The sequence below is a fragment of the Oryctolagus cuniculus genome, chromosome 18, assembly GCF_051225735.1.
Source record: "Oryctolagus cuniculus isolate XC-2025 breed Fujian yellow rabbit chromosome 18, ASM5122573v1, whole genome shotgun sequence".
Lineage (NCBI taxonomy): Eukaryota > Metazoa > Chordata > Mammalia > Lagomorpha > Leporidae > Oryctolagus > Oryctolagus cuniculus.
This window is the reverse complement of record NC_142884.1, coordinates 72,701,638-72,845,241: the sequence shown is the minus strand read 5'-3', so window position 1 is coordinate 72,845,241 and position 143,604 is coordinate 72,701,638. Positions and strand designations below refer to the sequence as shown.

The 143,604-nt window shown below is 46.2% G+C and overlaps 2 protein-coding genes and 2 long non-coding RNA genes across 7 annotated transcripts in view; 3 read left to right on the top strand and 1 right to left on the bottom strand.

The window, feature by feature from the left end:
* CDYL2 (chromodomain Y like 2) overlaps positions 1-31,478 on the top strand; it is a 426,814-nt gene extending 395,336 nt beyond the window's left edge. For all 3 annotated transcript variants that reach the window (XM_089318824.1, XM_089318825.1, XM_051847320.3), the window contains 4 exons: positions 10,897-11,069; positions 18,736-18,946; positions 21,928-22,071; positions 25,296-31,478. In XM_089318824.1, the coding sequence (XP_089174950.1) occupies positions 10,897-11,069; positions 18,736-18,946; positions 21,928-22,071; positions 25,296-25,454 (687 nt within the window). In that variant the 3' untranslated portion in view covers positions 25,455-31,478. The remainder of the gene's footprint in view (positions 1-10,896; positions 11,070-18,735; positions 18,947-21,927; positions 22,072-25,295) is intronic.
* A 36,605-nt stretch (positions 31,479-68,083) lies between these two features.
* LOC149121031 (uncharacterized) lies at positions 68,084-76,259 on the top strand. The gene is made up of 2 exons (XR_016225509.1): positions 68,084-68,964; positions 73,772-76,259. It is a non-coding gene; the product is annotated as an uncharacterized LOC149121031 (long non-coding RNA).
* Positions 70,491-81,023, bottom strand: DYNLRB2 (dynein light chain roadblock-type 2). Of its 2 annotated transcripts, none has more exons than XM_008257646.5 (4): positions 80,890-81,023; positions 78,959-79,034; positions 71,038-71,205; positions 70,491-70,730 (listed from the first exon to the last, which is right to left on the bottom strand). In XM_008257646.5, the coding sequence occupies exons 1-4, from the start codon at positions 80,890-80,892 to the stop codon at positions 70,687-70,689; spliced, it is 291 nt and encodes a 96-aa protein (XP_008255868.1). In that variant the 5' UTR covers positions 80,893-81,023; the 3' UTR covers positions 70,491-70,686. The 2 variants fall into 2 exon arrangements, with proteins under 2 accessions (XP_008255868.1, XP_089176708.1); XM_089320582.1 differs by lacking the exon at positions 80,890-81,023 and adding an exon at positions 79,676-80,569.
* A 65-nt stretch (positions 81,024-81,088) lies between these two features.
* Positions 81,089-100,605, top strand: LOC149121030 (uncharacterized). The gene is made up of 3 exons (XR_016225510.1): positions 81,089-81,221; positions 86,139-86,235; positions 100,493-100,605. It is a non-coding gene; the product is annotated as an uncharacterized LOC149121030 (long non-coding RNA).
* The last annotated feature ends 42,999 nt before the right edge of the window (positions 100,606-143,604 follow it).

Sequence of the window (143,604 nt, the reverse complement as noted above, 5' to 3'; positions counted from 1 at the left end):
TCTGGCTTTGACTGCCTGTGCCTCTGTGGTCTTTTCCAAGAAGTCTTTGCCTGGCCCTAAATCTTGCAGGATTTCTCCAGTGTTCTCTAATAATTTGATGGTGTTGGGTCATAGGTTTAGATCTTTAATCCATGTTGAGTGGATTTTTGTGTAAAGTGTAAGGTGGGGGTCTTGCTTCATGCTTCTGCATGTGGAAATCCAGTTTTCCCAACACCATTTGTTGAATAGACTGTCCTTGCTCCAAGAATTGGTTTTAGATCCTTGATCAAATATAATTTGGCTGTAGATGTTTGGATTTATTTCCGGTGTTTCTATTCTATTCCATTGGTCTATCCATCTGTTTCTGTACCAGTACTATGCTGTTTTGATTATAACTGCCCTGTAGTACATCTTGAATTCTGGTATTGTGATGCCTCCAGCTTTGTTTTTGTTGTACAAGATAGCTTTAGCTATTCGAGGTCTCCTATGCCTTTATATGAATTTCAGCATCATTTTTTCTAGATCTGAGAAGAATGTCTTTGGTATTTTGATTGGTATCACATTGAATCTATAAATTGCTTTTGGGAGAGTGGACATTTTAATGATATTGATTCTTCTAATCCATGAGCATGGAAGATTTTTCCATTTTTTGGTATCCTCTTCTATTTCTTTCTTTAAGGTTTTGTAATTCTCATCGTAGAGATCTTTAACGTCCTTGGTTAAGTTTATTCCAAGGTATTTGATTGTTTTTGTGGCTGTTGTGAATGGGATTGATCTTAAAAGTTCTTTTCAGCTGTGGTATTGTCTGTGTAAACAAAGGCTGTTGATTTTTGTGCATTGATTTATATCCTGCTACTTTGCCAAACTCTTCTGTGAGTTCCAATAGTCTCTCAGTAGAGTTCTTTGGATCCTCTAAGTAAAGAATCATATCATCTGCAAAGAGGGATAGTTTGACTTCTTCCTTCCCATTTTGTTTCCCTTTAATTTCTTTTTCTTGCCTAATAGCTCTGGCTAGAACTTCCAGAACTATGTTAAATAGCAGTGGTGAGAGTGGGCATCCCTGTCTGGTACCAGATCTCAGTGGAAATGCTTCCAACTTTTCCCCATTCAATAGGATGTTGGCTGTGGGTTTTTAATAAATTGCCATGATTGTGTTGAGGAATGTTCCTTCCAAACCCAGTTTGCTTAGAGTTTTCATCATGAACGGGTGTTGTATTTTATCAAATGCTTTCTCAGCGTCTATTGTGATAATCATATGGTTTTTTTTCTGCAGTCTGTTAATGTGGTGTATCACATTGATTGTTTTGCGTACATTAAACCATCCCTGTATACCAGGGATAAATCCCACTTGGTCTGGGTGGATGATCTTTCTGATGTGTTGTTGCATTCTATTGGCGAGAATTTTATTGAGGATTTTTGCATCTATGTTCATCAGGGATATTGGTCTGTAATTTTCTTTCAATGCTGCATCTTTTTCCAGCTTAGGAATTAAGGTGATGCTGGCTTCATAGAAAGAATTTGGGAGGACTCCCTCTCTTTCAATTGTTCTGAATAGTTTGAGAAGAATTGGAGTCAGTTCTTCTTTAAATGTCTGGTAGAATTCAGCAGTGAATCCATCTGGTTCTGGGCTTTTCTTTGTTGGGAGGGCCTTTATTACTGTTTCCATTTCTGTCTCAGTTATGGGTCTGTTTAGGTTTTCGATGTCTTCCTGGTTCAATTTAGGTAGGTTGCATGTGTCCAGGAATCTATCCATTTCTGATAGGTTTCCCTGTTTGCTGGCATACAAGTCCTTGTAGTAATTTCTGATGATTCTTTTTATTTCTGTGGTGTCTGTTGTTACGTTTCCTTTTTCATCTCTGATTTTATTGATTTGGGTCTTTTCTTTTTTTAGTTAGTTGGGCCAATGGGGTGTCAATTTTGTTTATTTTTTCAAAAAACCAGCTCCTCGTTTGGCTGATTTTTTGTAATGTTTTTTGGATTCAATCCTGTTGATTTCTTCTCTGATTTTAATTATTTCTCTTCTCCTACTAGATTTGGGTCTGGTTTGCTGTAGGTTTTCTAGATCCTTGAGGTGAATTGAAAGTTCATCTATTTGGTGCCTTTCCAATTTCTTGATGTAGGCACCTACTGATATAAACTTTCCTCTTAACACTGCTTTTGCTGCGTCCCATAAGTTTTGGTACGTTGTGCTGTTATCCTCATTTACTTCCAGAAAGTTTTTGATTTTTCTTTTAATTTCTTCTATGACCCATTGTTCATTCAGGAGCATGTTGTTCAATCTCCATGTGTTTGCGTATGCTCTAGGGATTCCTGAGTTGCTAATTTCCAACTTCATTCCTTCATGGTCTGAGAAGCTGCATGGTATGATTCTAATTCTTTTGAATTTGCTGAGACTTGCTTTATGGCCTAGTATGTGGTCAATCCTAGAGAAGGTTCCATGTACTGCTGAGAAGAATGTAGATCTCAATTTTGTGAGAGAAATTTTCTTTCATGTCATGTATGGATTTCATTAGTTTGTACATTTGCTTCTGATCCCTTGTAAGTAATCCTATGATCAGTTTTTTGAATTCCATCTCTGGCATTTCTTTAACCTCCTCATCTTCTCAATCTAGTATTGAGGTGTTGTGTTCTTTGGGGGGTGTCATGCTGTCTTTCTTATTCTTGTTCCTTGAATCAGTGTGTTTGTTATTCTGCATTTGTGGAGATACTCATCAATTTCTTCTTTATTTTTTATTTTATTTTATTTTTTGCTGTGGTGGCTTTTATCTTCGGGCTATTCTGAGTGGATTAGTGGAGTGTCTGCTTTCAGGGAATACCTAGAGGCGTGTGGTGGGTGTGGCCAGGGAGCTCTGTTCAGTGCTCCAGCATGAAGGGTGTGTCTGAGGTGACAAACCCAGAATTGGCATGGTAAATCTCCTTTACTTATTTATTTTTTAATCAGAGGGGAGGTTTGTTCTTGTCTGTTGGTGTAGACTCAGCTGAGCTCCTCTACTCGAAGGAGACCAGTGCCTGGGCTCAAGCCCCCATCAATATATTATTTGTGTACTCTGCCACAAGGACCACACCAAGGATCTGTGCAGTCCTCAGTGTAAGCTCAGGTTCCCCAGCAATGTCCCTCGCCAGGTACCCAGGGAGCCCTGGTCATGTGGAACCTCCCACAGTGACTGCCCGAAGTCCTAGCCATACCCCACATCCTCCCATGCATCCTCAGTGTTTTCACAGTCCGGGCACACAAGCCTCCCACAGTCACAAGCACCCAGCCCCCTGTCTGTTCTCCCCACCAGACTCAGGAGTCTCCACTTGGCTGGTTGCTGGGTGTGGACACGGGCTGGCACAGCTGGTACGTATGTCCAAAATGGCACCTGCTCTCTGTCAGCTTGTTACAGGATGCCTTTGCAGGGTGACTGGGGAGAGGGAAAACGTGCCCCCCTTGTTTTTTTCTCCTCTAGTTTGGCAGGCGCCCCATCCCCCACAGGCTCCAAGCCTGGTTCCCTCTAGGCTTCTCCTGCAGCTTCTTTGCCAGTGGCTTGGGCTGCCATGGTCTGGTCTCACCTCACTCTGCAGCAGTGGTGTGTGGAGGCTCTCGGCTGCTGGGTTCCTGAGTTGTGCACGTCCACGCCCTCCACATAGGTCACGTCCACACCCTCCACATACGTCTGCTCTTTCCTCCAATCTGCGTAGGGTGTCCTCTGCCGTTTTCTCCCTAACTCTTCCCTGAGATTTTATTGATTTGGGTCTTTTCTTTTTTAGTTAGTTGGGCTGGTGGTGGGTCAATTTTGTTTATTTTTTCAAAAAAGCCAGCTATTTGCTTTGCTGATCTTCTGTGAGTTTTTTATTAAATTCTGTTGATTTCTTCTCTAATTTTAATTATTTCTCTTCTACTAGTTTTGGGTTTGTTTGCTGCAGTTTTTCTAGATCCTTGAGATGCACTGATATCTCAGTTATTTGGTGTCTTTCCAATTTCTTGATGTAGTCACCTATTGCTATAAACTTTTCCTCTTAACACTGTTTTGCTGTATCTCATAAGTTTTGATATGTTGTGGTGTTGTCTTCATTTGCTTCCTGAAAGTTTTTGATTTCTCTTTTGATTTCTTCTATGACCCACTGTTCATTCAGGACCATTTTGTTTAGTGTCTGTGTTTGCATATGCTCTAGAGATTCCTGAGTTACTAATTTCCATCTTCATTCCTTTATGGTCTGAGAAGATGCATGGTATGATTTCAATTTTTGATTCTTTTGAATTTGCTGAGACTTGCTTTATGGCCTACCATATGGTCAATCCTAGTAAGTTCCATGCATTGCTAAGAAGAATATGTATTCTTCAAGTGTGGGATGAAAAGTTCTGTAGATATCTATTAGATCCATTTGGTCTATTCTACTGATTAAATCTGTTTCCTTGTAGATTTTCTGTCTGGTTGATCTGTCCATTGCTGAAAGTGGAGTATTGAAGTCCCCCTATACTATTGTATTGGAGGCTAAGTCTCCCTTTAAGTTCCTTAGCATATCTTTTAAATAGCTCTGTAATTAGGTGCATATACATTTATAATAGTTACATCTTCCTGTTGAATTGAACCCTTAATCATTATATAGTGCCCCTCCTTGTCTCTCTTAACAGTTTTTGTACTAAAGTTTATTTTGCCTGATATTAAGATTGCTATGCCAGCTCTTTTTTGGTTTCTGTTGGCATGGAATATCTTTTCCAACCTTTCACTTGCAGTCTGCATGTACCTTTGTTGGAAAGATGTGTTTCTTGTAAGCAGCAAATAGATGGGTTTTGTTTTTTAATCCGTTCAGCCAGTCTGTTGTCTTTTAACTGGAGAGTGAGGCCATTTACATTCAATGTGACTATTGATAAGTAGTGACTTTGCCCTGCCATTTTCCCAAAGATATTTCTAATATATACTTTGAACTTCCTGTGATCTTTTACTGAGAGATTTTATTCCTTTACCTTCTTTTGTATTGATGGCTGTGTTTCTGTGTTTTTGTGTGTAACACATCTTTAAGCATCTTTTGCAGGGCTAGATGAGTGGTGACAAATTCTTTCAATTTCTGTTTGCTATGAAAGGTCTTTATTTCACCTTCATTCAGAAATGAGAGCTTTGCAGAATATAATATTCTGGGGTGGCAGTTTTTTTCTCTTAGTACTTGGGCTATATCTTGCCTTTTCCTCCTAGCCTGTAGGGTTTCTGATGAGAAGTCTGCTGTGAGTCTAATTGGAGATCCTCTGAGAGTAATCTGACGTTTCTCTCTTGCACATTTTAGGATCTTTTCTTTATGTTTCACTGTGGTAAGTTTAATTGCCACGTGTCGTGGTGAGGATCTCTTTTGGTCATGTTTATTGGGAGTTCTATGTGCCTCCTGTACTTGGATGTCTCTTTCTTTTTCCAAACCCAGGAAATTTTCTGCTATTATCTCACTAAAAAGCCCTTCTAATCCTTTTTCTCCATGCCTTCAGGAACTCCTAGAACCTGAATTTTGGGTTTTTAAATAGAATCCTGTAGATTCCCAACAATGTTTCTTAGATTTCTGATTTCGTCTTCTCATCTTTGATTTGACTACATACTTTCCTGTGCTCTGTCTTCTAAGTCCGACATTCTCTCTTCTGCCTGATTCTGTTTTTAAGGCCCTTAATTGTGTTTTTTATTTGTTCTATTGAATTCTTCATTTCATTTTGATTTCAGTATCTTAATTTCATCTTCTATTAAATTCCTCATTTCCTTTTGATTCCTTCTTAAGATTTCATTTTCATGAGAGATATTTTCTTTCATGTCCTTCATGGATTTCAGTAGTTCATGCATTTCTTTTTTACTACTTCTAAATATTCTTATCATAAATTTTTTGAGTTCCATTTCTTGCATTTCTTCTGTCTCATCGTCTTCATAATCTTGTATTGAAGTGTCATGTTCTTTTGGGAGTGTCATGTTTTCTTCCTTGTTCTTGTTTCCTCGGCTGTTGTGTTTGCTGTTTGGCATTTGTGGAGATACTCGTTGGTTTCTTCTTTTTTATTTTCTACAGTGGCAGCTTTTCTTGTTGTACTATGACTCTATAGATAAGTGGACTGTTTGCTTTTGGTGAATCGCTAGAGGCTTGTGGTGGGTGTGGCCAGAGAGCTCTGTTCAGTTCTTCAGGGTTAAGGGTTTGCCAAAGGCAACACATCCAGGTTTGGCATGGCAAATCTCTCTCTCTCTGTCTCTCTCTCTCTTTTTTAATTGGAACGGAAGTAATTCCACTCAGCTAAGCTCTTCTCCTTGATGGTGATTAGTGCCTGAGCACTAGCCCCAGTGGGTATAATATTCGTCTGCTCTGTCCCAAGGACCACACAAAGGATCTGTGCAGTCCTCAGAGTAAGCTCAGATTCCCCTGCAGTGTCTCTCACTGGGTAGCCAGGGCTGCCCGAGCTCGTGGTGTCTCCCACTGAGACTACTCACACCCCACCACACCGTGAGTTCTCCCACACACCCTCAGTTGTTTTTTTTTTTTTTCCCACAGTCCCAGTTCATAAGCTCCACACATTCACGAGGTCTTAGTCTCCTGTTATTACTCCCCACCAGAATCAGGGGTTTCTGCTGGGCTGATTTCTGGAAGCAGCCCCGAGCTAACGCAACTGTTACATATATCCAAAATGGTGTCTGCTCTGTCGGCTCAAACACCTTTACAAGGTGATTGGAGAGAGAGAATCATGTCTGCACCTTCCCTTTTATTTTTTTTCTCTCCTCTACTTGGGCTGGTGCACTTTGCCTCACGGGGCTTCAAGCATCGTTCCCTCTAGGCTCTTCCTGCCACTTTTCCGCCAGTGTCTCAGGCTACTGCGGTTCATCTCACCTCCCTTTGCAGCGCTGGTGTGGAGGCTCTTGGCAGCTGGGGTCCCCAGCCGTGTGCACCCATGCCCTCCACTTAGATCCACCGTGTCCCTCTAATTCCAGAAGAGTTTCCTCTGCCATTTTTTCCCTAACTCTAACCTGAGACTACACTGTCTCTGCCTTTATTAAATCACCTTCTCCTGGACTATCAGTAAGCTCCCTCCCTCTTCTACCATCTTGGAACCCTCCATGTTAATTATTATTATTTTTTTGACAGGCAGAGTGGACAGTGAGAGAGAGAGAGACAGACAGAGAGAAAGGTCTTCCTTTGCCATTGGTTCATCCTCCAATGGCCACAGCAGCCAGCACGCTGCGGCTGGTGCACCGCGCTGATCCGATGGCAGGAGCCAGGTACTTATCCTGGTCTCCCATGGGGTGCAGGGCCCAAGCACTTGGGCCATCCTCTACTGCACTCCCTGGCCACAGCAGAGAGCTGTCCTGGAAGAGGGGCAACCGGGACAGAATCCGGTGCCCCAACCGGGACTAGAACCTGGTGTGCCGGCGCCGCAAGGCGGAGGATTAGCCTAGTGAGCCGCGGCGCCGGCCCATGTTAATTATTTTTAACTTGAGGATTCCTCCCCTGCATGCGTATGGTAACTTGGAGCTTCAAATCCACAGAGAGGGCAGGCTTGGCAGCCTAATTTCCCATGATTCTAAGTGGTTACTCGAACAGGTTGTTCTGATGTGGCGTCCACAGCAGGTAGCAGAGGGGCTGTGCTGGTAGCTGCTGGAGCTGGAATCTAAAAAAGACTTCCTGGTCGACAGATTCTGTGTCTTGCAGCCCGGCCACACCGTGGAGTCATAGTGAGTTCCTAGGCTCCTAAGAGGAACTGCAGAGGCCAGATGGATAGTGTCTGCTTCAGGAGTGTGACTGGGAGAGTCAGAGGGGGAAGTGCTGCATTGCCCGGACTCGGAGGCTCTCGATGATGCTTTGACCTTTGCACTCAGTGTGTGTGGCAAGAGCTCAGCTTCAGATGCCTGCTCATCATAAGATCCACAGTGCAGGGGCTGGCGCCGTCGCTCACTTGGTTAATCCTCCGCCTGTGGCACCCGCATCCCATATGGGTGCCTGGTTCTAGTCTGTCGCTCCCCCATTCGTGGAGGAACGACACAGGACCCTGCGCTGTTCTTTTGTCTGCTCGGCCCTCCCCGGGTTTGCTGCTGGTTCTTCCCGGGTTGGCTACCGACCCTTCCACCTCTGTGGAAGGGCGGCTCCCCCTGCCACTTTCCCCACTTCCGCGGGGGAGCGGCACACCATGGCCGGCTCTCTCGGGGGCTGCTCAGGTGTTCCTTCAGATAGATGTTCCTGGTGCATGTTGTCTCTCTCCTCCTTTATAGTCCTCTTCCACCAATCCCAACTCTGCTACCCACACGCCGAGTACGCTGCTCTCCTCCAATCAGGAGCAGCTCCTGCAGGTTACTGGTCGAACTGGAGGCAGCTGTGTAAAAGCTGTTTCCTCCTCTCCCAGTGCCATATTGTGGGAGAGCAGATGCATAGAATAAGTCTTAATTCGAGTAACTTAGTCTAGTCTGAGTTGCTCCCCACACTAGTCCCGGTTGCTCCTCTTCCAGTCCGGCTCTCTGCTGTGGCCTAGAGGGGCAGTGGAGGATGGCCCAAGTGCTTGGGCCCTGCACCTGCATGGGAGACCAGGAGGAAGCACCTGGCTTCTGGCTTCAGATCGGCACAGTGCTGGCTGTGGAGGCCATTTGGGGGGTGAACCAATGGAAGAAAGACCTTTTTCTCTGTCTCTCTCTCTCGCTGTCTATAGCTCTACCTGTCTCACACACACACACACACACACACACAAAGACCCACAGTGCAGGCAGGCAGAAGGGACTCCATTGCCTGTGGCCTGCTCAGCTCATTTCCTGCTGCTCCCTTGGCCACGTTCCATGAAGGGTTTGGAGGGAAGGCTCAGGAACTTCAAGAGGTAGTGACCTCCCGAGTGCAGAGCCCAGGGCTACCACCCACCTGCAGACACGCAGACTCACTGTGCCTGGGTGTCTTTGTTAGCAAAACAGGACTTGGGCAGCAGCGATTCCCTCATAAGGCCAGGCAGATGTGTATTTCGAAGAAGTGCCTCACCAACCCTGAGGTGCATGGGTCACCTGGGCATTTTGTGACAATGCAGAACCTCAGTGGAGCCCAAGACTTCATTTCTGTCCAGCTCCCAGTGACGCACGGCTGCTGGTCTGAGGAACGCCCTTTGAGCCAGCAAGGTTTTAAAGTGCCTGGGGCACAGCCTGAGTCTGTAAGCAGTCCATGGGTCATCGTGTGAGAGGTGACGTCTTCTAGGGACGTCAGGCAGGCATCGGGCCAGGCACTTCACACGCATCTCGCTCTGTGGTCAGCAGAACCTGTGCGGCAGCTCTGAGGTTTGCAGACAGAGGCAGTGGTGTACCAGCATGACCCAGAGCAGTGTAGGAACCTGCAGCCCAGGGGTCAGGGGTGACTCCCACTCACCTCATGAATACTGCAAAGGACCATCTCACTGGGACGCTCTGAGCCGGCCCATCTGTTATCCTCGGCTGCACCACTTACTGGTTGTGTTGCCTTGAAAAACCTCACCTTTCTGTCTTAGCCTCAGTTTCTCCTTGTACAGAACAGAGTTGATGATATGCCCACCCCGCAGGCTCAAGTACTCCCGGCTGAGTGCGCTGTAACGCTCAGGCCAGTCCAACACTGGTTCCTTGGGGGATGGAGGAGAGGGACAGCCATGCTGCATGGCTTTGGAGAGCGTGGGTGCATGCTGCCCCGTCTGTCTGCCCCATGGTTTTCTTAGGTGCTTTGCCCATGGTCCTTTCACAGCTTCTAGGTGAGAAAGGAGGCGGGCCCCTTTTCTTCTGAGTTGGGGGAAAGGGCTGCACCAGAGTTACTGTGTAAATAAACCCCCGTTATTGAGTGTCTGCTGTATACCGGGTATGAGTTGGCTCCCAGAAGCTGATGGGGAACAAGAGAAGGTGCCATTCCTGTCCTTAAAATAGTGTCAGGCAGGTGCGAACAAGTGAAGGGCAGGAAGGAAGCAGGTGGCTAAGGTGGATGAAGCATTGAGCATCTGATGGATGAAGGGAGCCGAGCAGGGGGAGTTCTGGGGGCCCGGCTCTGCATGGGCTGGGTCAGGAAGGACCTTCAGTGTCTGGGAGCCTGGTCCACTCCAAGAGGGTGGGGAGAATGGCGCAGGCAAAGGCAGTCAGGGACCCTGGGCTCGCTTAAGCAAGGCGTTCCCACAAGCTGAGAGGCTGTGAGCAGACAAGCTGGGCTGTCCAGGCTGTCGCCCGCCCCTGGCTGCTGTCCCTGCCTACTCTGGAGCTGGCTCCTTTGCGTGCTGGGGAGGCCGTGGCCAGGCAGTGAGGGCGTGCAGTGGCAAAGAGCACAGATCGGTCACTGCTGTGAGTCACACCAGGATCTCCGTCTGCCTCCAGCAGTTCGCAGCTGCATGGCGCTGGACTTGTGTCTTCACCTCCCAGGAATGTGGGCCTGCAGGTGGCCTCAGGTGCCCTTGGTTTTCACTCGTTCACTCCAGCCCTGGAGAGTGGGTGTGACGGTCTAGGAAACTGCGTGTGACACGCCTGTCCCAGGCCCCAGGGCCAGCGCACCCCAGAGGGCTCCCTGCCTCCAGCAGGACTTTGAACCCTGGCGTGGCTCTGATGCCACAGCTTGCTTCCCAGGTGCCACCTGCAAGGGTCACCACTGGTTCAGAGGGAGCAAGAGGAGAATTACACGGAGCCTCCTAGAGAGGGCCTGTGCATCTCCCCAGGGCTGTGTGCGAGACTCATCTTTCACGCCTTGTAAGAGGCTCAACGAGCCAGTGTCGGAAGATTTGCAGAGATTTGCCAGGATTGAGCAACCCCCAGCCAGGCTCCCAGACCCGAGCCTCTGTCTGCCGCGGGGACAGTGCCTGGGAGCTTTGCTTGGCGGTATTTCTTTGCTCGGCTTGGACACGTGCTTGTGTGCAGGCAGAAGTGGATCTGCGCTGCTCTCCCCTCGGGCACCAGGCCTCAGGCTGGCTTATGGGGCTGACACTCAACATCCCTGTCCGTGCCTCTCTGCCTGCAGATCATGAAGGAGGTGCGGCGGGCGCTGTGCAACGCGGCCACAGACGACAGCAAGCTGCTGCTACTCAGTGCTGTGGGCAGTGTGTTCTGCAGCGGCCTGGATTACTCCTACCTGATCGGCCGGCTGTCCAGCGACCGGCGGAAGGAGAGCACTCGCATCGCGGAAGCCATCAGGTGAGTTCTGCTCTCGCCCACACGCCTTGGCGTCCTCTCTACCATCGCCAGGTTGAGCAAATAAAAATACAGTGGCACTCAGCTAAAGTTGAATTCCACACAAGGAATTGCTGTTTTTAGCCTCGGTGTGTGCCATGCAATATTTGGAACATACGTATACTAAAAATTATTGCTTGTGTATCTGAAATTCAAATTTTAATTGGACATCTCTATTTTATGTAGTTCTCCCAAAGTTCAGGCTGCTTTCCGCTCCCTAGGTTAGATCCCACTTTCACTCTTTGAATCAAAAAGTGATCCTGATGGGGCCCTCGTCCAGAGCGCCCCTGTGTTCTCCCCACTGCGCCTGCTTTCGCCTGACCGCGGGGGTCTTTGATGTCCAGGTGTTTCTGTGCCCTGCAACTGACACGGCTCAGTGATGGGAGGAGGCTGGAGGGTGCCCCAGGCAGCTGGGCACTTGTAGACCCAGAGGGGCGGGGAGTGTTTATCCCTCGTATCACCCTGGGGGTGAAAGTTGGGGTCCTGGGCTAACACCCAGGTTCCAGTCGTCAGTCTGCCTCTTGGGGTCCAGAGGGTGGTTATTTCCACATTCTTTTTTTTTTTTTTTTTTTGACAGGCAGAGTGGACAGTGAGAGAGAGAGAGAGAGAGAGAAAGGTCTTCCTGTCTTCCTTTTGCCGTTGGTTCACCCTCCAATGGCTGCCGCGGCCAGTGCACTGCTGCCGGCGCACCGCACTGATCCAAAGGCAGGAGCCAGGTGCTTCTCCTGGTCTCCCATGGGGTGCAGGGCCCAAGCACTTGGGCCATCCTCCACTGTACTCCCTGGCCACAGCAGAGAGCTGGCCTGGAAGAGGGGTAACCGGGACAGAATCCGGCGCCCCGACCGGGACTAGAACCCAGTGTGCTGGCGCCGCTAGGTGGAGGATTAGCCTAGTGAGCCGCAGCGCCGGCCATCCCCATTCTTTATAGATTTCTCAAAAGCAAGGGAGCGTGATTTCCAGCCAGGGCTGCTGAGCCAGTTCACAGCTGTCAGTCCACATCCGCCCGGGGAGGGGGAACCTACTCACCCACGTGTCTTGGGGAGGAAGCAGCCAGCAGTCACAGTTCAGCAGTCCCCAGTGTGCCAGGAGGGAAGGTAGATTGCCCGTGGAGTCGTGGAGCTTCCGGCCCATGTCGGGGTTTCTTGGGGCTTCCAGGGTCACTGCTATGTGGCAACATCAGCTACAGACAGATTCCCGCGTGGCTGCAGGTGGCTACAACGCCCGGGTGTGTAGGATTCCAAGTCACTCTTCAGGGAGATGCAGCCACAGGTGCCCCTGCGGCAGAGGGCCCACGGAGGAGTCCTGCTGTAGAAGTCCTGCCAGAGAGAAAGGAACGCCATTACTAAAGGGGCATTGTGGTTTTAGGCTGCCATGTGTCCTCTGCAGGGGCAGTCCAGCCCTGGATGTATGCGCGGGAGTTTGTTTTCTTTCCATGTGGGCAGGGGAGCGGCAGGTCCCAAAGGCCCGCCACCTCCTCATCCGTGGGGCCACCTGAGCCCACGCCAGGCACCCAAGTGCCCATCCCTGACCTGCAGGGAGACATGATCATAATCTTCATTTCAGTTTTGGCTTTGGCCGATTTTCCAGAATCCCAGAGAAACGTGTGTGCCCCAGCCCCTTGTTTCCACACCGTGTGGCTCTTTGGTGTGCAGACCCGTGTTGTGGGTTGAATTGTGGCCCTCGGGCAGGTCCACATCCTGAACTCTGGAGCACACAGATGTGACCTTACTTTGAGAATGGGTCTTTGTGGCTGCCGTGAAGTCCAGAACCCCAAGCTGGGGTTCAGTGAGCGCCAAACCCCCAAACCTGAAGAGAATGGCCTTTGTAGAAACGAGGAGGCGCTGACTGGGGGGAGGGGAGGGTCTCTGTCCAGGGGCGGAGTGGGTGAGGCTGAGTGAGTGGGTGGGGAACAGCTGGGTCACGGCTCTGGAGCTGGCCGAGGGGCCTGGAGCAGGTTCTCGCTCAGGGACCCCAAAGGACAAGAGCCCTGCCGACAGCTTCGCTTTGGACTTGCGGGATCCAGAGAGAGAAGGAGTCTCTGTTGGTTTAAGCTGCCAGGTCCCTGGCTGTTTAAGACACTCAAGCAGTCATGAAGGAAACCATCAGCAGCCCGGAAAGCCCTGTCTGTCCAGGCTTTCCTCTTGGGCAGGGCTCCAGCCCGACCTGCATCCTGGCTTCCCGGGGGCTGCTCCCTCTGGTGGGCGACTTTGTGTCCGCTGTGGGGGTCCGTCAGGGTCTGTTACGGCTATGGGAAGGGGTGGCTCCGGATCTGCCATGAGTGGGTGACACAAAGGCTCATCCAGCGTGGCGGGGGGTGGGCAGCCCTAGGATGTGGGGCTGGGTCGCAGCAGGGATGGGAGCAGACGGAGCAAGGCCCCCTCTCCACAGAATTCATCTCTATACAGGTAATCATGGACACATCAGCCGTATGAAAGTAGAGTGGAGAGCGTGCCGGGGCCCAAACTGGCCTCCGGGTTTCCCAGCTGAGTGGCCCCAAGCAGAGGTCCCATGAGCAGCTGCTGGATGTCAGGGGAAACACAGCCAGTGAGACTCAGACATCTGCCATCCCCGCGGGCAGGGGAGCTTCCCTGTGCAGAGCAGAGGGCGTGGTGCCCAGGGGCTTCTCCCCTAGGCCTCAAAGGGAGCAGAGGGTCACAGGGGACGTTAAAGGAGATGTCCCCTGGGCCGCTGGTTCCCAGCCCCGACAGCACAGATTGGTGAGAGGGAGCATTCCCCAAACCCAGAGGTGGGGCAGCACCCAGAAGATTGTCAGTGAGCTCTTCGGGTGGGGCCGCTGCACTCTTCTGCCTTGAGGTGCCCTGGTGGCTCCCGTGTGCAGCCAGGGTGGGGAACCAGGGCGTTTTCACTCCATGGGTTGAGAGCACTGAAAGAGGAACAGAAAGATTCCTTACTCTTACACAAGAGGTGCAAGGTGGTTATAGGAGAGGAGCAGGAGGCAGGAGGCCGTGCAAGGTGTCAGGGAAACCGAGAGTCCGAGGGAGGAGGTGGGGGCGTGGACACTGCCGCAGCAGGATGGGTGCCGTGGGCTTAGACAGGCACAGCAGCTCGCCTGTGGGTAAAGAACTCCTGAGAGGCTCACCTGGCTGCACCAGCTTCTGAGCACTGCCCTGGAGCCCACACTCGAGGGCCGGGGGCTCAGTGGGGCTGCAAAGTGTCTCCCAGAGCTTGTTTGCATTTCCAGAGATACACTGTGAGTCAAGGGCACCGTTGTTGAAGTTCAGTCCACGCTGTGAGTGCGGTACAGCCTCCCGCAGAGACTCCCCAGGCATTGCAACAAATCTGTAGTCTGAGAAGCCTCCCGGGAAAGAGCTTTGTGCAAATCCAGCAGGGCTGCAACATCTGTGCGACACTGAACCATCCCCCAGCTCCGCATAGCCTGCTGGCACCCTGCAGTCCTCTTGGGACATGCTCTTGGCAGAGCTGGCCGCCAGGATCCTACCGAGCCGCCTGGCTCCAGCACGCCCTGGGCAGGATACTGCCCCCTCCTCATCCTTGCTCAAGGAAAACATGGATGCACGTGACGAGGGCTCCATGTTCACTCTGTGGGTGTTTGCTGAATGAGACGTGGGGACAGCTCAGGATTCACTCCCAGAGAGAATGAGACGTGGGGACAGCTCAGGATTCAGGCCCAGAGAGAGGCCGCCCTCCCCTGAACTGCTTGCTGTGTGTGCCATGGCAGCTCCTCAGGGAGGCAGTGTGTGCTCCCTGGTGGTGCAGCCGTAGGTGGCGCATCACTGACCTCTCCAAGTCTGGGAGCTCACCTGGAAAGTGGGAGCCATCAGCCTGATGCACTGGCCTCACTGCTGGTCACTAGGAGCAAGAGTACTGACCCCCCCCCCCCCCACAGGAAGCACATGGTCAGCACGTGGGAATGGTGAGAATTCTTGGAGTGACAGCTGCTGTTGCTTCCGGCAGCGAATTCTAGCTCGGTTGACTCTGGCTACAGAGCAGGCCCCAGAATGACTGTCACTGTGTTCTGTCTGCTCACAGCCCCCCATGACTAGGTGGCTTGGCTTTGAGCTGTGGCCACGTGAGGGCTCTGGTTCAAGGGAATAATGGGTCACACAGACAAAACCTATCAGTTGTCCCGGGTGAAATCCAGACATCCCCGCAAGTGCTTCTGAGTCCTTCTGGCTAGAGGAATGGATCCCAGGGCACTGAAAATCAAATATATCCCATGGAACACATTTGTCCAGGGGTGGGGGATGGGAGTGGGATCCCATGTCCACCCTCCTGGCAGATGGCCAGTGCACACCAGCAGCAGCCACCGAGGGCTCCCGTGTGCCAGGACTGCGCTGGTGCCCTGTGTGGAGCATCTCAGTTAACTCCCTTTCAGCAGAGGAAATCCTGGCGCAGGCTTTCCCATCTTAAAGAGAGCATGAGGCCCAGAACCGGCATCCGTCCAAGATCCGCCCACTGGGTTGGACAGCGGAGAGTTGACCCTAGGTCTTGCAGGTTCTGATGTTCCTTCCTTTTTCTGCCAGGTTGGGGCAGCCCAGTAGTGTGGCCGGGCAGAAGCCCCAGAGGCTTGGGGTCACGCAGAGACCTGTGAGGGCCAGAGTGAGTCTGATGGGCTTGAACGCGGGAGAGGAAGGTGCTGAGCGATCTGGTGAGCACAGCCCCACATCTCTGGCAGGATCAGATAGCTGAGCCGCAGGGTCTGTAATGCAATATCCTGTTTGCTGTTTGGCTCCTGCAGCCACAGGGTCCTTTTGACAGAATCTGCCACAGGACGCGAGAGACAAAGGAGCGGGGTGGGGGGGGGGGGCTTCTCATGGCACTTCTATATCAAAGAAATGAAAAGAGCAGCAGGAAGATGGGGTGGGGGTGGGGGCTCTGCATGGCGGGTCCCTTCGCCCTGCTCAGGGTGCCTGACACCCTTGCTTGGCGCTTAGGTTGGAGACCACAGAGTGAAAGGCCCTGGGAGGTGGTGAGGGCCGCGGTCAGTTCCTGAAGGGTCATCCTGTGAATGACAGAGGCCCACAGGAGGTGCACGCGGTGGGGCTGTGCGATCCACTTGGACCCCATTACTGAAAATGTGCACCAAAGGTGGGGTGACACAGCCTCAGGAGACGTGGAGGGACTTCTGCATCCAGTGGGAGGTCTGACTCAGTCTCGAAAGTCCTTCTGACCCCTGAGATCCAAGATTCTGGAATGGTGCAAGGGTCAAAGTTGGTGCCTGCTGAAAGTCGCCCAAAGTCTGGGGCCCAGTGGTCCTGTAAAGAAGCCCCACATCCCCTCAGCCCTCAAATTGTACTTTACACAGCCGGTGACGTAACCTGCACCTAAGCACGAGGCTGGGAAGTGAAGCGGGAGCAGCCCTGGAGAGCCAGGCTTCAGACAGACAGGGCGCCAGGATTCCTTCTCTTCTCTTCTGTGGGCAGCAGTGCCTGAGGTAGCTCCATCATCTTGGCATTGGGACGCGTCGAGTCAGGATCGAAGGTGTGTTTCTTTAGGATGACTTACATAGACCGTAAGGTACCCCTACCCCAGCAGGAGTGGGCTTCTCGCAGTGGATTCCCCTCCCATCATCCGTGATACCCACATCCTTTCCTAAGAGCCGGGGTGGGGGTGGGGGACAGTATCAACCGAGAAGGCCTAAATCAGCTTTGCGGTTGTTCGCGTTAAGAATTAGCTGCTGTAACCAGCGCCGGATGGAGGGGACGGCTCCATTGTGAAAGAAATGGGCCTCTCCTGAAGGGAAACCGCACACAGGTGTTACTCCTGAGCCCATGGCTGTGCTCCGGGTGTAACCCAGGGACCTGGACTCCTGGTCGAGATGAAAGGGCTTGCAGGGCTGCGTGCCGGGAGGTTTGTGAGCACCTTGGAGTGGTGCACGTGGTCCCCACTCACTCTGCTGGCCAGCACTTGCTGACTTGGCCACAGCTGGCTGCAGGAGATGCTGGGAAACGTGGTCTACCAGTAGGCCGAGGAAGAAGAGGGCCGAGAACCGCTGGCTCGTGCAGGAGCTGGGTAGCCATGGAGACACCGCTGCGGCCTCGCTCTTTCCTGGGGCATCTGTTTATTCAACAGCGGTTGCCGAGCACTGATCCCCATGTCCATGTCGGAGGAAGCCAAGCAGCCCGCCAGGCAGACCTGTGGGTGTCCTCAGGGAGCTGAAGGAGAGAGACGAATTCAGAAACAATCAGATAGTGAGTTAGGGTGTGTATCACTTTGTGGTAATGGCATTTTCTTAGAACCCAGAGGCCCCTGTGGCTCGCACACAGTGAGCAGGGGCGAGAGTGGTGAGAGAGAATCCTGGCAGACCAAGGCCAAGAGCATTTGCTTTTCATTCTGGTGAGTTCTTGGTTGCTCCCAGTCTCCCATCTGAGAATCCTGGCTCTCTCTCCTGCACATCCAGATGAGTATTAAACTTTTATAGATCTTATAGCAACCAGGGGAAAGGCAAACAGTGTCCGAAGTACGCGGAACCAGAGGATAGTGCTGGAAGCTGTGTTCACGGGGAAGGATGCACACTTGCTGCAGCCTTGCTCGGGGCGGAAGGGTGGGGGGAGAACGTGTTGCCCCGTACCACTGCCATGATTTCAGAAGCCACGTGGCCACAAGGAAGCCCAGCATCCTTCGCCGGTTTTATCCAAAGCCACCCGGATACAGATCCCCTTGTTGGCTCTGTAGCACACTCTTGGTGAGCTTCCTGCAGGTAGTTCCCCATGGGGCCATCCCAGGACTGGAGGAAACCCTAAATGGCATCAACCCCAGCCCGTGCCCACCCGCCAAAGCTTTAATTCCCTCTCAAGCATCCCCCTGAGTGATCACAGAGCCGACCCTGGACAAGCTCCAGGAACGAGGAACTCACAGCTCCTGAGGCTGCCCATTCCACCTTCAGCTGCTGGTATCAGGATCTTTCTCCCTGTCAGGTGAAGTGTGCCCCCTCCTTTGGTTCTGTGTCTGTTTCTGGGTCAGAACCATAGCCTCAGGTTGTCTTCCGTAGACACATGCAACGTTGTCAGCGTGCAGGGTGTGTGTATAACTCACTGGCCAAGTCATGGCTGGAGAGTGGAAGGAAATGGGAAACAGGAACAGCACTGAAACCATGGCAACCACTGGGACTGGCTGGCACCCCAGGGCATGCAGCCACCCAGCAGCAGCCCCCTAGAGATCTGGCAGCCAGGGGCCAGAGTTGTGGTGCAGCGGGGTAAGCCACTGCTTGGGTACCTGCTCAAGTCCCACTTCCTATACAGCTCCCTGCCAATGCGCCTGGAGAAGCAGCAGCAGAAGACCCGAGTGATTGGGCCTCTGCTACTGATGGGGAGACCCAAATGGATTTCCTGGCTCCTGGCTTCTGCCTGGCTCAGCTCTGGTTGTTGCGGCTTTTGGGGAGTAAACTATCGGGCAGACGATTCTCTCTCTCCTTCTCCTCTCCGCTCCCTCTAAGTTTGCCTTTCAAATAAATCAACAGATAATCTTTATTTAAAAAAATCTGCAGCTTTGTGGTTCCATGTCTGGGCCAGCGAGATTCTTGTGTGGTCCCACACACCTCTGACAACCTGAGGGTAGGTCCCAGTGCCTGGGAGAGTCAGGGATGTCCTGGGGGAGGGGACTCAGCAGGCTGACAGCACCTGCTAAAGAGACCTTCTCTCTCCTCCAGGGACTTCGTGAAGGCCTTCATCCAGTTCAAGAAGCCCATCGTTGTGGCCATCAACGGGCCAGCGCTGGGCCTAGGAGCCTCCATCCTGCCCCTCTGTGACATCGTGTGGGCCAGCGAGAAGGCCTGGTTCCAGACGCCCTATGCCACCATCCGCCTCACGCCCGCGGGCTGCTCCTCCTACACCTTCCCCCAGATACTGGGCGTGGCACTGGTAAGCCCACCATGGCTCTGGAGGCCTCCCTCCCTGTGATGTGAGTGTCTGGGTCCTGTGCGTAGGCTGTTGCTTGATGCAGAAGGGCCGAGAGGGGTCCCGTCAGCCCGGTGCGTCTGTCTGCTTCCTCAGCCTTCCCAGAGGAACTGGGCTGAGGCTGGCCGATCCCTGACCTCCAAGCTGCCTGTGCCTGATAAGTAGCCAGCTCAGAGAGGATGGCGAGGATGTTCATTGATTGCATATGTACTGTGTGCCGGGTGCTCAGACAGGCACTATGCACACCTTGCCTCCTTCATTCCCAGTAAGGCCCTGTATTAGGGTAAGCTGGGTGCCCAACAGACAACCCACAGTCTCGGGGGTCTGAATACCAAAAATGTCTCTCTCCTACTCTCACCACCATCCAGGGTGGGAGTAGGAGCGCCAAGTTACTAGGACCCCGGGTGACAGGTGCATCCCCAGTGCTGCCCCCAGAGGCAGAGCAGCTGCCTCCCAGGGCCCCGTCGAGCTGCTTCGTCCACTCCATTGCTGCCCCGCAGCTGTCAGGACCCACCCCTTTGTTGGAGTGAGCTCCAGGAAGTTTCTTTTGACTTCTGGGTTCACTGAGAGGGAGCGCCCACCTTTGACGTCCTTCCTGCTTGTCCTGGGGCTGCTATCCCTGCGTCCGGCCAGCCGCCCACCTTAGTTCCCTTTGGAAAGAGCAAAGGGTTTTATGCTTTCTGCTTTTCTTCCTCTTTGTGTTCCCGTCACCCGTTGTACCTGTCAGAGAGCTGAGTCGTCTCTCAGGTCCTGGTTTCCTTCCAGCAGTGATAAACGAGATCCCTTCTGCTTCCTAAATATTCTCTCTCGCTCCTGTCTGAAAATGAAGACGGTGAACCCTCGTGGCCCCTGCACCGCAGGCTGGGCTCTGCTGTGAGCACCATCTTGGTGAACCCCACCCCTCTGCTGGGAGCCCAGTGTGGGCTTCATGCCCCCTGGATGGGAGACAGTCTCAGTTAGGGGAGGGGAAGTGACTTGTCTAGCGTCACACGTGGGTGCTGGGACTCTCCAGAGTGGGATACTGGTAAGCTTGGTTGGTCCTCACCCCCTGCTCTCAGCCACCCACCCACTCACCAGCTCCTTTTCTCACCGAGGACTTTGTTCCGTCTTCAGAGAGAACGCAGGAGGGACGCAGTGTCCAGCGGGTGGCCAGGAAGCCCTCCTCTGTGAGCAGAAGCCTGGCCCTGGCCTTACACGTGCGAAGGAGTAGGTCAAGGGGGACCTGGATGCAAATCCACTGGGGCAGATCCAGCCGACTGCCGTTCCTGCACGGGTTCTGGCCCCAGTGACCTCTGGCCTGGGGAAGTCTGGGCTGATTTCAGGCCCCCCTCTTCTAGTCAGCCGGGCAGCAGGTGGGACAGATAGGGCCGTTTGCGCTCAGGAACCCCGGGCCGTCTCGGGCTGCGCACACCTCCCCAGTGGCAGGAGGAGCAGGCGGGTGCTGAGCCCGGCCAGCAAACACTTTCCCTTTTGATCTCAGCTGATGTGCTCGGCCCAGAGCCCGCCCAGACTGCACCAGCTCCTCCCCGTCTTTTGAGGTCACAAAAAATGTTCAAACTGTGTGGCTGATCTTGGTCTCCCCTCTTGTTTCAATAATTTCTGAAACTCTAAGGATGCCGCACGTGGAGACGCATCCTGCTTGCTGGCCGAGGGCTGCTCGGCTCCTTCTGCGGGGACCATTCTCTTCCCCCCTGCTTCCCGGGACTGAGGTGCCTCTGAGTGAATGACACGCATTTGTCGTCCAGCCTCACCCATGCGTGCCGTAGATGGATTCCAGACCTAACACGTTTCACTACCCCAGCACAGAGTGTCCTCTGGGTCCCCGTGACCCACGGGTGACAACCAGAGCTAAAGCAGGAGCTTTGCCTAGGACTCGAGGCCCAAGAGTTTGACATTTCAGCACCCATCCAAGAGGACCCAGCAAGCAGGGCCAGGGGGAGAATGGTAGGGAGAAGCAGATGGATGAGTCATGCAGGGAAGGCGTCTGCCCTGGGAAGGAGGTGGACTCGATCCCTGGGGGGGAAAGGACCCTGTTCCACGGGCGACCATGATGCCCTGCGTGTCAGCGTTCGTCGCCTCTTGGACGGGCTGGCTGGTTACTGCCAGGTGCCCTGTCGGTGCCTGGGACCACATCCACGTGTGACCTCTGTGCATTTCAAAGCTAAAGGAAATTCTCTGGGGAGAGGGCTGCAGGGCAGCCCAGGTCACAAGGGCCAAAGAAAGGCTGCCTCCTGCCCGGGCTCACTGGAGTCCCCAGCCCAGGGCCGAGGCACGCCTTGCTGCCTTGGTCTTGTGGTCATCGTGAGGACCCTTGTAGGTGCCCATGATGACAGTGTTCTAACTGGCTTAACATAAGGACAAATAAATGGTTCCCTAACTGAAATGTCCAGGAGAGCATCCCTTGGGAGATGAAGGCCCCGAATTCAAGCAGCTTCCACTCTCTCTGTTTCTGCGTTGCTTGTGAACTTACCTCTGCACAGAGGGAGGATCCTGTGTGGGGAGGGGGTGGCCGTTCGCCTGCACCCCGAGAGGGGAAAAGTTCCTCCCCATTTACCACATACACCTGGAAGCCACACACAGAGCTTTGTTGTCCAGGGCAGAAATTACCCACCGTGAACCCATCCCCATAGCGTGGCATCGGCACTGGAGTGCACCCAGCCTGCTCGGGGTACCTTCCCCAAGGGTCTGTCGCTGGCGATGGGGAGGAGACGTAGGCAGATGAAGCCACACTAAATATGTGGCACCCCTTGAGCATGGAGTGGCGGATGTGGGCTGTCTGCTCAGAAAGAGGTGCACGCACACATGCAGGTCCCACGGCTGCCACAACCCCAGGCTGCCAGTCCCTCCACGGAGAGCAGGGATGCTCGTACTTGGCCAGTCCAGGACGCACTAAGGGACGCTGGTGGAGTTCTGGGCCCTGAGCCTGCCCCTCTTTGCTCTTTCAGGCCAACGAGATGCTGTTCTGCGGGCGGAAGCTCACGGCGCAGGAGGCGTGCAGCAGAGGCCTGGTGTCGCAGGTCTTCTGGCCAACCACCTTCAGCCAGGAGGTGATGCTGCGGGTCAAGGAGATGGCGTCCTGCAGTGCCGTGGTGAGTCCTGTGGCTCCATGGGCTTGTCTCTAAACAGGCCCCCCTTGCAGATGGGGCAGCAAGGTTCAGAGAGACCGAGTGACTTGCCAGGCGTCGTGCAGGGAGCCGGTGAAGGGCCCTGTGCAGGGTAACAGATGCTGTTTCTAGGACTGCGAGTCAGAGGGAGGGGCTCAGCGTAATCCTGTATTCTCCATCAGTCCTGTTTGGACCACGCCTCCCAGGAGAAGTTCCCACCCTAGGGGAGGGGACCCTGCTTTAGAGGGAGGTTCTAGGGGCCAGCTTTTTGGCATAATGGGTTAAACCACTGCATGCAATGCTGGCATCCCATTTGGGTGTTGGTTCGAGTCCCAGCTGCTCCTCTTCCAATCTAGCTCCCTACTTATGTACCTGGGAAATCAGCTGAGGATGGCCCAAGTGCTTGGGCCCCTGCATCTATGTGGGAGATAACAGAAGAAGCTCCTGGCTCCTGGCTCGGGCTTGGCCCAGTCCTGGCTATTGTGTCCATCTGGGGAGTGAACCAGAATATGGAAGATCTCCCCCCCCCCTTTTTCTGTAACTCTGACTTTTAAATGAATAAAATGCAATAAGAAGAAGGAAGATCTAAACTCACACAGGACAGCCCATATATCCGTGGCTCTCAGAGAACCCAGCAGCATAGGTGATAAGGATCGATAAGGTATGAAAGTGTGCAGAGAGGACCAGAGAGACCGGGCACACTGTCCCGCAACTATGCCAGCCGTCGGGCTTTGGGCACCTTTAACCAGACCATTGGACTCTGGTGATGCATTGAAAAATAGATCAGAAATACGAATGCTGCTTTTCTCTCCAACAGTCTCTCTCTGCACAGCAGAGGGAGGTGAAGGAGAGGCTGCTCCTGGAGCCCCAGGCCAACTCCACAGCCAAGGCAGGCGCTTTGAGAGCAGAAACCCTGGGGACTCGGCCTGGGCTTCACAAACGCTGGGCTGGATTTGCGGGGCACTCGTGCTCTCGCTTCCCTTCTGGAAGCCCTGAATCACGTGATCGGGCATCTGCTGCATGCAAACCCCGCTGCCTGGGTGCACAGCAGGAGGACTAAGGATGATGGGCACCGAGGGCCTCCACAGGCTGCCGCGTACCCGTCCCGGCCTCGCATATTGCTCGTCTCCTTATGTGGATTCCCAGAGTGACCGACTCTCACCTTGCCTGGGACTCTCAGTTGTAGCCCTGAAAATCCTGCATCTCAGCCAACCCCCGTAGTCCTGGGCAAATGGGCATGGTCGGGCAGCTGTGGGATTGTCGGCAGAGGTCAGTGGGAGTGAGGGGATGTGGAGTTTCATGGTGGTTCGTGGTCCATTTGCAAGGGGCCGCGTGGGGCAGAGTGACGCGGGAAGGTGGATGACAGATGTGAGGAGTTTTGTGTGTACTCTGGGCAGTGAGAGATCCTCAGGCGACACAGGGGACGGGCAGGCTCTTAGGAAAGGCCAGCTGACAGGAACTTTGCAAGGAAATCAGCTATTGTGAATTTGGGAGCTTTGGGGAAATTTCCCAAGGATGGGGTCTACTCCAACAGGGCAAAGCCCATGGACTCTGGGGCATGGTGCCCTTAGGAGGGATTCCAGGGAAAGAGGCCGTCAGGGTCTGCCAGCCCACGTTTAGGGAATGAGATCCTACATAACCCCTTCCAACCTGCTGGTGCTGGGGGCCTCTCACCTTGCCTGCTTCTGTCTACAGGCACTGTGGGAGGATGTGAGCCTGTGCCTGGAGGTCAGCAGAGGGTGGAGGAGGCCAGCAGGGGGAGGCTCAGAGGCCTCACTTCCAGCCGGGCTCTGCCAGGGGGAGGCAGTTGGATCAGCCCAAGCCAGGGCTCTCTGCTCTGTCCTCTGGGGGGTCGTGGACGACCTTGGGGTGCTTTACTTCACCAAGCTTTGGGCCCTTCATCTAGCAAGGGGACTGTAAATGCTGCCTGCTTGTGGACTTACCAGGGGGCCAATGAATGCATTCAGGAAAAAGTACTTCTCCGAGGGCCTGTTGGTTGTTGGAGTTCATTGTGGCATTGTTAGTATTGTTACTACATTATTCCTCATGACTGTGGTTATTACTGCTCACTTCAGTGCTTGTTATTACTCACAATGATGCTGAGTACTCCCATTATTACTATCATTATTATTACCTGGTTATTAGAATTATTACTCATTACTGTGTTACTATGGTTGCTATGATTAATTACTATGATTATTATTACTATGATTGGTGTGATTATTACTATTCATTACTACAATTATGATTTTTATGATTGAGTATCACAGTTATTGCTCATTATTGCAATGCTTATGACCATAATTATGACAGAGCCTGACAAAGGGGCACTGCTATTAGGGTGGGCTTTGTGGATTCTTGGGCAGCCATTGGTTTATTCCATTCTTCTCCCGTGTACCCACTGATCCTTAACTTACATGTCATTCTTCCTGACAGATCAGAGAATGAGGTATGGAGAGGCTAAAATAGTGTTCTTCAGGGTTTTTTTCAAGACACCTATTGAAAATGGGACTGTGTTTATATCACCCTTGGGTCAAAGACAAGGCTCTGGTGGTCTGGGATAACATGAACCCCATCTAGCCAGCCAAGGAACTGAGGGCTCAACACCTTGCTATCCTTGGAATTCATAGCAGGGCCAGAAACATGGGACCAGGAAGGCCCGGGCTAACAGATGCAGCCTCCTGACTTTGAATACAGAGAGGTTGACCAGTAGGCCCAGTTGGACTGACCAGTAGGCCCAGTTGGGCTGACCAGTTGGCCCAGTTGGGCTGACCAGTAGGCCCAGTTGGGTACACCAATAGACTGAGTTGGGCTGACCAGTAGGCCCAGTTGGGTAGACCAGTAGACTGAGTTGGGCTGACCAGTAGGCCGAGTTGGCCTGACCAGTAGACTGAGTTGGGCTGACCAGTAGGCCCAGTTGGGCTGACCAGTAGACTGAGTTGGGTGGACCAGTAGGCCCAGTTGGGTAGACCAGTAGGCCCGGTTGGGCTGACCAGTAGGCTGAGTTGGCCTGACCAGTAGACTGAGTTGGGTGGACCAGTAGGCCGAGTTGGGCTGACCAGTAGGCCCAGTTGGGTAGACCAGTAGGCCCGGTTGGGCTGACCAGTAGGCCCAGTTGGGCTGACCAGTAGACTGAGTTGGGCGGGCCAGTAGTGGAGCTGGGCAGAGTCGCTGCGACCTGGCTGACCCAGTCTGTGCGTCCCCTGCAGGTGCTGGAGGAATCCAAATGCCTGGTGCGGAGCTTCCTGAAGCCGGTGCTTGAGGATGTGAACGAGAAGGAATGCGTCATGCTCAAGCAGCTGTGGAGCTCGTCCAAAGGCCTGGACTCGCTGTTCAGCTACCTGCAGGACAAAATCTATGAAGTCTGAAGAGCCTGGCTCACCTGCCCCAGCTCTGCCCTGCGTCGCTGAACTCAGAGCCCAGCGTCTGCCTCAGCCAAGGAGCTTGTCAAGGTGTCTCTCTATACGTAGGCTTGTGTCCGTGTCCTCATGTCCTTTGGTTGTTCCGCATCGGTTTGATTTTGTGTAGCAGTGGGAAATGCAGCGTACTTGGCCTCCCCCGTGTCCCCGCCCCGCTGGCCAGAGAGCTCCCCAGGGCCGGGTCCCGCCGTCCTCTCCCCACTTGCTGAAATGCACCCCCGTGGTCCGGGCAGGGGCAGGCCGCTTCCTCTCCTTCTGACTCAGGCTGTGTCTACACAGTGCCTCTGACTGGGAGATGTGGCCGGCAGGACGCTCTCCGGTTCAGTGCGGTTGGGCTACCAGGGGAGGAAGGTGGGGGATTTCCAGACTGATGAGCACAATGATGGTTTAGACCTGGCTTCAGTCTCCTCTCCGACGCAAATCTGTGTGACTCTTAGGGCTTGGTCTTGAAACCCAATTGAGTGATTTACAAACCCAGATATTGTACATTTAGAAATGTTTTGTTAAATATATATTTTTAAAACAATGTATGTGGAAATTCTGATAATTTATGTGTATTATATGTAAAGCTAGTTTTGCAAAAACATGAACTACTAGGAAAATGGGTTTTTTTCCTTTAATCAGACTTATTTATTTATTTTTGTTTCTATATTATGATTGTTGTTCACGCAGATCGTATTTCCATAGCGCCCTGGACCAAATCCCATACAAGGTACATGCTGCTTGGTGCATTCTAGCAATGAACCATACAGACATGGAATTCAGAGAGATGAAAACAGAAGGATTTCTGTGGATAAAGGCATAGCTGTGCCTCAGATCCTGGGCATGTAAAACGGTTCTCAGCTGTAATGCCGTAAATACCAGTTCTTTAGGCTGGTGCTTAGGAGAAGCTGTGCAAGTGTTTTCTCTCTGCTGTCCTTAGGGAGATAAAGGGCTGCCCAAGCCCAGATGGTCCCTAACTGTTTCAGGAAGGGGCGGGGAACTGGTCCCACCAGGTAGGGTAGGCACTGTGTCTGGAGTGAGACTTTTTTCTTTGGGGGCCAATGTCTGGATTTCAGAGACTGTTTCTTCCACGTGGGCAGTGGTTCCCGGGTTGGGCCTTCAGGGAGGTGGAGATGCATTCCCGCTCCACAGAGCTGTCTGTAGCAGGTCTGGTGTTTTTGCCCCAGAAGCCAGAGGGCCCGTCCTTTTCTCTGGCTGTGTATCCTCGTGAGGGCGCAGTACCAGGGAGGGGGTCCCCCAGCCCCAGTGCCCCTGGGCTGCAGGAGCCCCGCCTGTGTGTGCAGACCTTCAGACTGAAGCCAGCAGGTCAGCCGCAGGGAGCATGGGTTGGTTTTGGCTTTTTCTGAAGACAAAGATGTAAACGTCAAGGTTAGAGCAGGGAAGTGGAAGGATCACTCTGCATGGGGGCTTTGATCCGTTAGGGGTCAGGCACCCAGAGAAAGTCGGATACTCAGGGTGCTGGGATTCTATCATTCCCAGGGCACCCTGAGCACTCCCTTTGTTCACCCCTCCTCCTCTTTCCCTGCGAGTCGCCCCTCCCGCCCCCGTGTCTGTCTGTCTCTCATCCTCTGTTCTCTCTGCAGGTGAGCAGGTGTACTGGGAAGGACAGGAGTCAGGGACCTGTGGCCCTGAGCGTTGAGTTTCAAAGAACAGTTTGGGTAGAGGTAGGGATGAGGTCCCCCAAACGGCAAATCTCGTGTTTCCTGATCCTTCAGATGGTTCCCCCTACAGAGCACCTCTCCCCTTCAGGAAGCCCACAGGGAACTCGTCATCCGTCCTCCTCCAGCCTCTGCATCCTGGCCATGGGCAGCCGGCACGGAGCAGCCACTTGTTCCTGGTGGACGGTGGAAATGGAAGGAGATGTTTAGAAATTCCTTTTGATCAGTATCCGCCTTTGTTCCCTGCAGAAAGAACGGGAATGTCGGAGCTCTGCGTGCGTCGGCAGGTCCATATCTGCACTCTGTAAGGCTCTCTGACGACTGGAGTGGCAGCGTGAGAACAGTGCTAGGGAGGAATTCGTTTGTAGGTTCTGGGTACGAAGGGCTGTTTTGCAAGACAGCGATTCAATGAGGGAACTCTACCAGTTGGGCAAAACTTGGTGGAATCTGTTTGCTACAGGGTGCGCTGAACCTCTGAGTTTCTCATTTTCAGGATAGTTGTTTTGACAGTGTGTCAGTAAAATCCAGGTAATTTAGAGTAAATTGATTTGGGATTAGATCAGGGTTTATGCTAACAGCCTTCTCGAGACAGGGCTCCTCAGACTTTCTCTTCTCTGTCCCGTGCTCTCGCTACACTCACGGGACCCTTTTTCTCCGTCTCTTTAGCCTTCCTTGCCCCCCACCCCTCCCCTTCACCCTGGATCTGCTCCTTCCTGAAGCCTGGTCAGGTCACCGAGGAGTCGTAGCTGGTCTTGGCAACCCCATCCCAGACTTGCCTTTGGGTTTGGAATTCTGGACGGCAGCCAGGGGTGGAAGCCGGGGTGGGGTGGGGTGTTACCTCCCTGGTCTGCACCTCGTCCTCCTATTAGCTGTGCGTTAGACTGTCCCTCTCCGTCCCAGCCGCTGGTGACGGCTGACTCCTGGTGTTTTGCAGTGGGACCATCTGAGCTAACAGCCTTGTTCCAGGAGGAGTTTTTGCACGACTCTCTTTAAAGTGGTCATACTTCCTCACCATCTAGAAGCCACAGCGTGGAGTGGATGTACTCATGTGTCCCTTCCAGTTTAGAAAAAATGTTTGTGCACAAAAACCCTCAATATCACTTACTAAAAATGAAATTGGATAATGACGAGAAGGTAGGAAGAGAATTGATTTAAAATATTGTTCTTGTTTGGCACAGAGTAAAACTAGGACATGTTCTCTCTGAAGCATGAAAATAAGTTTTTCCCATATGAAGCTTAGCTTGAGGACGGAAAAATAATAATCATAATAGTCTTTGAACAATGCAACTATATCTTGGAGTATCTGTGTTAAAAATAGCCTTGATTAAATGTTGAATTGCATTTTCCATTATTAATTGTTGGTTTAAAAAACTTTACAACCTTTGAAAAGAACTTTTTAAAAAGTTTGTACTTTTTTTTAATAATTTGGAGTTTGGTCACATTCATGCAATTTTCCAATCTAGTTTCTGTGGAGATTTTTTTTTTAACAAAGAGAAACAAATAGAAACATCTGCAAATCTCCCTAAGTGAATATTTAAAATGCAGAATTGCTTCTCTTCTGTGTTTCTGTATTCAGATACTTAGGTCTGTTGTATATATTAGTCTACACATTCTCACTAATATACACAGTATTTAAGACTCTAAATGAGATTTCTTAAGTATTTTATTTTATTCTCTGTAAATGGTTTTGTATAATCTTTAAAAATCTACACTTTGCCTTTGTAGATATTTAAGGGAAACCATTGGGGTTGTCTTGCATGTATATTTTTGTTGTAGATAAGTGTTGCTTAGTTCTTTCTGCAAATTTTGGTTGAAATGCTTACAGACTTTAATACAGTATATATATTTTCAGAATATAAACTTTTATATTTCTGTGGTAAGTTAGGATATGCGTTTTAGGCAATCTTTTCCATTAATATCACCCGTTCTTTCAAGAAATAGCATACTGGTTTGGTGCCAATGTTTTTATTATTATTATTGTTATTAGAATCTAGTGCTCTTAAATTCTGAGAGAGCAGGTTAATTTTCTTTTCCTTGAAGTTGTTGAGTTCGACGTATATAATTTGGAAATGTGTTGAGTTTGTGAATAAGCCTTACCATTAGGATCAGTAAATTTCCCATCCCTTACAACTACAAATGTAGTTTCAGATCTCCCCATAAATTCTCACTGTGTGGCAGTTGATGGAGTTTGTGAACAGAGCCTTAAGCGAGTTGCAAAAATAAACTATTAAAGGGTAATACGGGTTGTTTCTTCAGTGCAGTGTAAGCCGTGTTGTTGGACTCAGTGCAGTCTGCAATCCATGGCTACCCTGGAGAGTTTGGTTGAGTTGATGGCGGCAGGGACCACATAGACACCTTGGCGACTGTCTTTGGCTAGCCGTCAGACTGGACCAAGGACAGGTACTTCTGGAGCCACTTTTTGTACTATTCACATGGTTTACACATGGTCATAGGGAGGACTGCTGGTCCATCGTTTGTTCTGAACAAATGGCATTTCCCGCTTGTGACTTGGTGGTTGAGCCCCAGGGTCCTGATGGATAACTTGGAAATGTCCAGTCTGGCTGAGGTCAGCACTCCTTGAGAAATGTTAACAAAGTTTACATTTGAGTCTTACTGTGTGGACAATCGGAGAGTCAGTTTTAGTTACATAATCAAGCATCCCCACGCGTCCTCATTGTCTTATCAATGAACTGTGTGTGCCAAGCCATACTAAACTGGAGTTTAGCAGGACAGTAGGCAAGCCAGATGCGGAACATACACAGCAAACCGAGTTGGTGTGTCCAGGACTGTTTTGGTGGAACAGAACTCATGGGTGGTGTGGTGTCTGGGATCTAATAGAACCAACTAGAATTTGGACTTAATTTTCAAAGAAATTGCAGTTCATTTGGGTTGACTAGTCTTCAGGAGTCACCAGCTACTTGATTCTCCTGCCCAATACTTTATATGGGCTCTTGAGTCTAGGAGTAGAGTGTGGTTCATGTCTAGTAAGTGTTCTTAATGCCGGATGAACAGACATGATTGGAGATTTGCTCCACATTTTGCAGTGTGTGTGGAAGTCAGGAAAACCAATGTATAGTTTTAAGCTTCAGCTCTGGGGCTATTGTTTGACCGCACCTCATTGGCCCAACATCTGGCCTGATGCTGGAGCTCATTTAGTTGACTCTGGGAAGTTTGGAGGGTGTCGAGTTTTCCATGTAGTATTTAATTTGTCCCTGTGCCATTAGTCTCGGCTTGAAGTCATTTGCCAATGTCTACATTGACAGGATTGTGAAAATATTGCCTTTCCTAAAACCAAGGACCAAAGAATTTCATTATTCCAACAAAGCATGAGTTCCATGGAGTGTGGGCACATCTAGACAGGGGTGTGCAGGCTTGAGGGCACAGAGACGATGCTCACTGCCACCATCTCATGCTCCTCCCCCTGGCTGACCAGACAGAGGGACTGGTTGTCACATTGAGAAGGCTCTGAAAGATGAGTTTCCAAGATTGGAACTCAGGATCTCAGGTGGGTGTTTCTGCTGTGTAGTCTTGAGCCTTGATTCGTATCATCAAAAGTGGAGGCTGGCCTCCCTGCAGGGTATCTGAGCAGTGTAGACGATGAGCCTCCAGTGTGAGTTTTGCAGATGTGTCTACACTGAGTACTGGGATCCTGCACTTGCCAGATTTCTCCCTCCTCTTGTTCTTCATTGTCACAACATTCCGATTCCTGTTTGGCGTGAGAAGAATTCTCTTCCATTCTCATACAGGGTGATGCTCCGTCCTCATGATGAGGAAAGCATTAATCCATTAACCAGTTAAAAAAGATTGATGCTGAAGGAGTGCTATTCTATTGGTAAGGCTTATTGCCAAACTTCTGATAATGAAGCAGGCTACCAAAAACTTACCCAGCCCACCCTAGGAGTGCTTGGACTTGATCATGGATGTAGCACCCACACCAAAACCCACGGAGACCTTTGCAGATTAGGCTACTTGTTTTGTTTTGCTGGATTATCATGGGAGAGTCTTTCACTAGTTCTGAATATTTGTAAGTATGGGTACTTCATAGAATTATAAAGCAGGTACAGCCGACCCTTTCTCACCATGCTGTAAATATTTACCGAGACTGGGTGCAGTACTGAGGGTAATAATCTTCTGGTTTATCAAACGCTGACTGTCTAGAACAAATCGTACACTCTCTTTGTGAATGGTCCTGTAACGTGTATGAACACATTTCTGGGTGCCTTAGAAGTTGTATTTTTCATGTGTGCTAATATGCAGTATTTATACATTGTGAGAAGCTGCTTTGAATAAAAAGGTCAAAACTTCGTCTCCATTTGCTTGTGTTTCTGCAGCCTGTACATAAAGTTCATGGTCAGCTTCCGTGCTTTCTGAGCAGAGAGATGCCTGGGGCCCCCTGAGGCAGAGACACCTGGGGTTTCTGGTGGTGACAGCAGTGGCTACCTGGCTGCTTTTCGTGCCTCCTTGCCCTCTCTTCATGGCCCCGACTCCTCCTCGATAAGTGGCCAAGGTCCCACCTGCAATGTCCTTCTCTCCTAGCTTCTCAGGTTCCTTCCAGCGGATTGGACCAGGCCCTTCAAATGTTTCTGAATGCAACATCTGCGTGTATAAGACTTCGTGTTTTGCTTTTGGTGTGTTTTTTTTCTTAAACCAACGTCTCTGCTTCCTTTAAACGGTCTTAATTGATGACATTTTATTTATTTGACAGACAGAGAATCTTCCATCCACTGGTTCATTCTCCAAATACCTACAACAACCAAGATGAAGCCGCGAGCCAAGAACTCAGTCCTTGTCTCCCATAGGGGTGGCAGGGACCCAAGTACTTGAGCCATAACCACTGCCTCCCAGGCTGCACACCAGCAGGAAGCTGGAATTGGAAGCAGAGCCAGGACCTGAACCCAGGCTCTCCAGTAATCCCAGTTGGCATCAACTATTGTGCCTAATGCCTGCCCCAAGACTTCTTATTCTGACTGTCTCTTAGATTGGCTTTGACATGGTGTCATGGTGAATAGGAGAAAGGAACACAAGGAACAGGCAGTAATGGGGTGTAGCCTTTGGGCCTCTCAAGTCTGCTGCGTGGAGAGGCCTTCCGTAGCCCTGGATCTGGACCCATGGCTCCCAGGCCATAGTTCCTCGCAGTCACAGACACGGTCCCCCTTCAGCAATCAGCAATGACTGTGTTCCTGTGGAGGAAACATTGCTCCCAGCTTCACTCAAGATTGAGGCATCGGGGCCGGTGCGGTGGCGCAGCAGAGAAAGCTACTGTCTGTAGTGTGGCATCCCACGTGGGCACTGGTTTGAGTCCTGGCTGCTCCACTTCCAGTCCAGCTCCCTGCTAATGCACCTGGGAAAGCAGCAGAGGATGTCCCAAGTGCTTGGGCTCCTGCATCCACGTGGGAGACCTGGAAGAAGCTCCTGGTTCCTGGCTTCAGACTGGCACAGTTCTGGCCGTTGTGGCCATTTGGGGAGTGAACCAGCAGATGGGGGAGCACTTGCTCACTCGCTCTCTCTCTCTCTCTCTAACTCTGCCTTTCAAATAAATAAATAAATCTTTAAAAAAAAAAAAAGATTGAGGCTTCCCTCATCCTCACTATCAGAAGAGGGGGAAGATCTTACATGATGGGTACCTTTGTTGGAGGGGGTTCTTTCTGTGGGCTTCAGAGAGGTAGATGTTCACACCTGACTCTCACCTTTGGGCTTCTTGGTAAGCTCCTCACCCCTGGAAATGACTTCCACGTCACTGAACTCTCATTTCCTCTCCAGGCCCTAGGAGTCTGGTGGTCCACCGCCTGCTGTGCCAGCTGAGGTCTGCTGGCCGCTGGGGGCAGGAGAATTCCCTCAGCTAGCCCTTTGCCTGCCTGGCCCACAAATGGGTCATGAGAAACACTCTCACATCCTCTGCCCAGCACAGGCAGGAGGTGCAGGTGAATTCTGACTCATCAGCCCCAGGCTCTGGTCCCTTAAGTTCCTCAGGCATGAGTCAGACCCCAGGCCACAGCGTACCCCAGGTTTCTGGGAGTGCATTTAAAAGTAAAAGTGAGGCCTCTTGCTTGACTTTCTGGGTGTGTGTGGGAGTCGTGGTGGGTAGCACGGTTGTCCCCAAAACAAAACCTTACAAACCCTTCTTACTAAAGATGAGATACACGAATCACATCTCGAAATTATTCAGGCCCTTGCAAGAGTGGTGGTTTCAGCGTGTGGGCGATTCTCCATATGAGAGGTTCAAGCTGCGGGCCCGAGGGGTGAGGACTTGCATTTCCACTCCCAGCGAGATGGGAGTCCCTCAGCGTGAGAGTGGAGCAGCCTGGGCTTCCCTGTGCTCTCACAGGTCCACTTCTTGACAGCAGGCAAAAGTGCAGCGTGGGCAGAAGCAAGGATGCCAAGAGGAGACCTGGGGCTGTCCCTCTGCCCCGGACAGAGGTGTGAATTAGGGTTGAGGTGGTGAGAAGGAGTAAAATCCTGGCACCGCTTTGAAGACAGACCAGGATTTTCAGGCGGCTTGGTTATGGAGTCGGAGGCCAGGGCGAGCCTGCGGCTTGGGGCCTGGGCAGAGGGAAAGTTGGAATTGCGCCTCCCTGAACGGTAGGGGAGCTGGCCTGGGTGGGGGCACCGGGAGCCCAACCGAGATCTGTGACACAGGCTATGCAACCTTTGAGGTTAAGTACCATGCCTCCTTCTAGGGACTTCTTGAGTAATTAAAGATTCACACACAGATACATACCTATACTTAGCTGTATATGTGTGAGATGTATTAAATAAATGACTTTGACATATTAAATTAGATCATATAATAAAATAGGTGTTGGTGTGTAGTCATTTCTAATGATTAAATTATGTTTCTATATGTGATATATATAAATTGATGTATATATGGTATTTAGATAAGTTGCTAACATATAGTCAGTGTTTATTGATTAAATGTGATTTTCATACATATGTATATAGATCTTATATAAATTATGATTCAATATGTATAGTCATATAAATTAGATTGTATGTCATTATTATATATTCTTGGAATAGTTGTTGGAACATAGTGTGTATTTAGTGGTTTATAGATATCCATAAATATATATGTAAGGTTTTGTGTATATGAGATTTATACAAACATATGGAAGATATATATATATTTTAAAGTTTTATTTATTTGAAAAACTGTGATAGAGAAGCAGAGAGACACACACACACAAATCTTCTACTTGCTAGTTCACTTCCCATATGCTTGCAATAGCCAGGCCAAAGCCAGGAGCCAGGAACTCCGTGCAGGTCTCTCATGTGGGTGGCAGGAACCCAAGTACTTGGGCCATCTTCCACTGCCTGCCAAGTGCATTAACAGAAAGCTGGAGTAGCCGGGACTGGAATTAGCACTCATATGGAATGTGGGCATCCCAAGTGGCAGCTTAACCTGCTGTGCCTCAAAGCCCACACCCGACTGATGTATAGATATATATTTAAATGAGGTCATATGCATATGTACATGAGACCGTATCTCTCTATACAATGTTTAGAAGAGTTGTTGGCACATTGCCAGTCTTCAGTGATTCAGTGAGCTTTACATATACGCATGAGATGATGTATGTATTAAAGTTATTTAAAACGATGAGCTTAGATAGATACACACAGAGATACAAACACACACACACACACACACACACACACTTACCTTTAGAGCAGTTGGCACTGTGTTGCTGCTTAATCCATAGTGGTCATTTTAGCACCCATGCAGTCAGGGCTGGGGCATGCTGGCTGGAGCCCAGCACAGGTGTTTTCCTGTAAGCACATGCAGGTCCAGGCACAGCTGGAGCAGGACCCACAGACAGCTGGGTGGGATGTGGCACAGCCCTACAGCCTCCCAGAGAAGTTCCTGCAAGCAGGGCCCCTGGTGGGCACCATGCAAAGCATTCTCCCCCCATCACCACCACCAAGCTCTGTGTCTGCTGTGTGGCACTCCCTCCTCCTCCAGCCCTGATTCCTTCTCTGCGTGGGTGCACAGTGGCCCCAGTCAGTGTGCCTGTGAGGACCGAGAGTGTGTGTGACCTGGTGTCCTGTTCCCTGGGGTATCCTTAAAGCAGCCCCCCACCCAGAAACTCTGGGATTCTGTGGTTTCTAGTGAGGTCTGTCTTGCTCCATCATCCCAGCTCCTTCCAGGAAACACAGAGGCAGTGGCATTGGACAGGGATGGATGGCAAGTATTCCTGAGCGGGGCAGGGAGCCAAGACCAGAAGTCAGCATGCAGGATCGGGCAGTCTGACCAGGACATCAGAGTGGAGTGGCTGGCCAAGAGCCAGAACCCAGGGACAACGTGGAAGGTTCCTGGAGGAGGCCTGGAGGGACGTCCTGGGCACTGGTATATGGCAGCTGCCATCTTGCCCCTGGATGAGTAGGGGGCTGTTTGGGCAATGGCAGGTGGCAGGGAGCACCTTTTTGTGCCTGAATCAAGGAGAATTCCACCTGCAAGACTGCCAGTTTGTAACAAATGTGGGGAGATTTTGTGGAGAGGAGCAGCTGGAGAGACCAAAGGCAAGAAGATGAGAGATTTTGATTTCTGTGGAAAGCATAGTTGGAAGCCAGGCAACCTTGTATTTGAACCTCTGCCTTGGCTTTGAGGAATACCACTACCTGGATTATGTCACTCGACTCTCATCTGTACAGAGAGCACATGAACACCTAGTACAGGTTGATCTTGAAACTTACATGAGCTCGATGCAGAAAATGCCCAGAAGAGGGGCTGGCTCCTAGTGGGTGTCCCATAAATGACACATCCACCTCATCCCCATTCCCTTAAATGCAATGGAAACCTGGCTGAGATATGGGGAAGGGAGGGCTTGGAGCAAACCGGGAGGCAGAGAGCGTCTCTGTGGCTGTCATCAGGGACTGACATCCAAGCTGATGTAACTCAAGAAGAGCCAGGAGACCCCACCCCCTTGGGAAATCGCCCAGCCAGATGGTGATTTGGGGGTGTAACTTAATAACTTGCTGGATGAAAAACTTTGAAGTTATCTGTGCCTGTAGGATGGTTGGGGTTGGAGGGTTTAGCTGTGGTGTGCAATACTCACACTCACGCCTATGGAAATGCAGTGCTCAGGGACACACGCCTTGGGCCAAGGTAGGGAAAGCTGGTCCTGCACTTGTAGAACATAGAGCTCCAGGCTTTGCCAGCACAGATGGCAAATGAGCCATCTCAAGGTGACAAGGGACCTATCTTCATGGCACGCACAGTGTCTCGGAAGCCACCTGTACAGCCACTCCTGTTTACACTTTCACTTCCAAAGAGAGAGACACATGATCTGGTCTGTCGGCCGTTTGCGTGGTAGCAAGCAGTTATTGACAAAGAAGAGAAGATTCGAGGGCCGGTTCCTGGTGGAACTGAGCCTGTGTTGACAGTGTTTTTAGAAGTCTTGTGGTTTTGTGTTTGAGATTGTATCTGCTCTTGGCCGCATTTCCTGTTCGATTGCAAAGTCTTTGGCTTTTCTTGTCCAGTGGCCGGCATCCTTCTTCGTGTTATCAGCGTAGTGACAGATCCGGTGTAGCGGGAAGAGCGTGACACATGGAACCGAACAGAACCGGGTTCAGCCTCTGCTCCACGACACGTGACGTGTAATGATGGCACAGCTCCTCTTGGCTTCAGATTTCTTGCTTGGTTGTGTTGTTTCCTTGTTGTTTTAAGGATTAAGAGATAACACATGCCAAAATGCTATTAAATACTTTATTTCGGGTTAGTTCCTTATTTGTAAGGTATTTTTATGCCCATCTCTTTGAATGCCTTCATTTAATAGGAGAGGAATCTGAGGGCTCAGAGAGTTTCCCAAGGATCTACAGTGGTAGGCAAAGGACCAGAATTCCAATCTCTTATTTTTTGTTTATTTTGAAATGTTTCCTCCTAAAATAATTTCAGAATTAGGTAAAAGTTGAAGAAATAGTAACAACAGTTACAGAGAGGGAGAGAGAAAGAAAGAGAGAAGGGGGGCGGGGAGAACGTCCATCTGCTGGTTCACCCTCCCAGATGGCCTCAGTGGCCAGGGCTGGACCAGGCTGAAGCCAGAAGTCTGGAGCTTCACCCTGGGTCCCAAGCTCTTGGGTCATCTTCTACTCCTTTTCCCAGGCCATTAGCATCGAGCTGGATCAGGGCACAGCCAGGACACAAACAGGCTCCCATGTGGGATGCCAACATTGGCTGTACCCACTGCACCCAATGCTGGTCCCTCCATTTCTCTTTGAGAGCGCCTGGCAGACAGCTGGCACTCAGCTAAATTTAAGTCCAGGAAACTAAGTCCTTAGTGCATTTCCCTACTGGTACAAGGGAGGGAAAATTGTCCTTTCATTTTTTTTTTTAAAGGCTACAGCTATTTCCCCTTTCTCAACCAGTCTTTTCTTTCTTGCTCCTGAACGTGGAAGAGCAAGTAATGATCTCACATCTTTGGTTATCCTGGATGTTTTCATAGGTGGAGATCTAGACTCTGTGGTCTCTGAAGTCGGCCTCATGATTTGGGGCCATGGTTGGCAGAATTCTGACACAGCTTCAAGATTCTCACCCCTGTTATTCTTGTTGCGTATAACACCCTTTCCTTGAGTGGGGTGGGCCTCGTCTAATCAGGGGAGCCTTTATGGGACTATAGATAGGAGATGAAAAAAATGGAGGGATTCAAAGCTGCAGCAGATTGGCTCCTGTTGGCCTAGAAGGTGCCGTTATGGTGGAAACACAGAAAGAATGTCGGGCAGCCTCCAGGAGCCAAGCTGCCCCAGGTCTCCCAGGTGGGAGGAAGGAACCCAGTCACTTGAGCCATCAGTGCTGCTTCCTTGGTTCTGTTTTAGCAGGAAGCTGGAGTTAGGAGCCAGAGCCAGGTGTCTGGACCCAGGCACTTCTATCTAAATCAGCATCTTGGGGCAGCATCATGGCGCAGTGGGTTAAACCTGCCGCCCATGATGCCAGCATCCCATGTGAATGCCAGTTCGAGTCCCAGCTACTCTGCTTCCAATCCAGCTCCCTGCTGATGTGCCAAGGCGGGCAAGTGCCTGGGCCCCTGCCTCCTATGTGAGAGACCCAGATGGTGTTCCAGGTTGCTGGCTGGGGCCTGGCCCAGCCTTAGCCACCATGGCCATTTGGGAGTGAGCCAGTGAATAGAAGACTTTCTCTCTGTGTCTCTCTCTCACTCTCTTTCTCCCTCTCTGTAACTCTGACTTTGAAATAGATAAAATCTCTTTTTAAATCAGAGTCTTTAATGCTAGGCTAAGGACCCGCCCCTTCCCCTCTTTTGAAGATTGAGAGAACCCCAGAGAAATGATTTCCCACTGCCACACTGCGCACGTGACAGAGGGGGCGTGAGGGCGGGAGGGAGAGAAAGTCTTCTGCTGCCTCCAGTTGGCTCTGCGCCTGCGCGGTCTGCGGGGCAGTCTATTTTGGTGTGTGTGCTCATCCTACCATGCCCCGAATATGCCAGTTGTGGAAACCCGAGGTGAAGGGTATTCCCTGCGCACAATTTCGGAAAACACCCAGAAACAGCTCTTTGCCAGGAAAGCAAATGCCCAGATCATCTTGATTAAAACCGAAACTCCACAGGTCACCAAATTTCCAAACGTGTGCAGTTTTGTGGTGAGTAGCAAGCAGCAGCTGGGGTGCTGACTCATCAGGCCGGGGGCCAAGTGTGGCCTGGGCTCCTTCCCACGAGAACCTCCCACCAGCCGGTCGGCTGCCCTCTTGGCACTGCCGGGCCGGCTGTCCTTGGGCCCTGCGGTTCTCACTGTGTGGAGCGGTCGGTACACGCTGCGGAGCGCCGCCCTCTGGCGCCGTGCGGAGCTCATGCGCACGTGGCTTTGCGGCGCCGGTTGGAGGCTCAGAACCTCGTCCTCTCTGCACTGAGCCCAGGGGCTGGGGCGTGGAACCGCAGGGGCGGGGCCGCAGGCTGAGCTCACAGGGATGCTTTACCTTCCCGCCGTTAGCACAGCGCTCTGCGATCTCTCTCCGAGGCCCCCAGGGTGCGTGACAGTCTCCACCTTGCTCTGATGCACTCTTCTTCTTACGCTGTGTCCTTGCACCCGCCTGGGTCCTCTCTCCCAGCTGTTCATCCGAACTCTAGTCTAATCCAGAATGTTCTACCTTCCTCTCGTTGACTTACCACATCTCTCTAGTTTCCAGTAACTCCATTCAGTATATAAAACTTGATATTGCTCTGTCTAAATGAATACCTATAGAATGCACACACATATACATCTAATGTGTGTTTTTTAAAAATGAAGCTGTTAAAATCTCCCTGTGGGTGCATGTGCCACTCTTTGTGAAGTTCTGAAACCATTCTGCCTTCTGCAGCGGGAGTGGTCCTTCTAAAAGGGAAATTTGATTTTGTTACTCCCTGGATGAAAAATGCTTCCAAGGCTTTGTAGCCGATTCAGTTTAGCCGCTGTCCTGTCTTGGAGCCTTTGCCTTGTTTCCCAGCTGGGGCCGCCCTAGCCGCATGTTGAAGTGTCCCCCGGGTTTGGAGCCAGCTTCTGCCTGCACTGCTACCACAAACCACAACTGTTGATTGACACGGTGTGGCAGCACCCCATCTGCCCGGGGCCTGTATGGCCACCTGCCCACGGGCCTCCCTGCTGTGTCCAGGCTCCAGACACTGCAGGATCCACCTGCCTAGTGCGGACAACTCAGAAACGCCGGAATCAGCACCCGGGGGGCACGTATTGACCGAGCATTCCAGAAGCCGTGGATGAAGTGCCCTGTCTGCCTCCCCTGCTGTTCCCAGGGCTTCTGCAAAGATGCCTGTCGCGCCGAGCAGGCCGCTTTGTCACCAGGCTGCAGCCAGCTGCGTAATGACGTCCTTCTTCTTGCTCCTGGTTCCTCCTGGGCACTGCACCCTGATGAGGTGTCAGCACCTGAGGCTCGGTTCGCCCTCAGGATCGGTCCTAGGGAGCCTCCTCACCATGAGGCCCTGCACACCCAGACCTCTGCAGGTGTCACTGTCTCCTCTCTTCCCAGGGTGCCCTCCTCTCCCCTCTGCTCCTGAGGCCCCAGACACCCCAGTGTCCAGTCTGCAGTCCACTCGGTTTCGTCTGCCGGCCAGCCATCTCCCTTGCTCACAGTGCACGCTTGCCTTCAAATCCATTTCTTGTTCACCCTGGCTTCCCAGTACCTATTCCTCCGTCAAGACTTCACTCAAGGGCCGCCTCCTCCAGGGAGCCTCCCCGTAGTCTCCTCCGGTTCCCACATAGGATCATTCCTCTTCTTGTCCCTGCTGGGTTCTCCCCAGAATTCTCTGATAGCAGCTGTCCTCTGATGCTTTATTGCATGCAGTACACACCTCTCATTCAAATGTAAATTCCACAGAGGGGATTTGTGTTTTGCGCATTACTGTGTCTTTTAAAAACAAAGATTTATTTATTTGAAAGGCAGAGTTACAGACAGAGGAAGAGAGAAATCTTCTATCCGCTGGCCCACTTCCCCAAATGGCCACAATGGCCAGCCTGAAGCCAGGAGCCAGGAGCTTCGACTGAGTCTCTCACGTAAGGGCAGGGGCCCAAGCACTTGGACCATCTCCCACTGCCTTCCCAGGCACATCAGCAGGGAGCTGGATCAGAAATGGTGCAACCGAGACTCGAACCAGTGACCATACGGGATGCTGGCACTGCAGGAAGCTGCCTGACCCCCTGCACAGCAGCGCTGAGCCCATGTGTGCCTACTTCTGATAAATGAGCATCTGACCTCTCAACCACCCTGTGCACTCCTTGAGGGCAGGTTGTGTCGTGCTCTGTGTATACGGAGCAGAAGCTCACAGAGTACTGGACACGTGTACGAATGCGCGGATGGAAGTCCATCATCACTGAGCATGTGCGGAACAGTGACCACGAACAGAGAAGCACCCAGCGCCGCCAGTTGCCACCACAGTGCAGGAGCTTTCTCACGGACAGCAGAGGCTGGGGGTGCATCATCAGAGAACCAACACGGCAGTACCTAAGAAGGCAACGGGAAGATCCACGCCTCTGCTCGGCTAGTCGGCAGTGTGGTCTTCGGAGTGAAGTCCCGTGGGGCCCTGCGAACTCTTGTGCTCACCCAGGGAATCAGAAACATCTGGAGAGGTCTGGGGAGAGGCAGTGGCCTCAGGGCTTATTTGCTGGAGGCCTCCTGGGAAAGGGACGTCCTGAGGGAACCTTGACTCCAGGCGCAGAAGCTTGGGCCAAGGACAGGGGTCTGTGTGTGTCTGAGGAACTCACACGTGCGCTGGACTCCCGCAGAGCGAGGCAGCTGCCACAGAACCCGAGCACAAAACCCGAACCTCAGCCGCTTCATAGCAAATCTCGGCGAGACTCGAGGACACACAGCTGCAGCGTTCTGGATCCTGCCGAGTATAGCGACGTCCAGTTGGGGCGGCTGTTGGAGCACAGAGCAGTGTCCAGCAAGAGGGCAGAGGGTTTTAATAGGGGACTGGGGGCACAATAATGCATCTTCCCACGGAGAGAGGGCACTAGAGTTGGCCAGAAGGGACAGTCCTTGGGCTTCTCGGAGCGCCCAACACCGGAATGTGCAACTCCCCCTGCAGGCCCAGTAGGGAGGTGCAGTAGCATATCACAGAGCTGCCCTAATAGATGTTAGTGAAAAACAAGACAGGAGAAGGGAGAGGAAGAGAGGGAGGAGTGAGGCTGGGAGGACGGGTGCGGTGGGAAGAATTACTATGTTCCTAAAGTTGTATTTATGAAATGCATGCAAATAAATTAAGAAAATAAAAGATTGAGTCAGAGAATGAAAGTACAGAATGGCACTGCCATTCTGTGTCTTTTGTTGTGTCAACTGACCCTTGGTTCTGGTATCTATATATCATCTGTGTCTATATCTGTATCATATCTAATACACACACACAGAGTACTCCTGGAAAAACGCAGTGGAAAGATAATGTGCCTCTTACATGAAGGCTCTCCAAGAGTTCCTGCGGACGGTGGATTAGGAAGCTCTATGCATGGATTTCAAAAGGTTTTGCTTCAAAAATAAACTTAAGTGTTCCATTTTCTATGAACCCTTGCAGTCTGCTTCTGTGTATTTCTGTTGATTGAATTAAATTATTGACGATAATTCCTGTAAAGCCATTAACCCAGTGTCTGTACGTGGTAAGTGTTCAATAGCTGCCAGCTATTTTTACTACATTAATGAACGTGGTGTTTCCAGTAATAGAGCGAGGACTTAAAAATAGTCTGGGTGACACTCTGGTGTTTATTTGTGTCTCAGTCCTCCGTGCAGCTACAATAAAATACAGTAAGTGAGGTAGCCTGTAGTCAGCCAGCGTCTGTTTCTCACTGCTTAGGAGGCTGGGCAGACCTAGACCCAGGTGTCACAGCAGGGCCTGGGAGGGTCCGTCTTCTGATCACAGACAGCCGCTCCTAGCTCTGTCCCCACGTGGGACACTGATCCCATCCATAAGGGATCTGCCCTCATGGCCTCATGACCTCAGTGTCTAAAGCGCCCATCTGTTGATAGCAATCACCTGGGGGTTGAGTTGTAACTGGGATTGTGGGGTGGGAGGCACACAAACTATTCAGCTGCCAGCAGTGGGGTCAGGGATAGAGAAGTACCTTTTGATTACAATCACCACGAGCTCTGTTTTTATCCCTAGACTAACAACAGGGCCTAGGAATATACAAGTAATATTTCAATAAGTGGGTTGAACTTAGCCAAAGGGAAGGAGAGAGATCAGAATAGGAACTTGCATTGAGCCCACGTGGAGCGGGTACCTGCCATGGGCCCCTGTGTGTCTGGCACTCTTCCCTTGTCCCTGTTCTTCATCCTCATTTTTTTCAGAGGCTGAAAGCCCCCATGAAAGATGGCAAAACTGAGGCTCAGGCACTGGAAGGTACCCAGAACGTCTTGTTCTTCTCTTGAAAGAGGTGTTGAGAGGAAGGCTCGCCCAGGTAAAGTCACCTTACCGATGAAGGGTCGGAGATGTTGGAAGCTGAAGATGGGAGTCCAAGCCCTTGGGCTGCGTAGAGCCAGCGCCAATGGCTGAACTCTGTTCTCTGGTTTCAGAGCCCTTTGTGCCCCGCAGTGCTGTCTCAGGTGCGAGAGAGGCCCCCGAGATATGATGGGAACCAAAATGGAGGCTCCGTGGGTTTGGGCTTGGGCTCCATCTGTGTCCCTGGCTCACAGCAGAAGGTCCTGGTCCAGCCAAGGAGAGAGAGGCTGGGTGAGCTGGAGAACTGGTTTGGCTGAATGTTCTATATTTAGAAGGGGCCTTGGACACACCCTCTGTGGCTTTTGACTGCAGCCCAAAGTCGGAGCGTGGTGGTGTTTTTCCTCTTTGGTTTCCCGCGGGGCAGGAAAGCTGCTTCCCTCTCAGGTTCCTGAGGGCTCAGGCACCGGCGCCAGGTTTATAAATACCCTCTCCCTTCCCTGGCAGCTCCAGCCCGGGCGGGGGGAGCGTCCATCACGGTCAAGGTTTCTCCAGGAGCCTCTGCAGTGGGATTCACCAGGGTGATAAAGGGGGCGGGGGGTGTCTGGGACAGAGGCGTGGCCCCACGACCTGCTTCCCTCCTCCCCTTGGCCCAGCCAGGCAGTCAGCAGCTGCATGGGGAAGTGGCTGTCTCCTTAGCCCCGTTCAGCGGAGTTGGGGGCTTGGCACCCCATTCAGTAGTGGGGCGGCGCCTCGGGGGAGAGATCACAAAGTGGGCACTGGGCGAGTCCTGAGTGTGTGCCAGGCCCACCCTGTGACTTTTGTAGCATACTGGACAAGGAAGCAACTTGGAAAGTTCTGAAGCCCAGATGCTGGGGGTGGAAATCTTAGCACTTCCATTTGCCCTGAAACCTGGAGAAAACCTCAAAATTCACCTGAGCCTCAGCTTTCTTATCTGTTAAATGAGTCAGTTGGAAGGCTAGTTGAAACTCTCTAATTTGTTATGCCCCTGGCCAGCGCTGTGGCATAGTAGGCTAAGCCTCTGCCTGCAGTGCCCGCCCGGCTGCTCCACTTCCCATCCAGTCCCTGCTATGGCCTAGGAAAGCAGTGGAAGTTGGCCCAAGTGCTTGGGCTCCTGCACTTGTTGGGGAGATCTGGAGGAAGCTCCTGGCTCCTGGCTCCTGGCTTCAGATGGGCCCAGCTTTGACCTTTGTGGCCATTTGGGGAGTGAACCAGCAGAAGGAAGACCTTTCTGTCTCTCCCTCTCTCTGTCTGTAACTCTCTCTCTCCAATTAATAAATTAATTAATTTTTTTAAAAAAGAGATTATGGGCCAGCACCGCGGCTCAATAGGCTGATCCTCCACCTGCGGTGCCGGCACCCCACATTCTAGTCCCGGTCGGGGCGCCGGATTCTGTCCCGGTTGCCCCTCTTCCAGGCCAGCTCTCTGCTGTGGCCCAGGAGTGAAGTGGAGGATGGGCCAGGTCCTTGGGCCCTGCACCCCATGGGAGACCAGGAGAAGTACCTGGCTCCTGGCTTTGGATCAGCACGGTGCGCCGGCCACAGTGCGCCGGCCGCAGCAGCCATTGGGGAGTGAGCCAACGGAAAAGGAAGACCTTTCTCTCTCTCTCTCACTGTCCACTCTGCCTGTCAAAAATAAATAAATAAATAGTCGGCGCCACGGCTCACTAGGCTAATCCTCTGCCTTGCGGTGCCTGCACACCCAGTTCTAGTCCCGGTTGGGGTGCCGGATTCTGTCCCGGTTGCCCTCTTCCAGGCCAGCTCTCTGCTGTGGCCAGGGAGTGCAGTGGAGGATGGCCCAAGTCCTTGGGCCCTGCACCCCATGGGAGACCAGGAGAAGCACCTGGCTCCTGCCATCAGATCAGCGCGGTGTGCTGGCTGCAGCGCGCTGGCCACGGCGGCCATTAGAGGGTGAACCAATGGCAAAAGGAAGACCTTTCTCTCTGTGTGTGTCTCTCTCTCACTGTCCACTCTGCCTGTCAATAAATAAATAAATAAAAGAGATTATGTCCTAAATAAACAGTAGTGGTGAAGAAGAAAAATAAAAGCTAACACTCACTTGATCCTTCCTCTGTGTCGGGCTATGCTACGCACCTTATAAAATTTGTTTAATGCTCTGAGCCACCTTAGGGAGATATGCTTTTATCAACGTATTTTTCAAACGAGAAGTCTGAAAGTCAAGTAAGGGTAGGTGACTTGGGCACTCATAACTAATAAGTTGTGGAATGTGGACTTGATCTCAGAGTGACTCTAAGTCTGTGTTGCTATCTACACTGCCTTCACCATCATCATCATCACCGTCTCCACGTCACCCTCCTCATCTTCATCCTCCTCCTCTTCCTCTCACTGTCACCCTGTGGTTATGTGGCCATTCTTCAGTTCCCCTACTAGTCCAGCATAGGGAGGAGCTCGTACGCAGCTTGAGCCTTGCACACAGTAGGGTGTCAGTGTGTGGCTGTGGATGGGCAGAGTGACCTCTGGCTGACCGGGAACACGAGTGGGGGAATTCCTTCACCAGTTCCACTCTTCCAGGAGGCTTCCTCACCCCTCGTGCCAGAGAGGTCAAGGACTGGGGGATCTTACACTTGGAGCTGCTGTGGAAGGAGGCACTGAGAAGCACATGGTGGCAAAAGCCCAGTGTGAACGCTACCAGCCACATGTGACTAATCAAATTCAAAAATTCATTGAGTCAAGATTAAATCAAAGTGGACCTTGACTTTTCCTGTCAGTAAAATAAGGATGCTAATTATTAATTAAGCCTTATAAGAAGGTCTTACAACCTTAACAGTTGAGGATTATGATTTTTAAATATTTTACTTTTTTAAAAGAGAGGGGCCTGCCCTATGGCATAGCGGGTAAAGCCACCTTCTACAGTGCCGACATCCCATATGGGCATTGGTTCGAGTCCCAGCTGCTCCACTTCTGATTCAGCTCTCTGCTGTGGCCTGGGAAGGCAGTAGAAGATGGCCCAAGTCCTTGGGCTCCTGCACCCGCGTGGGAGACCTGGAAAACTTTCCTGGCTCCTGGCTTCGGATTGGCGCAGCTCCAGCTGTTGAGGCCAACTGGGGAGTGAACCAGCAGATGGAAGACCTCTCTCTCTCTCTCTCTCTCTCTCTCTCTCTCTGTGCCTCTCCTCTCTGTGTAACCCTGACTTTCAAATCAATCAATCAATCTTAAAACAGAGAGAGAGAAAGATCTCCCATTTGCTGCTTCACTTGCCAAATTCCTGCAGGAGTTTAATCCAGATCTCCCAGGTGAGTGGCAGGGGCCCAAGGCCTTGAGCCATCACCTGCTGCCTCCAGGGTGTGGATGAACAGGAAGCTGGAACTGGTAGTGGAGCTGGGACTGAAACCCAGGCACTGGGAAATGGGGTGCAGGCATCCTACGTGGACTCTGAACTGCTAGTCCAAACACCTGCCCCAGAGGCTTATGTTTGGTAGAGCATGAGCCCCCAGTGGAGTTCTGGGTCCATTAGGAACTCCGCCCTCCCTGGCTTCTCCTCGTGCTGCACCTGGGTGTCTGCAGCGCAGCCTCGTTGTTGCTTTGGGGCTGTCCTGGGTATCTAAGATGTCCAGCAGCGTCCTCGGCCTCCCACTAAATGCCAGCTGCAACGACCAAAATGCCCAGAAATTGCCAAACGTCTCCTGGGGGCAGAACTGTCCCTGGGAGGACCCCTGCGCTAGCCACCCTCTGTTCGGAGGCAAGGAAGGTGGCGCACGCGCCCTCCACACTCCTGGCGTCCCTTCAAGGAGCAGCAGACGAAGGCAGGGAGGCCTGCGCGGGCGGCGGTGCTGGCGCCCTTTGAGGTTTGGCACCCCGTTCGCTGTTGCAGCCGGCAATTATCTGAACAGAAGTGCTCTAATTGCCTGAGGATCGGGTTTCCTCTGGGGGTCATTTCTTTCAAGGCTCCTGTTGCTGTTTATTTATACTCACCCCAACAGAAAGCGTGTGCTCAGCTGCACATAGTATTAATGATGGGACACTCGCTCCAGGCGGCACCTGCAAATCCATCCTCCTGAGGCTCCTGGGCTGCTGATCTGCCTGGTAGGGCCCACAAGGGGTTCAGGGGCGAGGGGCTAAGGTGGGATCTGTGTGTGTGAGTGTCTGTGTGCACTGAGAGGTGAGGTTTCTTGCCTCTGTGTGTTTAGCACTTGTAATAACACAAATACCTCCTTCAGGAAAGTTTCTGCCCTCTTCTCTGGCTGCCAGAGCCGGTCTCTGCCAGCGCACAATTCTGCATCTCTTCCCAGGCCCCTGTGGCTTCCAGCTTGGCCCCTGGAGGGTGGGTGCTGAGACCGAAAGCTATCCCAGCTGGTTATTCCCCCCGGGAGGAGCTAATGAAATTAATGAGCACGTGGCACGTGGGCTCCGAGCTTTGCTGTTAGCAACAGCTCTCTTGGTGGTGGTCATTATCACGATAAGGATAATAGCAAAGAAAAAAACACTCTGAGCACAGCTTTGTGCCAACCCCCACGGTGTTCACTCCTTCATTCATTCACTCACTCACTCACTCGTTCCTTTAGATGTTGAAACATGGAGGTGTTGAGCACTACAATAGTCCAGTCTTCCTTACTGAGCTGGAGCAGTGGAAACAATCAGGCTACTCCCATGGAGCTGACAATTTGGGGGATGCATGAGGAGAGGCAAAATCAACCTCACCACCACCTGCCACTCATACAATTAATTGCAAGTCAAATAAATAAAGGCATGGATAAGATCCTTTCAGTTACTGATAAATGCAATCGAGAAAACAAAGCAGGGAGGCTTGGAGAGGGTGCTAAGGGGAGAGGGGCTCCATTAAAGTGATGGTGTCATCAGGGACCCCTCAGGCCAAGCCCTTCAGGACAAGGAATGAATGTATTCCAGGGAGGGAAGCAGCAAACACCTGATGGTGGCAGTAGCATGCGCAGGACGGCGTCCAGGGTGGCCGGACCTGCAGAAGAAGTGGGGCCGGAGCTGGGGAGGGGGAGCGGAGTGGAGGATGTGCTTGCTCTGAGAGTGGGCAGGAGCTGGGAACTGAAGGACTTTTGAGGCCACAATAAAGAGTTGAAATTTTATTCTAGGTGAGGCGGAAGCCATTGGAGGGTTTTCTGTAGCAAAGCCATGTGATCTGATTTAAGCCTTTACAAAGCCCACGTTATCTGCTGTACAGAGAATGGATTAAGGGGCTGCGAGGCAGTCCGGGGAGACCTGTTAAGAGGTGAAGGCAGTGAGGAACTGGGTGAGTTTCCTAACGATGCAGAAACACAGTTGCCATGGACTTTGCATGGCTCAGAAAAACATAGATCCACTGTGCTATGGTTGTGTAGGTCAGAAGTCTGGGATGGGTCCCACGGGGCTAAGGTCAAGGTGCCCACAGGTCAGGGCTCCTTCAGACACTGGGGAGAATTTATTCACTGTCTTTCCCAGTTTCTGTTGGCCTCCAGCACTTGTGGGCTTGCAGATCCATGCCCTTCTTGGAAACTGGAAATAGAGATCTTCAACTCTCTTTCATGTCCTGGCATCGTACCCAGCAGTTAAGATGCCTACATCCCATACCAGAGTACTTGGGTTGGACACCTGGCTTCAGCTCCCGATTAGATTCCTGCTGACACACACACTGGGAAGCAGCAGGAATGGCTCGAGTGACTGGGTTCTTGCCACTCCTGGGGGAGAACCACATTGGGTTTCCAGCGCCTGGCTTCATCCCAGCCCAGCCTTGGTGGTTGTGGATGCCTGGGGAGAGAACCAGTAGATCACAGCTCTCTCTGCTTCTCAAATAAATAAATAAGTTGTAGAACTCTTTCTCTCTCTCTTTCTCCTCCTCCCCTTTTATCATCCTCTGTCCCCTGACACTGACCTTCTTGCAGCCCTTTTCTAAGGGCGCCTGGGTTCCCAGGGGCCATGTGGAGAGCCACGGATCATCTCTGCATCTCAGGCTCCAGCTTCCAGCATGCCTACAATGTGTGAACCTCTGGGGGATGAACTACATCCAAAGTACTCAGCCAATTAAAAATACCTCTTCTAAAACAGCCCTGGTCATGGTGGCCCAGTGCCATACACTTCCCCTTTTCTGAGCAGTTAGGCACCTGTGTTTATTTTTGTTTATTTAAGATTTATTTATTTACTGGAAAGGCAGAGTGAGAGAAAGACTGAGAGAGACAGAAATCTTCCAACCACTGATTCAGCCCCAAATGACTGCAACTGCCAGGGCTGGGCCAGGGCAAAGGCAGGAGCCTGGAACTCCATCCAGGTCTCCCATGTGGGTGCAGGAGCCCAAGCATTGAGCCATCTTCTACCGCTTTCCCAGGCACATCAGCAGGGAGCTGGATTGGAAGTGGAGTAGCCGGGACTTGAACTGGCGCCAGTTTGGGATGCCAGTGTTGCTTAACCTGTGGCATCACAACACTGGCCTCCTGACCAGTTAGCCTTAACAGCAGACTTTGTGGATAGAGATGGTATCGGGCCCTCACTGGGTATGCACTGCATGCCAGGAAGAGTGCTAAATTCCTTAAGCATTTTTTGCATTTCAGCCAGCAGCTCTACCTGCTTCTCCTTCACTCCTCTCATTGTTCTCTCCTTTCTGTGCCCTTCCCCCAACACCCCCTCCCCTGTCCCTCTTTTCACAAGCGTGGGGGCCATGTGACTTGGAGCTGGGTGCTGGGGCCCACTAGAGGCGTGAAAGCCCACCTCATCCCTTTCATCATGAGCCTTGGAGTCTCATCTTGCTCTGGGCCAGACAAGTACACGAGAAGTCTCTGAAAAGCACAGTGCTGAAGCCATGCCCCAGAGAGACTGAAGTGAAATTCCTGGAGCTGGGGAGGAGAGTTGGGATTCTGCCTCTTTGAGATGTCTCCAGCTGTCTCTGATGTGCAGTGGGGCTGAGAAGTCCTGATCTACAGGCTAGTGGGTTAAGCCCACAGCTCTCTGAGTAACTGTGAAACCGAAACCCTGGTAAGTGCTATGGGGCTTGGGGCTGGAGTCCAGTGGCAATTTGGGGGAATTTGACTGGGCTGGGGATGTCTGCAATGGCTTTCCTGGAAAAGTGACTTTTTAAAAAAATATTTACTTAAGGGGCTGGTGCTGTGGTGTAGCAGGTAAAGTTGCCATCTGCAGTACCGGCATCCCATATGGATACCAGTTCGAGTCCCGGCTGCTCCATTTACAATCCAGCTCTCTGTTGTGGACTGGGAAAGCAGCAGAAGATGGCCCAAGTCCTTGGGCCCCTGCATCCACATGGGAGACCTGGAGGAGGCTCCTGGCTCCTGGCTTCGGATTGGTGCAACTCCAGCTGTTGCAGCTAACTGGGGAGTGAACCAGCGGATGGAAAACCTCTCTCTCTCTGCCTCTGCCTCTCTGTAACTCTGCGTTTCAGATAAGTAAATAAATCTTTAAAAGAATATTTATGCTGGCGCCACGGCTCACTAGGCTAATCCTCTGCCTTGCGGCGCCGGCACACCGGGTTCTAGTCCTGGTCAGGGCGCTGGATTCTGTCCCGGTTGCCCCTCTTCCAGGCCAGCTCTCTGCTGTGGCCAGGGAGTGCAGTGGAGGATGGCCCAAGTGCTTGGGCCCTGCACCCCATGGGAGACCAGGAGAAGCACCTGGCTCCTGCCTTCGGATCAGCGCAGTGCGCCGGCCACAGTGTGCCGGCCGCGGCGGCCATTGGAGGGTGAACCAACGGCAAAGGAAGACCTTTCTCTCTGTGTGTCTCTCTCTCTCACTGTCCACTCTGCCTGTCAAAAAATAAAAAAAGAAAATTAAAAAAAAGAATATTTACTTACTCAAAAGGCAGAGTAACACACAGACACGCACAGAGACACACACAGGTGTCTTCTACCTGCTGGTTGACTCCTCAAATAGCTGCAACAGCCAAGGCTGGGCCCGGCCAATGTTAGTAGCTTAGAAGTCCATCCTTGTCTTCCACATGGATAACAGGAGCCCAAGTACTTGGGTCAGCATCTGCTGCCTTTCCCGGCACAGCAGCAGGAAGCTGGATGGGTGGCAAGCAGAGCAGCTGGGACTCAGGTCAGCACTCTGGTAAGGGATGCTGTCGTTGCACGTGGCGGCTTAACCTGTGCCACAACGGTGGCCCCGAGAAGGTGACTTCTACATCAGGATCTGAAGGAAGGATGGATACGAGTGAACCAGGTAAACATGTGTCCCCCCAAAGCAAGTGCAGAGGCCCCGTGTCCGGGCAGGGAGGGCTGAGGCATGATGAGGCAAAGGACCAGGTTTTCAGCAGGAACTCAGCAGGCTGTGGCAAGAGCTGTGAGAACTGGCTGGAGGGGGAGGAAGGGGATGGTTAAGGGGAGAGGGCTGCAGAGGTGGGCAGGCGCCAGACCACTCAGCCTTTCTTGGCTTTGCCAGCTAAGGTGGGATCTTTGTCTTCATCCTGAGATCAAAGAGAAAGCACAGAAGTTATTGAGCAAGGGCTGGCACGCCTGTGCTCACAAACATGCCGCAGGCCCCAGGTGGACGGTGCAGGCAGGGCTCCCAGGGCGCCTGGTAGGCCACTCAGGAGGCCACGTCACAGCCTAGAAGAGGGGTCAGGAACTGGGATGACGGTGTTGGCGGTTAGGAAACAGAGCCCATGCCAGAGGCTCAGTCTCTTGGCTGGAATCACCCTCCAGCAAGTTCAAACCCAGTTCAATTGTCTTGCAAGGCCCATGTGCTAAGTTCTAACCGCAGGCTCTCCCTCATCAAAACAGGACATCACTTTTGTGGGTCATGACCTGCATTTGCCAAAAAACACAGAGAGGGAGAGGGAGACACAGAGAGAAAGTCACAGTTTGCTGGATGCCGTAGAGGTGAGGTTTGCTTCGTGGATGTGTTTCTGTTTCACATGCAGGGCTGTGGGTGGAGGGAGCAGACTGTGATAATAAAACCCACTCCGCTCTGGTCCTGGCTGTACTCTCCCCGCCACTTCCCCTCTCTCCTTCTGACTCTGGGTCTTCTGTAGTGAGTCACAGAGCCTCCCCCACCCCCAACTCGGCTGCCTGTCTGATAATGCAGCATTGTGCAGTGGTGGGGAAGCTGGCACAGGAGCCACCGCGGTTGGCATCCCTGGTGAGGGCCGTCCGGCAGCGCGAGTGTGGGCTGCCCCAGGTCACGGTTGCATTATGCGGAGCTGCCAGCCCCCAGTGATGAGTCAGAGCGCCCTTGGCCCTGGCCTCATCCTTCCAGCCCTGGCTGAGAGGCAGGAGCCGAGCGGCAGGGCTGAGAGGCCTTTAATTTGTTTGATGTCAGATCTTGCTGCCAGACGGGGTGCGCTGCCAGCCAGCAAGGCCTGGTGTGGCCTGGTCCCCAAGAAGGAACACACACAGCTCTCCCAGGGAGGGGCCTGGGGAGCAGCCGAGCAGGAGGCGAGCCTGCTCGGGTCTCCCGTCCAGTCCAGACTCTCCCTGGGCCTGAAACCCCACGGTCCCAGCCCGGCCGGGGAATAGAAAGACCCGGGACTGCCAGGGGCCCGGAGTCAGAGTTGAGTCCCAGCTGTGGACTGGAGGTGAGGTCATCGCTGTGAGTCTCTGTTTCCTCATTGGCAGGCCCCGGCCATTGTCTCCCAGAGCAGCCGGACCATGGCAGTGATAGGACCCATTCTTGCCTTCCACACAGACCCCCATCTGGGCTGAAAAGAATGGCAAGGGGGACTCTCCCTCTCTCAGGCATAGCAAACTGGCTCTCGTCGCCTTATCCGTCAGCTCCTTTCCCCCTTGTTTCCCTCTCTTCACTTTCCTGGCCTCCCTTGTAGTCAATGCTGGCCAGTAGACAGAGGCTCCTGGACGCAGCTTCCATTTTCACTAAAGCCGGGCTCAGAGAAAACCGTTGTTCGCTTCCTTCTTCCTCCTTTAGAAGTGAGCGTGATGTCCAGAGGTACAGCAGCCATTTTGGGACCACAAGGATGTATGTGAAAGGTGAAAGAACGGACTGACAGAAGCCCATTTGTGACACGTGGTGTGCAGACTTGAACTGCCCGCCCTCTGACTTCTCACCCACTTGAACACTGAAATCAGTTCTTTGACTTGTGGGAAGATAGAATTTATGGCACATAATGATCTGTTCCCATGAGACCTTAATTCTGAATTTACTCATTCAACAAGCATTTATGGAGTTCCTGCATGTGCAAGACGTACACTTTAAGGGACATTGTATTTGCATCCTGGCCTGAGAGGGCCCCAGTCTAAGGGAGGGGGTAAGAAAAGTGGCAACGGCATAGTGCAGGGATCTCCCTGCCCCTTACAATCCAGGCGTGAACAGCTGCAGCCCCTGTGGGTTCCAGGGTGGTTTTACAACCTCGAGTTCACATTTTGCTATGGCTTCTGGCTTCTGGCTTCTGTTAGGAAGCTCCCGTCTCTAAATCTGGTCTCTGTTCCTTTATTTCTGCCAGCACAGATACAAATGGGAAACTTACTGTCTTTTATCAACCAGTAAATTACCTTCTGCCGGGAAAAAAAAAGTCCCTGTTTACCCAAGATGTCTGTACGACAGACTTGGCTAAAGTTCTGGGGAAGCACCCCCATAAAACCCTGTAATTGAACACTCTCATCCCTAAAAGTCACTCTTTCTCAGCTCCCCTGACCTCTGCCCTTCCTCCCTGAACTGCCCCCACCAGAAGCTGAGGCGGGGAGGGTCAGGGGCTCTGAAGCCCCACAGCCTAGAGGCCAGTCACAATCTCTCTGCTTCTCACCTGCAAAAGGGCAACAAGCCCTCTCAGATGTAGGGAGAGGAAGTGGTGGGGCGGCCCCTGGCACAGGTTCTGGGATAATCCAGATTCTGGTCCTGGTTCTGTATTCCTTGTCCCCCTACTGCCTCCAAATAAGTTCATTTAAAAAAAAAAAAAAAGTTTCCACCTCAGGTAGAAAACCAGTCTGCCAGACTTTGTCTTTCTGTGGCCTGAGCAGAAGCTGGGAAGGCGTCCTACTGTGCCCCAGTGAGCAGAGGGATAAGACACTTTCCCAGAAGAAAATGGGGTGTTTGGCACCACTGACATATTGGCCCTTCTGGACGCCATGTCCCCAGACGAACACCTGCCTTTCAAACCTTGTCACCAACACGGGGTGTGGGAGGGACTGCACCTGGGGCCCTGAGGGGTACACCTGCCCCAGTGCCCATGCTAGCACTTTTCAGTGACCCCAAGTCCTTTTTCTCCTATAACCTTGAGGAGCCAGATCCCTTTTTGAGACTGTTCTTTTAATTGAAGATAAGCTATGGTATGCTAAAATCCACCCTTTTAATGTGTACTGTTCAGTGGGTTTTAGTCTGTTCATAACATCTTCCTTAAAAAGCCCTGATCCCACCAGCTGCCAGTCGCCAGCCTCCCATGTGCAGCCTGCAGAGAACTCTAACCTACAGTGTCTCGCTGGCCCTCGGAGACTTCTGGCACCAACATCTTCAGTCTATGAGCAGTGTGTTAGTTTGTACTCCCCTGCCTTACCTCTGCTTCTGGATAAGCGGTTGGCATCTTCTCTAAGAGCTATCTTGCATGCTTGCCCAGTGTTTGACCTTCCTTCCTGTATTTGTGGACTTCCTTGGTGCATATTTCAATGTAGGAGGTGGTGGCTGTCTTACTTTATTGAAAGTAACAAAGCTGGATCTGGGTCTCCCCAGACTCCCTTGCAGCTAGAGCTTCAGTGTGTGACCTAGGTTTAAGTTCAACCGATGACTTTCAATCTGGAATTTATGGCCCGGAAAATCAGGGGCAGCAGAGAGTCCTTGCCGGTAATTGTGGTGTCAGCAGTAGTAACGTCCAAGGTGTGGGCGTCATCATGGCACCGATGTCTCCCTAGGGCTGGTTTTGTTTCTGGCTGTAGTTCTGACCATCTCTTAGACTGCACTGACCCTACTATTTGAGCTCCTCCTCTACCCTCCCTGGTTATTGGGTAAGCTAGACTCTATCATTTTATTTATTTATTTATTTGACAGATGAGTTAGACAGTGAGAGAGAGAGACAGAGAGAAAGGTCTTCCTTCCGTTGGTTCACTCTCCAAATGGCTGCCATGGCCGGAGCTACGCCGATCTGAAGCTAGGAGCCAGGTGCTTCCTCCCGGTCTCCCATGTGGGTACAGGGGCATAAGCACATGGGCCATCCTCCACTGCCTTCCCAGGCCACAGTAGTGAGCTGGACTGGAAGAGGAGCAACTGGGACTAGAACCCGGCACCCATATGGGATGCCGGTGCTGCAGGTGGAGGATTAACCAAGTGAGCCATGGCGCCAGCCCCTAGACTCTATCTTTAAAATAGATTCCTTTTCAGCTAAAATCATTCAGAATTCATTTCCATGCTCACAGCTGAGAATCCTGTGTGGAGTAAGTGTTTTCTAAGAGAGTCTGAGCAGGTTCATAAAGGTTTTGCCCCAGAACTCTGCGATTTAGAGGCTGCTGCAGCTTGAAGACTGAACTCCCTTCCTGCCCTATTCTTCATTATTCCTGCTGCAGTGTGGGAGAAAGCTGGCCTCTTCTGGCAACCTCTCCTTTGTAGCAGGTGAACAAAGATGAGATGGAGATTCAAGGTCAAAGGCATTGAGTGCCCTCCATGGGGGAGGAGGAAAAGTCCCCCCCCCCCATCACTCTGGAATTCCTGGTTTAGAAACCAAGTTACTTGCTGGCTGCTTGTCTTCCAACAAGGGTTGAATTGCATCTCCCTCTCCCCGCTCCCCCCCCCCACCCAAAAAAGTGTCCAAGTCCTCACCCCTAGCACCTGGGAACTGTTACAGATGTGATTAGTTCAGTGAGCTCCCACTGGAGTAGCAGGCTCCCTTAGTCCAGTCTCACTGGCGTCCTTATGAGAAGAGGGAGGGTGATGTGAAGATGTGCTCACGGGGAGAAAGCTGCGCTGACAGAGGCAGGGGTGGGAGTGATGCACCTGCTAGGCCAGGAATGTAGATGATTGCTGGCCCCCGCCAGGAGCTGGGAAGGTGGAAGATGGATTTTAGCTTCCAGAACTGTTAGGGAATGATTTCTGTTGTTTTAAAGTTCCCAGTTTGAGGCAAAAGTAAAGGAGGCTAAAACATCCTTTGTACCAAAATTCCTGGCAATAGTTCTGCTTAAGAACACAGTGCTGGAAGCTGACAGAACTGGGCCTGGGGCTGAGCTGCAGAGGTTGAAGCCAACGCTTTCCTGTCCTGAAGTCCCCGTTTCCTCATCTGTAAATCAGAGAGGAGCAGGCCCCCTTTAAAGACTGTTAAACATTTATGGGTAGTGCCTGGCACAGAGATGGCAACTATTAATATTAAACAACTGCTTCTTGTCAGTCTCTGGCCCCAGAACCCCTTCTCACTAAGGGGAACAAGTCCAAAGCCTGCAGTTAGGACACAGATCGATGTCATGGATTATTCAAAAACAATGAGTTGCCATGTCACCACCACCCCGCATTTTTAATATCTTGTATTTCTTAGTTTAGGATGCAGGAAGATCTCCTTCCCAGGAAGAGGGGGTGCTGACTCATTCCCAGAGGGTTGCCCACTAGCCCAATGCCAGAGCGCCTTCCCCACAGCTGGGGCAGGGGCGGGGTGCAAACGGTGCACAGAACAGTTGGGTTGGGACCTGAGTTGTGGTGTAGTGGGTTAAGCTGCTGCTTGCAATGCTGGCATCCTATATCATGGCACCTGTTCAAGTCCCAGCTGCCCTACTTCCAATCCAGCTTCCTGGAAATGCAGTGAAAGATGGCCCAGGCACCTGAACCCATGCCATCCATGTGGGAGACCAAGCTCCTGGCTAGAACCTGGCCCAGCCCTGGCCTCTGTGGTCATTTGGGAAGTGAATCAGTGGATGGAAGATCTCTTTCTCTTTGTCTAGTTCTGCCTCTCCCCCTATCTCTGTGTGTCACTCTGCTTGTCAAATAAATCTTAAAACAAACAAACAAACAAACAAAAAACTAAAAAATACCAGGCAGAATCTGCCTGCTGATCTGCAGAGGCTCAGAGCGGCCGGTGGCTTTAATATCCGCTCTCCACAGCTTCCTCTCCACCCGAGATGGCTGCGCTGATTACAGCACAATAAAGCTGCAGTTCTGGGTGTGCGGGGCCCTGCTGTCCCTGCTTATCTCACTTAGGAGCCCCTGCGATGTTCTTCAGGGAGAGAGAGGAGTAACTCGGGTAATTCAGGACTCCAGGAGTCGAGAACATTTACAGTTCCTCCTAACCCTGGGGATTTAATGATCCGAGGCGTGTCGCCACACAGCAAGGCCGGCCTGCCACCGACGTGGGCAGAGATTTAACAGGTGCGAGTTCCAGGTGATTTACACACAGCTCTCCAGGTATACGCTGAGGAGTCCGGGGTCCCCAGAAACAGAGTCTGTGACGATTCCTGTGCATGTGGAACATGAAGGAAGAACTTCCAGAGGAAACTGGCAAAGGAGGGGAGGGTAGAACGGCAGAGAAGGGGAAACGCCGCCGTGGAGCCGTGGAGGAGGGTGCTTTTCACCTCCCCTGCATGCGAGTAAGCTGCACTTCCTGCCTCTGCTCCTGGGTCACTGGCCAGTGAATGAACCCCCAGGCACTTGCTTCTACGCCTGCAAAGTGGCTCCCATGGCCCAAGGACTGGTGGAAGTCAGAGGCCCCCAGGAAGCAGTGTGGAAGCCACCAGTGTCTGCTATAGGGAACTATTACGATCTCCACTGCACGAAGTTAGAAACTGAGGCTCAGGGTGTGAAACAGCCCTCCCTGGAGAGGCGCGAGGCCGAGTCAGGTCTGAGCTGTGTGTCCAGGCTGTGCTGGCTGCACTGCTGACCTGGGGATGCAGGGCTGAAAGGGATGATCTTTCCTCCTCTTTGAAAACATGTGCTTGAAAAGCAGTAAGTGGTGATGGGAGAGTGATCTGCACTCACCAGTCTCACAGAGCCCTGGAGAGGGAACAAAGCCAGGCTGAAAGATTCATTTCCACAAAGTAACGAAGCCAGGAACCATCTCTGAGGATCAAAGCCAGGCTCTCGGTGTCCCTGGCCAGGGCATTTGGGAGAGCCCAAGCGCCCTTCTTGGGAGCTGCGTGTTTAGGGTCTTAACTTAGGTGCTGGCGACAAAGATGTGTCCAGTTTGTGAAAGTTTCTCCGACTCTGTACCTATGTGTGCAGTAGCTGCATGTCATCCTGCTGTGTATACTTTTACAGTGAGGAAAAAGAGAAACTGAAAATTTGAGGCAGAAATTACAGGAAGTCGAAGAGAGAAAATGAAACCAGGCCAAATCTCACTCACTCAGGAGTCACTGTGGCTAGTGTCTCGGTTTGCATCTGTCAAAATCTTTCCATGCGAGCGCACCCACAGCCACTCAGGGCCTGGTGCTGGTGTGTGGGTGATCATCTCGGCCTTGAAAGTAGCGTGGCCTGTGGGCTGTGCTGGCTGCAGCAGGAGTGGCGCGCTGGGGCCAGGGGCCTGGGAAGAGCTAGGCTGGAAGAGGCCCGGGCGACCTTGGGGGTCCTGGGGCTCTGGGAGGGTGGGACCCTGTAAGTTTGCCTGATTTAAAGCATAAGGCCCAGTTTGCACTCCAAACTGCTAATGTGGGTTGTGCTCACATTCACAATTCATCGATTTTTATTCAACAGGCATTTTGCTTAGTACAAGCTAACTGCAGAGGCTGAAGAACACACTGGGAACAGGGAATGCATAACCATGAAAAAGACTTGGTTTCTGATCTACAAGGGCTGTGAGTCTGGCACAGGCCAAGACACTGCCCCCCTAGAAACCTCATTTTCCTGGGGCTGGCGTCGTGGTGCTGCAAGTTAGCTGTTTGTGCAGCCGGCATCCTGTACCGGAGTGCTGGCTCAAGTTTCCGCTGCTCTGCTTCCAATCCAGTTTCCTGCTAATGCACCTGGGAAGGCAGCAGAAGATGGCCCAAGAACTTGAGCCCCTGCCACCCACATGGGGAGACCCTGATGGAATTCCTGGCTCCTGGCTTCACCCTGGCCCAGCCTCAGCCATTGTGGCCATTTGGTGAGTGAATCAGCAAATGGAAGACCTCTCTCTCGGTGTCACTCTGTGTTTATAAATAAATAAATCTTTTTTTAAAGAAATCTCATTTTTCTTATCAGGAATGTGGGGATACTAAGTCTGTAAGGCAAGGCTAATATGATATCAGGTGGACTGAGATTCATAGAGCCCAGAGCACAAAACAGACTTGCAGACTGTACACAGCACTGACGAATGTTGTAGGCATTTGGGTTAAGGCCATGTGGTGTCCCCTCTCTGGAACCCTTGCACATCTGGCTGACTGTGTGATGTCTGGGAGCCTCCTGAGAGGGAACCAATCCAAGGGAAAGGAAGTGGTGACAAGAGGCTTAGCCCAGTAAGGTCCCACTTCTCTCAGGGGAAGAGCCCCGCTGATGATAGAACAGGCTCTATACCAGGAACGTGAGCAATGAAAAGGTGGGTGGCACAGGGGTTCCCTTCCACTGGGGTGGTGGTCTCGCGGTGGGGAACGGGGTTGGGTCGGCGTTGGCCACAAGTGAGTGTGGTGGTACCCCCGACTCTGTGCTTGCAGAATAAATGTCTGTGAGGTTCCAAAACCAGTTGCTCTGGCACCAGTGGCACCATCCTGTAGACATGGTGGTGCCAAGGGAAGTGGGTTACAGCAGGGGTGGGCCAGGGAGATGCCACATGGAAACTGGCCGGACTGGATTATTGGCAGCCTGAGTGCTGCAGAACCCCTAAACGCCTGGCCATATGAAATGTGGCTGTGGAATAAGACCCTCCCAACATGAGTGGATTTTACAGGCAGTCTCCTTTTTCTTTCAATGAGGCTTTGGGGGGTATAATCTTATATTCAATATTCCCTTTCTTTTTATTAAAGATTTATTCATTTATTTGAAAGACAGAGTTAGAGAGGGAAAGACAGAGAGATTCTCCATCTGCTGGTCCACTCCCCAAATGGCTACAATGGCCAGGGCTGGGCCAGGCTGAACCCAGGAGCCAGGAGCCTCTTTCAGGTCTCCCATGTGGATGCAGGGATCCAAACACTTGGGCCATCCTCTGCTGCCTTCCCAGGCCATTAACAGCGAGCTAGATCAGAAGTGAAGTAGCCGGGACTCAAACTGACACCTATATGGGATGCTGGTATGGGAGGCTGCAGCTTAGCTTGCTAGCCACAGTGCTCACCCCAAATACCTCACTTTAGGTTGTTGACTGTGGTTTGGGTGGCCTGGGCTTAGTGGAGAGAGATTCATGAAGAGAGGTGTAGAGCAACAGTGTTCCAACTTGTCTAATCACAAGCTCTTCCCTCCAGGGCACTTGTTGGGGGAAATAGACTTCCTCATCCCAGAACAGGGTACCTTTCACACTTTGATGGGAGCAAGAATGCCCTGGGGTCTTGCCTAATGCCTGTTCTTATTCAAAAGGTCTGGGCTGGGGCTCAGGAAGTCTGCATTTTCTGACAAGCTCCTGGTTGACTGTAATGTCACTGGTCTTGGAAGAACAAGACCCAGAATCCTGAGAATCTGGAGTTTTAAGGAGCACCATGGTTAGGGAAGCCCTGGAATAGATCATCTTGAACCACAACTTCAAGCCAGGACTTGGAGGCATGGTTTGCATTCACCAGGTTATCTCCGAGAAAATACCCGCTCTGTGCTGCCACAGCTGTGAGCGGCTCAGAACAACCACGCTGCACAGACTGAGCACTTGTAGGTGTGTTATTAAACCAGCTCTGTGGGCTGTGGTGGGCGCAATTGCAGGGGAAGACAGATGCTTGTTTGCAATGTGTGTGCAGACCGAGGGGAGATGGAATTCTACGCATCTGGTTTTGCAGGAGGTACTCATGAGGGCAACTTTACACACCTTCACAGAAAGAATGAAGCTGTCAGATTTGACCATGGGAGTGAAACCCGGAAGGACGCGGCACAGCTGGAAATTATTGAAACTTTCTGAGGCCATCCCAATTCTGGATTGAAGCACTGCAAATCCAGAATTTGTACTGCTTAGTTCAATTGTTTACTAAGTCTGCTTGTGTAGCCCTGGGGCTCCAGGGGACTCCCCCTTAAGGACCACTGTGTGCGAGGTGGCAAAGGGCAGCAGAGCAGGTGGCGTGGGGGGAGGAGCCCATTCTGCTTCGTGTTGAGAGGCTGTGTTCGCCTTTGATCAAGGCTCTGTGTGAGCAGAGGCTGCTCTTCTGAAGAGAAGCAAGGTTTGGAAACCACTGGCTTGGGCCAAGCTTTGTTTTGCAATTCCTTCCACCCAGGCTGTGCTTTCTTTCTGTGTTCTATTGTCAACTCCTCTCCAGCCTTTCTCTCTACTTCCCACCGGAATCTGCTCTTCAGCCTTTAAAATCCAGCTCATGCATGTCTGCCTTAAGGCAGCGGCCTACCTCAAACACCACCCACGGTACCAGTCTTTGGTCTGCGTTTGCTTTTCCCTCATCCCTCCCAGGTGCTCCTTCTGCTGTGATCTCAGCACATTGAAAACCTGTGTCTCTGCACTCCTGTGCCTGGTGGTATCCCGGAGCTCTTCTGGGCATGGGTGACACCGCCCTTTGCTAAGCATGCCTGGTATCAAGCAATTTCCGGTTAAATGCAGGCGGAGTGGGGCACCGCCTGGTTCCTGGTTGTGTGATTAAGAAGCACATATCTTTCCTTTAAATCTTCAGATGCAGCCAGTGTTTTTATTAATTTGAGACTTCATAAATGGCTAGTAATCTCTGCCTCTCCCTGAAGCTGCTGGGCTTCGCAAGAACAGGTAATCATATTCAGATAACATCGCCCTTTCCCATTCTCCTGTCCTCCTAGTGTGCGTTGTTTTTTTCCTTCCTGGAGACCTTTATGTTGCCATACTTCCCCTGAGATACGATCAAATACCCAATCAAAAGGGTCAGAGCTGGTGATCAACAAAGTTCATGCTGGATAAGGGATCTGGCTGGTGGCACCATCTGGGCATGGCAGTCTGGTGATGCAGGTGCCGGCCTGTTCCCCAGAGGTCCTGGTCTTGCCCACACAAGCTTCCCCTCCACAGAGGGTGCAGCTGTGAGCGCTGAAGCCTCTGCCAAGCTGGACTTTCTGCCCTCCTGGCATTGATCCGGAGGTCTCCGCTATTTCCTCCATGCTATTTAGGAAGCAGGAAGTTGTGCAGGAGGAGCAGAGGCAGGAGGAGGGGCATGAGAGCCAATGTCCTGGCTCAATCCATACTGCAATCAGGAGAATGCCAAAGTTTGAAGCTAATTGGTCAGAATCCTGGCTTGAGTATTCTCAGGGGATTTGGCATACTCTGTTTCGAGAGTGCTCATTAACGTGGTGAACCCCTTTAAAACCAATCCTATGCTCCAGGGAACCGTGTTTCAAAAACAGAGCCTGCATAGGGGTAGAGCTGTTGACTGTTTACCCCTCAGACACTGAGCTCACCCTGTTGCTGGAGTGTCTGCCAGCCACTGGGGCTGAGAATAAGACAGAGTTTGTGTCCTCAAGCCTACAGGACTGTCTAATGCACAAAATATTCTCTTGATTGGATTGTTGGGTCAACACAGTCAACATGGACCAGCAAATCTGTCTGATAGATTGCAATGACCTGTGTGTCCAGACTAAATAGAAAAGCTAGTTGTAAAATGTTACTTTGAAAAATTTGTGGAATAAATGAAATTAAAAGATTTTAGTGCAGAAATTTGAAATGCATGCACAAGATTTTTTTCATAATTTGCACTCTCCATGAATTTTTTGAAATACCTTTGTATGTATGAACAGAGTGGAATGGGAGAAAGGAATGATTCAAACTGGTTCTAATGGGGAGGGAGATAAGGGATAGATCTGGTGAACACATAGAACAGGAGATGTGTTCCTGGTTGGGGAGAATGCTCCTATAAGCAATCCTTTATATGATGATACTGCATGAGTGTAGTGGTCTGTCATCCGATTGACCCAGATGGATGGCTGATAGCTGGGGGTTCCAGAGGCATGATGAAAGGATTAGGAGTAATAGACTAAAAGATGAACTCATGGGATATTGGCTAATGTAACAATTGTGATACTGATCACATTTATAATGATAGTACATTATAGTCATCTCCCGATATTTAATGGTTATTTTTCATTTTTAAAGATTTTATTTATTTGAAAGTCAGAATTATAGACAGAGAGGGAGAGAGAGATAGAGACAGAAAGAGATGTTCTATTCACTGGTTCAGTCTCCAAATGGCTACAACAGCCAGGGCTGAACCAGACTGAAGCCAGGAGCCAGGAGCTTCTTCCTGGTCTGTCACGTGGCTGCAGGGGCCCAAGTGCTTAAGCCATCTTCTGCTGTTTTCCCTAGCAGCATTAGCAGGGAGCTGGATTGGAAGTGGAACAGCCAGGATTCGAATTGGTGCCCATATGAGATGCTGATAACGCAGGCGCCGGCTTTACCCATTAAGCCACAACACTGGCCCCTACTTAATGGTTCTTTAGGTAGTACTGATGATGGTGATGATAACTCCGCCACCATGTATTTAATATCTACAAATTAGTGTCAGATGCCTTATATAATTTCTTCTAATCTCCCAGCAACCCACAATGTAGGTACTCTCACATTTTAAATGTAAGGATCCTGAGGCTCAAAGATGTCAATTTCCTTGCTACAGAGATGATATGTGGGCAATGAGAGGGGTTGAGAGTGTGTACTGTGGTCAAGAATTGGGGTTTGGATGTCTCCCCTCACACTTTCAAAGCTTGACTGACCTTGAGCAAGCTGATACTTCTCTAAGCCCTGGTTCTTATGTGCAAACAAGATGAAGGAATCCAATGTTCCTGTCACGTAGTAAATGATCAACGTGTTAGCTCTCGCTGGTGCTGCTCTGGTTTTCCTTGTTTTTCTTCCCCTTTTCCTTTTCCTCCAACCCCTCCCCTCTTCCTCATTCTTTCTCTGCTCCTTCTTCTGTTATTATTATTGATTGTAGGGCTGGGAGCCAAAGATGTGTCTGGCTACAAAGCAGTGTCATTTCTTCTGCACCAGACTGCCATCTGGGGACCAGGGAGTTTTAGGAAGTCAGGTGAGTCTGTACTGTATTTCTTAATCCTTTTGTCTCTCACATGACTCTCTGATGCTCCATACACCTTGGCCACCTGGAGTGGGGCTTTGGGAATGCATCTGCTCAGCGTCCACCTAATCAGTTGTCTTTCCATCCAATGACAGATGTCAAGGTCAGGTAAACTACATAAACTGAAGACTCTGCTCCCCAGGGACAGCAACATCCAGTGCCTCCCTGTCCACTTCAGCTCACCTCTTGAAGGCTCCCTGAGCGCCCTGTCCCCTTGCCGGGCCAAAGTCATGGAGCAGATTTGGGAGCAAAGCAGTGAATGACCTTGTCCCCCTGTGCAGGGCCTCTAATACACACTTCCTGGGGGGCCTTGAGCCTGGCTCTGTTCCCTTGGCTGTGTCTGATTAAAGCAGCTGGGATGACACAAATACAGGCCAACTGTGTTAGTTGAGGTCTTTTTGGGTACAGGAAACATAGGAATCCACTCTGGGATATACGCAAAAGAGAAGTCTTACTGTAAGGCTCCATGAAACCCAGAGATCAGTGCATCAGAGGACCAAAAATCTTGCAGCAACTCACAATTGAACATTCTACCTCTTGTTCTGTGTTACAACCATGGCTGCTGTATTCTTTCCTTCTGAGAATTGGCTTTTTGTGCTACTCCTACGTGGAAAACATGGCTTTTCCAATACCTGTGGTTTTGAGAATAGGTAGAGCCACATGGGCACGTTCTGTGTTGTAAATCTACATACTGGGGCGGGTAATGTTGGCAGGTAAAGCTGCCACCTGTAGTGCTGGCAACCCATATGCGTACCAGTTCAAGTTCCGGCTGCTCTACTTCCCATCCAGCTCCCTGCTATGGCCTGGGAAAGCAGTCCTTGGGCCCCTGGACCCAGGTGGGAGACCCAGAAGAAGGTCTTGGCTTCAGATCAGCGCAGCTTCAGCTGTTGTGGCCAGCTGAGGATTCAACCAGCAGGTGGAAAACCTCACTCTCTCTGTCTCTCTGTAACTATGCCTTTCCAATAAATAAATTCTATTCTATTTTTTTAAAGATTTATTTATTTGAAAGGCAGTTAAGAGAGAGGCAGAGGCAGAGAAAGAGAGGTCTTCCATCTGCTGGTTCACTCCCACGTTGGCTGCAACGGCTGGAGCTGCGCCCATCCGATTCCAGGAGCCAGGAGCTTCTTCCCAGTCTCCCACATGGGTGCAGGGGCTCAAGGACTTGGACCATCTTCCACTGCTTTCCCAGGCCATATGAGAGAGCTGGATCAGAAGCAGAGCAGCTGGGACATGAATCGGCACCCACATGGAATGCTGGCACTGCAGGCAGTGGCTATGCCACAGTGCTGGCTTAATAAATAAATCTTTATATATATATATAAAAAAACTATATACCAAGAAAGCATACTGACCTGTTTGATGGAACTGCATTTAGATATTAAGAGAAATCAATAAAAACTCTAGGTAGGAATGTGGAACTCCTTATTAAATGGTAAGAAAGTAAATATAAAATTTTGTATCTAACAGGGTTACAAATCTATAAATCTATTTACTCATGAAGTTAAAGATGAGAAGAGACAACAGTGAGATGCACTAAATGGTTTGTACTGTGGTAATTTTAGTTTATTTAGCTACTATTGCTATTAGTAATAATTGGCATCTATACTGTATAGTTTAGCATGCAAGGACATGGTGGGTGGACAGGCTTTACATGTGTAGGCAAGAGAACAGGTTCAGAGAGCTATTGTGTCTGCGAATAACTAAGTCAAGGAGTCAGGCTCTAGGTCTCATGTTCTTCCCAGTTGCACAGTATTAAGGTTACATGTTGCAAAGTTGACCAGAGGACGATAATTTTAAATTCAATTCTACGTGACGTGGGAGGGTTCAGGTTGGTGCCATCTGCACAGGGGGTCCTGGACTTCTACGTGTTAAAGGAAACAAGGAGGGGAGGTTCCCTGGGTAAGATCAGGAGGAATTAGGCCCCATCTTCTTTTCTCTTGGTTCAAGGAAGGGATGGATGCACAGCCAACGCTGTCAAGTCTTGCCCAAGGAATACCCTAGGAGGGTGTTGCCAACCTTAATATTGTAAACCACTCAAAATATGAATTTCCATTGTTAGTGATGATTTTGTATTGCGGGAGTACTGTAGCTCCATGATTCTCAGAATTTGAGAGACCAATTTGTCTTTCGTAAGACCCTTGGGTAGAGATGTTGCCACTGCTATGAAAGCTCTCTTACACCCCCAAACATGACTCATTTTTTGTTGCCTTTTTGGAAAAAATGGTTCTACAAGACCAAATGTCAGGTGAAAGAATATATCTGGCAAATTCACCTGCACATGCTATGGTTTCCATTTTGAGAATATTACAATATTTTCCAACATCAGAAGAGTCAGGATAATTTGTCCCATAGCAAGCACATACTGGAGACACTTGTGGTTTTTCAAAGGACAAGAAAGAATAAAAAAAAAATCCAAAGCTCAGTCTATGGTAATTTTGGCTTTGGAAGAGGATAAGCGATTCAGCTAAAAAGCCAGAAAGGATCCAATCCAAGGGGCTGTGGGAGGCAGGCACAGTTCTAGGGATCTGGGCGGTTCCTCATACTCTGGGGCTGGGTCCCACTCATCAGACATGAAGATTGGGAACCTTGCAATACTAATGATGTGCAAATGCATTTCCAGCTATTTTATTAAGCTGGTCTCTCCAGGTTCATTATCATTAATATTTATGGTTGGTATATGTTCCTCCAGAGACTCTGTGAATAGCCTTTCTATTGTTCAGGTACAATTTATAGCAAGTTGAACTAAGAGGGAGCACCACGTGAGCCTAGACTTGTAGTCCTCATAGGATATGAAAGCTTTACCCACAGATTTGGATCAGGGGGTGGGTCTTTAGTTGACTGGTCCAAACATCTTTTAAATAGAACTAATTAATTATGCTCTTATGAATCCAAGAGAGAACACGAAGGTCTGTGTGCTGGAAGGCAGTCACGGTACACATTCCCTGTTCCCTCTCCTCTGTTACAGCTGACTCTGGCAATCCCACCTTTTACTGTCATAGTCTCTGCCCCAACAGAAGGTTGGTTTCCTCTGGATAAAAATAGGGCTACTCTGAGTTCTCTGCCCAGTAGGATGGAAATGCTTTCCTCCCCAGAGGAGCCCACATGGAGCCCTGGCACTAGTGGCAATGCCATCTGCACCTGCCAGAGATTTCACACTGTTCCATCTCAAATGGGGCTTGAAATTTCTGGCTGGGCCAAGTGGAAGGAAGTGGCTTTACCACTCAGCCATGTGTCTGCTGGGGAGCTCTGGGTGGGCTGGGGAACTATGGGGAGGAGACAGATTTAGGTATTGCACTCACATGTTACCTCTTCTACATGTTACAACAGTAATCTATTCTGTACCTCATAAAAACAACATGTTGGGAAGATAGGAGGGGGTCTCACAAGATTCCCCAATAAGGTCATAAGCACCAATTCTACAGGCAAGACTAGACCAATACAAGCTCACAAACCAATGCCTGAAAGATGCCTTACCCCCGGCTCAGGTGAAATTCTCACCGGCAAAACCAAGGATTTGGATAGATGGAATCTACAGTCCCTTCCAGCTCTAAACACTTGGGCTCCAAATAGAACACACTTCCCTTCATTCATATATTTGCTTGCCTTTTGGATCCTGATGAGCTCTTTCTCATGTTGGGAACTGTTAGCAGATGCTGAAGACATCCAGGAAGGAGTGAATAGCGTGGTACCCAGACTTCAGTGGATTGGAGGAAGAGGCTGGAAGCTGGAATCATAGGAAGCACTCACCTATGAGGAGACCTGATCCTCAGCTGGATTTCCCATGGTGACAGCCTACATCTGGGCCAATCAGGAGGGGCTCAAGGGAAATGGGAGACAGATGGCACTGGGGACTCCGGGGAAAGCAAATACAAATTTAATACCACCTAGAGGAAGAGGAGTACAGAATAAGGGTTTCTAAAAACAGCTAAAAAACTTAAAGAGATATGGCAACCAAATGCAATGCTTCATAGGTTCCTGGACTAATAACAAAAAGCAAGGACGTTATTGGGACCACTGGGGAAATGTGAATGTGAGTGTGTATTAGATGATGTTTCTTAAATTTCTTAAGTATGGAATTGGGGAAATTCCTGTTGAAGTATTGTTAGGGTATCTGCAACTTTTTTTTTTGAATGTGTGTTTATACACATAAAATCTACGTTTATATGATATGTATTTATGAGATATATATTAATGGAGATAGACAAAACAAATGTAAAATAGTAATAGCTGCTGAATATGGGTGACACTTATATAAATGTTCATTGTGCTATGGTTTTCAATCTTCTGTAAGCTTGAAAGCTTTCCTAATAAAAAGGGAAAACAGCTCAAAAACCAGATGTAAGGAGGCTTCCAAAGCTCATGGGAAATGGAACTAAGAGAAAATACAAGTTTTCCAGGGTCCTTTTGAACAACCCCCTCACTGCTATATATGGTGTAGTAGTGTAGGCTCGCTATGCAACAATTCCTCTCTACTGTGTGTACTCATCTCACAAGAGTGGGAGGTACTCATTCTGGTTGTTAGTTATGTGCTGACCTGATGATGTAAGGAGCTGGGGGCTCTCCTTGGAACACACTTCCATGTATCTGGGGCCACCCTCTGCCCCAACTAAAGGCTGTCTGTGAGTTCAAACAGCAGCAGCTGTGGCAGAGAGGCTAGCATTTGCTGAATGCTCTTTTAGTTTCAGGCACTCTATCTGCACCAGCTCAAATGATTCTAACAAACAGGCAGCTGGGTTCTCTTATCAGCCCATTTTGCAGGTGAGCCTATGAGGTTCTTATTGCTTACCAAGGGTGGAGCCAGAACTTGAAGAATCCATGACCAGTGACTGCCAAACCTTCATTTCCGACCACTATCATGTGGATCTCAGCCTGGAGCTGCATTGCAGTTATCCAGGGAGCATTTTCAAAACCTGCATTTGGATGGACTTGGCTGTTTGGCTTCAGCCTCCATCATCTCTAAATCTTGGGTGAGTTCCATTTGTGACCTGCCTCTTTTCCCATCCACACTTGTGATATCGACCCTGCTCCCTGGAGGCACTGGCCTCAGCCTTTCCTTTCTGCTCATGTCACCATCTGCTTGGGCTGGTCATGTGAGCTTCACAGGGTGCAAGTTGGGGCCAAGGGAGTGGTTGTTAAAACAGCAGCAATTAGGTAAATGTGTCTGTGGACCCCTGTACAGGGTGACTTGGAACTCCTGAGCAGGGCTCTCTGGGTAAGGACAGAGGCAATAGAAGCAGGAGCAGCCTTTAGCTGAATCTGTAATGTGTCATTTCTTATTTTTTTCAATGAATCTCAGTGAAATTATGCTGAGTGAAAAAACTCCCAAAGGTTACATACTGTGTTAACCTATTTGCATAATGTTCTTGATTTGATTAAGATACATAAATACAGAGCACGGTAGTGGGTTCCAGGGCTCAAGGGTGGCTACAAAAGGGCAGCTGAGGGATCCTGGCAGGGGTGGACATGTTTTGTATCTTCCCTGGAGCAGCGTCAGCTTCCTCTTGTGCCCCTGTTAGAGCTTTGGGAGATGTTGCCACAGGGGAAAACTGGGTGAAGAGCACATGGGATCTGTTTCTTATATATATAGATAGATAGATAGATAGATATCTATAGGTTTAGTTAAAAAGAGAAGAGAATATAAAGCAAATATGGGAAAATAAATCAATTCTTGAAGGGTTTAGGGTACATGGAAATTTGTTATATTTCTTATACTACTTTTTTTATTTGACAGGTAGAGTTATAGACAGCGAGCGAGAGTGAGAGACAGAGAGAAAGGTCTTCCTTCCATTGGTTCACTCCCCAAATGGCTGCTACTGCTGTGCCTATCCGAATCCAGGAGCCAGGTGCTTCCTCCTGGTTTCCCACACGTGTGCAGGGTCCAAGCACTTGGGCCATCCTCCACTGCCTTCCCGGGCCACAGCAGAGAGCTGGACTGAAAGAGGAGCAACCAGGACTAGAACCCGGCGCCCATATGGGATGCCGGTGCTGCTGGTGGAGGATTAACCAAGTGAGCCGCGGCGCCGGCCCCCTCTTATGCTACTTTCACTACTTTCTGAATACTTGAAATATCTAGTAAAGATAAAATTCCCTGGAGTTAAGTGCCGAGCCACATATGGGCATGACTTTGCCCAGTGTATTTCCCTGGTTGCGTCAGGCTGTTGTGTCAGAAGCACAAGTGTGAAGAATATTGCAGGACATGGAAGCAATGCACAGCTGTAGTGCTGACCCCAGCTGAGAACCATGTGTCTGACTTCTGACTTAACCTGGGAGAGCCCTACTCACTCTTCAAATGATAGGACCTTCTACTCCTTTGTAGCTTCCACAGTGCTCTACTGAGTCTCCTTGGCATGTCATGGAAATGGGCAAAGTTATACTTATAAACTTGGTGACAACTACTTCTAGACTAAAAGATCTATCGCAAGGAAGGCTGTGTTCCCACTGGAATCTTTCAGGTTTGTGTATTATAAACTATATATATATATATACACACACACACACACACCAGAATTTATTATATAGCTAAAGCACAACTTCACAATACAAAGGGGCTAAATGAAACACATGGAATACTTTAAGTGTAAAAATAGAAAAGAATTTCCAAAAGATCAGTTAGATTGGAATATAATTGCAGTAATCATTAACGTGTTTTCAACCCAGAGTCACTGGGACAGACTTGGCCACAGTAGGTCTTATTCACACGGATTCTGAATGACAATCAGAAGATATTCCTTGTCTGAGGAGAGACATGGACAAAATTAATTCATCCTGAACATTAGATTCAATAATAAACATTTCAGCTAGTCTGCTGTTTTCTTTAAAACATCATAGGGGCCTGGTGGAGACCAATGGTTCCTCTGCCTGGTTGCACATTGAAATCACCTGTGGAGCCTTTAAAAATTACCCATACCCCTCATCCAGCCCCAGGAAGACTGTGTTTCGTTAGGCTGGGGTACAGTCCCAGGCCTGGGTAATTTTCCTTAAAGTTCTTCAGCTCTCCAAGCAGAAACATGTTTTAAATAGGAAGTGAAATGCCAAATTACCTGGTGCTACCATGATTTCGTGTTTCTTTGATCTGATTCTAAGAAAGGTTAGGTCGTTCTGAGGATCAATGTCACGGACTGTGCTCTTGGCTTTCATGGTCAGCTGATGAAGAAGACCTGCATATTGGACTGTGGTGGAGTTGTCCAGGGTCGTTCGGATTGGAATGCCTATCAAGAGATGTAATTCGGGGTTACATTGTTTTTTCGATTATAAAAGTTCTATGGACATTGTAGAAAAATTGGGGTGACTGGTAGTTGTAATAAGGAAGAAAATAACGATGGCTAATCTTACTCACTGGCATCAATATTAGTTTATTTCCTATCTTTTTGTTTCTGCCTAAGGAGACAAACTCTATTGGGTTAAACCCATTATAGTATTTAGGAACTTACTGCTTTTTTCTTCAATTAAATTATATGGTGACCTTATTGACAATCTCATCAGCATTGATTTTCATTGATGCACACTTTACTACTGTATGGACATATCACAATATAACAAATCCCCCATTCTTTGGTCACTTGGTACTTTACATCTGGGACAGCAAATAGTGTGATGAGTACTTTTGTACATAAATTGTTTGGAAGATGTTAATTGATCATTCCAGTCCTAAGTTAACATTTTTATATAAAATGCATCGCTTCAAGTGTCCCATCAACATTGGATCTGTTTTGAAAAAGGCTTCGTCAGGGACATGGTGCTAGTCTTTTTCCTGGAGACAATAACATAAAGCAATACTACTGCACATGCAAGAGTTTATACGAAAATATAATAACAAAGATACTGTAGTTTTGCTGTGCACTCCCTCGTTTGCATTTTTTCCTGATTTAAACATTATTAAATTTGGCTACTTGAGTACTCTACTGTTTTATTCTATGCATTTCAAACAGAATCTATTAATTTAACTGGAAAATTCTAGCCAGACAAATATGCAAGTATAATTCAATTCAGTTCAGATCAATCTAGCTCAATTGCAGCCACCCAGTTACAGTGCCTATTATGTAACAGACACAATGGAAGACGTTTTACATTTATTTTATCTAATCAGAGATAACCTTTATATTATTCTGAGTACTCCCAGATACCCAGGAGATTCAAAGGATTTTATTTGCAAATATGCCTTTAATTTAGGTGGACACATTAAGATGGATTTGGGATTGCTGTTAAATTCCTTAGGTACCTGAATTATGACCCACTGATAGGCGAGTATAAGACGGCTCATGGTTTTTCATCAGAGAATGTGGCACTTGAAACTATTAAGTAAAGTGAGCTCTTTCACGAAAGGGTCAGTATTATAAACTTCGGATTTTGTCAAGTTTTCATGAAACTGCTGGAGACTATCAATTTGGACTTAAACAGACTAATGCATTTTTCTCTTAAGATAATGGCTATTTTCAGAATAGGTCTTGAGAAATAATATGAAGAGAATATTCACAGGGGAACCTTTTCAATAAATGAGGTTTTATATAAAATACCTTGTTGATTTTGCATTATTATCTGTTGTCTACTTTTCCCACAGAAGGCAGTCAGCTATCTTTCTCACCTGACAGAAGGTCATGAGGCACAGATTTTTAACAAGCGTGAAACAAGTGTACCAAGCATTCAACCTTGGAAGAGAACTTTTTGATGAATAGTTTTATTTTGCATCCTAAATGATGACTACCTAAGAAGTCTGCATTGCTCAGTGTCAAAACAAGACATACAACCAGAATAAATTATTTAGGATGCAGATGACAAGATTATGAATCAGATGCTCAAGTTTTTTAGTCAGTCTGCTCATGATCCAAGCCAGTAAATACAAGAGCTCTAGCCTTTCTGAAAACTACGTGTGCCCTGTGGAAACAATTGGAGTTCTTCACATCTACCAGAGGCACTTGAAAAAAAAAAATCAGTCAATAAATATCTTTTGAGTCCTTGCTTGGTATAATGTCAGGTAATGAAAAATAATTTTTTTTTTATTTTTTGGCAGGCAGAGTAGACAGTGAGAGACAGAGAAAAAGGTCTTCCTTTGCCGTTGGTTCACCCTCAGTGGCCGCTGTGGCTGGCATACCGTGCTGATCCAAAGCCAGGAGCCAGGTGCTTCTCCTGGTCTCCCATGCGGGTGCAGGGCCCAAGGACCTGGGCCATCCTCCACTGTCCTCCCGGGCCACAGCAGAGAGCTGGACTGGAAGAGGAGCAACTGGGACAGAATCTGGCGCCTCGACTGGGACTAGAACCTGGGGTACTGGTGCCACAGGCAGAGGATAAGCCTATTGAGCCGCGGCGCCAGCCATGAAAAATAATTGTATTAAAAAGTCATTTTAAGGCTGGCGCCGCGGCTCAATAGGCTAATCCTCCGCCTTGTGTCGCCAGCACACCGGGTTCTAGTCCCGGTCGCCTCTCTTCCAGGCCAGCTCTCTGCTGTGGCCAGGGAGTGCAGTAGAGGATGGCCCAAGTCCTTGGGCCCTGCACCCCATGGGAGACCAGGATAAGCACCTGGCTCCTGCCATCGGATCAGCGCAGTGCGCAGGCCGCAGCGCACCAGCCATGGCAGCCATTGGAGGGTGAACCAACGGCAAAGGAAGACCTTTTTCTCTTTCTCTCTCACTGTCCATTCTGCCTGTCAAAAAAAAAAAAAAAAGTCATTTTAGGGGCCTGCCTGTGGTACAGTGGGTTAACACTCTGGCCTGAAGTCTGAAGTGCCAGCATCCCATATGAGCGCTGGTTCGAGACCCGGCTACTCTACTTCCAATCCAGCTCTCTGCTATGGCCTGGAAAAGCAATAGAAGATGGCCCAAGGACTGCACCCACATGGGAGACCTGGAAGAAGCTCCTGGCTTTGCATCGACGCAGCTCCGGCAGTTACGGCCAATTGGGAGTGAACCATCAGATGGAAACCTCTCTCTCTCTCTCTGCCTCTCCTCTCTCTGTGAACTCTGACTTTCAAATAAATAAGTAAATACTTCAAAAAATGTCATTTTAGCCCATGATGTAAAGGTCACCTCTCTCCGTCCAACAAGCAACCATTGCTCCCAGTTTCTTAGGTATGTTTCCAGAGAGGGTCTGGGCCTGTTTAAGAATCTACATGTTTTGGTCTGTATTCTTGAATTATATAATTTTCTCTTCTATGCCTTCATTTATTTTCATTTAATATACTTGGGAAACTATTCAAATCAGTACACACAATGCTAAATCACTCATATTACTGGCTGAATAATAGTCTGTTGAAAGGATGTTTTGTAATATACTGAAATAGTCCCCTGGTCTGACAGACACTGAGGCTGCTCCTAACCTTTGACTTCTGTAACCAAGGTCATGGATTATGTCCCTGTGCTTTCACATTTGTATACATGCATAGAATAAATTCCTAAAACAGATCCAGAATAAAATGTATATGAATTTAAAAATGTTATATTGTCAGATTTATGGCACTACTTTAAAATATGACTTTATGATCCCGGTAAGCTGGTACTCATTATTTCAGTGTGTCATCTTCAATTGTTCACTTGTTCTTTGGCTAATAGATCAAATTTCAAAATAAAAGGAACTGGGTGAATGGCTGATAAGAGCTAGTGAAATTCAAATGATGGATTGTTAAAAATGCCAAGAATATTTACAATTAAGAGACTATGGGGGGGGGCCGGCGCTGCGGCTCACTAGGCTAATCCTCCGCCTAGCGGCGCCGGCACACCGGGTTCTAGTCCCGGTCGGGGCGCCGGATTCTGTCCCGGTTGCCCCTCTTCCAGGCCAGCCCTCTGCTGTGGCCAGGGAGTGCAGTGGAGGATGGCCCAGGTGCTTGGGCCCTGCACCCCATGGGAGACCAGGAAAAGCACCTGGCTCCTGGCTCCTGCCATCGGATCAGCGCGGTGCGCCGGCCGCAGCGCGCCAGCCGCGGCGGCCATTGGAGGGTGAACCAACGGCAAAGGAAGACCTTTCTCTCTGTCTCTCTCTCTCACTGTCCACTCTGCCTGTCAAAAAATAAAATAAAAAAAATAATAAAAAAAGAGACTATGGGGGGCTGGCGCTGTGGCGCAATAGGTTAATCCCCTGCCTGCAGTATGGGCATCCCATATGGGTGGGCAGTGGTTCTAGTCCCAGCTGTTCATCTTCGGATCCAGCTCCCTGCTAATGGCCTGGGAAAGCAGTAGAGGATGGCCCAAGTGCTTGGGCCCCTGCACACACATGGAAGATCTGGAATAAGCTCCTGGATCCTGGCTTCAGATTGGCCTTGCTCTGGCTCTTGGGGCCATTTGGTGAGTGAACAAGCAGAAGGAGACCTTTCTCTCTATCTCTCCTTCTCACTGTCTGTAATTCTACCTCTCAAATAAATAATAAATAGACTATGGAAATCAGGCTTATACACAGAAAAATGTATGGCAGATATGACTGCTTGGAATATATTTTTTATACATATATATATATATGTCTCTAACTCAGTGATCATTGTGACACTGTTGGAAACAATGCAAACTAGGGAAACCAATGTCAACAAAGAATCTATTCCAATCAAAAGCTATACTATTTAGCACTGACAAATTGATGAATCTACTTTCTTGTCATGCGTAAATCTTTTTCAATAACAGTGAAACTAAAATGGAATATGATGAGACCTAAATGAAGGAGCACAGAAGGTCGACCTAATTGTAAATATAATCTAAAAATATGTTAACATCATTTGCTCAGAATTAGTAGACCAAAACCCTTAGTAGAGAGCAGGAACACACCGACACCGTCTTGGTTAAGTATTTTTGGTATCAGATTTCAGGGGCTTTCTGCAAGCTGTACTGCAGTAAATGGCCCCTTCTTCTGACAGGTGACCGAGGTCGAGTGTTTCATTTACATTCTGGTCACAGAGTTTATACCACATGCTGGTAACAAACATCCTTGTCATGTATTCCGATTAATAATAATTTGGCCATAGAAATAAGTCCCTCATTTATATTTTTGGGAGAAAGGTTAATATGACTTTCAGGTAAAAACTCTTGAGTTTTCAGAAACCTTGAAAAGTGCCCTGAATCCATATACAACCTTATTCTGGTAGAGGTTAATTAAAAGTTAATGGTTATTAAAAATAACACTTGTCGCCTGTGGATAAGAGAAGTGTTAATTGAGAAACCTCAGGAAAATAAAGTAAAACTCACTTTTAATCCCACCACTCAAGAGGTAATCACCATCATGTATCCATGTATTTTAAGTGCATGTGTGCATCTGGCTATGTAAATGATTAAAAAATGCTGACTACTGCTTAGCTCTTTACTTTTTTCATCTACTATTGTGAGTAGTTCCCCAGGACACTAAATATTCCATGTTTTAGAGTCATCTTCATCAGTAAGCATTGTAACATTAAAAATCTCCCTATTACTGGGAGACTAATTTTCTTATTTGTGTTTATTATTTATAGGATGCATCAGTGAGTATCCTTGTACTTAAATCTCTTCTTCATCTCCCCCAAGGAGTGGAATCAGAGGTTTAAAGGTATGGGTATTTCATCCAGACCTTTAGTGTGCATCATCAGGTTTACACGTTTTAAACTAAATCTTCCAAAGAAGCACATTACGTGAGTTGTCCTGGGTGCCATGGGCGGACGTTCCTGTACTGTGCTGAACAATGTCCCTCTAAAATTCAAGTCTAACCTAAACCTCAGAGTGTGATCTTATTTGGAAACAGAGTCTTTGTAGGTGTAATTAGTTCAAATAACATCATCCTGGATTAGGGCCCACCCTAGGGTCCTCGTAAGCAAATAGACACAGGCCAGCTCTCTGCTGTGGCCCGGGAGGCAGTGGAGGATGGCCCAAGTGCTTGGGCCCTGCACCCGCATGGGAGACCAGGAGGAAGTGCTGGGCTCCTGGCTTTGGATTGGCACAGCACGCCAGCCGTAATAGCCATTTTGGGGGTGAACCAATGAAAGGAAGACCTTTCTCTCTCTCTCTCTCTAACTCTGCCTGTCAAAAAAAAAAAAAAAAAAAAAAAGAAAGAAAGAAAGAGAAAACAGACACAGGGAGAATACCGTGTGGGCATGGAGTCAGGGACTGGAGTGATGCGTCTTTAAATCAAGAAACTCCAGCTCTGACAACCACCAGGAGCAAGGAAGAGGCAAGGCAGGACCTTTGTGCAGCATCTTCAAACACAGCATGACCTTGCTGATGTCTTGACTGCAAGTTCTGGTTTACAGATGCACAGAGAGTAAATTTCTGTTATTTTCCAGCATGTGGTACTTTGTTACCTCAAGAAAAGGTAGCTAACACAGCATGTCTATGAAATCCGGAAGATATCCCAATCTTATGGAGTATGGGAGAGTTTGAGCAAATACATAGAAATAAAATCAGTTCAACCAGGTCCATCCACTAGCATCTAGCATCAGACTGATTCCTGGTATGTTTAGCATAGATCTTGACTTAACTTGTAATGCTGATCTGAAATCCTACCTCTCTTTGGTCACTCAGACTGGCTGAACTAATAACAAACAGACACACACATATATATGAGGGTGCTTCCAACATTCATGGAAAAGAGAAATTGATAATTGCAGTGCAAAATTGTTTTGAAATATCTGCAGAGTTTTTTCATAAGATGAATTTTCCATGAACTTTTTTTATTTTTTTATTTTATTTATTTATTTATTTATTTTTTTGACAGGCAGAGTGGACAGTGAGAGAGAGAGACAGAGAGAAAGGTCTTCCTTTGCCGTTGGTTCACCCTCCAATGGCCTCTGCGGCCGGCGCGCTGCGGCCGGCGCACTGCGCTGATCCGATGGCAGGAGCCAGGAGCCAGGTGCTTTTCCTGGTCTCCCATGGGGTGCAGGGCCCAAGCACTTGGGCCATCCTCCACTGCACTCCCTGGCCACAGCAGAGAGCTGGCCTGGAAGAGGGGCAACCGGGACAGAATCCGGCGCCCCGACTGGGACTAGAACCTGGTGTGCCGGTGCCGCTAGGCAGAGGATTAGCCTAGTGAGCCGCGGCGGCGGCCTTTTCCATGAACTTTTTGAAGACCTAGTATCTGTGTGTGCAGGGGCACTGAGTTTTTGTATTATAAAATCAAAATTTTTATCTGTATATATCAATTAAAACTTCCCACATTTTGAGAGACATTTAATAGAATTCTATTAAGTGTTCAGCTATTGTGCTGAGCACTTGACAATTGTTATCTGATTTAATTCTCACAAGCACCAGTAAAGTAGATTATTTTCCTTTCTTAATGATAGAGAACTGAAGGTTCCAAGGTTGGTAGTTACACAAATATTTATTGATGGACTTTTGCCCAGCTACTGAGTTGGTAATATGTCAATGTGATGACTGCTCCATGAATTTTATGAAGTAGCTATTCTTATTTCAACAAATGCTCTGGAATTTCTGGCACCTCTTGCCTTGACAAATACCTGAATTAGCAATGAAACCAGCAGGAACCTTTAAGAGGTCACCACTGTAGCTGAGCATGGAGCACTGTGCCAGAGAAACGGCTATGTGCATTCTTAATAAGGGTCGTGCAGTAAGTGTATGTTTCTGGTAATTACAGATTTCACAGTGGGAAATGTGTTGGCCCTTCTAGAAGGACATCCACAGAAACTATGCTGTGAATGATATTAAAATTAGGTCTCCAAGATTTTTATTAAATGCAGTAAAGGAACAATTTCATTTAAAATGAAGACCAAAACTCTATACCCTTTATAATGTTAAAACCAAACTGACACAATGACAGGGTCCTTACTCAGTGCTGGAAGAGAATTACCAAAGCTCTAGAAAGTCCACGGTGTAGTCTTTTTTAGGAAGACACAGATATTTTTTAGCCATGTCTTGTTCATATTTACATCGTTAGCTATCAGCAGAGCATTTAGATATGATAGATATTTGATATGCAAATGCAATTTTATTTTGTTTCTTAAGATGTTTGTGTTGAGGTCCCTGGTTGGCTCCTGTATGTCTACGAGGCAGCCTAGGATATATTTACCTTCTGCATTCACAACCATCGTTCCAATAACCCCTTTGTGGCTCTGGATCCTCTTGAGGGTTTCTTCCACCTCTGCCTGCAAGAGATCAGGATGGCAGTAAAGCACAGGGGCCTTCGTGGTTCCCTCACCCTAAGGAGAATGATGTTTGGAAAGATGCCTAGTTCCCCATTGTCTTAACCTAAAGTATTGGGTGCTGTCATCACAGATTTTTGGAAGACAGCTTGAAAATGGTCATATACACTTACACAAGACCATCTTCCCACAACTCTGGCGAATCTCTCGATTTGAATCCTTCCAGGAACAGAGAGCTAACTGCCTCAAGGGCCCTTACTCCATTTTTGTCTCCATTTGGTAGAAAAGACTAAAGTGCACAGAAGTCTGCCATAGATCATTGTCCACATATTTCTTTATAAACATTAAAAAATCCTTTTATTATGGTTCTTCAAATATTTATAGAACCAGAACATGACATCCCTTTGTCTAAAATGGGCCCTTCATGAGAAATCTTATTTTCATTAACGATATCTAATTAAGAGTTCAGATGATTATATTTACAGAAGGATAATCAGTGGAATATGCATATTCCAGGATTCTCTCAATGACCGCTTGGACCATAGCACAGAATGAATGTTTAACTTGAATAATTATGATGCAACTCTTTTGGTATTTTTAAATTCATCTTTCTGAATGAATTTTATGCATACACCATACAGTACCTGTTTTTCCCCCTCTCTGGAAATGCCAAAATCAGGAATTCAAACTCTAATCTCCAGAGACTCTTGTTGAAGGGTTGTTAGGTTCTTTTCCACCCAACATTGCAAGGTGAATGTTGTGTTTCTTCAAGACAGTTCTCATGTTGCACCCAGTGCAGGCACAAGCACTTACTTCCTCAGTTTCACCACCATGGCAGCTGTATTTCAAATTTCAGGAATCCTGCGAACTACATTCCTGAGTTCGGCTTTTATGAATACCATCTATATTATTTACCTAGCGTGTACCTGGAATCATCTCCCTGACAACAGTTTGCCCAAGTACATTTTAAGAGAAAACCGTACCACAAATGGAAACTTGGCGTTTTTTTTTTTTTTTAAAAAGCAAAACAAAATGAATTAGGAGTATATGGTTAAATTCTACTTCATCGGAAAGCTGTGAGCTTGGGATCTGCTCTTCTTCGTGTGAAATAATGGAAACTGTCGAGTGATGACGGTACTGAAGGCCTAACAGTGCCAGAAATTTCGACCTGTGGAGTTCAAGGGCGCGGGTGGGGGTAGGGGCGGGGGGAGAGGGGTGACTTTCTCAAGTGTGATTCTGCCGGCCAAGCGGCGGTTCTGGGCCGCCTGCGGACGTCGGCACCCTGCGGTGCCGCCCGGGAGCCCTGCAGCTGGGGCAGGGGAGACGCGCTCCGCTGTCAGCCACCCCGGACACCTCAGCCCCCGGCCCGGCTGCCGCTTCCCGGCCTTCCCCACAGCGCCGCCCCGTCGCGGATCCGCTCCTCCAGCTCTCCGAGCCTCCTGGCGCGCCTTTACCACCACTACTGCGGGCTGCCCCGCTCCCCGCTCCCGCTCGGCCGGCCCCACTTTCCCTTTCCCCTCACCGCCTCAGCTTCTCTTCCCGCCATTTCACCCCACCCCTTCGCAAACTTGGCCGGCTCCCGGCGTTTCTCACCCCCCTCAGCCTCTCTCATCCCCTCAGCTTCCGTCCTCCCCTTCTCGACGTCAGCGCTCCCGAGTACCAGTTTCCGAAATCAGCCCCCCACCAAACCCTGAGGGATCTTCTTTGCCCTCTTCAGGGTCTCCTCCTCGCCCCTCCCGGAAGCTCCTGGAGCCGCCGACCCTGCTGGACCGCCCCGGGCTGGGTGGGCTCCGGGCTCCAGGCAGCAAGGGCTCCTGCCAGTCGGAGCGGCGGGGCGCGGACGGAGCCCCACATTTACCATCGCGCGGGCGGCGAGACTCCCCGGACTCCGGCACTGCAGCCGCCTCGGTGTCAACAACGCTTCCTGGCGTTGCTAGGAGACAAGGGAGGCGGTGACCTCCGGAAGCCTCGGGGCCGCGCCTGCGCGTGGGGAGATGGGGCAGCAGCCGGGGGGCGGCACTTCCGCCCTGACCGCGGCCGCGATGTCTCCCGGCTGCCGTAGCGGAGGTTGTGGAGCGCGGCCAGTGGGCGCTGAGCTGGGTTTCGCCCAGTGTTGCGGGGCTGTGGAGCAGAGGAGAGGGCTGGGGAGTGGGCTAGCTCCCCGCCTGTGTTATTCGTCCACTCCTTTCGGTACGCGTCGTTGTGGCAGCAGCGCACACGTCCCAGGCCCTCTTCCGGGCCTAGGCACGTCGTGGCTGAGGAAGTGGCGAAGCGATGGTGCCCACGAGTGGCACGTGTTCAGGGGCGGATAAACAGGGGCCGGGCTGCTGTCGCTGTTTTACCAGTCTCAAGGCCTCCGGGTGCGTCCTTTAGCACGCGCAGCCCCCACCTCCACCCCCATATAACGAAGAAAAATGGATCCCACAGTGACTGGTCCACCCCTGTGTGCCGTGTGTGTGAGAAAGACATCAATGTACGGCTCCTCAGCCCTGAGTCGGTAGAGTAAGCGACGTCTCACATGCTAAGCCCTCACCCGGCTGCGGCACCTTTACTGCTTGCAGTTCAGTGGACGTTGCCCCTTCCTTGGTCATTCTGTTAGGTCCGTCGGAAGTTGCCCCTTGATCAGTTCTGTTACGTCCTCGGAATCGTGCTGTTCCTCCCTGAGCAGCGCTGAGCTAACAGGGATTGGAAGTGGTAGTGCTTGGAGGCTCTACACTGCCCCAGAAGAGCCTTCGGCTGGGTATAGAAGGAACAGAAGTTAGAGGTGGCCGCGACGGTCAGAAGTCGCTTGAACTTTTGGAAGGTAGCCTGGGGGTGGGGGGAGAGGAAAATGTTGTGGCTGGTGGCCTGCTTTGAAGAAGACACACCCTTGTGGGATACCAGTTGTAAGGTGGGAGTGTATCTCCATGGGACCGTGCTGTCATGGCTCCCTGAAATGCTGATTCGGTTTATGCCTCCATTTCCAGAAAGTGGTCTCACACCAAATAAGGCTGGTCTACTGCTGGAATCCCAAATAGGGTCCGAATGGTTTACCCCTGTTAGAGATGCTCTGAGTTTTGAGCTCATTGGTGTCTTGGATCTAAGTGATCCATTTCAGCTTTGCCGTTTTATAATCTTAAGGCTGGTACAGGAACTCCGAGGCTCTAAATCTGCTTCAGTTTTGTTGGGGGCGGGTGGGTGATTCTGCTCACTTATCTCCCCTCCTCCGTTTTCTCTGAAAAATTAAAAATACATATATGAAAGGCAGAGGCAGAAGGATGGAGGCAGAGGACCTCATTCACTGGTTAGTGTATGCAAAGGCCAGGACCAGGTTGAGCCAGAGCCAGAAGCCGCATGTAATCTGACTTTCCTGCTTGGGTGACAGAGACCCAGTAACTTGAGCAGCTGTCACTGCTGCCTCCCAGGGTCTGCATTGTTGGGAAGCTGGATTCAGGATCTGGAACTGGGAATTGAACGCAGGCGCTCAGTAGAGGACGTCTTAATCACTAGGCTCAATCTCTGCACCCCTCCAGGAAATTTATACTTCTCAAAAAGCCATGTAACAATAGGCAACCGATTTCCCTTGGGATTCCAAACTGAGGTGATGTGGAAAAGACAGCTGGAGTTGTGGGTGACAAATCCAAGTCTGCATAGCATGTGTCTCGTACTGATCTGCCTTTTAACTGGTTGATTAACTCTACCCTTTTGCGGTCATAGAGTTATAGGACTTTATAGTAAAACTTGCTGAGCTGTATGAAGGCTGATACGTAGGCTTGGTGGCTGTTTCTGATCAAGGATAGTTCTTGGATTGTGTAGCCATTTGTTTTTTGTATAAAAATCAGTGGCAGTGCATATCTTTTATGTCAATCAGCTTTAATGAAAGAACCGACTGCATATGCATGGGGTGTGAATTCCCTCCTTTAGGGAGTCAGGATGTCAAACTAATTCAATAGCTGACAGCTGTGATTAGAACAAAGAAAGACTAGCATGAAAGTCACTGACAGGAGAACCGAACTGCTGAGAACGAAATAAGAAGTAGCCAAACTGACTTCCAACCAACAGTCAAGTTTGTGCGCAGGAAATCAATGAGAAGAATATGAGCTATTTTCTCCTTATTGATTTTCACTTCTAATTATCCCTCAGAGGTAGGTTGGTTTAATTTTTATGCCTTTTTGGGACTAATGAATATCTGGAGCAGTGCTGAATAGAGTGGCTTGGCGTGTCTGACACGTTCACTCTCCCTTCCTCCGTCTCCTTCGTCTCCTATCCCTTCGCCCTTTTGACTCACAAGTGCTAAGTAATTTTGAAATTCAGTGCAAGTATTAGTGAGTAATGCTTTCTTCAAGTATGCTGATGGAACTCCAGAAGCTGTGGCACAAGCAGAGATAAACTGCATTTTTCCTCAACTGTGATTTAGTCAAAATGAGATGGTTTCCTTCTGGGAAGGTCTTGTGCTCTTTAATGATTTGCTACTGCTTTCTGGTTAATAAAGAAGTCCAGGGAACTTCATAATCTTGAGTTTTCTCCAGGAATTTTTTTATACTTCCTTGTGCAGCTACCCCCAGCATTCCTGTCAATCGGAAAATACTGTGAATTGAGCCATGAAATATATTTTGAGCCTGTTTTCTCATCAGCCATTGTTTTTCAGTGTTAACAGAACTTCTGCTAGTACTCTACTGATTTCCCTCCAGAAAATAGACCGTATGTTTAATTCTGCAACAGAATGGGAGATGTCTGTGATATCAATAAGTTTGCCACATAACTCAACCACTGCTGTAGAATTACAGATTAAGGGTTTTAGAAGATCAGCCACTTTTTCTCCTTGATACAATGATGGCAACCTCTAGGGCAATTTTTTGCAGGACCCAAGTATAACATAAATGTTGATTTCCCCTGTGGGAATCTTCTCTGTTGGAACTGAATGGTCTCCTGGAGTAGCATGTGAGCAGGGCTGACAGTTCTAGGTGTTTCCTTGAATAAAATAAGCTCTCAAAGTTCCAGTTTCCTTACTTTTAAAATGAGAAAGGTATTACTTAACTTACCGAGTTGATGAGAGGTTTAAAAGATATTATGTGGCTGAAATGTCCAGCTTAAACCAGGTGCCCAATATGTACCTATGTTTTTATCTGTCTTTTCCCTTCTTTGGATTATCTTTCTTCCCCCCATTTCTTTTCTTCCTTGCCACTTTCCTTTTTATAGATCCGTTTCTCCACCCTGTCCTCCTTCCACTGTTTCTTCCTTCATTCCCTTGTTAACAACCTTTCCTTCAACTTCCTCTTCCTTCATGCCTCCCTTAGAAGAATCTTCAGAATTCATAATGTTGACTTTCTCACTCAACAGCATCTTTCCCTTTTTCTTCTTGTGCAACCTATTAGTCACTTAAACTGTCATCTACATCTCATCTCATTATTTTTTTGAAATTACCATTTAAAAAATTCTGGCTCCAGAAATCAGTGGATGAGTAACTGTAGTGGGAGCTGTTTTTTACCCACCAACCAGATCAGAAGAACAGCACACTGCCCACACCCCAGACATTTCCACGTGGCCACTCCCCCATCATGACTTCTGTGTAATCTGCCCCCCGCAACAAGTTAGTTACCCACTTCTACACTTGATCTTAGCCAAAAGGCCAAGAAGCGATGGTTACCCACTTCTGGCAAGGTAAATTTCTCATTAAAACTATATCAGTCCAATTTCCTAGAATGTAATCTTTTGTTTTGGGCATAATTTGCTAAACATTGTGTGTGTGTGATAGTCATCCCTGTTGTGTGTATTTGTAGTTTCTTTACTGCTGTGTAATACTCAGTTGTAGGAAAGCACCACAACTTATTTTTACTTTTACTCTTAATAGATATTTGGTTGTTTGCAGGCTCTGATTGTTAAGAATAGTACTTCCACCAGCATTCTTTCACATTGCATCTATTGCATGTGGGTATGTGTTTCTTCTGTGTACTTATGTAGGGGTTGAGTTGCTGGGCCAGAGTATGATCCATTATCAGTAATGCCAAATTATTTTTTTTTCCAAATTGGTTCTAATGATGTTCTCAGTATTAGTGCAAGGGGATTTCTTTTGGTCCGCAGTCTTACCAAGAGTAAATGCTGTCCAAGTTTTAATTTCAACCGTTTTTGTACATGTGTAGTGGTATCTCATTTTCTTTTTAAAATTTTTACTTTTTTTTTTAAATGCACACACTCTCTAAATGCACACACACATATACACACACAGCACTTCCATCTGCTGGTTCAATCCCCCAAATGCCCACAGTATATGGGACTGGGCCAGGCTGAAACCAGGAGCCTGGAACTCTATTCAGGTTTTCCACATGGGTGGCAGGGACAGAAGTACTTGGGCCATTACCTGCTGCCTCCCAGGGTGTACATTAGCAGGAAGCTGGAATCAGAAGCAGAGGCAGGACTTGAACCCAGGCACTCTGATAAAGAATGTGGATATCCCAAGTGGCATTTTAATCACTATGCCAAAGTCTGCCATTCATTGTTTTAATTTTTATCTTTTTGATTGGTGTTGAAATTGAGTACTTTCCACCATGTATCTATTGACTAATTTGTTGAATTGTGTGTATGTGTGCATGCACGCACGTACACATGCATGTGTGTATCCTAGAGATAAACTCTTGGCTGATTTTATCTCTGTGTTTATGTTTATGCTTATATGTGTACTTATATATACATGCGTAGCCATATATTACCAATGTGTTCTTACACTCTGTGGCTCACATTTTGTTCTTTTAATTCTGTCTTCTGAAGAATGGAATTTCTTTTGTGAATTCTAGTCATCAGTACTACTGTTTTATGAGGGTAACACTTTAATGTCTTGTTTAGGAAACATTTCCCTACCTGAAGGGCATAAAGACATTTCATTGACTTTGCCATGACCTTCAGATTGACACATTACTGTGAGCTGAATGTATAACCCTAGTTCATGTGTTTGGAACTTAATTCCTAATGCAACAGTGCTATAAAGGCAGGGGCTTTAAGAGGTGGTTAGGGCAGGGGAGGGCTCTGCCCTCATGTGTGGGTTAATGTTTGTGTCACAGGAATGGGTTTATTGTCTTGAGAAGATTAATTATAAAAGTGAGTTAGGCCCTCTCTTGCTCTTTCCTCACGCAGTGTTCTCCTGGCTTTCTGCCTTCCGCCATGGGATGGGACAGCAAGAACCCCCGCCAGATGCCAGCACCTTATCCTGGACTTCCCTGTCTCCAGAGCTGTGAGTAATGGTTTCTTTCCTTTATAAACTACCTGGTGTGTAGAATCCTGTTACGGCAAAACACGAAACAGACTATGGTAACTACGTGTTGAAGAGACCACCTTTCCCCCTACTCTTCTGTGGTGCAGCCTTTGTTATACACCACATTTCTGTATGTGTGTGTTTCTCTTTCGGGGCTCTCTATTATATTCTGTTGGTTTTGGAGCCAATACTGTTTGACTCCATTTGATGTAGTATTGTAAATACAGTCATTATATCTGGTATAATATGTTTCCCCTCCTTGTTCTTACTTTATAGTGAATGCGTCACTTTTTTCCCTATACTTCCATATAGTTTTTATTTTCCACAAAAAAGGTGGCTGATATTTTGAATGGAATTTAAATTTTTAGATCAGTGATGAATAATTGAAATTTTTACAGTGAGTCTTTTAATTTTTGAACATTGAATGTGTTCTATTTTCAAAATTTTTCTTTCATTTCTTCAAATATTGTTACATTTTTGCATTTTAGTTGCAAATCTATTTTAATATGTTTGATACTATTTATTTATCCTTTTTTAAAGATTTATTTATTTACTTGAAAGTCGGAGTTGCACACATAGAGTAGAAGAGGCAGAAAGAGAGAGAGAGAGGTCTTCCATCCACTGGTTCACTCCCCAGATGGTTGCAATGGACAAAACTGTGCCAATCCAAAGCCAGGAGCCAGGAGCTGCTTCCGGGTCTCCCACATGGGTGCAGGGGCCCAAGGACTTGGGCTGTCTTCTGCTTTCCCAGGCCATAGCCGAAAGCTGGATTTGAAGTGGAGCAGCTAGGACTTGAACCGGTGCCCATATGGGATGCTGGCACTGCAGGCCGTGGCTCTACCCGCTATGCTGCAGTGCCAGCCCCTGATACTATTTATTTAAATGTTTTTATTTGCTACTTGCTGTTGGTATATAGATCAGTTATTAAATATAGACATTATATCTAGCAAACTTGCTAAATATATGTAATTACATGTTTTATTTATATTGTTTATCTTATATATAGCAACATTACTCAGCTTAATTATTAATTCTGTATTTTAATCTGGAGATGTGTTCAAATGTTTGTATACCTAAGAATCGTCTTCAAGTAATAACAGTTTTACATTTAGCACACATATAATAGAATGAGAAGAAATATTTACCATTTAATGAGATTAGTATTTAATGATATTGATAATAATATTGATTAAAAAATAACCTACGGAGAGGAGTAGGCATTTGGCACAGTAGTTAAGCCACCACTTGGGATGCCCATGTCCCATATCAGTGTGCCTGGGTTTTAGTCCTGGCTCTGCTCTCTGTTACAGCTTCCTGCTAATTCGAGACACCTTAGGAGGCAGCATGTGGTGGGTGGGATCCTTGGGCTCCTGATACTCATCTAGGTGACTTGGATTAAGTTCCTGACTCCTGATTTCAGCCTGGTGAAGCTGTTGTAGGCATATGGGGTGTAAACCAGCAGATGGAACATCTTTCTCTCTCTCTCTATCTTACCCTCAGACAAATAATAGTAAAGATGTGTGAATAAAAAGATTACCATTAAAAATAACCTGGCAAGAGTATTACAAGGAAGGAAAATATAAGCAAATTTCAATTGAACATAAAAGCAGAAATCCTAAATAAAAATTGCCAAATAATACTTTGTATGAAAATATGTGATGTATAAGAAGAGTATACTATAACAAAGTTGGATTTATTTCAGAACTTTAACTTTGGTTACTTTGGTTTACTGCCTTGAAGTCAGTTTCCTTTACTATTTGTTTTTCATTTTTTAAAAAGATTTATTTATTTATTTGAAAGAATTACACAGAGAGAGAGAGGAGAGGCAGAGAGAGAGAGAGAGAGAGAGAGGTCTTCCATCCGATGGTTCACTCCCCAGTTGGCTGCAATGGCCAGAACTGCACCAATCCGAAGCCAGGAACTAGGAGCTTCTTCTGGGTCTCCCACGTGGGTGCAGGTGCCCAAAGACTTGGGCCATCTTCTACTGCTTCCCAGGCCATAGCAGAGAGCTGGATCAGAAGTGGAGCAGCCAGGTCTTGAGCTGGCGCCCATATGGGATGCTGGTGCTTCAGGCCAGGGCATTAACCCACTGCGCCATGGCACCAGCCCCATGCCTTTACTATTTACTATTGTAAAAAATAAGTTACAAATTCTGGTTCTAGGTAAACTGAGGAAGCACAATCACCCCATCTCTCTCACAAATGCAGAAATAAAACCTCTACTTAATGCATAAGGAATTTATCTGAGTACTCAGAAAAGTAGTGTCATGTACAAGGTAGAAAAGGACTAGAAGTCAAAGAAACATCAAACTGATGATATCCCTTTTTTTTTCCCTTCTTTATCTCTTGACCACTGCTTAAAATACCCAGAAGTGGGCCCTGCACGTAGGCAGAGAGAGTTCTTGGAAAAACACCTGGTTCTGGTGGAAAAGGGAGCTCCTGATGTTCAGAAAGAGTCAGGAGAAATCTTCATTTTCCTTTGGTTTTTCTGTGTTCTCTGGTGTTCTAGATCTCAGTTGAATCCGTGGCAGCAGTGCCAGCAATGACAGTGATGGTAGCCCATAGACACCAAAACAGGGGGAGAGGAACGTTGTCTGATCAGAGGTTCTAAGAGTATGGGGCAAATTCCATTGTGTTCTTTCCCCTATAACCTGTTACCACTTTCTGTTGGACACGGATACAGTCACATAAAGGGCATGGCAGAGCTGGGCATGTTAAGTATCAGCAGTTCCGTCAGAAGACTATGTGGGTGCCACTGAGCATTTCAGAGTATCAGGGAGAGCACAGAGAAGGCAGTGCCCGGGAGTGAGAACCACATCACGAGGTTTTGCATCCCTAGACTCGTCTGCAGAATGAGCATGTGTGTTTCTGATCTCAAAAGCATACTAAAGACTTTTTGAATTGAACTATGGTATAGACCACTGTCCAAGTTCCAGACAGATGACTGAGTAGACTACATATGGAACAGATCCAGACAATCCCAAGTCTTGGAAAGTGGACCTTACATTGAAATCATAAATCACAGAATGCTGGTTACAGTTTGGAGCAAGAACCATACTGGATTGACTGCCAGCTTTCTTTTTAGTTTTTTTAGGCAAGACAGTTTCTTGTTACAAACTATTCAGAATGTCTAAGATACTTTCCTAAATCACTCAGCATACAAAAGATGTAAAGAAGGAACATAAAAAAGTAAACAAAAATATCACTAGTTAGGCTATACAGCAAGAAGGAGGTCGTAGAGGAAAGAGCCAGTGAACTTGATGATAGACACAAAGAAATGTTCTACTCTGAGCAAAAGAGAGAAAACACATTAAATAAATGAACTCAAGTAACTGTGGGAAAATCCAAAAAATCTAGGAGTTGTTATACTTGTTTTAGAAGGAGAGAAAAAACAGGCAGTGCTGGAAAAATATTTGTGTAAATAACAATGGTCTTTATATTTTAAAATACCCAAACCTACAGAATCAAGAAGCTTAGCGAATCTCAAAGAGAATAAACAGAAACAAATTATGTCTAAACACAGCATAACTAAAATGCTAAAATTGGAAAATAAGAAATGTGGAAACGGAGAAAAATGAAGCACTATTTATAGAAGAAAGATCCTTATGACTGTGGATTCCTCACCATAACTGTTAGAGGGAAACTCTGTGTTCAAAGAACTGAGAAAAAAAATGCTGTCAGCCCAGGACTTTATGACCAGTAGATACCCTTCGGTAATAGAGGAGGAGACAAAGCATTCTTGGATGAAGGAAAATGAAGAAAAGTTGTTGCTAGTAGACATGCAGTCAAGTGATTTATTATTAAAGGATACAGATGAAAAGATATGAGAGTAAGATTTAGAATATTGGGCATGAAAGAAGAAGTAAATAAATGAAAAATATCTTGATAATTATAATATCAGATCAGCCAAGTATAGCTCATATGCCAAATTCAGCTCATCACTTATGAGCAAGCTTTGAAATGTCCATAGAAAATGCAGATCATGAAAGAATGCACAGATTTTGATTTTTTAATTAAACACATATATATGTATTTGTTTATGCATTGCATTTGGCTGCTTTCACTCTGTACTGGCAGAGTGAAATAGTTGTGACAGACACTGTGACTTGCAAAACTTAAAATGTTTATTGTATGGTCCTTTACAGAAAAAAAAGTGCATGATAAACTATTGTTCTCTTGAGGATTTTTATAATTTATTTGAGAGGCAGACAGACACACACACACACATACACATGCAGAGATATAGAGATAGAGATGGAGAATGGACACATGATAGAGGGAGAGATCTCCCAGTCACTGGTTCAGTCCCCATATCCCTGGTCTGTACCAGGAACAAACTGGTAGCCAGGAGCTAAATCCAGATCTCCACAGGAACACAAGTACTTAATTCATCACCTGCTGCTTCCTAGGGCACGTGTTAGTAGGAAGCTGAAGTTGGGAGCAGAGCCGAGACTTGAACCCAGGCAGTCTGATGTGGGATGAGGGCATTTCAAGTGACATTTTAACTGCTAGACCAAATGCCTGCCCTCTCTTGAGTATTCTAAAAACATATTTAATAGTTGAAAACAAAGACTATAATATTGCTTGGAAGTTCAAAAGTATATAAATGTACTATTTAAGGTAAGTACAACATAAGGAAATTTCTGTTAAAGTGGTTAAGTACTGATTCTAAGATGACTGTGAAAAATGAGATATGTAATTCCTAGAGCAACCAATAAAAGTATATAAATATATACAGTAAAAACAAATAGATAAATTAAAATATAGTGCTGAAATTATTCAAGTAATTTGAAAAGGGAAATAACAGTAGGAAGGAAAACAAATAGAAAAACCAGAAAACAGATATTGTAATTGCATAATTAAATCCTGAAATATAAATAATTGCAATACATATAAATTGTCTTAGTACACAATTAAAATAAAGGGATTGTTAGAATGAATTTAAAAACAAAAAATGATCAGTGGTTTGTTTCTGAAAAGATGGAACAGATGGACTTTTCTCTATTCTTCCCTCTAAATATAGGAACAACAACAGCAAACCCTAAATAAATACAAGTGTCTGAAAGTTGGAGGGAATCAGGCAGATTGGCTATGGAACTTGGGATCCAAGGAAAGATATGGTCTTAAGATATCTAGGTTTTATTTTTCCTCATATATCCCAGACTTGGAGTTAAAGAAACTGTTAATCCAGAAATGTCAACAGGCACAGAAAAATTTTTTTTTTGAGATTTATTCATTTATTTTGAAAGTCAGAGTTAAAGAGAAGAGATGGAGAGGCTGAGAGAGGGTTCTTCCATTCTCTGGTTCATTCCCCAGATGGCCACAACAGCTAGCACTGGGCCAGGCCAAAGCCAGGAGCTAGAGCTTCATCTGAGTCTCCCACATAGAAGGGGACTCAAGCACTTGGACCATCTTCTGCTGCTTTTCCCAGGCCATTAGCAGGGAGCTGAATACGAAGTGGAGCATCTGGGACACGAACAGGTGCCGCAGGGGATGCCAGAGTTGCAGGCAGTGGCTTCACTTGCCACGCCACAACACTGACCCAGAGAGTTTTTAAACTCTCAACATAAGCCTACTGTGTCTAGCCTAAGGATGAGGAGATGACCAGCAAGAGAGAGATTTTAGAAAACATCTACTTTACTCCAGCAAAACACCACAGAAAAAGACTAGCAAAGGCCAAGTAGAGAATGTCGACCTCCACCTGCATGTTTTTTTAATTTCCTCCATCTTTCACCTACCAGAGTATTGGCAGAGAAGGCTGAGTGGGGACTTGGGACTTTTATTCCTGATGAATTTTAGATAGATTTCCCTTGGTCTCCAGCAGTTTCGGTGAAGACTTGTAGTGAGCTCAGACTGTCACCCTACCCTAGACTATTAATAACTACATTAATTATAAGTAGCTTAATTATACAAAGAAAAAGAGATTACTAGAGTACTTTAAACAAAATAAAACAAGATACAACTATGTTCTGTCTTTAAGAAACTCATTTCAAATGTGATAATCTAACAGGTAGAAAATAAGAGGATGCAAGGGGGTTGTACTGTGGTGCAGTGGCTGAAGCCACCATCTCCAGTGCTGGCATCCCATATGGATGCCCTTTTTTTTTTTTTTTTTTTTGACAGGTAGAGTTAGACAGTGAGAGAGAGAATGGCCACCACGGCTGGCACGCTGTGCCAATCCGAAGCCAGGAGCCAGGTGCTTCCTTTTGGTCTTCCATGCAGGTGCAGGGCCCAAGGACTTGGGCCATCCTCCATTGCCTTCCCGGGCCACAGCAGAGAGCTGGACTGGAAGAGGAGTAACTGGGACAGAATCTGGTGCCCCGACCGGGACTAGAACCCGGGGTGCTGGCGCCGCAGGCAGAGGATTAGCCTAGTGAGCCGCGGCGCTGGCCATGGATGCCTGTTTAATCCCAGCTGCTCCACTTCTGATTCAGCTTCCTGATAATGTGCATGGGAAACCAGCAGAGAATGACTCAAGTTCTTGGGCCCCTGCATCCATGTGGGAGACCCAGAGGAAGCTCCTGGAGGCTTTGACTCAGGGCAGTCTTGCCTGTTGCTACCATTTGGGGGGTGAACCAGTGGATGGAAGATTTATCAATTTCTCTCTCCTCTTTCTGTAACTCTGCCTTTCAAATAAATAAGTAAAATCTTCAAAAACAAAAAAATAGTATTTTAAAAAAGAGGATGGAAGAATAGTTCACATACACATTATCACACACTTAACAAGAATGGCTCTATGAATATCAGATAAATAGGCTTCAGAGCCAAGAAATGACTAGTCATAAAGGAGCATTATATGGCGATAAAATGGTTAATTCATCCATAACACAGAAAGTTTAAAAATAAATTGCATGCACAAAAAAACACAGACACAAAATGGTAAGGCAAAAAAGTGGTATAGAAGAAAGGAGAAATAGACACATCCTCATTGGTGGTTGAAGACTTTGGCACCTTACCCTAGGTGATTTATGGAAAAATGAGGCAGAAAATCAGAAAGGATAGTGTATCACCAACCAATAAAATGTAATTGATATTTATAGAATGTTTTAACCAACACCAGCAGAATATATATTGTTTTCAAGTGTCCACAGAATATATATCTCTGTACACTGCATCTTAGCTATAAAATAAATGTCAACAAACTTTAAAGGATGGAAATCATATAGTGTGTGTTCTCTGACTAAAGTGTATTCAAGCTGGAAATCAGTAATATGAGTAATAGGAAAATCTGCCAACACTTGAAAACTAGCACTTTTCTAAAAAATCATGAGTCAGTAAGAAGATATCAAGAGGAATAAAAATACAATAAATAGAATGAAATTGAAAATAAATATATCAAATTTGGATTCAGCATTATACCACTGCTTGTGATGCCAACATCGCTTACTAGAGCAACATTTCCCTCCTTGCTGCTCCATTTCTGGTCCAGCTCCCTGCTAATGTACCTGGGAAAGCAGAGGAAGATGGCCCAAGTACTTAGGCCCATGTCACCCATGTGAGAGACCAGGATGGAGTAAACTGGCTCCTTTTTTGGCCTGGCCTACTGTTGCAGCCATTTAAGGAGTAAACCAACAGATGGATGATTATTCTCTCTCTCTGTCTCTTTCTCTCCCTCTTTCAATTTATGTCTTTCCCTCATAATTATATCAAATTTTTAGAACATAGCTAATGCAGTAATGAGAGGAAAATTTATAGCATTACGTGTTTACACTGAAAAAGATAAAAAATCTTAATAATCGAAACTGTCACTTCAAGAAACTCAGAAAAGAAATATCAGGAATTTCTTCACACTCTCTTTCAGAAGATGGAAGAAGGGAAAACTTTCCCAGTGTATTTCATGATTTTGTGAAGCAATCACTAACGTTTCATCAAAACCAGATGAAGAATATATAAAGTAAGAGATAAAAGAAGACGTTGGACAATGTTCTTCATAAATGTATGTTTATTCCAGGGATACACGACTACAAAAACTGTCAGTGTAATCCACCATATTAGCAGGCTAAGGAAGAAAATGAAATTTCATGATCATGTTACTTGATGCAGAAAAAGCATTGGACAAAATTTCAATACTCATTCATGATTTTTAAAAACTATCCTTAGGGACTTGCATTGTGGTGTAGCAGGTTAAGTCACCGCCTGTAGCATTGGCATTCCATATGACCAGTTTGAATTCCGGCTGCTCCTCTTCTGGTCCAGCTCCCTGTTATTTAATGCACCTGTGAAAGCAGTGACAGATAGCCCAAGTGCTGGGGCCCCCTGCACCCATGTGGGAGACCTAGATGAATTCTGGCCCTGCCCTGGATGTTGTGGCATTTGGGGAGTGAACCAGCGGATGGAAGATCTCTCTCTCTCTCTCTCTCTCTCTCTCTCTCTGCCTGTTCCCTCTCTCTAAGTCTGCCTTTTGAATAAATAAATAAATCTTAAAAAAATCTTGTCTTTAGGAGTAATAGGAAACCTCTGTGGATGTACAAAGAGCATCTATAAAATGTTCCAGCTAACATACTTCATGTTGAAAGACTGAATGTTTTCTTCCTAAAATTGAGAACAAGGATAGATGGCCTCTCTTACTATTCTTACTCAACTAGAACTTTTAGCTGGTGCAATAAAGAAGAAAAAGAAATAAAAGGCATACAGATTGAAAACAAAGAATTTAAACAGTCTCTTTTGGGAGAAGAAATGATTGACTATGAAGAAAATGCCACGGATTCTATAATAAGACTCCTAGAACTAATAATTGAGTTCAGCAAAGTCATAGGCTATAAGATGAGCATATAAAAAGTAATCATATTTTTATATACCCATGATGAATCATTGATACCAAAATGGAAAAAAATAGAATACAACTTAAAACTACTCACAAATGAAATTCTTAGTTATAAATCTAATAAAACCTTTATACATTTTGTGTGCTGAAATAGCAGACTTCTGATAAAAGAAAATGCACATCTAGACAAATGGAGAGATCTTTGTTCTCTTCAGATTAATGTATAGGGTTAACATTGTTCCTATGACAATTAACAGCAAGCTTTTTAAAAGTTGTTATAGAGGGCCCGGCACTGTGGCGTAGCAGGTAAAGCTGCTGTCTGCAGTGCAGGCATCCCATATGGGTACCAGTTTGAGTCCCAGCTTTCAATCCATCTCCCTGCTAATGTGCCTGGGAAAGCAGTGGAAGATGGTCCACGTGTGTCTGGGGTGTGAACCAGCAGATGGAAAATCTGACTCTCTCTTTCTCTGTAACTCTGCCTTTCAAATAAATAAATCAATCTTTGAAAAAAGTTTCTGTATAGAATATTATCCAAATATGTTTAGATGTAAATGCAAAAGAAATAGAATAAATATGCTTTTGGTAAAGCATACAGTGAGATGATTGAGTTAATCCAGTATCAAGTCCCGTTATATAGCCTCAGTGATCAAGAGTGCATGGTAATGGTGAGGAGGCAGATGCTTAGATCAACACTATAGAACAGAGGACCTTGAAATAGACCCACACTGTCGCTCCCCCTCTTCGTGGAGGAACGACACAGGACCCTGCGCTGTTCTTTCGTCTGCTCGGCCCTCCCCGGGTTTGCTGCTGGTTCTTCCCGGGTTGGCTACTATCCCTTCCACCTCCGTGGAAGGGCAGTTCCCCCTGGCCACATTCCCCACTTCCGCAGGGGAGCGGCACACCGCCGGCCGGCTTTTCTCGGGGGCTGCACAGGTGTTCCTTCAGCTAGATGTTCCCCTTAGATGTTCCTGGTGAATGCCGTCTCTCTCCTCCTTTATAGTCCTCCTCCGCCAATCCCAACTCGGCTGCCCACACGCCGAGTACGCTGCTCTCCTCCAATCAGGAGCAAGTCCTACAGTTTATTAGTTGAACTGGAGGCAGCTGTGCGGAAGCTGTTTACTTCTCTCCCAGCGCCATATTGTGGGAGAGCAGATGCATAGAATAAGTCCTAATTCCAGTAACTCAGTCCAGTCCGGATTGCTCCCCACACACACAAATATGCCAGACTTTTTTTTTTTCTTTTTTTAAAAAATGCACAAAACCATACAATGGAGGAAGGGTAGCATTTTCAACAAATGTTGCTGGAGGAATTCATATCCATACACAAAACAAACAAAAACAAGGTAAAACTCTTGACTTAGGACCACACTTTACATGCAGTTTATTTAAAATATATCACAGACTTAAATGTTACAGTTTTAAGAAAAAAAATCTTCATACTCTAGAACTTGCCTGAGAGTTCTTAGTCTTTGTACCCAAGCCATTATCCATAAAAGGAAAAAAATGATAAATTAGACTTCATAAAAGCTAAAAACTGCTTTTTGAGAGTCTTTATTCAGAGGAAGAAAGACGAGCTAGCAACTGGGGGCAAATATTTACACACCATGTATGTTACAAAAGACTCCTATTTAGAGTAATCTCGGAAACTCACAACTCAACAATAAAAAATACAGATGACCCAGTTAGAAAATGGGTGGATGGAAAGAGACTTCCAGTGAAGAAGACATAGCAGATGGTTAATGAGCCCGGGAAAGGCAGGCAACATCATCAGCCATTGAGGCATGCAAGGTGAGCCCATGATGAGACATCAGACATCCCTACTGGAATGGGTAAAATAAAAATGAGTGACAAAGCAAATGCTGGCAAGGATGCAGAGAAACAGAGGCTTGTGTCCGTTGCCCGTGATTTCCTTTGTATTTATCTTGAGTGGGGGTTGTTCTGTCTCAAAACTGTGGCTTGATGTCTCTGTCAGTTTTAAGTATTTCTCATCCTGTGTCTTGCTGGCTTCCAGTAATTGAAAACATGATTGTAGGAATGAATTGGCTGAGACATGTTTACGTATCATCCTTTGCATATATACCCCTGTCCACAAAGTGGTAAGTATGAAGGCAAACAGAATGGAACCATGATATGCCCTTTCCCCTGTGCTATACCCTAAATGATGTCTATCTAGTTCTCACACGCAGAGTCTACTGATAATCACTTAATAGGTGCTGGCCTAATTTTGCTACCAGTTTTATTTCCTAATTAAACATAGTAGGATGAAGGCAGTGAAATATTATCAGGATTGTAAAAGTGAAACACAAAGAGATCGATGGTAGGGCAGTCTAATTTGTTGAAGAAAGGGCAAAGACAGTGATGATGCGAGTTCAGATTTACAGAAAGGCAAGCGAGGAAAAGCCAAAATGAAGGGCAGGTTCAACAGCTGGGCACCAAGAAGAGTTGTTCAACATATCTAAGAGATTGCTGACATTGTGTTGTTACCTGGTACAAATTTCCAATAACCCCCATGAACTCTGTCTCAGATGCTGCTAGGACCTCCTGTAGTCTCTGAAACCAAGAAGTCAAATGAAGGGGTGAGAATCCAGAGTGGCAGATCTCATTTCATACCACTCTGGAACTTTCCCCAGGATGGCTCTGCCTCTGTGTTTGAGTGTGTTTTGTATACACTTCATGTTATCAGGTGGTCCTACACTATTCTAGTTCCAGCATATCATAGTCCTTCCATGGACATTGTAGATGGCCAGACCAGAAACCTAGTTGAGCTCCCTTGTCCACCTTCTGTGCTAATATGCCACCTGCATGCACAAGACAGAAGAGGACTTTGTGGCCTGCTTGACAAAAGGAAGGGGTTTCGTCTCCCTCCTGGGGAATCGAGGGTGCTGCTGTATAGTGGCACTCTCCTCTGCAATCAGTTGACTACTTCTCTGGCAGCTGACTCAGGAATTAGACATTTTCTGTGAGTGATGCAAGGAATCAGGAGATGGTAAGGGATTGCCAAGCAAAATTGCTGTAAGCCTTAACTGTCAAGCATAAGCAGACCTTATTGAATCTTAATCACTTCTAACTCCTTTGGGGGTTAGGAGGACAAGGTAAGAGTGGAGGAAGATGGTGGGTGTTGAGGCCCATGTTTGGTAGGCAAAGAATCGGAGGCTACACATGGAATTTGAGATAAGTCGTGCTCTGTGGGACAGTCTTTCCTTCAACAATATTTGAGACGTACCACTGGGGCTGCAGGGAGGATGACTGTGAATGAGGTAGAAATAGTTCTTTCATGGCACCTACAGCCTAGTTGGGGATGTGGCTACTAAATGAACATTTACAAAACTACACATCACATTTCCTCATGGGAGAAGTACAGGTTGCAAGTGGGACTCACAGGAAGCCATCCTTACATCTGTACCGTGAGAACATCCTAGAACCCCTGGAGTTAGTGAGAGAAAAGTTGAGCCCTGAAGGAGAATCAGACACTAGTTAGATGAATAGGCATGGGGGTAGACGGGTGCCAAGAAAGTGACTGTGTTTCAAAAAGTGAAAATTGCTGCAGTGTGTTGTGATAATAGCTATGGCTTTAGCCTGCTAAGAAGATTTTCCTCTACTAAAACCTAGTGTTACTTTTGTAAACTGGGCATGGGTGCATGACTAAAATTCAGAGCATCATCATGAATTGAGCTGCTGCCCTTCCCTCACTGGTTTGTCCAAGTGGGAACCCTGACTTCATATCTGGAGGCAGGAAAGTACTTGTTAGTGCAGATCACTGCATCTGACACTTGGTCTGGCAGAATGTGTCTCAGCCCCCATCACCGAGGCACACAGTGCCCTCCAGTGGAAGTGAAGGTGGGCAACCCTTCTGGGCACAGCAGTTTTGCTTTTCCCTGTGAATGTGTGGTTGGTGGGAGTCAGCAAAAAGTCTGCTGAAATTCTGATACCAAATAATTCAAGTGCTCATTCCCACCAAGAGTTGATTTATTCTATTATCTAAATGTTAGTCCTTTTAATATGCTGCCAAAGAAGTTTCCAAATTGAGAAAAATGACCAAAAGTCACAGAGAAAATGAGAACTATAAACAACGGGAAATGATTTGTCATCTCTCTTTCAGCCCCACCCCCAGGACATGGATTCCGCTTTGGCCTTCGGGAGGGGATTAGGAAGTGGGTCTGCTGGTGTAAACAATGCTGACAACAGAGAGCTCACATCTTCCCAGTCCTCCGACACACGCTGGCAGTAGTTCAGGGATGTGGCTTTGAAGGCTCCCAAGTGTCATTTGCCTAGGTGCTCACAGGTCTGGGATCAGGACGGAACCAGGAGGCGTGTGTGTGTGCATGTGCACACGCGTGTGTGTGTGTGAGTGTGCGTGTGTGTGAGAGAGAGAGGGAGAGAGAGAGGGAGGGGACAGCAGTGTATCAGGTCACAGTGTCCCAGGGCCTGTTTCTCCAGCATACACCCAGATCCACTTCCTCCTCCGTGAGGAAAGTTGGGACACTCTGCCCCAGTGAATTTCATTTTGGGATTATTCCACTCATTTTCAGCATTCCCTAGAAATGTTGATATTCAAGAAGATGATAAATGACCCAAATAGACTTGAAATGCTTTCGGGGACATAGGAAGCGGAAATGCAGTAGCTCTGCCATTTGTAAAAAAGTTGAAACTGAGGGGAATGACCTGTGTTACCCAAAAGAAGCCTCTAGGTGGTGCTGCTGTGAAAGCTATTGGCTAGATTTTTTTCCCCCTTTTTTATTTTTAAGTACTTACAGGTCAAGCCAAATATTTAACTTATTAAGTGTCTTCTACTTGTGATTAATTGCTAATATGATACTATTGATAATTTATATCATCACATTTACATTATATTCTCCTAAGAAGAAGCCTGTATTCATGAATTACACAACAGAGTAACTTTAAGGGTTGGAAAATATGTCCTCCTTTGGTTATTATTTAATAAAGTTAAAGACTTTCATATGTGGCTGGATTTTTCCATGTACATAACAACAGACTCTACAATTATCTCTTTACCTCTACTTGTACATAGTAGGTTTCAAAATAATGTTTACCAGAGGACTTGATGTTTTTAGTTTTTCTTCTTTTACTACTTTTGGGGATGAAATAAGTGACTGGATTAAGCTTTTTAAAATCCTAGTCAGACATTACTGCTATCTTTACTCATAAAAAAGGTTGGGGGGACATTTTATCTTTATTTCTAAAAGTGGCCTGAGGGTATGTGTGTGTGTGTGTGTGTGTGTGTGTATAAAATCACTTTTTGATTTAAAAGCAAATTGGTTTTTGCAGTTGATTCCATTGAAATTCAGGAATGGTATGAAAAATTGCATTTGATAATTGCTCGAATCTTAATCAAGATTTTATTAAAATCAATATTTGATATGCTGCTCAATTTAATTAAATTAAACCACAGAGAAATGAGTAATAAATGAGTTTGAAAATCAATTGCAGGATAATGTATGTTTCTTTTAATTAGTTTAACATATGAAGTATGGGGTGAAGCAACTGCTGACCGTGAAAGAAACAAACAGAATCACCATTTCTGTTTCTACATGATGCCCACGCACTGTGTGCCAGGCACTGTGGTAAGTCCAATCTGTCTGTTATTTCATTTAATTTGAAATAAATTGCTGGTGGTGGGGTTCTTGTTTGCTCAGCTTGTGATTTAGGCACAGGTGTGAATCTTGATGGTTGTCCTAGTCATTTCCTCAGTAATGGGTGCAAGTGGATTTTAACAGGCTATCCCAGCTTCTCCTATGACCAGAAATAGGGAGAAAAAGCATTAATTTTAGAGAAGGCTATCGGTGGTGGATTCCTTCCCAAAAGAAGTGTAGCTTTTACAGGCAAGTGAATGGAGGCAGAAAAGCCAAACTAAAGTGCCTGAAGACTCAAAAAAAAAAAAGTAAATTAAAGAAAAACCCAAAACAATTTCTAATTTTTCTGGATAGACACTGGATACAGCTGTTTGCCATGTAATTTGTGCCTATTGACAGTGGCAGAGATTTATGGCTTTGGTAACAAAGTGTTCTAATTGGGATTTGTTAATGTAAAAGTTGTGGTGCAGGAGAGGGAGAAGGTAGGAAAATGCAGCTTCCATGGAGGCCTCTTCTCTCCTGGTGTGGCAGCGTTAGTGCTAGGCATCGGGGCAGGCCCATCCTCTGAATTAGGCCTCAGAGTTTGTGCCTGCATTTTTGGTTCTAAGGCCTCATAGTTACCTGAAGAACCTGGTGTAGGGAACGAATGATGTTCTCGCTGCAACTCATTGCCACGAGAATGAGACCACAGCTCCCTAGAAAACCCTCTGCTGTTTGGCCGAAAGGTGACAGATTTCACTCCTGGGTCACTTTTACTCTTTTTGGTTTTGTTTCTGCTGTCTATCTACACCTCTTCAGTTACTTAGAATTTTCATTTTAAAAGTCTCATTTTAAACAACTAAAGTTTAATAGATTTAATTGAGAAGAAACATTTGTTTCACAACCATAAATAGGAAACCAAAGTCATTGCCTTCAGAAGGGTATGTGTTGAGTTAAAAGTGTTGCCACATTGTAACTCTGGGAACATATTCAGAGATCTTGAAGACAGACTTGCACCAAGCTGATGCTTATTTGTTGAGTCTAGGAGATAAAAGTAAGATTTGAAAATGGGTACATTTCACAGTAAGTGAATCAGTTTTATCCAGTGAAATGTCTGCATGCCACCTAAATTTGTGCCTGCCATGAAGGATTGACCTCCTGGTTTTTTGAGTGACAGCCGTTTTGTCTTTTCCTGCTGGTCATATGAAACTTTCACCTCCAATTCTTTATTCTCCAACTTCCAGCTTACCCTCACTGGTGCTTAAACCTTGCAGTCTCGCCACCTGATTTCACTTTTCTTATTTCTGGATACATAGAGAATCCTGATTCTACTCCCCTTATTTCTAGACGCTTAGCGAATCCTGTTAATAAGCAAATACACTTGGGTGAGAGGGCAGGGTAGAGATGAACATTGTCTATTGTTGGTTCACAGGACTTCTCTTCACATATACTGTTTGAAATCACTTCTTCTTTAACCTTATGTGGTGAATCACCAGCAGTGGTACAGCAATTGTAATGCACACTATGTCTCTTACTACTCTAGATCTGCATAACCCTGTCTCCACTTCCAAGGCAACCTGTGTGTGTGCACGTTGAGCAGCCAGGGCTCAAACTGGTGCCCATATGGGATGCCAGCACTGCAAGCAGAAGCTTAACATTCTATGCCACAGAGCTGGCCCTGGTGTCTTCTTTTGAATATTGCATAGATGTGATCCATGGCTCATCATGGATCAAGTAAATAAATGGACCAAGTAAACAAATACACCTAACGTTGGAGAGTGCATATTCATTCGGATAGATTGGAGAGAGCAATCATGATCGTATTTTATCATGACTCCTGTCTTTTTTCCTCACTCATAATACACATTCATATTTTTGTGATGTCCTGCATAGAAACAAACATCCTGTTTTGCATGTGAAGTTGTAGGATGTAAATTTTGTTTGTTATGTAATATACTAGTACTGTTTAATTCTCCCTCAGTGTTGTCACATTTGAAGTTAATACGTCTGTTACTGAATGAAAGTTTCCCCGAGGCCAGGAAAGGGGCTGCTTCTGAGTTGGCCACTGCAATAGCTCCATCACAGAGAGCAGCACACAGCAGTGTTGCAGCAGCTGTTTACAGATGAAGGGATTGTGACCCTCTGTCCAACAGGACAGGTGGCATCCTTGTAAGAAGAGAAAGAGCAGAGATTTCTCTGTCCCTGTCCCTGTCCCTGCCCCCCCACATCTACCCATGTGAGGATGCAGTCTGAAGGTGACCATTTGTGGGAAAGGAAGAGAGGCCTCGCTAGAAACCAACCCTGCCAGTACCTTGATCTTGGTCTCTAACCTCCAGACCGTTAGAAAATAGTTTTCTGTTATTCAAGACACCCAGTCTGTAGTATTCTGTAATGGCAACCCAAGCAGACTGATAAACTGCTCAACAGGCTAACATAGATACTACATAAGTAAATGGGCACAATGCAAATTGCATGTAGAGAGGACTTCACTGTTACCCTGAAGTCCGTTGGTATAATAATTGACTAAGATTAGAGTGAAGCTTTTCAGGCTTTTGCATTCTTTTATTAAATTTTTCTGTAGTTTTGTTCCTGCATTGCTGGTGACCAAATTGCTTGTATCTAACTTGTAAGTAAGCATTGTTGCTTAAGCTGGTTTGAAAAGCTGGCATCTAACTTGTTCATTCAGAGCAGCTGTTAGAGACCTGAGGCTTACTCTCTGCATGGATGGAACATGAATAGAACAACCCCTCTGTGGAGAAGGGCTTATATTTTGGGCAGGATGTTCTGGGGGTTGAATTTCTCTGATTTTACTGTTGGTTGCAGGGTTGGATGTTTGTGGCTTTCCTAACTACCTGCCCAAGGTGGGGTGACATCTTTCATGCTTGACGAGTCTTCTCTTTGTACCATGACAGCATTCTCATTGTCGCATTCCCTTCACTCAGTTTCTCATAACGTGCTCCTAAGGTGCCTACATTCTTGCAATTACAAGAGACATGAAGGTGACGTGAGTTGTACCTTCAGGAAGTCCTTAAAAAGGTGGGGGAAAGATGTGACTGCTGCTATTGTATGTTATACAAACTCTCTGTAAAAGACCTTCGCTCAAGAGCTGAAGGGCCAGGAAGAGGGAGTGGCCACTGCTCGAAGCCCCTGGATTGCATTCACTGACAGCATCTCTTTCATTCAACCCCAGAGGGTTGTTTTTCCTGGTTTCAGATCAGTAGAAAAGCAGGTGTCCCAGCTACCAACAGTTCTACTTCATCATGCTATAGGCACTGTAAATAGGAAAGGTGCACTGCCCCTGAGAAGCCAGGAGCTCTCTCCTGTATCAGAGCAACCACCTGGGGGAGAACACCTCCTCTTGAAGCAGGTGCCTGTGTATTCCAACTGTAACAACGTTCAAAGTGGCATCTTTCTAACGTCGTTTGGTCCGAGAGCCTCCCTGGCCGCAGAGGGTCTTTTGCCTGTACCTGGTGGGATAGAGGTGGCAATATATTGCTTTTCTCGTATCACAGCATTTTCTGTCCCTTATCTAGACCCCTTTTCCCGAAATATTCAGCATGATTTAAGGTTGTTGAAAAATCCTGAACTTCTGTGACCTTAGGAAAATAACTGCCATGTTATTTTAAGAGCAAATAGATGCGCATTCCTGGTGTGGCTTGAATGGGAACTAAGAAGGAAAAAAGAGAAAGGCACACACCCCATGAGAGTTGGGGTTGCTATTTCTGCCCCAGCTGGAACTGGGAAATACCAGGGGTCTCACAGGAAATCTTATCTCACCGGAAGACGATCCTGGCCTCTTGGCTGAAGAATGGGCGTGCATTTTTGGGTACATAAAATTGCAGACCCAGACAGAGGCCTGCTTAGCCTGCCCTCTTCTGGCTTAGCCTGCCATTTATTATCATTCATGGGGTGGTGTTAGCTGCCCAGCTTTAAAGAGAACTGGCTCTTCAGCAGTATCTTCACCCCTGAGAGTAAAGAGAGCGAGCGATCTGTGTTGTATATTAATCAGAGCCCTCACGACTGGCTTTGAATGGTATTCGACATGTCTGGAAATGTGGTGGGTAAACTCTGCCCAAAGTGTGCTTTATTATTTATGACTCAGGAGCCTGTCCATCTGAGATCCAGGCTGGAATGAAAGGACCCAAATATCCATCTTCATGAGCTCTGTGTTCTCCCAGTTTCTGCTCCCTGAGCACCACCTTCCCAGCAGAGGATTCTAGGAGTCTGTTTGTAACTAAAACTGTACTACAATCTGCCTTTTCAAGTACCCCACGACTTCTGTTTCTGTTAGCTTTGGGGGCAGGTGGCATTTCAGGAACACTAGGCAAATGTGCATGGAGGCTGTTCCTCCCAGACTTCCCTTCCTTTTCCCACATGGCAAGCGCTTGCACATCCTCCGACACCTAGTTTGAATGTAGCTTCCTTCCTGCCCTCCCTGACTGACCTAGCCAGTTGGTAGTTGGTCACCGGCTTCACTGTGCTCTTGGCCTGTTTTCTTTACGCCTCTGTCACACACACATTTTCCATGTGGGCAAGGTCATCCCTGAGGGGATGAACACTTACCTTTCCTTTTGAAGAGTCTCATTAATAAAAATAAAATAAAATAAAATAAAATAAAATAAAGCCTCAAATAGGTGTGATATTCACCTGCTGATACATCCTGTCCTGGTCAAACCACAGCACACAGGTCTCCATTCAGGGTGCCATTTTCTAAGAGAAACAATGGCACATCCAGGCATTTCCAGACAAGTTCAAAGTCATGAATTTCTTTGGTGAGGACTTCAGGCCAGAGGATTACATGAATGTGGCAAGCAGTGTGGTCTGGCTTAGCCCCAGGAGGGCCCTAGACAGAGTCCTTTTTCCTACTTTTGGACAAAATGCACAGATATGAAAGGTTAGGTGGTTTTGGGAACAAATGGATGTCTGGGGCTGGTTAATGGAAAAATCAGAGGGTGATTTCCAGGGGCATGACCTGAGCTCTTTTATTAGTTTTGTCCTGGAAAGAATCATTTCAATAATTTGCGTGGCACTTTGGGAGATACACTTATCAAATCAGTGAATTCCATATATTGAAGAGGAACAGCAAGCACACACAGTGACAGTTCCTTCACAACTGCCCAGGAGGTTAGAGCACAGGTTCTCAACTCTTTGGGACACAACATTCTCTTTATATAAAATCTTTCATAATGTTACTTCTTATTATTGTGAAATTAAAGCAGCAGATAATATGTTACCTATATTTGTGATTTCTATACGTTAATATGATGCCCTGAATGTAATGTAAAAGAGAAATAAAAATAATTTAAAAATTACATTAGGAGACATCATGATGTACAATCAGTTCTACTATAACACTTGTTTAGAAAATGAAAATTTGCTTTCACATAACTGACTTGTTAAGAAACACTTTGCGTGCTTGTGTTGCTCATGCATGATTTGTTCTACAAGAAACACAAGATGAACACAGAAAATTGCACCCAGCAGTGCCATGCAGTTGGATTTCTCTGGTGACTCCCTGAGAGGTGGTGTTGTGAATAGTGTGATTTTCTAAAATGGTAAACAACTTCTGAAGTTCTGAACAAAGCAGGTTATACTTTTGTTGCGATTTACACAGTATTTGTTTTCCTAGAGAATTCAGTTATATTAGCCTTATGCAAAAAATGCCTGTGCTTCTGTAACTACAGTGGAATCTACAAGAGAAGTGAGACAGGTCTCTCTCATCCACCATAAGCCACCCAAGCCCTTCACCACTGAATGCCCAGCAGTGTCCCTCCCCTGTCAGGTGAGAACCCAAACTGCCCCCACAGATTTCTGTCTTTTGGTCAAATGATAATCACTAGCAGTGGATTTAAGCTGTGATTGGGATTGATATAAGTTCCTTCAGGATGGCTGAGAAAGTAACTGCTAAAAACAGGATAGAGAAAATGAGCACAAGAAAGGAGATGAAAAGTTAATAGTGTTTTGTGGACACTAAGTGAAATATGAGTTTCGTGTGATACAGGGTACCTCATCTGATGAGTGAAAGTATAATAACTGGTTCAATGCTGTCCAGTAGAAATACAGTGTGACTACAGAGGTAATTAACAATTTTCTAGTAGCCAAATTCAAAAAGAAAATATAACAAGGAAACAGGTACAGTTGACTTTATAAAATGTGTTATTTAATACAGAATACCCAAAATATTATCCTTTAGATACAATTAATATAAAAAGTGTAGTACGTGATACTTTATGTTCATTTTTTCTGACACTAAGTCTTTGAAAATTATGTATTTTACACATATACCGTATCTCATATTTGAAGTGTCCTCTCATCTTGCTCCAAAGCAGGTCTTACTTGGTTATCAGAGTGCTTAAAAATTGACAGCTGAATTCTGCATTTTATAAAATGCTGTTGAGAGTGAGTTAAGAAATCCCAACTCAAACTACCTTAGACAGTGAACACATGTATTATCTTACAGAGGTCCAGTTTTAAGGACTGTAGGACTGGTTGATTCAACAATTCCTGGTGTCAAGGATGTGGGCTCCTTCTGTTATCCCTTCCTGATTCTCTCAGCATGGCACCTGTTCCTCTCATGGATGTAAGATTTGGCCTGAAGCAAGCTAGGTTCTCATGCTTCCTTGTTTGTATGCAAAAGGAAAGATGAACACACTTCTCACCTAAACTTGAAATATCTATCCTTTCCTTCAGTCTTATCGGGCCAAAATACCATGTCCTGAAGGACTGACTTACATTAGTCATGTGGGTGAGAATATTGGATATTCTTGTGATAGCTGCAAAAATGCTGTTTTCCCTTCATTCACACACCACAAGGCACACCACTTTTTGTCATCTTATTCTTGCCTTGTTCACACATCTACATTCCCTCCCTGTCTGTCTTGGGAAGTGTTTGAGTTTGTGACCACCTCATAGAACACAGGCTGCAATCACTGCTGATGGGGCCACACAGGCAATGTTATGATTAATTTTGATTTAAGAGGATATAAGGATATGGGGGTAGGTTAAAGGAGAGAGCTGAGGTGAAAGGGGGAATTGAAATAATTTTATGTGAGAAATGCTGAAGGGAATAAAGTGAGAAGTGGAGGGGCATTGGATTGGAGGGTAGAACAGCTGACTGTGTGTAGATGACTCTGTGTCTGCTTGTAGCCATCCTGTGCTCCCATCACATTAGCTGCCACTAATTTGTTCTGGAATTGGAAGCCAGATAATTGAACTTGGAAAAACATGCACTGTAAGAACAAATAGACTGTGAGTGAGAATCTGAGGTGCCCTCTTTTGAGTAAAGTACTCATTTATTTATCAATTCTTGAACTTGGTTACTTTTGTTTGCCTCTCAGTTTGTTCTCTTTTGTTATATTTGAGGGCTTCAGTTTATTTCTGGGTAGATGACATGAGTTTTCCAATTTGTAAAATATGCAAATAAGTTCATGAAGGATCACTAACAATACTAATTAATATATATTGATGTTCTGAGCAAAGCACTACTTTATCTGTATTACATTCGGTCTTCCTTTTCCCTTGTTTTTTACCCCAAATGGCTGCTATGGCCGGCATGCTGCGCTGATCCGAAGCCAGGAGCCAGGTGCTCCCTCTTGGTCTCCCATGCGGGTGTAGGGCCCAAGCTCTTGGGCCATCCTCCACTGCACTCCCGGGCCACAGCAGAGAGCTGGACTGGAAGAGGAGCAACTGGGACAGAATCCAGCACCCCAACCAGGACTAGAACCCTGGGGTGCCAGTGCTACAGGTGGGGGATTAACCTAGTGAGCCGCAGCACTGGCGGTAGTTACTGTTTGTATTTTAAATTTATAGATGAGGAAACTCAAGAAGAAAAAATAATTTTCCCAAAGTTACAAAGTTAATAAGCTACAGATATGGGATCCACCCCCGGATCCTCCAGTTTCAAAGCCCATCATCTTAAATATTACCCAAGGGATGTTTGGAGAGAGCTTTCTGCCCTTGACTTTGAAGATAGTAGGAGGGGCAAGCTCTCCTAATTCTCTTTGATGTTACTGACCCAGAAGAGTTGTTACATTGACTTAAAGTTGCATTTCTTTTCATTTCCTAGTCCCCTGTACCCAACAGGGATCTATGATTTTTTTAATACCAAGGATGAGAGCTTCAATTATTATTATTTTTTTTGACAGGCAGAGTTAGACAGTGAGAGAGAGAGAGAGAGACAGAGAGAAAAGTCTTCCTTTTTCCGTTGGTTCACCCCTCAAGTGGCTGCTTCGGCCAGCATGTTGCAGCCGGCGCACTGCGCTGATCTGAAGCCAGGAGCCAGGTGCTTCTCCTGGTCTCCCATGCAGGTGCAGAGCCCAAGCACTTGGGCCATCCTCCACTGCACTCCCGGGCCACAGCAGAGAGCTGGACAGGAAGAGGAGCAACCTGGACAGAACTGGTGTCCCAACCAGGACTAAAACCTGGGGTGCCAGCGCCACAGGTGGAGGATTAGCCTAGTGAGCCACGGCACTGGCCAAGCTTCAGTTAATTTTATAGGCTCCCAAGTTTCTCCATTCTTGCCTGATTCTGCCTCTTTGACAACTGTAAACTCCAAGACCATTGGAGTTCAAAGGAATCTCTTCCTCAGGGGATTAATTCTCCATCATCTCCATGTTTCAGTCCTGACCCACACAACCCTGTAGGGAATATGTTCAGTAAAGAGGGGTAAATGAACTAACCAGTGCAACTTTGCCCTGTCACCCAGGGGACTTGTGTTCATTTTTCTAGTGCCCTCTTATCAGACCGCTACCCATAAACCCTGCAGGATCTAGATGTTGATAGCCCTTCAGGCAATTCATGACCAAATGAACATGAAATGGTAAGCAGGGAGAATGTAGGAATCCTTCAAGGTCAACAGGCGTGTAGGCCATTACTACCTTAAACAAGAAAATTTAGAATAGAAGAATGGAATATTCCTCAACTCCAGAGCAGCTATAGTAGCTAACACTGGCTGTGCTGTTTTATGGTGAGTCCTGCATCGTGTGGGCATGTCACACAAATTATTTTATTAAATTGGCACAAGAAACATCTGAAGGTTCATTCTCACTTTGCTCTATAGGTGAGAACCTTGAGGTCTTCCGGAGTCCAGTGGTGTTCTCAATATCACATGATAAAAAATGGTGGGTCTAAGTCAGACCCAAGCTGTCGAACTGCAGAGCCAATGCTTTATACTCCTGTGACTCTGGATTCATTCAGAAGCCTAACTGTGATCAATGCCATTGTATGAAACAGCGAGTTGGGGAACCATGCTGAATGACTCTGTAGCACTGGCCAAGTGGCACTTGACCCTCATCACATACAACCTAGACACATATGTCATAATCATCTTAGTACACCAGTGTGAGGAGTGCCATTGGGCAGTACAAAACCAGTTGTCAAACTCATGGCATTGTCAGCTGAGTGTTAAGCCATCCCTGGGGTAGGTATAAATAAGTAATAATATAGAAAGAAGTTTGTGAGACACAGACTGCCAGCTGTAATTTCAAGAAAATGTTGATTGCATGCTTTAGGAACTATTTCACAAAGCCTTGCTCCAGTACAGATTTTCCTTGTAAGGTAGCATGAAAAAAAAAATTAGAGAGATATTTTTATTTTTACTTGGTGTTTATTGTTTCTTTGTCAGCAGCTGTGCTGATGCGGTGTTGATTATTCAGAGAAGAATTATTTTGATTATTGACAGTTGGCATTCTTCTCATAATTTGGAGTTCTTCATCTCAGAATTGTTTCCTCACCTCCTCTCCTGTCTGCACATGAATAAAACTCTGAAAGCACTTGCGAGGATCCTTACCCCCAGCAGCTGTTAGGAGGAATGCAGTTGAAAGTTCAGACGCACTTCTGAGCAGTGGAGCGTGCGTGGTTCCCCAGAGTGGCTGAATGGTCTCCCTGTAAGCAAAAGCCATGCTCCTGTGTGGATTCCTTCCCCTGCACCCTGTCTGCTGGCAGGGTGCCCTGTCTCTCCTAGTCACATCCATTCAGAAGTGTGCCTCAATGGAGTGCCCATCAGGTTGGCAGAAATGAATATCTACACTATTTTCTGTATTTCTTCTTAGAAAAACAAAACTGTATAGAATACTAAACGTGATTTAAAAGATCCCCCTTTCAGACAATTGTCAAAAAGTGTAGGAAACGTTCCTTAAGCACTCTGCCTTTTATCCACGAGGCCCACCTTGATTTCAGCTGTGAGTGGGACAGAAGCCACCACAGGCTTTCTCTCCTGGGGAGTTAATGGAAATAAATCAATAAAAGATATATTGAGGAGGTATGTCTTCCAATATGATGTACATTTGTTCTTTTTTTCTGAAGCACCCTAATACACAATTGCCGATCCCTTTTCCGTATTAATAACACACATCTTGTCCCTAAGATTTCAGTATTTCTGATAATGCTGCAAACAACCATTTTTCTGTATCTTCATCCTTGACTTCTGGGATTGACTTGGAAGTGATATTTTTCATCCTAAAAGGCAGTTCTAGACTTTATCTTCTTCATGGGTCTTGCCTGGACTATTCTAATGGGAAGAACACATCCTGCCTATGTTATCTGTAAGCAGCACTTGCTTGGCAGCCAAGCACACAGCCATCTTTCATCCCTGTTTCTGTAGCTTTTCCTGTGATTTAAATATTGTGATGTTACTAGATTTTTGCAAATTTATGCATTTTTCTCCTAAATGAATTCACTAACTCTCTGGGAGTAAAATTATTTTCTTCTTTGCCTTTTAATTTAGGTCCGTGATATGTCAGTCTCTCAGGAGACATTGGGCAATGTCTGGAGATAGTTCTGGTTGTTTTGACTGGGGGCACTCCTAATATCTAGTGGACAGTGGCCAAGGGTGCTGCCAAATGCCCTGCAATGCACAGGACAGCCCCCATCACAAAGTATACAGTCCTAAATGTCAGTAGTGGGTTGAGAAACACTGAGCTAGAGCAGAGAAAGCAGGTTTATTAACTGTTCTAGATTGTTTCAGGTCACTGCTGGGTCTTCTAAGGGTGGGAGGTATGTGGACTTAGGGCCTTTCATGGACAGAAGTCTAACGACAGCCACCTGTGATTCCTATTTCCTAGTTGTTCTATCAAATATCCGATCTAGCTACTGCTGTGATGGGAATTGGCAGGTGTAATTCAAATCCCAATTCAGTTAACTTTAGGAGGTAGAGATTATGCACATGACTGTAATCCAACCAGGGGAGCACTTTATTTTATTTTATTTTTAAATTTTTCATTAGTGTTTGAAAGATTTTATGTAGTTTAGAGATAGAATTCTAAGAATAATGAGATTCCCTTCCTTTCTCTCTTCTTCCTTTCCTGTTCCCTCCTTCTCTCTTTTTTTATTAGTATTTGAAATAATTTATTTTAAATTTATAGTACAATAAAAAGGCTTAATGCTTCACCAAGTAAGTTTAACAAGTAAAAAGCAAAAAGACCGTAGTTTAATGGGAATATAGGCAACAGCTACAAGCAATAATCAAATGGAAAAATGACCATTTCACCCATATACAGGAAATTTTAAAGCAATCACAGATCATTGAAATTATAGTAGAATAACATTTTCAGCTATTAGTTTGAATAAGATATAAAGCAAAGTTTTATAAATCTGCACTTCCAACAGTAATGATAGGCATTTCTTTCTTCTTTTCTTTGTTTTTGTTTTTTTTAATTTTAGCTCCCACATATAAGAGAGAACATGTGATATTGTTCTATCAGTGTCTGGTTTATTTCACTCCACATGATGTGCTCCAGTTGCATCCATTTTGATGCAAATGCTAGAATTTCATTCTTTGTTTCAGTGGAATAATATTCCACCCTGTGCGTATACCATATTTTCTTTATCCATTCATCTGATGATGGGTACCTTGGTTGATTACAAATTTTGCCTATTGTGAATAGTGCTGCTATACACAGAGTGGTGCAGGTATCTCTTTGATACAATATGTTCAGGACTTTTGGTTATGTAACTAGTAGTGGGATTGCTGGGTCATATGGCAAGTCTATTTCTAGTTTTTAAAGACATCTCCACACTGTGTTCCACAGTGGCTGCACTAATATATATTCCCACTTGTCTTAGGGGAAAACTTTTTTAGATGTATTTATTTATTTTGAAAGAGTTACACAGAGAGAGGAGAGGGAGGGAGGGAGGGAGGGAGGGAGGGAGGAGAGAGAGAGAGAGAGAGAATATGAAGTTTTCTATCTGCTGGTTCACTCCCAAATGGTTGCAATGGCTGGAGCTGTATTGATCCAAAGCCAGGAGCCAGGAGCTTCTTCCAGGTGTCCTATGCAGGTGCAGGGGCCCAAGGACTTGGGACATCTTCTACTGCTTTTCCAGGCCATAGCAGAGAGCTAGATCAGAGGCAGAGCAACTGGGACTTGAACCGGCACCCATATGTGATGCTGGCACTGCAGGTGGTGGCTTTATCTGTTACACCACAGTGCCGGTCCCTTAAAAGCAGTCTTTGGGCTAGTGTTGTGGCATAGCAATTAAAGCCACTGCCTGTGATGCTGGCGTCCCAAATGAGTGCCAGTTTGTGTCCCAGATGCTTCACTTCTGATCCATCTCCCTGATAATGGCCTGATAAAAGCAATGGGAGATGACCCAAGTGTTTAGGTCCCTGCCACCCACATTGGAAACCCGGATGAAGCTCCTGACTCTTGACTTTGGCCTTGTCCAGCACTGGCTTTGGTGGCCATCTGGGGAGTGAACTAGCAGATAGAAGTTTCTCTCTCTCTGTCTCTCCTTCTCTCTCTGTAGCTCTGACTTTAAAATAAACAAATCTTTTTAAAAATATAAAAGCAGAATCTTCTTTGGGTTGTATCTGAAGAGAGGTTCAGTGTATGAAAGTGAATGGAGGCAACATTGGTGGTTTGAAGATGGAGAAGCTCACATGGGAAGGAATGTAGGTAGTTTCTAGGAGCAGAGAGCAGTCCCCAGCAGAGAGAACCTGGAAGGACACTGTGTCCTTAGTCCTACAAGCTGATCAAACTTGGAGGGGACTATTCTCAAGAGCCTCCAGATAAGGACCAAGAATGGCCAACACCTTGATTTTGTCCATTGAGACCCACATCAGAGAATCTATCCATTTCCTCTTGGAGCTCAGACTTACAGAGCTGTGAGCTAATAAGTGGATGTTGGTTTAAGTCGTTTAAGTTAGTGTCAGCTTTCTGCCTCACAATAGAGAACTCCTGTGGAGTCCAGTCCTTGCTTTATCCACAAAGCTCCTTTATAAAATGTATTTCAGAGTTGGTGTTGTGGTATGTAAAGGTGCTGCTTGTGGTGGATGTGCTTTGCATCATGGCTGCCTTGCTTCCAATTCAACTGCCTGTTAATGGCCTGGGAAGAGCAGTAGAGGTTGGCTTAAGGATTTAGGCCCTTGGCACCCATGCAGGAGACCCAGATGAAGCTCCTGGCTTCTGGCTTCAGCATGGCCCAGAGCTGGCTATTGCAGCCATCTGGGGAGTAAACTAGCAGATGGAAGATCTCTCTCTCTCTCTCTAACTCTTTAAAATAACTAAATCTTTAAAAAATTTGTTTCACATATTAAGTGAAATTATACTAATTTAAAAAATTGGATGTTTTGGGGCTGTTGCTGTGGTATAGCAGGTTGGACTTCTACCTGCAGTGCTGGCATCCCATATTCGAGTCCCAGATGCCCTACTTCTGATCCAGTTCCTTGTTAATGTGCCTGGGAAAGTAGCAGAGGATGACCCAAATGCTTGGGCCCCTGCACCCAAGTGGGAGATCTGGAAGAATCTCCTTGCTCCTGGCTTTGGTCTAGCCCAGAGCTGGCCATTTTGGTCATGTAGGGAGTGAACCAGTGGATAGAAGACCTCTCCCTGACCCTCCCTCCCTCCCTTCCTCTCTCGCTCACTCTCTCTCTCTTTGTAACTCTACCTTTTTAATAAATAAAATAAAAAAAAAAGCTCTGAGACCAAGTGCTGCACAATACAGCAAAAGGATAGTTGTATTTTTTTGTTCAAAAATTTTTTTATGCATGTCTTAATTTGTCAAGGTCATTCTTGAGAAGAGATGGTATAGCATGTATGGTTCTTACTGATTTTGAGTGTCAGACAGATGTAGCCTTGGATTTAGTTTTGCTATGTACTACTTATGGGACCTGGTGAATTGCATCTTACATTTTTATATCTGTAAAATGGGAAAAACCTCCCTAACTCATAGGGTCATGATTAGGACTGAATCATACATTCCATGTAACATGTTCATCATAGAGCTTGGCTCATAACATACCAATAAATGTGGCATCTGAGTGGGAATCAGAGTTACCATCTTGAGCTCTGCTGATATTGGGTTGAATAACTTAAAAACTAGCAAAGGTCCTCAAGTTTAGTGTTTTACAAAGATATTTTGACCTTTTCCTTGATTTTGGTCTTGCCTTCTGTCTTTCAAAAGTTGTTAAGAATTACTGTGAAACATGATTGGCTTATTGGGAAATGAAGTTTCAAAAGAGAAGTAGGTGTCACTCAAGGAATTTTTTGACTCACGGACATGAGTAATGTGTTTTGATGTGTTGGGTTTTCCAGAACCATCTATAATAAATGGGAAGTTCACATACTGTAGAGCCATAGTAACAATGAGCTTTTAGTGTCTGTCCAGTCCTGATTCAGAGATTAACATATCATTACTCTTTAATGCTTATGACAACTTTAAGAGATGGGTACTGCTATCTGGTTATAGAGACAGGAGAGGTTAAGTAACTTGTGAAATGTAAGACAGGTAGTAATGGTCACAGCCAGGATTCAGACTGAGGTAGTCTGGGTCTAGAATCGATGACTAATATGTATTAATATCTTGGGGAAGGCATTGTGCTGAGAGCAGCTAGTGTGAGCAGAACTCTGGTCAGTGTAGTGAAAAGAAGGAGGACTCTCAGGTGATCAGATGGTGGTTGAACCCAGTCTAAAGTTTTTCTTCCTGATGAAGTCTGTTTTCTAAGGTGCCCATGACAAGTAGCAAGGGGTATCCCATTGCCTCTAAGCAAACCAGCTGAAAGACTCAAGTCTTAGTTCTGTCTGTGCCCCTAGCAATTACATAGTTGTTAGACACTTCATCTAACAAATAAGAATAATTGGATTTCCCCTGCCTTATTGTATTAGTCAGCTTTTTTTCTGTTACAACTGAATACCCCAGACAAGCTACTCACTGAAGGAAGGAAGTTTATTTTGGCTCATAGATTGGAGGTTCACAGTCCAAGATCAGGTAGCCCCATTGGTGTGGTGTCCTAGGGTGGTAAGCATGGTAGAATGTGTGCAAAGGAAGGATCACATGATGAGTCAGGAAGTAGAGGGAGACAGCTAGGCCCAACTTGGATTTTATATCCAACCCTCTTGCAAGAACTACTCTTTGAGGGCATGCTTCTTCCACATGGCCAAAGGACCTCCCTCTAAGCCCACCTCTAAGATGTTATAATTGGATTGCTTCCACATTTGATCCGTTAACCATAAACATTAATCCACTAACCATTAACACAATTTTTGAGGACCCAGCCATTAACACATTTGCCTTTAGGGAACACCTCAACTACTATCCAAAGCACAACACGCCTTTCCAGATTCACTGTGCTTTATTACACACAGAATATACATGTGTTGTCATGATCACGTTTTTAAATTGTCTCAGCTACAATTCTGGACTCGGTTTTATTTTGTCCTAAGTATACTCCTTTTATATATTTGGATTTTATTATCTGCAGATTTTTGATAAGGATAAACTTAAAGCAGAGGAGTTGGTGAGATGTCTGTGGTCCTATCATGGAGATTCTGACTGTGATGTTCCACCAGAAACCATCCATCCCCACGAGCACCTTTAAATAGAGTAGCTTCTTGGGTCCATCTCCCTTCTTGATTTCCAGGCTCACAGCCTACCATTTAAGCATGTGGTCTCCAAGGGTTTTATGGTGAGACAGTGTAAATTCCCTTTTGGGAGGATTGTGCCTCCAAAGCTGACCCAGGGGAGCTATTAGAAATGTGTGTGTGTGTGTGTGTGTGTGTGTGTGTGTGTATGTTTTAATCTGTACTTTTCCTGAAGATATTAGACAACCAAGAATCAGACAAATTTACATACTTCCTTAGCAACATCCAACTCCTTCAACATAGTGTTATTGAAGCTGTAGATAGACCAACCAGAACACGAACTATACTGTGTTATGTCTCATGTCCAGCATCAGCAGGAGGCTGGAGCATGGGGGTTATCCAGATTTAAGGAGGGCACTTCTTGAAGAGGACTCATGTATAGTATAGGATGTCCCAGCTCCTCTTCTACCTGGAAATAAAAGGAGAAGATCATTAGTGTCAGAGATTCTAAATTGAGTGAGACACTTCAAGATGGAAGGAACTGGGGCCAGCGCTGTGGCACAGCGGGTTAACATCCTGGTCTGAAGCGCCGGCATTCCATATGGGTGCTGGTTCCAGTCCCGGCTGCTCCTCTTCCTATCCAGCTCTCTGCTATGGCCTGGGAAAGCAGTAGAAAATGGCCCAAGTCCCTGGGCCTCTGCACCTGTGTGGGAGACCCGGAAGAAGCTCCTGGCTCCTGGCTTTGCATTGGCTCTGCTTCGGCTGTTACAGCCATCTGAAGAGTGAACCAATGGATGGAAGACCTAGACCTTTCTCTCTGTCTCTACCTCTCTCTGTGTAACTCTGACTTTCAAATAAATAAAATAAATCTTCTAAAAAAACAAAAGATGGAAGGGACTGTATTTTGATCTGCAAAGCCCAGCATGAACTGCTATGGCTCTCTGGGACCAGTTATTCAGACAAACATTTCCTATATTATTTCTGGCAACCCTACTTGGAGAATCCCACATTCTAGGCCTGTTGACACACCTTCCAGTCCTGGAAGGTGACCTTAGCTTTATGCGGGCTCTTGGTAAATGGTGAAATGTGCTTGGATTGTTTTTTATCAGTCACTTTCACCTGATAGGCAAGCAAGTCTGAAACTGGAGAACCATGAATATGGGGAGATGGAGATAGGAGGTACAGGGAGAGCCTTCAAATTGTTGATTGAGTGTTAAAAGTAAAATTAATGCAAAACCAAACAAACAAAAACAAATCTACTCATTTACAGGGCTGAGATTAGCTGTGGCATAAAAGGTCAAATCTTGTCTGTATTTAAGTTTTTGACATTTTGTTCATGATGGATTTTTTTTGCATTAGTTTTTACTTTAAAATACTACATGAAAATACATTCCTTATCTCAGTTATTAAGGTTTTTGGCGCCCCCTTAGATTTTGTACCCTTATCTTAATCCTGCTTGTTGCACTTAACGGAATCCTATTCTGTTGGAGGTGATACCCATTGGTGTATGTCCTAGGGGAACATAGTAACAAGAGTGAGCCACCTCTATCGTGGAACAAGCTATGTTAGTTCCTACTTTTTTGAAATCTCAGGAGGGTCCTTTATCCCTTATCATTGTTTCTTCTAATTGTATATGTTGGCATCTTTCCATCAATCTCAACTCTGTCCTGTTGTGACAACTGTGTCTCTGCACCTCAATTTCCCTTCTGTGTAATTTAAGGAGAAAAACAGTTCCTACCTCATACAGTTATTTTTACACACTTGATGATGGGATTGCTAAATAAAGCACCCATATTCCTGGTAAATAGAAAAAAACCCAATAATGATTATTATAGTAATAATTAACACTTGGTCAATTTGATGCTGCAAACAACTGTGTGATGTAGCCACTATTTTTATTCTCATTTCACAGATTGGAAATTGGGAGAGTAGTTTATGCAATGTAAATTCAACGTGTGACTGCTATAGAAGCTAGACTTCCTGAATCCCAGTCCAGGTCCCATGATAACATACCACACCAGAATTTTCATTAGCATCAAAAGATCTCATGTGGACAGGTGGAAGCTTCTAGAAGCTTTTAGGATCTGACGTGTAGTAGTCTTCTTCCTGGTTCTACAGTGGACCACAATATGCAACAAAAGTTCTACTTGTCTTGGATTTACAGCACACCACCATGTCAATACCTTTTGATTGATGTTTCAGATTTGAAGTGTGTGTTTAACAATGGAAAGCTAACCTCAGGTAAGCATTAATTTAATCAATGTATTAAGTATTTATAATCATGGTGGAAGAAAAACATTTTTAAATTTGGCTGCATTTTAGAAACACTTTCATGCAGTGTAGGGGGACATGATTAAAATATATTTGGGCCCTACATTTAGATAACATTTAGGAGAAAGAGTCACTTAGTCTCTTTGGGATCTCCCCATTGGCATGTGATCACTTCCTGGTAAATATGGCTGTACCAGAAGTGGTGGACACACGTGTACCTAGAAAATATTTGCATTAGCAATGAGTTAAGGAAATTCATTTTTTTGCTAGCAATCTGTTTGGCCATATTTATTAACAGTACAAATTCTATAATAAAAATAAACTTGCAGTCTATATTTGAAAGCTGGAAGCCAACAGCTATCACACAAAGACTATAAGGTGAAAAAAGGCAGTATCTGCTTTTAGATTTATATCTCAACCATCACTTTTTAATATTGGTTGTGATGTGTGCCTTGACATCTTTTTGTTTGCTTTTCCTCTGAGAGTCAGTTATCCCAGCAACACAGTGTTCATTTGAGAGGCAATCTAGTGTCATGCTTTAGGTTACAGGCTTTAAAAAGTAGTGAGTTTGTCGTCTCTACCAATTCTAGCCATATAAACTTGGGCATGTTCCCCAGACACTTGGTGCCTAAGCAGTTGGATAAGAGTTGTATCTTGTGTTTTGGGCTATGCCTTATTGATACTACATGGTCAGTAAATGCTAGTTGTTTATTGGGAAAGAGGGACGGTATCCTCTGCAGAATATTTAGAGGATTAGCTGAAATGCTTGTAAAACATTTAGGTCGTTACCTGACACACAATCAGCACTCAACAAATGTTCATCATTAACATGGTTGTTCTTTTTATTATGTGTTGTTTGTAAAATGTGGATAATGTAGTTAGTTTATTGTTGTAAAGACTAATCAAGATAATGTGTGTGAAATATTTAGTGCTGTGCCCGGCAATGGAGTATAAGCCAAATAAATGTTAAACTCCTTAAAGACAAAAACTGGATTGTTTTTACACCATTTTATCCCCAGAACTCTGGCCCAATTCTTAGTACATAGAAGGTATCTAAGTAAATATATGGATGAATGACTATGTTATTAATTAGATTCTATTTCACCCCCAATTACAAAGGAGATGTTGGTAAAAAAAAATTCTTCTCTCCTTTAGAATCTGATGACCCCTGAAAAATGGGGAATAAAATAAACCCAAGACAGGATGTTCCCAAACTCTGAGATCATCATCATAATCCCCTATATTAGAAAGGTCTTTATGGTTCACAAAGAACTTTCACATCCATTATGTCATTCAGCATAAAAAAATAAAAAACAGGCAAGAAATGTCCTTAGGGTCGGCCGGAATACAGAGCTCAATCTCTTACAAATGATTTAAAACCCACTGCGTCTTGCTACAGATATTGCTTATAGTAAACTTCAGGCACAGAAATGTTACCCAGCTTGATTTAGCTTAAAGAAACCTTTTGTGACCTTATAAACAAACATGACCCAGTGGGAACCCAAGTGGAATTTCAGAATTTTGAAGATGAGCTGAGAGAATTTGCTCAGAAATGGGACATATTAAAAACAATTTCTACCAAAGGAGTGGAAACAATAAAGAGATTGACTCAGAAGAGAACAAAAAGGCCAGTGCCACTTAATGGCGAGCAGTGAGTGCCTTACTCATTATAACTGTAGACTGCGTAGCAATAATGTTTGGGAACATTGCAGTCTCAAGAGTGGGCTTGTAATGATGTTCAGCTGCTCATGTGGATGGACGGCCTCGCATAAACTCCAAGTACTCATGGAAAGAGCTTCTTAGTCTTAAAGTACACATCAGAAGGGGGCTGAGCAAGGCTGGTTAAAAGACATTTTTGTGAATATAAATGTCAGCCTTGTGACATCTTGCTGTGTGTGCATGCATGTGTTGGGTGAATGTGTTTTGACCTTGTGTTCTGTGAGTGTGTTAGGCCAATTGAGTAACTTTGTGAGTTAATGAACAACAAAGACTAAGGCTGTATTGGTCACAGTTTCTCAGCAAGAAACAGATGGTTCAAGTGGGTCAGGTGGTGGGATGTTATTGATGAAGATACAGGTAGGATTATGAAAATAGGTGCTCTCAGATGGTTCAAATGGAGGAAATTTTTTGACCAAGATGTAGGCAGGGTTACGAAGATGGACGAGGGGAGATGAGCAAGGCCCTTGCAGTCTAGCAAAAATAAGAAGCTATTTTAACATGTCACGTGTCCGTAGCACTATAGGAACATGGTGATATCTGGAGATGTGGAGGAGGAGCACCTGGGAGGAGCTGTGGTCATGAAGGGACACAGATTCTACCAGAGATATGGTGAAAGGGGAAGAAACACTTTGACCTCTTGCAAATAACCTCCCATTGATCAAGCCCAGATGAGTGGTAGCTGGCAAGGGCACTGCAGGGCTGCAGTCTGCCAGTGGCCCCAGCACAGAACAGTGCATAAAATGCAGTGGATGGATCTGGGTGCCACCAAATGGGAGAAGAATCAGCACAAGGACTGTGTAACTTGTTTTCTGACTTCCTCCCTGCTGCTGTGTCATGGATCACGTCTTAGTTTTGTTTATACCAACCTGAGCATGTGGTTCTCGTTGTATATATGGTATTTCTTCTCTTGAAGCTGGCTTGCGAGCTCCTTGAGGGCAGGAAATATACCTTAGTTGAACTTGGACTCTCAGACTGGCACCTAAGAGATGCTCCAGGACATTTACAAATAACAGAATAACTTGGGACAGCTGTTCATTAGAGCTCATGGAAAAACTAAACAGAGCTTGACATTCTGTAAAAGATGACATGGTCTTTTACCAAATAGCTTTTTAAAAAAAATGGTTTATTTTTATTTGAAAGGCAGAGTGACAGAGGAGGAGGAGAGAGAGAGATGGAGAGAGATCATCATCATAATCCCCTATATTAGAAAGGTCTTTATGGTTCACAAAGAACTTTTACATCCATTATGTCATTAAGCATTAAAAATATAAAAAAAAACAGGCAAGAAATGTCATTAAGGATCAGCACGAATAGAGAGCTCAATACAGAGAGAGCATGAGAGCGAGAGAGAGAGAGAGAGAGGGAGAGAGGGAGAGAAAATATCTTCCATCTACTGGCTCACTGCCCAAATGGCCACAATACCTGGGGCTGGATTAGGTTGAAGCAAAGAGCCAGGAACTCCATCCCAGGTCTCCCATGTGGGTGGCAAGGACCCAAGCATTTGGACCATCTTCTGCTGCTTTCCCAGGTGCATTAACAGGGAGCTGGATCAGAAGTGTTGCAGCCAAGACTTGATTCAGTGCTCTGATAAAGGATGCTAGCATCACAGGTTGGGGCTTAACCTGCTGTGCCACAACACTGGCCCACCCACAGAATAGACTTTTATAATGTTATAGACTTTTCTAGTCATTTAATCTTTGTCACAGCTGGTCAATTCTGCCATTGTAGAGTAGAACATCTATAGATAATATATAAATGAATAAATACAGCTGTGTCCTGATAATAGTTCACTTACAAAATAAGCAGTGGGCCATAGGCCATAGTTTGCCAACCCCTGGCTAAACATCTCAAACTTATCAAATGATTTGTATGTTGGATCCAGCATTCAGTTACAGGTGGAAGCAGATAACAGCAGTGATGTGCCCATTAAATCTTTTTGGTAAAGGCCTGTGTCTACTTGGTTTCTGTCCCAAGTGTCATGTAAGCAGAAACAAACTCCACAGTGCAGGCTTAGCACACACCAGGGTAAACTGTGGAAAAGCCTTTAGCACACATGAAATGAGGACATAAATAATTCAATTAAATGTATAAATGATTCAAGCCAATTCCCGTAGCGTACACACATGTGCACAAGTGTGTGTGTGCTGTGCTGTTTGTCCTGAGTGAAAGGGCAGTGTGAGAGTTGCATGCGGATCAGATGGGCACAGCCCTAAGGCATGCCAGCCATCCCTTAGTTAAGCCAGCAGACTTTGAGGTGCATGTGAGCCACAGCCAAAGATCTAGGCAGTGTCATTTGAGATCAGGATGATAGGCCATCTCTTCTGTGGAAATACACAGTGTCTGCCCAAATGAGAACAGAGACCAAATATTCAGACCTTTTCCCAGCCACCATCACTTGCTTTTGGCAGAAACTCAAAGGCAGGCAGGGGAGTGGGAAAGTTTCTTAGTAAAAAAAAAAAGAGCAGGAAGCTGGAAGGCTTCAGGTGTGTCCTGATTGGTGTGAAGAAGCTGGTGGCAGCTACCCAGGGACATGGTATCCTGTGTCATCAGAGCTTCTCAGGTTGGTCCCAGTTGGAAGCAGAGAAGAGGTAAGGGAGCTGACATTATTGACCCAGTCCTGCGTACTGTGGGTAGATGGCTGTGGAGGTTGTTTCTTAGCTTCCCTGGCTGCCTATTTTGGGGACTGTGGGCCAGGGTCTTGTGGTTGAATCCTCTTATGCTGCTGGTCCTTGTCTGTTTGTTCGTTCAGTGTCTGCTATTACGTTAAGTTTCTGCTGGCTCTCCTTCCTGGCTCTGGCCACCTCTTGGATGATAATAAGACATAAGAGCATCTCAGCAGCCAGCGGCTCAGGTCTGTGCTTTTGTATGTAAGTTCCTGTGGCCTTGTCCAGGCCTGGCTTTCACCCATGCTTTCTGACTCACAGTGGATCTGCAGCCACCTTATTATCACAACACTGATGGAAGCACCACCACCAGGAGAAGCTATGGTTGAATTCTCTGCAAAATCGAGCCTTAAGGTATGGCAGCACAATCCCCTTGCAGTTTTTTGCCTGGTCCCCCCATAAGATAGTCTCAACCAGATCACGTGTGGGTTCTCTTGTTACTTATTGTTCATTGGCTTGCAGTTTTTCTCATCACAATTTCATCAACATGGGCAGGAAGCCCCAGTGTGGGATGTTTCTAGAAAAAGTAGGCACATCTTCCAGGCCAAACCAGAACTCAGTTCCTTCTGAGTTCTTGGTTTCTCCCTTATGTGTGCATAAAAGATTGTAAACTCTTTCCCAAGTCTTGTCTTGTTTAGTTCTTTTGGCATTTCTTTTCTCCTCTCAACATTTGGCTACGTTGTACAGTTGGTCATGAATTTGAAAAATTGCTAGATGCCCTCCTCTTCTAAAATAAAACACATAACCCTTGTAATTTTGTTTCTAATCACATCTCTTTCAACACCTTGTGTCTGATTAGTGCTTCTTCTCTACTATGAAGCAGACAAACTCTTCAGGCCATTCATTTTTGTGGCAAACATTTGCTCACCTGAGCAAAATTGATGAAATTCTTTTTCACGGACTTGCAGATCCCTGGAGCAGGAAGGGGTCTCGAAGGTCAGGGAAACTAATGTTCTCCAGACGTGGTGTGTAGTCTGTGGGGAGTGCGCAAGAGATGTGAACTAAGCATTTTAAGTAATTCTACTTGTTCTATATTTTCTTTAATCCTATTAGAAAAAAGTGACTGGCACACTAACTGCATAAACTCATAAATATTATTTCTGCAGTGATGCTGTACCCAGCACCTGTGAATTAGGGGCATTTTTCAGGTAATATCTGGATATGTCAAGGGTCACAGAAGTAGAATTTTTGGAAGCACAGATCTGCTCCAACCTCCTTAATGCCACGTGTGACAGGACAGACTCTGAAAATGGAAGAGGTTTGTCCAAGACATCAGCTCTGTGAAGCAGGATTAGGGTTGGATCCTGATTGCCCAGACTGATTCTCAAGGTTCTGGCTTGCCAAGAACATCTTCAGAAAGTACCTTGGGGATAAATTTTCAAAAGCACAGGAAGCCATAGGCAAGCATGTTCTATCCACGTGGTGAATTACCTGAAAGAGTCCGAGAGCCTCATCTTCAAAGACAAAAACTGGTTGTTGAATCCAGTACAACTGAAACTTCACTGGATAACAAGGTAAATGAATGCATCATGCCATTCACTGAAGTAGAGGCCCTCAGGCTGCTAGTTGCTCCCAGTAACGGGAGTTTCAGAATGCAGTTAATGGGTTAGTGTAGTTTTTATTGTAAAAGCAAACTAAATTAAACTGATAGTTTTAATTAAATTTGAATTGGCTGTGATTTTACTCAGTTTTAAAGGCCACTTGAGACACTAGCTTTGCACTTAAAATCTAGTGTTGTAATTAGTGACATCTACATTTATTATAATGGTTACTGCACTTTATTGAATTTATTCATGAGTAAACAAAAGCTCAGCATCTAAAGAGCTTGTATTCCAGGATGAGTTGGTTTTGGAAGCCTGCTTTGTCTCTGTTAGTATGTCAGGTGATGATGTTGGTCTTGAAAATGAGGTTTGTGGTTTATCCATTAAGCCACAGCCTGGAACCTTGGGCTATCTCAAGCCAGAAGTGTCCCCAAACATTGTGATTATGTGCTGTACTCTTGATCTGGGATATCCAAGTCTGGTGCATGTTTAAGCATCCCTCACTAACCCAATGCCTCTGCAATTCAAGGTCCTTGTTATGGGCTGCATGTTTGTGTCCTTTCCATGTACATCTGTTGAAGCAATAACCCCCAGTGGGATGATAGATAGCAGGAGGTAATTAGGTTTAGATGAGGCCATGAGGGAGGAACCCCATCGTGGGATGAGTGACCCTGCAATAAGAGGAAGGGACTAAAGATAGGCCTTCTCTGCCATGCGAGGATGGGGTAAGAAGGTGTCTACCCGAAAGTCAGGAAGAGGGCCTTTACCAGGAACCCAGTCAGCTGGCCTCTGTGTCTCCTACTTCACAGCGTGCAGACTGTGATAAATTTCAGTTGTTTGAGCCATCCGGTATTTCTGTTAGCTTCCCAAACTAAGAAATTCCATGTACTAGATTACAATGAAATACCTGAGATAGCTCTTATGAAGGAAAGAGGTTTATTTAACTCAGAATTTTATAGGCTGTATGTGCAAAGGGCACAATGCAGGCTGTGATGAAGGCAGATGGGCAAGTGAGAACAGAGGAAGAATCACATGGCAAGCTAGGGAGCAGAGAGAAATCGGATAGGGCCAAACTCAGGCTTTTAAAACAACCATCTCATAACAATGACCTAAGGACCTCCCACAGGCCCATCTCATAAAGAGTCCACCACCTCCTAGTAGTGCCATCCTGGGGACCAAGCCTGAGGGACTTTCAGCATCCTAACCACATCAGGCCACAAGTTTAGATCTGGAGATGTTGCCAGGCAACTATTAATTTGATCTGGAAATCAGAAGAGTCATATGACAGCTAACCAGCAAATGTTGGACAGGGAGGCTGCTGGTTTCCTGAGGAGGGAAGAGCCATGATCATTCATTGGCCTCGAATATAATTGTTCTCATGACTTTGATGTGTAGTAGCATCACATAAGAGAGAGGCTTCCGAAGAAAATTTCCAGGACCCCATCTTTTGAAGTTCTGGTTTGCTAAGTGAAAGATAGGACAAAGACAAACACCTGTTCTTTCCTTCTATATTCCTAAGCATGTCAGAAGTGAGCTCTCCTTCATCCACCCGCACATCAGTGCAATTCTCTAACCAATATACCAGTTGGGTGTCCTAAAATTCAGTTCATTCTAACACTAGCTACCTAGAGTTAGAGTTGATCCCACAGGTTAAGTGCTCAGTCTCCCAGGACTGCCCCAACTTCAGAGACCTCCGGAACTTCTGACGAACTGATTATATGCTGGAGTTCCTTCAACTCCCGTCTCAGGTTCTACCATGGCTCAGAGAACTAGCGAAGTCAGTTTACTGGTGTATTACAAGGAATACAGATAAGCACCCAGATGAAAGAGACACCTTCTGAGCTTCTACACCCTCCCCTGGCTTCCACCCTCCCCGCTCCTCTACTTGTGTTGTGCAGCAACCTGGCTCTTTCTGAGCCTCTTAGCTCAGGGGTTTTATGGGGCTGCCTCACATAGCCATGACTGGTTACTCTCTCAGTCTGTGGAATTTCCTTACTCTTTATGTCCTTGGGGATATTCCTTTTTTGTAATTCCCTATTCTTGTTTTATGGCTGTGAATATTTTGTCAGTGTCTTTAAAGATAATTTTTACTTTTTTTGGGTGGTGGTGGTGGTGGTTCTATATCTATCTTCTCTGTTAACTTTTTGTTGTAGGTTGTCTTGATCTTTTCTCTGGTAAGCTACAGGCATTTCTCAGATGCCTGATGACTCACATTCATTGATAATTAAGAAGGAGGAAGCAAGAAAGCTGGGTGGGTATTGCAGGTGTGGCAGGGATGGTTGATTGGCAGCTTTCTCTTTGGGGATAAAAGAACTTTGATGTTTTGCTTTGGAACCTGAATACCACCTTGTGAAGTGCATTCCTAAGGGATGTCCATGTCTGTATTCACCCTCACTCACTTCCCTGATTTTCTCTCTTTATTTGACTTCTCTGTAGGAGGAGTCCTTGCAGTTATTGTTGTTTTTCTTCATGGCTGTTTTAATTGCAGGTAAACACCTGCCTTTAGAAAAATCTGAGCATGAGTTGACTAGTCCATGTGCAGAACTTCAGTTAACCCCACTCTCTTCCTTGCTACTCCCACCTATGTGCTGTTGTTGGTAACTTTCAAGCCTCATGTAACTTTCTCCTTTTAAGATTGTGTGGTCAGGGCCGGTGCCGCGGCTCACTAGGCTAATCCTCCGCCTAGCGGCGCCGGCACACCGGGTTCTAGTCCTGGTTGGGGTGCCAGATTCTGTCCCGGTTGCCCCTCTTCCAGGCCAGCTCTCTGCTGTGGCCAGGGAGTGCAGTGGAGGATGGCCCAGGTGCTTGGGCCCTGCACCCCATGGGAGACCAGAAAAAGCACCTGGCTCCTGGCTCCTGCCATCGGATCAGCGCGGTGCGCTGGCCGCAGCGCACTGGCCGCGGCGGCCATTGGAGGGTGAACCAACGGCAAAGGAAGACCTTTCTCTCTGTCCCTTTCTGTCACTGTCCACTCTGCCTGTTAAAAAAATAAAAAGATTGTGTGGTCAAAACTCAATAGTTTAAGAAACTGACACCTGTGCTTACTAAGTAGCCTATTATCCTAACATATTGATCATTAACAAATATTTACCAGAAAAAACAAAGTTGGAGATTTTAGTAGTGACCAAGACTTGGGACGCTTTCATATAACTCAGATGCATTTAAAGTTTGAATCTAGAGGAATTGTGTCTGCAAAAGGTGAGCTTTGATCAAAGCTGAAACAACCCTGAGTGATTTGCATCTGATTATTTCAGTTCAAACTTATGGACTTGAAATCTATAGAACCTTAAGACTACTTACGAACAATCAATCAGTCAATCAAAGAAACAGCAACGAAAACCCTCAAACTCAATGAACAGGGATGCAAGAAGAAAAAGGAGTAATTTCTTTCTTTTTTTTTTTTGACAGGCAGAGTGGACAGTGAGAGAGAGAGAGAGAGACAGAGAGAAAGGTCTTCCTTTGCCGTTGGTTCACTCTCCAATGGCTGCCGTGCTGCGGCCGGCCCACCGTGCTGATCCGAAGGCAGGAGCCGGGTGCTTCTCCTGCTCTCCCATGGGGTGCAGGGCCCACGCACTTGGGCCATCCTCCACTGCATTCCCTGGCCACAGCAGAGAGCTGCCCTGGAAGAGGGGCAACCGGGACAGAATCCGGCGCCCCGACTGGGACTAGAACCCGGTGTGCTGGCACCGCAAGGCAGAGGATTAGCCTAGTGAGCCACAGCGCTGGCCGTAATTTCTTTTTAATAAGTATAAATTGAAGATGGCGGAATAGTGAGGGCACACACTGATAGTCCGGGAAAAGATAGTTTAATAAAAGTGGAATTACTGTAGCCTCAGGAAAAGGCTCAGGAAAAAATTGCAAAGGAAACTCTTTTGGATCTGGTGGATGTGACACGGGAGACCTATGGGGAGAGCAAGGTTGCTCACCTTGTGGATGGAGCCGCCGCAGGAACCGAGCCGCCGCGGGAGCCGAGGTGCCGTAGAAGCCGGGCCGCTGCGGGAGCCGAGCCACCGCAGAGGCCGAGCCATGTGAGCCACAGAGTTTGTGCGCCAGCGCTGGAAGGGGAGTGGATGTGACACAGACGACCAGCGGGGAGAGCAGGGACGCCCACGGCTCTGAGTCCAAACATCGGCGCTGGAAGGGGAGGTGAGCTCAGTAACCCGAGACATTGGCGGGGAAACGGCGGACAGAGTCTAGATGGAAGCGGGCTTGAGGGGGGAAAGTTCACCAGACTGACTACAGGAAAGAAGGAAGAAAAAAAAAAGTGTGGGGGGGGTACTGGTACAGGTGAGTTTCTCTCTCCGCCGACCTTGCAAAGGCGAGCAAGAGGCAAAGAGCAGATGCCATTCTGAATATACATAACAAAAGGGTAGAGCTGATGAACTGAGGCTGGTGGGGTGGGGTGAGAGAACTCACAGAGGTCATGTGAGTACTCTCCAGAGACACTACAATTCAATAACCTAGGCAACCCGGTGGGAGACCACAGGAGAAACTGAGTCCGCACAGATTCTTTGGGTGGTCTGTTGGAAAAAGCAGATGAATGATATACACATAGAAGCCAGAGATCAGAAGCTAAATACCTTCAATTCTGTTCAGCCGTGCGGTATTACTTACCTCCTAAATAAAAAAAATAAAATAAATAAATAAAAAGAGATTTACAACATATAACCTGAGGGTGTCACCTTTGCACACCCTTAACCCTGAGGAACCAAGCAGAGCTCTCTGGCCACACCCATCTCAAGCCTCCAAGGCTCCTCCAACAGCAGACAGTCCACTTAACATGGACATAGTATATATATAAAAAAAAAACCTCACAGTGAGGGAAGAAGAATTAACAATGCCAATCAACAAACACAAAAATCGAGGGAACAAGATCAACGAAGACACTATGACGCCTCCAAATAAACAAAACACCCCAAGCCAAGATTATGAAGATAATGAGATAGAAGAAATGCAAGATACGGATTTCAAAAAATTTATAATAAGAACATTTAGAAGTTTTCAAAAGCAAATTCTTGAACTACAGAAATCCTTATTGGACAGGATAGAAAATCTCTCTCGTGAAAATGAAATTTTAAGGAAGAATCAAAATGAAATGCAGAAACTAGTAGAACAGGAAAGTGTGATAGTGAAGAGAAATCAAAATGAAATGAAGAGCTCAATAGATCAAATGACAAACACATTAAAGAGTCGAAAAAACAGAGTCAGTGAAGCAGAAGAGAGAATATCGGAATTAGAAGACAGAGCACAGGAAAACATACAGTCAAACCAAAGAAAAGAAGAGGAAATTAGAAATCTAAAAAATATTGTTGGGAATCTACAGGATACTATTAAAAAACCCAACATTCGAGTTCTAGGAGTTCCTGAAGGCATGGAGAGAGAGAAAGGATTAGAAGGCCTTTTTAGTGAGATACTAGCAGAGAACTTTCCAGGTTTGGAGAAGGATAGAGACATCCTAGTACAGGAAGCTCATAGAACCCCTAGTAAACATGACGAAAAAAGATACTCATCACAACACGTTGTAATCAAACTCACCACAGTGAAACATAAAGAAAAGATCCTAAAATGTGCAAGAGAGAAATGTCAGATTACTCTCAGAGGATCTCCAATTAGACTCACAGCAGACTTCTCATCAGAAACACTGCAGGCTAGGAGGGAATGGCGAGACATAGCACAGGTGCTAAGAGAGAAAAATTGCCAGCTGAGAATATTATATCCTGCAAAGCTCTCATTTGTGAATGAAGGTGAAATAAAGACCTTTCATAGCAAACAGAAATTGAAAGAGTTTGCTGCCACTCATCCGGCCCTGCAAAAGATGCTTAAAGATGTGCTACACTCGGAAACACAGAAACACGGCCATCAATATGAAAGAAGGGAAAGGAAGAAAACCTACCAGAAAAAGAGCATGGGAAACTCAAAGCATATACTAGAAAATATCTTTGGGAAAATGGCAGGGCAAAGTCACTATGTATCAATAGTCACATTAAACGTTAATGGACTTAACGCTCCAGTTAAAAGGTAAAGACTGGCTGAATGGATTAAGGAACAAAACCCATCTATTTGCTGCCTACAAGAAACACATCTTTCCAACAAAGATCCATACAGACTGAAAGTGAAAGGTTGGAAAAAGATATTCCATGCCAACAGAAACCAAAAAAAGCAGTTGTATCCATATTAATATCAGACAAAATAAACTTTAATACAAAAACTGTTAAGAGAGACAAAGAGGAGCACTATATAATGATTAAGGGTTCAATTCAACAGGAAGAAGTAACTGTTATAAATGTACATGCACCTAATTACAGGGCACCGGTCTATTTAAAAGATATGTTAAGGGACTTAAAGGGAGACTTAGATTCCAATACAGTAGTACTTGGCGACTTCAATACTCCACTCTCAGAAATAGACAGATCATCTGGACAGAAGATCAACAAGAAAACAGCAGATTTAATTGGCACTATTGCCCAAATGGATCTAACAGATATCTACAGAACTTTCAATCCTACATCTAAAGACTTTACATTCTTCTCAGCAGTGCATGGAACCTTCTCTAGGATTGATCACATACTAGGCCATAAAGCAAGTCTTAGCAAATTTAAAAGAATTAGAATCATACCATGCAGCTTCTCAGACCACAGCGGAATGAAGTTGGAAATTAGCAACTCAGGAAACCCTAGAGAGTATGCAAACACATGGAGACTGAACAACATGCTCCTGAATGAACACTGGGTCATTCAAGAAATCAAAAGAGAAACCAAAAACTTTCTGGAAGTAAATGAGGATAACAACACAACATATCAAAACTTATGGGATACGGCAAAAGCAGTATTGAGAGGCAGGTTTATAGCAATAGGTGCCTATATCAAGAAATTGGAGGCCGGTGCCACGGCTCACTAGGCTAATCCTCTGCCTTGTGGCGCCGGCACACCGGGTTCTAGTCCCGGTCCGGGCTCCGGATTCTGTCCCGGTTGCCCCTCTTCCAGGCCAGCTCTCTGCTGTGGCCAGGGAGTGCAGTGGAGGATGGCCCAGGTGCTTGGGCCCTGCACCCCATGGGAGACCAGGATAAGTACCTGGCTCCTGCCTTCGGATCAGCGCTGTGTGCTGGCCGCAGCACGCTGGCTGCGGCAGCCATTGGAGGGTGAACCAACGGCAAAGGAAGACCTTTCTCTCTGTCTCTCTCTCTCTCACTGTCCACTCTGCCTGTCAAAAAAAAAAAAGAAAAAAAAGAAAAAAAAGAAAAAAAAAAGAAAATCTAGTTAAAAAAAAAAAAAAGAAATTGGAAAGGTACCAAATAAATGAGCTTTCAGCGTATCTCAAGGACCTAGAAAAACTGCAGCAAACCAGACCCAAACCTAGTAGGAGAAGAGAAATAATTAAAATCAGAGAAGAAATTAACAGGATTGAATCCAAAAAAACATTACAAAAAATTAGCCAAGCGAAGAGCTGCTTTTTTGAAAAAATAAACAAAATTGACACCCCATTGGCCAACTAACTAAAAAAAGAAGAGAAAAGACCCGAATCAATAAAATCAGAGATGAAAAAGGAAATGTAACAACAGACACCACAGAAATTAAAAGAATCATCAGAAATTACTACAAGGACTTGTATGCCAGCAAACAGGAAAATCTATCAGAAATGGATAGATTCCTGGACACATGCAATCTACCTAAATTGAACCATGAAGACATAGAAAACCTAAATAGACCCATAACTGAGACAGAAGTTGAAACAGTAATAAAGGCCCTCCCAACAAAGAAAAGCCGAGGACCAGATGGACTCACTGCTGAATTCTACCAGACATTTAAAGAAGAACTAATTTCGGTTCTTCTCAACCTATTCAGAATTGACGATTGAAAAAGATGTAATCCTCCCAAACTCTTTCTATGAAGCCAGCATCACCTTAATCCTTAAGCCAGAGAAAGATGCAGAACTGAAAGAAAATTACAGACCAATATCCCTGATGAACACAGATGCAAAAATCCTCAATAAAATTCTCGCCAATAGAATACAACAACACATCAGAAAGATCATCTACCCAGACCAAGTGGGATTTATCTCTGGTATGCAGGGATGGTTCAACATTCGCAAATCAATCAATGTGATACACCACATTAACAGACTGCAGAAGAAAAACCATATGATTACCTCAATAGATGCAGAGAAAGCATTCGATAAAATTCAACAGCCTTTCATGATGAAAACTCTAAGCAAATTGAGTATAGAAGGAACATTCCTCAATATAATTAAAGCAATTTATGAAAAACCCACGGCCAGCATCCTATTGAATGGGGAAAAGTTGGAAGCATTTCCACTGAGATCTGGTACCAGACAGGGATGCCCATTCTCACCACTGCTATTTAACATAGTTCTGGAAGTTTTAGCCAGAGCCATCCGGCAAGAAAAAGAAATTAAAGGAATACAAATTGAGAAAGAAGAAGTCAAACTATCCCTCTTTGCAGATGATATGATTCTTTACTTAGAGGATCCAAAGAACTCTACTAAGAGACTATTGGAACTCATAGAGGAATTTGGCAAAGTGTCAGGATATAAAATCAATGCACAAAAATCAACAGCCTTTGTATACACAGACAATGCCATGGCTGAGGAAAAACTTCTAAGATCAATCCCATTCACAATAGCCACAAAAACAATCAAATACCTTGGAATAAACTTAACCAAGGACATTAAGGATCTCTACAATGAGAATTACAAAATCTTAAAGAAAGAAATAGAAGAGGATACCAAAAAAATGGAAAAATCTTCCATGTTTATGGATTGGAAGAATCAACATCATCAAAATGTCCATTCTCCCAAAAGCAATTTATAGATTCAGTGCAATCCCAATCAAGATACCAAAGACATTCTTCTCGGATCTAGAAAAAATGATGCTGAAATTCATATGGAGGCACAAGAGACCTCGAATAGCTAAAGCAATCTTGTACAACAAAAACAAAGCCGGAGGCATCACAATACCAGATTTCAGGACATACTACAGGGCAGTTGTAATCAAAACAGCATGGTACTGGTACAGAAACAGATGGATAGACCAATGGAATAGAATAGAAACACCAGAAACCAACCCAAACATCACATCACAGCCAACTTGTATTTGATCAAGGATCTAAAACCAATTCCTGGAGCAAGGACAGTCTATTCAATAAATGGTGCTGGGAAAACTGGATTTCCACGTGCAGAAGCATGAAGCAAGACCCCTACCTTACACCTTACACAAAAATCCACTCAACATGGATTAAAGACTTAAATCTACGTCCTGACACCATCAAAGTATTAGAGAATATTGGAGAAACACTTCAAGATATTGGCACAGGCAAAGAGTTCCTGGAAAAGACCCGGGAGGCGCAGGCAGTCAAAGCCAAAATCAACTATCGGGATTGCATCAAATTGAGAAGTTTCTGTATGCAAAAGAAACAGTCGGGAGAGTGAAGAGACAACTGACAGAATGGGAAAAATATTTGTAAACTATGCAACAGATAAAGGGTTAATAACCAGAATCTACAAAGAGATCAAGAAACTCCACAACAACAAAACCAACAACCCACTTAAGAGATGGGCCAAGGACCTCAACAGACATTTTTCAAAAGAGGAAATCCAAATGGCCAATAGACACATGAAAAAATGTTCAAGATCACTAGCAATCAGGGAAATGCAAGTCAAAACCACAATGAGGTTTCACCTCACCCCGGTTAGAATGGCTCACATACACAAATCTACCAACAACAGATGCTGGCGAGGATGCGGGGAAAAAGGGACACTAACCCACTGTTGGTGGGAATGCAAACTGGTCAAGCCACTATGGAAGTCAGTCTGGAGATTCCTCAGAAACCTGAAGATAACCCTGCCATTCAACCCAGCCATCCCACTCCTTACTATTGACCCAAAGGAATTTAAATTGGCAAACAAAAAAGCGGTCTGCACCCTAATGTTTATTGCAGCTCAATTAATAATAGCTAAGACCTGGAACCCACCCAAATGCCCATCAACGGTAGACTGGATAAAGAAATTATGGGATATGTACTCTTTAGAATACTATACTGCGGTAAAAAACAATGAAATCCAGTCATTTGCAACAAAATGGAGGAATCTGGAACACATCATGCTGAGTGAAATAAGCCAGTCCCAAAGGGACAAATACCATATGTTCCCCCTGATCGGTGACAACTGACTGAACACCAAAAAGGAAACCCGTTGAAATGAAATGGACACTATGAGAAACGGTGACTTGATCAGCCATAGCCCTCACTGTTGATAAACAACTTAATACGTTATCCCTATTAGTATTTTTTTGTCTGTTATACTTAATACTACTGGTTTAATTCTGTAATTAATACACAGTTATCCTTAAGTGTTGAAATTTAACTGAAATGTGATCCCTGTTAAATATAAGAGTGGGAATAAGAGAGGGAAGAGATGTACAATTTGGGACATGCTCAAGCTGACTTGCCCCAAATGGTAGAGTTAGAAACATACCAGGGGATTCCAATTCAATCCCATCAAGGTGGCATGTACCAATGCCATCTCACTAGTCCAAGTGATCAATTTCTGTTCACAATTGATCATAATGAAAGGACTAAGAGTCAAAGGGATCACATAAACAAGTCTAGTGCCTGCTAATACTAACCGATAGAATAAATAAAGGGGAGAGCAATCCAAAATGGGAAGCGAGATACACAGCAGACTCATAGAGTGGTGGATGTCCTAAACAGCACTCTGGCCTCAGAATCAGCCCTAAAGGCATTTGGATCTGTCTGAAAAGCCCATGAGAGTATTTCAGGCATGGAAAGCCAAGACACTCTGGAAAAAAAAAAATGAAAGATCTCTGTGAGTGAGATCCCAGTGGAAAGAACAGGTCTTCAAAGAAGGAGGTACCTTTCTCTGAAGGGAGGAGAGAACTTCCACTTTGACTATGACCTTGTCTAAATAAGATAAGAGTTGGTGAACTCAGAGGGCTTCCATAGCCTTGGAAACTCATGACTGGAGCATAGGGAGATTACTGATGCCATAAACAAGAGTGTCAATTTGTTAAGTCAACAACAGGAGTCACTGTGCACTTACTCCTTATGTAGGATCTCTGTCCTTAATGTGCTGTACATTGTGATTTAATGCTATAACGAGTACTCAAACAGTATTTTTCACTTTGTGTTTCTATGTGGGTGCAAACTGTTGAAATCTTTACTTAATGTACACCAAACTGATCTTCTGTATATAAAGAGAATTGAAAATGAATCTTGATATGAATGGAAGGGGAGAGAGAGTGGGAAAGGGAGGGTTGCGGGTGGGAGGGACGTCATTGTGGGGGGAAGCCATTGTAATCCATAAGCTGTACTTTGGAAATCTATATTCATTAAATAAAAGTTAAAAAAAGAAAAAAAGACTTAAGCTAATAACTATAAAAAAAAAAGAAATCAGTATAAATTCCATTTTTCTAACTCCTATTGCCAGTGTGGATCCGTGGAACATGGAACACGGGTTTCAGAATTCCACATTTTTTTTTTATAAAAGCTGAAATCATTGAGAAATATTTTAGACTTTGGTAGTACCATGTAGTTAAGTTGGAAAAGGCTCTTAATTATGTAAATCAAGAGTTTAAAGTGACTCTGTTTCAAAGAGATTAAACATTTGGACTTTTAATGTAGGTAGACTTGGGTTCACATCTGTGTTGGCCTGCAGGTGATTTGGCTCTTTCTGATTAGTCTGTCAGTCAAAGCTAGTTACACGGACCTATCATAACTGAAGGAACTGGGGAAGTATGGAACAGCACCCAGATTTGGTGAGAACTAGCTCTCTGCCATGACTATGATCATTATCATCAAATGCAAAGCATTGAAATAAATGTTTTTAGTATTATAGAAACGGATACTGGTGAAATTAGGGATAAAAGCAAGATAAGAAGCATTAAGCCACAGTTGAGGACCCTATCCATAGAACGTTTATTTTATGTTGGTAAAACTTGAGGGAGAGCAAACTTCTGAAGACATGGCATGAATTAGGAGCAAAACTGAATGCTGTTCTTTATGCTTAACCACCCTGCCTCTCCTCTCTACTGGAGATTTCTGTAGCACCATTTCACTATTATTTCTGTGACATTTTCCCTCCAAATTACTGAATTGTTTATTATCACCTAGAAAGAATAAGTCTTTCAATGAAATGTATGAGCATGTAAATTTTATGATAATGAGAAACATTTCCTTTGAAAAGGAGGAGAGAGCATCTGGAAACATAAAACACACATTAAAATAACTGGAGAGCCCCCTCCCCCAATCAAAGCAATACAAGTTTGGTTTCTAAGATTTGTTTTAAGATTAGGAAATGCTAATTCAGGTTCTGTGGTGATAGGGTCTCATCACAATGCAGAATCGCCTTCTGAAATGTGGGTACCATTGCTGCTTTATCGCTCGAGATTGTGCTTTCCTAACTATGATCCTGAACTATGGGCACCATTGAAGTGATGTCCAAAACTACAAACTGAGTAGGACTTCCACTTTGAGGGCTATAATGGCCACACAGTCTTCAACGCAGATCTGTGGAGAAGTAGGGTTCTATTGAGAGTCTGGGTCTATGGCTGCTTTAATCAACAGATAAGGTGGACTACACCTTATTTTGCAGGCCCAAAATAAGGCAGCTTCCAGTCCTAGTACCTTAAAGTCATTGTTCTGGGAGACTTATGCCTTTGTGGGGACATATTAGGGACTGTATGGAAAGAGAGTAGCCTGGCTGTGTTCAGCTTTCTAGTCATGCCTGATAAGGCACTAGACATAATAATGAAGACATTATCTTGGAAGTAGATCCTTCAGCTCCAATTGCCCAACTTAAGCCACATGGATCCCAGATAAACTGACTAGCAGAATTCTTTCTGACTTCCTAGGCAATAAAACTGTGAGCAAAATGAAATGGTTGTTGGGTGCTTTGTCACAGTATTGATATGTAATAATGTGCATCACATATAGCTTCCACTCACTTGCAAGTGAAAGCTCTTCAACCAGACTGCATGGTTTTGAACCCTGCCTCCATGACTTAGTAGCATGTGACCCTCAGGCAAATTATTAAAATTATATCTGTCTCAGTCTCTTCACGTATAAAATTCAGGCAATGGATTTCCCTTATAAAGTAGTTGTGAGGAGTAAGTGCATGGAATTATATAAAATCTTTAAAGCAATACTCAGAAAGTATTTATGCAATAAGTAGCTTTTTGAGGGCCAAGTATGTACTAAGCACTATTCTGGGCTCCAGGGGTATGTTTGAAAATATTGGCAAAACATCTAGCTCTCACAACATTTACTTACTGGTTAAATGCTATTGTTTTACATACAATTTTTTTAAGATCTCTGATTTCTTTTTTTTTTTTAGCTTTAATTGAATGAATATAGATTTCCAAAGTACAGCTTATGGATTACAATGGCTCCCCCCCACAATGACGTCCCTCCCACCCACAACCCTCCCTTTCCCACTCTCTCTCCCCTTCCATTCATATCAAGATTCATTTTCAATTCTCTTTATATACAGAAGATCAGTTTGGTGTACATTAAGTAAAGATTTCAACAGTTTGCACCCACATAGAAACACAAAGTGAAAAATACTGTTTGAGTACTCGTTATAGCATTAAATCACAATGTACAGCACATTAAGGACAGAGATCCTACATGAGGAGTAAGTGCACAGTGACTCCTGTTGTTGACTTAACAAATTGACACTCCTGTCCATGGCATCAGTAATCTCCCTATGCTCCAGTCATGAGTTTCCAAGGCTATGGAAGCCCTCTGAGTTCACCAACTCTTATCTTATTTAGACAAGGTCATAGTCAAAGTGGAAGTTCTCTCCTCCCTTCAGAGAAAGGTACCTCCTTCTTTGAAGACCTGTTCTTTCCACTGGGATCTCACTCACAGAGATCTTTCATTTTTTTTTTTCCAGAGTGTCTTGGCTTTCCATGCCTGAAATACTCTCATGGGCTTTTCAGACAGATCCAAATGCCTTTAGGGCTGATTCTGAGGCCAGAGTGCTGTTTAGGACATCCACCACTCTATGAGTCTGCTGTGTATCTCGCTTCCCATTTTGGATTGCTCTCCCCTTTATTTATTCTATCGGTTAGTATTAGCAGGCACTAGACTTGTTTATGTGATCCCTTTGACTCTTAGTCCTTTCATTATGATCAATTGTGAACAGAAATTGATCACTTGGACTAGTGAGATGGCATTGGTACATGCCACCTTGATGGGATTGAATTGGAATCCCCTGGTATGTTTCTAACTCTACCATTTGGGGCAAGTCAGCTTGAGCATGTCCCAAATTGTACATCTCTTCCCTCTCTTATTCCCACTCTTATATTTAACAGGGATCACATTTCAGTTAAATTTCAACACTTAAGGATAACTGTGTATTAATTACAGAATTAAACCAGTAGTATTAAGTATGTGCAAAGGTGACACCCTCAGGTTATGTGTGGTAAGTCTCTTTTTATTTATTTATTTATTTATTTATTTTTTTTTTTTTATTCAGGAGGTAAGTAATACCGCACAGCTGAGCAGAATTGATGGTATTTAGCTTCCGATCTCTGGCTTCTACCCAAAGAGTCTGTGCAGGCTCAGTTTCTCCTGTGGACTCCCACTGGGTTGCCTAGGCTAGTGAATTGTAGTGCCTCAGTTCCTTAGCTCTACCATTTTGTTATGTATATGCAGAGTGGGGCCTGCTCTTTGTCTCTTGCTCGCCTTTGCAAGGTTGGTGGAGGGAGAAACTCCTCTGTTCCAGTACCCCCCCCTTTTTTTTTTCCTTCTCTCCTGTAGTCAGTCTGGTGAACTTTCCCACCTCAAGCCCGCTTCCCTCTAGACTCTGTCCGCCGTTTCCCTGCCAATGTCTCGGGTTACTGAGCTCACCTCCCCTTCCAGCGCCGATGTTTGGACTCGGAGCCCTGGGAGTCCCTGCTCTCCCCGCTGGTCATCTGTGTCACATCCACTCCCCTTCCTACACTTGCACGCAGACCCTGTGGCTCCCGCGTCTCAGCTTCCGTGTGGTGGGCAACCTTGTTCTCCCCGTAGGTCCTCCAAGTCACAGCCACTAGATCCAGAAGGGTTTCCTCTGCAATTTTTTCCTGATCCTTTTTCTGAGGCTACCGTAACTCCACTTTTATTAAACTAAATTTTCCCGGACTATCGGTGCGAGCCCTCACTGTTCCACCTTCTTGACTCTGCCTTTGTTTTATATACAATTAAAATGACCAGATAAACAAAATCTGGAACTCATGAAATCGAGAGACTTTGTAGACTCTTTATGACTCAAGATACATCAGTTAAATGTGTATCCCGGTGTCACATTCCTGTACAGCTCCACTTTTGTAGGTGAATAATATTTGATTGGCATACTGGTTAAGGCAAAAACTTGGTTACCATGATGTCTTATGTTGATGACTAAGAACAGCTTTCAATGGGGAAGCAACTATACTCATATAACTTTGGCCAAATTGAACTTCCTGAGTCAGTGTCCTTGCTTTTAAAATGAGCTGATTATATTGAAGGAAATTTAAGATCTTATCCACCCCTGATAATCCCTGAGACTCCTTTCTTGTGAAGAATAAATCCTGTGTATTGCAAGTGGGGGTGACTTAAAATCCCCTGGCAAGGACAGTGGGTATGTGACCCAGACATGTACATGTCTCCCCTAAGAATTTTATGTCATGGTCATTGACAGCTATTCAGTTTTCTATGATTACTCACCTGATTGCTGAGTTCCTTGCATGAGGGTTGCCACAAAGAGGATGTTCCCACTAGCAGGAGGTTTCTCTCTCACCTCACACTGAGACATTACAAATTTGGAGTGTCCGTTGATTAACTTTTTTGTCATTTGGAAAAGTTTTCATATGAATGGGATGTACAGTATATCAGCTGAGGAGACATACCACCCTCTAGTCAATCTAAGGAAATTAATATTTGGATGCAAAGATTTATGTTAAAATCAGAAAACAGATTCTTTAATTTATTTAATTCGAAATTTTATTTTCATTTTATTTGAAAGATGAGACACCTACATACATAGAGTGACATAGACAGAGAGGCAGAGAAACAGAGACCCACAAGGAGACCTTCCACTTTCTGTTTTAGACCCTGAATGCATGCAACAGTCAAAGTCAGGACCCAGGAACTCAACTGATGTCTCCTATTTGGATTGCAGGGACCCAATTACTTTATCTGTCATCTTCTGCTTTCCAGGGTGTACTTCAGCAGGAAGCTGGAATCAGGAGCAGAGCCAGGACTCAAATCCAGGCACTCTAATATAGAACACTTACATCCCAAGAGGCATTTTAATCACTGCCCAAACACTTGCCCCAAGGCCCTTAAATTTTAGAGGGTTGCTATCCTGTTACAGTAGTGACAGTGTCTTGAACTGCTGAGGCATCTAAGAATGAAACCAATGAGCAGAGAATGTCCTAATAATATTGTGGAAACGTCTGGATCCAGCCATGCCTGCCAGTGAATATTACTCATTGTACTTCTTATTATATGATGAAACAAATTGCTCCCTCCCCACACAGTTTTGTGTGTTTCTTTCTTTTTCGCCTGTTCTGGTTTAAGGTAAAACGTTACTGTAGCAAGTACAGAAAGCTTTCTGGAGTAGATGATGCCTGAGCTGGCTCTTAATGTATGAGTGGGAATTCATAAGGAAAATGGGGGATAGTGTCTAAGGTGGGTAAGACTTTCCAGGCAGAGGAATAAACAAAGAATTGGGGAGAAAGCAAGATATCTATATAAAATAACAGTACCATGGGCATCATAATTGACTCTGGTTCTCAGTTTGAAAAGTTTGACCACTCCTATGGAGTGGTCAAAATTAGTTTATAAGCAATACCCACAAGGCCAGGCCTTCTGAGTAGACTCCGCAAAGCAACACTCTACTGAGACTATACTAGCCCATAAGAGTAACTTTGCTTTCTGGTATGAAGTTATACATGTGCACATAGGAGAAGTCACAGAGATTATACCTTTAAAATGTTGATTCAGTCTATTTGGGCACATTCACAGACATTGGGAATCCCAATAATGTTTATTGTACACTCTCATTTATATAGAATGACTGAAGAAAAGTGTTTTTTTTTTCTTACCTAGAAATCTTTTATTTAATATACAAACTTCATGCATTTCATATAAACAAATTTAGTAACATAATGATTCTTCCCACCCTCCCCTCCCTCTTGCCTATACTCCCACCCTTCTTCCTTCTCCCTCTCCTATTCCCGTTCTTCCTTTTTTTTTTTTTACAGAAATCTATTTTCAATTAACTTTATATACATAAGATTAACCCGACACTAAATAAAGAGTTCAGCGAATATTATGAAGAAAAAAACCCTGTTCCTCAACAGTCAAGACTGGGATGTTCAAAATCATCACATCTCAAAATGTCAATTTCCCTTCCATAGATTGCCTTTTAGGTACTCTATTTTATTGGGACTGGCTTATTTTACTAAGTGTGATGCTTTCCAGTTGCATCTGTTTTGTTGCAAATGACATAATTTCATGTTTACTGCTGTGTAGTATTCCATTGGGTACATATACGATAATTTCCTTCTAAGTGCATGTAAGTAATGGAGTTGTTTTCAGTCAAACTATTGCCATTTTATTGAAAACACACACCAAGTTTAAAGTACCTAATAATTAAAATGAGTCCTCTACATGGCTTGATCAGCAATAATTAAAGTCATAAGCAGTTTGAATACATCATTCTACTTGTTCCAAATGAATCTTTTCCTCATGTTCTTTGCTACTACTTGATTTACCCATTCTTTAGTGCCGTCTTCAGACTCTACTCCTTTCAAAATAGTTGTTTTTGCATGCTACAACAGAATTGAGCCCCAGAACATACTCTCTTCTGGACATAAGCCCAAGTTTACACTTACTGTCTCTTTATGAAATTATGAATAGATTAGAAGACTACTGGGATGTAGCATCTGTGGCTGGATGATTTTCATCCCTATTCCTGATCTTTTGTCTGTAGAGCAGATGCAGTATATAACTCCCCAGGAACACCACCAATATACCCCAGCCTTGTCAAAAGATGTCTCCAGGCTGTGTAGTTTCATGTGATGCTATAAGTTACATGCAAAATTTGCTCTGTGATGAAGTAGAAATATATTTGGGGGAAACATAAATTTAGCATGTCTCTGTAGTTTAGGAATTTTCATAGCCTTTCACTTATTACTTCCTTTGCAAAAGAAGAATATAGTTATGAGAGTGCTTCAAAAACTTAAGGGAAAATTGAGTGAAAAGATTATTTTGGTGCAAGATATGATATCCATTTTTTGTAATATGCTTTTTCCATGAATGTTTTGAAGACCCCTCATATAAAACACTTCGTATATTGTCTATTGACCTGTTTTGTATCTACTTTGAAATAGGGGACTCCCTGATTTTCTAGGAGGAAGTATAGTACCCTCTTACTGTTGCTCACTAAGTGACTTCCAGAAGCATCTTCCCTTCCCAATAATGTTTCACTTTGGAGGCAGACTATCTCAGGTTTCTCATTAATTTTTAGTTGTATTTTCTTTTTAATTGGCCCACAATAATTGTACAAATTTATGGGGTGTGATGTGATCATTTGATAATGTATACATTGTGTTATAACAAACCAGGGGAACGATCTTGAGTTCATCAATCTTGATTATCTTCCAATTCCTGCTCCTCCTATAGATGAGTCAGCAATCAACCCTCAGTTTATTTCACCAAATTCTATTCTTATAGGTTTTATCATCTATCATAAGGATTCTTTTCCCCTCTCAAATCTTAGGCTAAAATGGAGTCAACTGGTTTTTTTTTTTTTTTTCTGAATGCATTCAATCATATTTGAGTGTAAGTATAGTTTTACAAACAGAAGTTCACCACACCTATTCCCACTTTTACTTATGATATGTTAAGAATTGTGTTCATTCGGCTGGCGCCGCAGCTCACTAGGCTAATCCTCCGCCTTGCGGTGCCAGCACACCGGGTTCTAGTCCCAGTCGGGGTGCCGGATTCTGTCCTGGTTGCCCCTC

Coding starts and splice junctions, on each gene's coding strand:
- DYNLRB2 (XM_008257646.5), bottom strand. Junction 71,206..78,958: donor GATGGTTGTGAATGCAGAAG/GTAAATATATCC, acceptor ATCTCTTGATAG/GCATTCCAATCCGAACGACC. Junction 70,731..71,037: donor CGAAATCATGGTAGCACCAG/GTAATTTGGCAT, acceptor GTCTCTCCTCAG/ACAAGGAATATCTTCTGATT.